Here is a 144179-nt window from a genome sequence, read left to right as displayed (position 1 = left end):
TACACCGCGATCAAACACGATCGCGGTGTACTGGGGGTTAAAGGGAAGCATCGGCAGGGAGGGGGCTCCCTCCGTGCTTCCCTGAGCCCCCCCACGGCAGCGCAATGTGCAGCGCTGCTGCGGGGGGCTCTTTCCCTACAGGCCCCCGAATACAAGATGGCGACGGGGACCTTCGGGGGCCTGTAGGGAGCTGACTTCCTCACTGCCTGCAAGGCGCAGGCATGAGGAAGTCTGCAGCAGTGCCTGTGACAGATCGTTGATCTGTCACAGTGATCTGTGATGTGACAGATCAGCGATCTGTCACAGGACAGTGATGTCCCACCTGGGACAATGTAATAAAGTTTAAAAAAAAAAAAAAAAAAAGAGTGTAAAAATAATTTAAAAAAAAAATATCGCTAAATAAATTAGTAAAAAAAAAAAAATATATTCCCCAATAAATTCTTTTTTTGAAATAAAAAAAACAAAAAACAATAAAACTACACATATTTGGTATCACCACGTCCGTAACGACCCGCCCTATAAAACTGTCCCATTAGTTAACCCCTTTAACGAACCCCTTAAAAAATAAAAATAAAAAACTAAGCAAAAAATGATTTATTATCATACCACCGAACAAAAAGTGCAATAACGCGCAATCAAAAAGACGCATATAAATATACATGGAACTGCTGAAAACGTCAGCTTGTCCCGCAAAAAACGAGCCACCATACAGTGTCATCCGCAAAAAAATAAAAAAGTTATAGCTCGCAGAATAAAGCTATGCAAAAATAATTATTTTTTATATAAAATAGTTTTCATTGCATAAAACTGACAAAACATAAAAAAAAGACCTAAATGAGGTATCGCTGTAACCGTACTGACCCAAAGAATAAAACCGCTTTATCAATTTTACCGCACGCGGAATGGTGTAAACGCACCCCCCAAAAGAAATTCATGAAACGCTGGTTTTAGTTCATTCTGCGTCCCAAAAATCGAAATAAAAAGTGATCAAAAAATGTCACGTGCCCGAAAATGGTACCAATAAAAACATCAACTCGTCCCGCAAAGAATAAGACCTCACATGACTCGGTGGGTCAAAATACGGAAAAATTATAGCTCTCAATATGGGGCGATGCAAAAACTATTTTTACAATAAAAAGCGTCTTTTAGCGTGCGACAGTTGCCAAACATAAAAACCGCCATAAATAGTAAATCAAACCCCCCGTTATCACCCCCTTAGCTAGGGAAAAATAATAAAATAAAAAAATGTATTTATTTCCATTTTCCCATTTGGGTTAGGGTTAGGGCTAGGGTTAGGGCTGAGATTAGGGTTAGGGGTGTGTTGGGGTTAGGGTTGGAGTTATAATTGGGCGTTTTCACTGTTTGGGCACATCAGGTGCTCTCCAAATGCAACATGGCGTCTGATCTCAATTCCAGCCAATTCTGCGTTGAAAAAGTCAAATGGTGCTCCTTCCCTTCCAAGCTCTGCCATGCGCCCAAACAGAGTTCTACCCCCACATATAGGGTATCAGCATACTCAGGACAAATTGCAAAACAACTTTTGGGGTCCAATTTCTCCTGTTACCCTTAGGAAAATAAAAAATTGGCGGCAAAAATATCATTTTTGTGGAAAAAATGATTTTTTTATTTTCACGCCCGGGCGTTATAAACTTCTGTGAAGCACTTGGGGGTTCAAAGTGCTCACCACACATCTAGATAAGTTCCGTGGGGGGTCTAGTTTCCAAAATGGGGTCACTTGTGGGGAGTTTCAATAGTTTAGGCACATCAGGGGCTCTCCAAACGCACATGACACCCGCAGACCAATCCATCAAAGTCTGCATTCCAAAACGTCACTACTTCCCTTCCGAGCCCCGACGTGTGCCCATACAGTAGTTTTCTCCCACATTTGGGGTATCAGCGTACTCAGGACAAATTGGACAACAACTTTTGGGGTCCAATTTCTCCTTGTACCCTTGGAAAAATAAAAAAATTGGTGACTAAAAGATCATGTTTGTGGAAAAAATACGATTTTTTTTTTTATTTTCACGCCCGGGCGTTATAAACTTCTGTGAAGCACTGGGAGGTTCAAAGTGCTCACCACACATCTAGATAAGTTCCTTGGGGGGTCTAGTTTCCAAAATGGTGTCATTTGTGGGGGGTTTCTACAGTTTTGGTACATCAGGGGCTTTCCAAACGTGACATGGTGTCCGATCTCAATTCCAGCCAAAAACGTCAAATGGCGCTGCTTCCCTTGCGAGCTCTGCCATGCGCCCAAATAGTGGTTTACCCGCACATGTGGGGTATCAGCGCACTCAGGACAAATTGCACAATATCTTTTAGGGTCCTGTTACCCTTGGAAAAATAAGAATTGAAGGTGAAAAGATCACATTTTTGTGGAAAAAATATGATTTTTTTAATTGCACGGCTGTATGTTATAAACTTTGGTGAAGCCCTTGGGGGTTCAAAGTTCTCACCACACATCTAGATAAGTTCCTTGGGGGGTCTAGTTTCCAAAATGGGGTCACTTGTGGGGGGTTTCCACTATTTAGGTACATCAGGGGCTCTCCAAACGCGACATGGCGGCCGATCTGAATTCCAGCCTATTCCAGCGCTCCTTCCCTTCTGAGGTCTGCCATTCGCCGAAACAGTGGTTCCCCCCACATATCAGGTATCAGCATACTCAGGACAAATTGCGCAATAACTTTTGCAGTCCAATTTCTCCTGTTACCCTTGGTAAAATAACAAAAATTTAACCTGAAGTATTTTTTTTGTGAAAAAAAGTTAAATGTTCATTTTTTTTTTTAAATATTCAAAAAATTCCTGTGACGCACCTAAGGGGTTAGTAAACTTCTTGAATGTGGTTTTGAGCACCTTAAGGGGTGCAGTTTTTAGAATGGTGTCACTTTTGGGTATTTTCTATCATATAGACCCCTCAAAGTGGCTTCAAATGTGATGTGGTCCGTAAAAAGAAAATGGTGTTGCAAAAATGAGAAATCGCTGGTCAATTTTTAACCCTTATAACTTCCTAACAAAAAAAAATTTTGGTTCCAAAATTGTGCTGATGTAAAGTAAACATGTGGGAAATGTTATTTATTAAGTTTTTTGTGTGCTGTATCTCTATGATTTAAGGGCATAAAAATTCAAATTTGGAAAATTGCGAAATTTTCGCCAAATTTCCGTTTTTTTCACAAATAAACGTAAGTTATATTAATGAAATTTTACCACTAACATGAAGTACAATATGTCACGAGAAAACAATGTCAGAATCACCGGGATCCATGGAAGCGTTTCAGAGTTATAACCTCATAAAGAGACAGTGGTCAGAATTGTAAAAATTGGCCCGGTCATGAACGTGCAAACCACCCTTGGGGCTTAAGGGGTTAAACTACTAAAGCAAGATCGCACCGTTGAAGCTCTAAAAAACTATAAGGAGAAAAATTCTTTATCTAAAAAAATAATTAAAGCTGCCAAAAAGGAACAGAGAAGTACGTTGCTATGGAGAGTAAAACTAATCCCAAGCTGTTCTTCAACTATATCAATAGTAAAAGAATCAAAAGTGAAAGTGTAGGCCCATTAAAAAATTGTGAGGAAAGTATGGTTGTAGATGATGAGGAAAAAGCTAATATGTTAAACACCTTCTTCTCCACGGTATTCAGGGTGGAAAATGAAATGCTAGGTGAAATGCCGAGAGACAAAGAAAACCCTATATTAAGGGTCACCAATCTAACCCAAGAAAAGGTGCAAAACTGGCTAAATAAGATTAAAATAGATAAATCTCCGGGTCCAGATGGCATACACCCACGAGTACTAAGAGAACTGAGGAATGTAATAGACAAACCATTATTTCTTATATTTAGAGACTCTATAGCGACGGGGTCTGTTCCACAGGACTGGCACATAGCAAATGTTGTACCAATATTCAAAAAGGGCTCTAAAAGTGAACCTGGAAATTATAGGCCAGTAAGTCTAACCTCTATTGTTGGTAAAATATTTGAAGGGTTTCTGAGGGATGTTATTCTGGATTATCTCAATGAGAATAACTGTTTAACGCCATATCAGCATGGGTTTATGAGGAATCGCTCCTGTCAAACTAATCTAACCAGTTTTTATGAAGAGGTAAGCTATAGACTGGACCAAGGTGAGTCATTGGATGTGGTATATCTTGATTTTTCCAAAGCGTTTGATACCGTGCCACACAAGAGGTTGGTACACAAAATGAGAATGCTGGGTCTGGGGGAAAATGTGTGTAAATGGGTAAGTAAGTGGCTTAGTGATAGAAAGCAGAGGGTGGTTATAAATGGTATATTCTCTAACTGGGTCGCTGTGACCAGTGGGGTACCGCAGGGGTCGGTGTTGGGACCTATTCTCTTCAACATATTTATTAACGATCTGGTAGAAGGTTTGCACAGTAAAATATCGATATTTGCAGATGATACAAAACCATGTAAAGCAGTCAATACAAGAGAAGATAGTATTCTGCTACAGATGGATCTGGATAAGTTGGGAACTTGGGCCGAAAGGTGGCAGATGCAGTTTAACAATGATAATTGTAAGGTTATTTGTGGCGCCCCTGAGGCTTCAGTTGCCACAGAGGTACTGCACCTTCTCCTAAGGTGTAGTGCCCCACCATCCAGGTAAGGTGGGAACTCCTGACCACGCTCCACACCTGAATTCCACACACAGGATAGTTCAGTGGGGCCACCTAACAGCTTCAAGCTGGGGGTTAGCAGAGCACCCCTCGTGGAACCCTGTGTAGTGCTGACGAAAACTATGTCAGAGAGTGGACCCTCTGGATCGCGGATCCGGAGCCCCCGGGTCGAGCACGCCAGGTGAAGACCGACCCCTATACAGGGACCGTTTGGGGCAGGACCACAGAGGACGGAGGCGCGACAGCCGGAACCAAGAGGGACGGCTCCACGAACAAAAGGCCTGGGGAAGCAGCGGACAGATATACTAGCAGGGACAGGTGGCTCAGGGAAGGACTCAATACGGAATGGCAAGAGGAGGAATCAAGGCGAACTGGAGACAGGGGACGGCACATGGAATGGAAGAAAAGGAGAGCCTGGACAGACTGGGGAGAGCGGGGAGGACGACACAGAGGAAGGCAGGAAGGATAGGCAGAGATAGGACTAACTACAGACGAACTGTAGGGGCCAGATTGCTACACAATCATCAGGCGTCCTCCTAACAGCGAGGACGCCTGAAATATACCAGCCCCCGGAAGTGCGTGCGCCAGGCCAGCCCCTCAGCGCCGCCCACAGCTGGAGAGAGAGGACGGGAGGGGGCGAGCGGGTGACAGAGAGCGGAAGCCAGGAGCCGCCGTGAGGGAGCGTGGACGACGGGCGCGAGGCCGGACGGGAGCGCGCAGGTAGGGAAACGCTGCGGTGCGCGCTGCTCTAGAAGGGACATCGGCGGGCATAGCCGCCGATGTCACAGTACCCCTCTCCTTACGTCCCCCCTTACTGAGATTGGCAAAAAACTTTTTCAGAATCCGGGGAGCATTGACATTCTCCCGGGGTTCCCAGGACCGTTCCTCGGGACCAAAACCCACCCAATCGATAAGAAAAAGGGTCTTACCCCGGACTCTTTTCATAGCCAGGATGTTTTTGACCTCGAAGACGTTGTCCGAGATAACAGGTGAAGGAGGGACGATGGAAACTGGTTGGAACCGATTCAGGACTACGGGTTTCAAGAGCGAGACATGGAAAGCGTTGGGAACCCGGAGCGAAGCAGGCAACCTCAGTTTGTAAGCCACTTCATTAATGCGTCCAATTACTTCAAACGGCCCAATGTACCGAGGACTCAGCTTATAAGAGGGAACTCTCAGACGGATATGTCGAGTTGAAAGCCAGACTTTGTCACCTGGATGGTACGGAGGCACGTCCCTCCGTCTTTTGTCTGCATGCTTCTTGATTCGGTTGTTGGCACCCTTGAGCGCGTCCCTGGTCTCTCTCCAAATCTGCGAGAATTCTTTAGCAAGAGAATCGGCTGCGGGTACTCCTGTAGACGTGGAGAAAGGTAACGGAATACCTGGGTTTTGACCGGTTGCCACAAAAAAAGGTGACTTGGTGGTAGATTCGCTGGGATGATTGTTGTGCGAGAATTCAGCCCAAGGTAAGAGCGCGACCCAATTGTCCTGATGGGCGTTGGCGAAATGACGTAGGTAGGTGGTTAACACCTGATTAATTCGCTCCACTTGCCCGTTGGTCTGAGGATGGTATGCGGAGAAGTCGAGAGATGTACCCATAAGCCGGCAGAGAGCCCTCCAGAAGCGAGAGGTGAACTGGACCCCCCGATCAGACAGAATCCGCTGAGGAAGACCATGCAGCCTGAAGACCTGGTGGATGAAGATCTCGGCCAACTTCGGAGCGGATGGTAGTCCCGGTAAGGGAATGAAGTGGGCCAATTTGGAAAAACGATCTGCTACGACTAAGATGGTGGTACATCCGGCTGAGCGGGGTAAATCAGTTACAAAATCCATGGCGATCTGCTGCCAGGGGACCTCAGGAACTGGCAATGGGTGAAGAAGACCGGCGGGCAAGGTCCTAGCCACCTTGTTCTGGGCACAGATTGTGCACGAGGCAACATAGTCCATCACATCCTGGTGAAGCGTGGGCCACCAGTAATACCGAGACAGCAGTAGGAGAGTCTTTTTAGTCCCAACGTGCCCTGCAATTTTGGAGGAATGCCCCCAGCCCAACACCTCCGTACGTCTGTTTTGAGGGACGAAAGTCTTACCGGGCGGAGGAATAGCAAAATTCACAGGGGCCACGGTGATCATTTTGGTAGGCTCGATAATATTGGATGGGACTTCATCCTTCTCCGATGACTGTAATGACCTGGAAAGGGCATCGGCCTTGATGTTCCTATTACCAGGACGAAAATGAAGTTGGAAGTCAAAGCGGGAGAAGTACAGGGCCCATCTGGCCTGCCGGGCATTGAGTCTTTGGGCAGACTGCAGGTAAGCCAGGTTCTTGTGGTCAGTGAGGATGGTAAAGGGATGTACAGCCCCCTCGAGTAAATACCGCCATTCAGCCAAGGCCATCTTAATGGCCAGTAATTCTCGGTCTCCAATGGAGTAGTTGCACTCCGCAGGTGAGAAGACTTTAGAAAAGAAGCCGCAAGGAACCAACCGTCCGGATGAAGCCTGCTGGGACAGGACTGCTCCAGCTCCAGTGGAGGAGGCATCCACTTCCAGGACGAAGGGCCTGCTGGTCACAGGCCGATGCAAAATGGGTGCTGACGCAAAGGAACGTTTCAGGGCTTGGAAAGCGTTTTCAGCTTCAGGGGACCAGCTGTTGGGCTTCATTCCCTTGCGGGTCAAGGCCGTGATGGGTTTGGTAACCGTAGAAAAATGAGGCACAAACTGACGGTAATAATTTGCGAACCCAAGAAACCGCTGGATGGCCTTAATCCCCACTGGACGGGGCCACTTGAGTACCGCACTGAGTTTTTCGGGATCCATCTTTAGGCCGGAATCGGTGACGACATATCCCAAGAAGGGCAGTGACGACTGCTCGAAAAGGCATTTCTCAATCTTGGCGTAGAGTTGGTTCTCTCGAAGGCGGTGCAAGACCAAGCGTACGCTTTTGCGATGGGAGGACAAGTCGGGCGAGAAAACGAGAATGTCGTCAAGATAGATGACCACACAGGAATAGAGTAGATCCCGGAATACCTCGTTGATAAATTCTTGAAATACAGCGGGAGCGTTGCAGAGGCCGAAGGGCATAACCAGGTATTCATAATGCCCGTCACGGGTATTGAAGGCCGTTTTCCACTCATCCCCTGCACGGATCCGGACCAAATTGTAGGCTCCCCGCAGATCCAACTTCGTGAAGATCCGGGCTCCTCTCAGACGGTCAAAGAGCTCAGGAATCAACGGAAGGGGGTAACGATTTTTAACGGTGATATTGTTTAGACCCCGGTAATCAATGCAAGGCCGCAGTGATCCGTCTTTCTTCCGGACGAAGAAGAAACCTGCGCCCGCAGGAGAGGAGGATCTCCGGATAAACCCCTTGGACAGATTTTCTTGGATATATTCCGTCATGGCAGAGGTTTCGGCAGGAGAAAGAGGGTAAGTTCTACCTCTGGGAGGAACCGCTCCAGGAATCAGGTCAATGGGGCAGTCATAGGACCGGTGCGGAGGCAGGGAATCCGCCTCCTTTTTGCAGAAAACATCAGCGTAGGCGTGGTATGGAGCAGGAAGGCCGGGGAGGTCCGTAGGCCTAAGCTGAGGATGGGAACGAACCAGGGTACGTAAACAGCTAGCATGGCAGGGGTGCCCCCAGCGTAGGATCTCTCCGGAGCGCCAGTCGATGACTGGCTCATGCCGCCTAAGCCAAGGAAGTCCTAAGAGAATGGCATGGGATATTTGAGGCAGGACATAGAAGGCAATCTTCTCAGAATGAAGTGCGCCAATTTGTAGCTTTACTTCAATGGTAACCGTGGTGATGAGCCCAGGAAGAGGTTTGCCATCGACGGAGGTGATTGCTCGAGGGTTACTTAAGACGACCACGGGAATCTGGAGTTTGTCAACCTCCTCCTGGCGGAAGAAGTTGCCTGCTGCGCCCGAGTCCACATACGCCTCCACAGAGCCACGCCCCGGACCTGTAATAAGCAGAGCTGAAAGAGTAAGTGGGAGAGAGGGGGTCAGATCACCTAGGGGGCCCTCTCCTACCTGGCCTAGGCGGATGCGTTTCCCGGTCTCTCAGGACAAGTGCGTACGAAGTGATTGGCCCCTCCACAATATAGACAGAGTCCCTTAGTCATCCTCTCCTTACGCCGTTGTACGGACAGCTTGATGCGATCCACCTGCATAGGCTCGGGGACAGTGTTACTAGGAAGGGCAACGGTGCGCGGAATGGGAGCTTGGTATAACCTAAAGGACCTCCTCTCCCTGGCTGACTCTCTAGCGCGTTCCTGAAAACGCAGGTCAATACGGGTAGCCAGGGAGATGAGATCCTCCAGGGTGGTAGGGAGGTCACGCCCGGCCAACTCGTCTTTGATTTTACAAGAAAGGCCTCTCCAAAAAGCACCAACCAGGGCTTCGTTATTCCACCCCAGCTCCGAGGACAAGGTCCGGAAACGGATGGCGTATTGCCCTACAGTAAGGGACCCCTGGCAGAGGTTAAAAAGGGCCTCTGTAGAGGAAGCAAGGCGTCCGGGTTCATCAAAAACCTTACGGAATGTTTCCAAAAAACTCTGGATGTTAGTCACCACCGGGTCATCCCTCTCCCACAACGGATTCACCCAAGCCAGCGCCTCCCCCTCTAGATGGGAGATTATAAAGGCCACCTTAGCACGGTCCATGGGGTATTGTTGGGGTAGAAGATCAAAGTGCAATCTGCACTGATTTAAAAATCCCCTACACAATTTTGGGTCCCCACAGTACCTAGGCGGCTTACCAAGACGGGGAGGAGGGAAAGAGACAGCGTCCCGGGCTTGGTTAGAAGCGGCCGCAGAGGACTGCAAAGAAAGCAGCCGATCATCCACGGACGCCATATACCCCAAAATGTGAGATTGCGCATCGCGCTGCTGTGCGAGCTCCTGCTGGAGACTGACTAAGAGAGGTGCATGCGCTGGGTCAGCGGTTTGCAAGGCGGAGAGCCGGGTGTCCATGGACTTCATGAATGACATGATACGGGTCTGATTTTCCCTTAGGAAAAGCAGTTCCTTTTGAGTGGCCGCCGCGGCACCGGCGGGGTCCATGGCCTGATGATACTGTAGTGCTGACGAAAACTATGTCAGAGAGTGGACCCTCTGGATCGCGGATCCGGAGCCCCCGGGTCGAGCACGCCAGGTGAAGACCGACCCCTATACAGGGACCGTTTGGGGCAGGACCACAGAGGACGGAGGCGCGACAGCCGGAACCAAGAGGGACGGCTCCACGAACAAAAGGCCTGGGGAAGCAGCGGACAGATATACTAGCAGGGACAGGTGGCTCAGGGAAGGACTCAATACGGAATGGCAAGAGGAGGAATCAAGGCGAACTGGAGACAGGGGACGGCACATGGAATGGAAGAAAAGGAGAGCCTGGACAGACTGGGGAGAGCGGGGAGGACGACACAGAGGAAGGCAGGAAGGATAGGCAGAGATAGGACTAACTACAGACGAACTGTAGGGGCCAGATTGCTACACAATCATCAGGCGTCCTCCTAACAGCGAGGACGCCTGAAATATACCAGCCCCCGGAAGTGCGTGCGCCAGGCCAGCCCCTCAGCGCCGCCCACAGCTGGAGAGAGAGGACGGGAGGGGGCGAGCCCGTGAGGGAGCGTGGACGACGGGCGCGAGGCCGGACGGGAGCGCGCAGGTAGGGAAACGCTGCGGTGCGCGCTGCTCTAGAAGGGACATCGGCGGGCATAGCCGCCGATGTCACACCCTGCTTCGTAACACGAGATGTGCTGGGAGGCGGGTGGAGTGTGATGATACAAAAGAGAGGGAAGGTGTAGGATTTGAGGTCAGTCTGAAAGGAGGTCAGTCAGACGAGGGTCTGAGAGAGAGCAGGCTGACAGCAGGTCAGCCTGAGAAGGGCTCAAGGCGGAGGAAGACAGTTAGGAGAGGCTAAGGACTGGTCTTAGTGGAACGAGCTCCTCAAGGAAGGAAGAGACGTAGACGGGAGACTACAGATTCCATAAGAGACATAGAACAGATCGGAACGAAGGAGAATAGGACGGTGGGAAGAAGGTTGAGAAAGAGAGAGAACCCTTCCAGTCCAGAGAGCGCAAAGGCCGGGGCCTGTTCCCCGAGGTTGATTGGATCTTTATGTCCGGCAACAGACACCGGAGGAGTAGTGAGCCGCTAACGCCTTGCTCCCATCATAGACTTGGGACACAACAAAAACCGATTTGCGTGCCAGGACTCTGATAGGAGTCCCCGATAGAGGCTACAGCTGTCTGTCATACAAGTAAAGACTAGGAACACCTAGAGAGAGGCATTCCAGGGTAACTAAGTACTGGAGTGCTTCGCACCTAAAGGCGCTTTGGAGGAGTCCTTCAGTAGGGTACATGTTGGCGGAGTGTGGAAGGGAGAATCCTATCCTGCCTGGGGGTTGGCTGGAGCCCTGACCTGGAGAACATGGTACGGAGGCAGGCAGTGGTGTGAACTGCAAACAGTGAGTAAAGCTTTGGAACCGCATACTCTGGTGTCCTCCAGTTATTCCAGCACCGCTACATCTGGGTACCAGCATCCGTACCAATCTGCACCTCTCCAAATCCATTGCACCTACACTGCCCTGGGACTAAGGCTCCACCTGTGGGGAGCTACACCATCTTTGCTGCACCACACCATCAGTCCCAGCGGATCTGCATGCAGCGTTGGCTCAACATCTTACTTGACAAACACCACGGGTGGCGTCACAAACTATTCATATAAACTCTAACACCATTAACATCACCGCCACTGATATTGGGCACCCAGGGCCGCGGACCGGGCTGCTGTGACACGTTCCCGCCTGACACCGGCCCGGTACCGAGTAAAACACCCCCCCGCTGCCCTGGGTGTGCGACGCGCGTGGGGCGCCCCAATTTTGGCGTCACGAACAGGATGACGAGACCCGATGCCATCGGGTTCTGTGTGCCTTGGATTTACAACTTTTGAAAATGTGCAGAAGACCAAATTTAATAGACTGTAAAATGGACATTAGAAATGGCCGCTGGCGCGGAGAAGAAGGGCATGAAGAGATGGGAGGTCCTAAGAAAAGACCGCGAAGAGTCTTTGGCCATCCCTGCCTGAATTACTATGTGACCGATGCATGGCCCACCCCCCGAGGGGTTCGTATACTGGCTTGGTATGGAGGCGCGGGAAGAAGACACCACCCCCCAGAAGGAGGGGCAAAGAAAGCCAATGGCGAGAAGGGCGGAGCAAAAAGAACGCCAGAACACCATTTTGGAGAGTGAGGGAAGGCCTGCGGAGCGCGGGGAAGTGCAAACCCCCGGTGCCATGGCTGACGGCTCCAACCCGAACTCCAGAATGAACCGCCAGCAACTGGAAGCTGAAATAGCTGAATTGACAGCCACTCTACAGCTGAGGAAGGAAGCTTTGGAGCAGCTGAAACGGCAGCGTGCCCCGCTGGGGCCTACACTAACGGTAACCCATCCATCGGTACCTGCCGCTACTACACTGGACTGTCCCCGGGCAGCGCTGATCTACACTTCCACCCTGACCATACGGCCGAGTGCCGCTTGCCTGAAGCAGTTACCGGAGGACCCGGGAGTGGAAGTGGAGCTCCCGCCCGAACCTGACGCGGCTGCGCAGGCCCCCGCAGAGACCCCTGCGAATCCGGAGCCACCATCCGCTCCATCACCACCTGCACTGGAGCAGAGGCCGTACCGCCAGAAGGCCCCAGGTATGCCGGATGTCCCTCTGCCTGGGGAGGCCCCGGGGTGTACCGCAGTTGCAGCGGCTGGCCAGGTCGTCCTGGACCTGGTCTGGGACCGGGATGCTGGTGCTATGGGTGAAAGCAGGTCCCGGGAAGAACAGCATGAGCCCTACTGCCGAGCCACCCTTAATAAACTGGCAGATGAATACCGGGAGAGGGAGCAGAGGAAGAAGGCTGTGTTAGGCCCGGATCTGGCCCGGAAGGAGAGGGCCCGTACAGGTCATCATGGCCTCCGGGATGCAGCTGGTTGGGGGCAGGTGCTGAATGTGAACAAGGAGAAGGGTTTTGGATTCATCGCGGACCCTAAGCGCATTGGTGACCTGTCCTTCAACCGATGGGATGTGGAGTCCCATCTGAGGAGAGGACATCCAGATCGAGACCTGCAGCCTGGGGAATATGTGACCTTTACCTGGCATGAGGGACTTAGGGGATGGTACGCGCTGAATGTACGACGTATCCCGGCAGAGATCATCGAGAGGTACCTACCATCAAGACCGGTCAATGCTCCATCCACTGGTACCCCTCAGATTGCTCAGGTACCTGTGTCCAAGGACCAGGCTGTTAATGCATCACCTCCAGTTCGGCAGCCCAAACCAAAGATCTCTGGCTCGACACCGTGGGAAGAAGAGTACCTGCGGATTGCCAATGACTACTGTTGTGAGTTCATTTTCCCCTTCACCGTCGATGTCTGATGAACTCCCTCTTCTGGTGATGGAAAGTAGTGAGGCTGATTACCAAACACCTGATCTGGTAGATGATAACTGGGTAACAGGAACTGCTGACTGGATATAAGGCAGCCGACGCCCTTCTCAGTCGCTGGTGATTTCTCTGCTGGATTCTTGGAGACCAGTCTGATTCCTGCTTCCCAAAGATAAGTTTTGGCTCTGCTATTGAACTTATTGGTTTTGTTTTGTTTGCCTTGTTTTTTGGAGTTCAGCCATCCCCGGTCGGGGGTGTGCCGAGTTCCATTTTTGTCTCTGATCAGTTTGTCTCTTTGCTCTGTCTTCAGAATTTACCTGAGTGCTGATATAGTCATTTTGAGGTCCTAGCGACTTCAGGGCCTGTTTTTCCTATCAGACGGTTGGGACATTTTTTGGTAGGGTTTTTTGCGGATTGCAGACAGCAGCTTTTCTATCCTGTCCTTTTTAGTTAGCATGGGCCCCATTGTTTGCTCAACCTATCTTTCTATCTGTGTTAGTGTTTTCATCTTGCTTCACCGTCATTATATGTTGGGGACTGCCTATTGCTTTGGGGTCTGCTCTGGGGCAGTTTAGATTTCCCCTTTCTTTCTTTAGGCCTATTTAGTTCTCCGGCTGTGATCGAGGGGTCTAGGGCATCGTAGGAACCCCCCACGGCTACTGTTAGTTGTTGTGGATAGGATCAGGGGTCTGCAATCCGATAGCTACCAACCTCTCCGGTTTTCTGGACTTAGCTTGCATTTTTGTCTTTTCCTCCTTCGGTGACTCATTCATAACAGAATAACCAGCCATACCGCAGATCCTAGGATACTCAATAGCAGGAAAGAATTTAAAAAAAAAAAAAGTTTCTCAGAATATTTTTTTTTTGTGTATATTTTTTCCTCTATATCTCTGAGGCCGCAGGGGGAATTTTTTTTTTCCTTTCTCAATGGAGATGAAGCAATTGTCTGATCGTGTGGAGCAGCTCACTGCTGAAGTGCGGGGAATTTCCACCTATCTTGCTCATTCACATGCTGCTGAACCAAAGATCCCTACTCCTGATGTGTTTTCTGCGGATCAGTCTAAATTTTTGAATTTTAAGAATAATTGTAAATTATTTTTTGCCTTGAAGCCTAACTCGTCGGGGAGCTCCACGCAGCAGGTTAAAATTGTCATCTCTTTGCTGCGCGGCGATCCTCAGGACTGGGCGTTTTCTTTGAAACCTGATGATCCTATTCTTACTAATGTGAACGCATTTTTTTCAAACCTTGGGGTTGTTGTATGATGAACCTAATGCTATTGATCAGGCTGAAAAGGCCCTGTTGGCATTGAGCCAGGGTCAGGATTCTGCAGAGTTGTACTGTCAAAAATTCCGAAAGTGGGCGGTCCTTACTACCTGGAATGATGGTGCCTTGGCAGCTCTCTTTCGGAAGGGTTTGTCAGAAGCCGTAAAAGATACTATGGTGGGATTTCCTGTTCCCTCTGGTCTTGACGATTCTATGTCATTAGCCATTCAGGTTGATCGGCGTTTGCGTGAACACAAAACCGCACGAGAGGTGTTGCCACCTGTTGAAAAAATGTCTGAACCTATGCAATGTGATAGAGTTTTGTCTGGGGCGCAGCGTCAGGAGTTCAGAAGGCGTAATAAGCTGTGTTTCTTCTGTGGTGATGCCTCGCATATCATTTCTGTCTGCCCAAAACGAGAGAAACGTTTTGCACACACATTTGCTGTGGGTGGTGTTCAACCTAAGTTTCTTCTGCCAATTACTCTGATCTGCTCCCTGTCCACATTTTCCACTAAGGCTTTTGTGGATTTGGGAGCAGCTCTGAACCTGATGGACTTGGATTTTGCTAAACGTTGTGGATTTCCTATGACACCTCTGCGGATGCCTATCCCTTTGAGGGGTATTGATGCTACTCCTTTGGCGAAGAATAAACCTCAGTTTTGGACCCAGGTGGTAATGCGGGTCGCCCCAGACCATCAAGAGAATTGCATATTTTTGGTGTTGCATAATTTGCATGATACCATTGTTCTGGGGTTTCCCTGGTTACAAATCCATGAGCCTTGCAACATTTGATAGACTCTTGGAGACAGTGCACCCTGGGATAACCTTTCAGGACACAAGGATGCGCAAAGCTATATCTGCAGAGGAGCGACTTCTACTCACAATACGGTATGTACTACACAACCATATTCTCTATGTTCATGATGTGTTGGCCAAAGTATGTATTTTTTGCTTCTTGGAGTAACTTTTATGCCCTCATCTTAGTCCACATATGTGTCAACTTACAGACCAGAATGTTATGTGTAATATGTACTGAATATCACTAACTCATTGTGCAAACAAAGATGTGTGTGTTATTTGCTCTGAAATCCTACCAAGTTTGTTATGTTTGGACCTGTTTGTTTTGTAAATGTGTGCATTCTAAAATATTCCTTTTCTGTTGTTCTTCAGCTTCCTGGCCACTGGCCTGTCCTGGCTGCCCTACACCATGAGTTTCTGATTGGAAGATCTACCATTTCTGGCATAGTCAGGTCAACATTTAGTGAAATCTGGACAAGACTACATCAAGTCGGCATGCCCGAGCCCAGGATGGAACACTGGTTGAGGATATCAAGGGACTTTGAGGAGGAATGCCAGTTTCCAAATTGTATTGGGGCCCTTGATGGCAAACATATCCGGGTGCGTAAGCCGCCGAAGTCTGGCTCCCAATTCTTCAATTATAAACAATACTTTTCTGTTGTATTGTTGGCTCTGGCCGACCCTCAATACAAGTTTATAATTGTTGACATTGGGGCCTATGGAAAGACGGGAGACTCGAGTCTTCAATACTTCCATTATGGCTCGGCAGCTACGCACCAACCAGTTGGATCTACCACCACCACGCCAGCTACCAGGCTCCACTCAAGAATCTGTCCCTTATGTCCTTGTGGCAGATGAGGCGTTTCAGTTAACACGCAATGTCATGAGGCCATATCCCCGGTGCAACCTTGACCACAGGCGCAGAATTTTTAACTTGCGCCTATCACGTGCTAGGCGACTGGTGGAGTGTTCCTTTGGAATTCTTTGTGCCAAATGGTGTGTACTTCAGTCTGTCATTCAGCTGAGTGAACAAAATGTTAATGAAGTAGTGAAAGCCTGTGTGGTTCTTCATAACTTCACCAGGATACATGATTGTTCCTCCTCTGCTAGTGTTGTGCGTAGGCCGGACAATGTTCGTAGGGTGAGACCACCTATCTACCCTCAACGTAGACCGATCTCTGGCCTCAAAGTGCGTGATATTTTTACTAATTACTTTCTAGCACCTGAGGGGGAAACTTCTTGGCAAGAGCATGCTGTCTCTATGTTGTAAATTTTTGTTTGATGTGTGTCCAAAAATATATATTTCTACCCCTTCTGAATCTATGACTGTTAATTGCATTGGTAAGCGTATGGTGATACGGTTTTTGAGAATTGAGACAGAGACGTAAAGTGTAGTAGACAAATTTTTACTTTTGCCTTTTTTTTAGGGTTTTTTTTCTTAAAGGCAAACATATTCTTGCCCTATGTAAAACTTGGGCAATCGGCCAAATTGGCCATTTTGCAGATTAGCATTGTTGCAAAATAAACTTAAAAAACATATCCAACAAAAGATATAATGCAATAACAACATTGCAACATTAGACAATTGGATTCCAAAGTCAAAAAGAGGAGGTCTCCATCATCAAAATGATATAAAAAATATAATACAAACATTTATTATGAATGTTTTCAAATCATATTAATAAGCCACCATGACAGGCAAGGCTACCTTACGCGTTTCTGAGACACATTACATGTCTGAAAAAAAAGACAATATTTCACCGCACTATACAGGGAAACTCAAAGGATCACATTACAATACTCACTTGATAATACATAGAGCGTGATGTTCTTGAGGCTGTTTGCCTTGATTTGGAAAGAAAGTTAGCTGCCCACAAATTTACGAATTTTATATGGACAGCACCGCTTTTCTATGTATTATCAAGTGAGTAGTCTATTTTGATCCTTTTACCAGTATAGCGCGGTGAAATATTGTATTTCTTACAGACATGTAATATGTCTCAGAAACACATAAGGTAGCCTTGCCTGTCATGGTGGTTTATTAATATGCTTTGAAAACCTACTGTACATAATAAATGTTCGTTTTATAGTTTTTACATAATTTTGATGATGTAGAGCACCTCTTTTACTTAGGATTGTGATTTTCAGCACCAGTTGTAACACACTGGACATCTCCTGCCATCAGTCCGCTTATAGACACTGATGTACAGTATGCATCAACAATTTGCATGTTTGTAGCCACTTATAAATTGTGGAATGTTGGGGAAGGAGAAGGCGGAAGAGTAGCCTGTGGTTGCTGCTGACTATTTTGAGCAACATCGCCCTGTGTGGGGGCATACTGTTGCCCATGATGTTGGTACTGACCTTCCTCCTGTGATTGTTGGGGGTAGTGGCCAGAGTAATACTGCTGAGGGGCTTCTTGTTGGGCGGGTAGGCCCGTGTCTCATACCCACCAATATAGCCATGTCGTCCCCAACCAGGTTCGGACCAGCCTCCAACACTGGGTGGGAAAAAGTGGCCATATTGGTAGGGTTGGCTAGAAGCAGACATATGTTGCTGCTGTAGGGAAGGTTGGGTAGGGGGAGGAAGGAGGCGAGGTGTAGGGCCACATATTTGAGGATGTTCCAACCCTGCTTGAGCAAGCATCTGTGTGGGTGGTCTCATGCGCATAAGATTTCTGGGGGAAAGTTGCCACCTCTCCAGATAATCAAAAAGCTCATATGGGGTATTGGGGGGTGTGCTTGCATAAAGCAGGATCTGAAAACATCCTCGAATACGGAGCCTCACCTCACGGGAAAGGGCACGGAGATAAAGGGCAAGGCTACATGAGTAGGCCTCTTCCCCATCATCTGCATTGACTCTAGCTAGGTAATTTAGGACCCCAGTGTCCACATTGGTCCTGCTCTCTTGAACAGCGACCTGGCGCCTTCTTCGTCCTCGACGGGATGTTACAGCAGCCTGTGGGGAGCCCCGGATCTGGGCAGTTGCTCATGTTGCCCTGCTCCTCCAGTATGGGTAATGGCCCAGCAACAGACAGTCCTGGTGGTGGTGTTTGTTGGGCAGGCAATGGGTTCTCTTGTGATGACGCTTCACCCATGCTTCTTGTTGGGGGAGAAGATGGGCCAGCCACCTCATCCCCTACAGGATCAATTATGGCCTCTGTCTCTGAGCCCGTTCCTTGATCCGTAAGGTTGGATTGAGTTCTGTTATGAAATAGAACAGAGCCAAAAATACATCAATATTTTTGGCCCTGTAAAGTATGGGTGCAATGTGGTGTGAGGTATCTACTTACGGTCTCAGATCTAGAATTGGGGCGAGGAAGGAGAGGCGGTCATAATATACGTATTTTCTTTTTACGTAGCCCGCATCCCCACTCCTGGACCGCTGCTGACGTTCCCGCCGGTACTGATCCCGGATGCTGCACCAGCGTTTCATAACATCTTCCACTGCAATGTGACAGGAAATATTATCAATTTCACATATTTGATCGGTCACATTTGCTACCAGTTGTCTAGCTAGGGTGGCCTTCTGGGGTGTGCTTTGTAGCCAGGGTGGCATATCTAATTGGCCCATCCAGGCCAGATACACAGGGTCTGAATAGTTCATGTATCAAGTAACTACACTTAATAATTGGTTGGCTAAGAGGATGAGTAGCTTGTGGCCTGGGCAAAATTATGGCAGTGTGAAACTATGTGTCACATCAAAATCTAACCGCCTCATGAGGAAAAAAGTAGAACAAACAGGAAGGGGAGGGGGGCAGAATCTGTATGCATTTTTGGTTGTGAGGTAATTTTAATCATTTTTGTACCTTGTACTTACTCAGTTTCTGCTGCTCCTCACGTGGCTGATCACCAAAGTCATGGAACATCTGGCGACATATGCGCCTCCATGACGCCTCCTTTCTTGCCCGGTTTGCATAATTGGCATCCCGTTGGTCCCAGAGTTCTGGCCGCTCCTGTACCAGTACAATGAGCATTTCCACATTTAGGAAATATGGCGTCATGACGCTGCTGTACTCCGTGGAGGCTGACTTCCTGGATGTCTGGAGCGCTATTTGTGGTGATTTGCATGTCTAGGCTTCCTGATGATGGATTGGGCCATTTCCTGTCACCAGCCAAAAGACCTGTGTATTTCTCGCAAGTCACAAGTGTGGTCCGTGTGTAATCCCTTTTGTTTTTGCGCACCCATAGACTTGCATTGGCGTATTACAGGCGTAGTACGCTGACAGTCGATTGGCACGGACCGTAGAATACGCCCGAGAAATATATGGCTGTTGGGAGCAAACCCATAGAGAATCATTGGTCCGTGTGTAATGCGTGCTTTTAACGCCTCTCATTCGTCCGTATTCCTCGCCAGTGTGACCCCGGCCTTACACTCGTAATTCCTTTGTGAAGCCATCGATCTTCTGCAAAAAAGGTGAAAATACTAAAGCAACAATATACATTACCTGTCCGGCACTCAGTCACGTTCCACGGCGTAAATCCATCTCAGGGGTTAATACGTTTACAGCCGGAGCGCTGCGCTAATACAGCAGCTCCCGACTGAAAAATGACTGGGGAATGAATGGAAGCAGAGCCAGACTCAGTGATGAGCGGTGACATCACCGCTAGTTACTGAGCATGCGCCAGCTGCTTCCATTCATTCCCCAGTCAGTCGGGAGCGGCTGTATTAGCAGCACTCCGCCTGTAAACGTATTAACCCCTGAGATGGATTTACGCCGTGGAACGTGACTGAGCGCCAGACAGGTAATGTATATTGTTGCTTTAGTATTTTCACCTTTTTTGCAATAGATTGAGGGCTTCGCAAAGGAAGTACGAGTGTAATAAAGATTATAAAAATGTGTGTTGTATTGTCATTAAAATAATTTATTCTTATTGTGTTTATTTAACCCTTTATTTACTGTAGGTTTAGTAATGGATAGGTGTTTTATTGACACCTTTCTATTACTAATCTGGGCTTAATGTCACCTTAGAATAGAAAGGTGGCATTAACCCCTTAATTACCCACTTGCCACCGCTACAGGGCAAGTGGGAAGAACCGGGCAAAACTCCAGAATAGGCGCATCTAATAGAGGCCCCTTTTCTGGGCAGCTGGGGGCTGCTGTTTTTAGGCTAGGGGGGCCCAAGATCAATGGCCCCTTTCCAGCCTGAGAATATCAGCCCTCCGCTGTCAGCTTTAGTTAGGTTGGTTGTCAAAAATAGGGGGGACCCCACACCATTTTTAATTAAAATAATTAAAAAAAAAAACAGCGTGGGGACTCCTCTATTCACAACCTACCTTGATGAAGCTGACAGCTGAGGGTTGCAGCCCCCAGCTGTAAGTTTCATCTGGTTGGTTCAGAAAATGAGGGGGACCCCACGTCAGGTTTTCATTCATTCTCCTCTCCTGCCGGCAGAGCAGGAGAGAAGAATTACAGCCGCGGTCAGCATGAGACGCTGGGAACAGCGGCTTGCAGTAGCCGCTTCTTCTCGGCGGCCGTCCGTGAGCACGGAGGACAGTGTGAACTGTTCTCCGTTTGCACGTGTTGCGGGCCGTGTGTCCGTGTTAAAATGGACATGTCAGCGTATTTTGCACACTGACACATGGTCCGTGAAAACACGCTGACATGTGCATAGACCCATTCATTTGAATGGGTCTACGCGTGTCAGTGTCTCCGGTACGTAAGAAAAATGTCACTACACGTAACGGAGCCACTGACGTATGAAAGAGGCCTTAGATGGTTTCCATTGGCTTCCTGTCCTGACATAGTGTCGTCAAGTGACAAGAGTATGATGAGGTAATCATACCGCATAGCAGTCAATTTAAAAGGTGGATGGTGTGTCAGTCATAGTTCATAAGAAAGGGGAGGTGTGGCAATTTTAGTGGAGAGGTAATGTACCATAAAGGGGAACGTGTGGGGTCATACTTTGTTTTGTAAGAAACAGTAAGTGGCAAATATTTTTTGAGAACAACATAGGTGGATATCTTTATGCAGGGGACATATACAGTAGTGTTCAAAATAATAGCAGTGTGTTTAAAAACACAAAGCAATCACAAAATCTTTATACTAGTTTTTATTTCCATGCATTGGGAACATTGCGCACTGTTCCCCAATTCAAAACATGATGAGAAATGTATACATTTTGTAACTATTTTACAGAAAATAAAAAATGAACATTGGATTTTTCCTACAAAAATAGCAGTATCTGCATTTGTCTTTACAAAGTCACAATATGTATTATTTTTTGCGAATTTAGCATTCCTAATAGTTGTATACCCAGTTTTTTTAGAACTGCTTCACATCTACTGTATGTTGCATAGTCAACCAACTAATGGTACCTGTCAGCTGATATTCCAGCCCAGGATGCTTTGACTACATCCAACATTTTTTCTGGCATTTGTTGGGGTTTTGCCTCAGAAACTGAATTTTTTTATGTCACCCCACAAGTGTTCTATCGGATTAAGAGACGGAGATTGGGCTGGCCACTTCATAACCTCAAATTTGATGGACTGGAACCAAGATTTTCCTTGTTTACTGGTGTGTGTATAGGGTCACTGCCTTGTTGAAACACCTATTTCAAGGGCATATCCTCTTCAGCATAAGGAAACATGACCTCTTCCAAGTATTTTAATATATGCAAACTGGTCCATGATCACTGACATAGCTCCAGCACCAGAGTAAGAGAAGCATGGCCATATCATGATGCGTCCACCACGCTTCACTGTCTTCAGACTGTACTGTGGCTTGCATGCAGAGTTTAGGGGTCATCTGACGAACTGAGGCCTTTGGACCAAAAAAAGAACAATTTTACTTATATCAGTCCACAAAAGGTTTCTCCCATTTCTCTTTAAGCCAGTTGATGTGTTCTTTGGCAAATTGTATTTGCTTCAGTACATTTTTTTTTTTTTTTTTTTAACAATGGGACTTTGCAGGGACTTCTTGCTAAGAGATTAGCTTCACACAGGTGTCTTCTGTTACAGTTCTCACAGGTAACTTGACTGTCTGTTCATTTTGGCTGAGCTTTTGCCATTCAGGCTATTGTTCCATCCATTGAATGTCTTACGTTTTCTTCCACGTCGCTCTGGCTTGGATTTCCATTTTAAAGCATTGGAGATCGTTTTAGCTGTACAGCCAATCATTGTCTGCACTTCTTTATACGTTTTACCCTCTACAATCAACTTTTTAAATTAAAGTATGCTGTTCTTCTGAACAATTTCTTGAATGACCCATATTTCTGTCTTTCAAGGAGAAATACATGAATAACATGTCTTGGCTTCAGTCTTAAATAAGGGCCACCTGATTCACACCTGTTTCTTCACAGAGTGATTGACCTCACTTATTGAACTCCACACTGCTATTATTTTGAACACATCCCCTTTCAATTAATTATTGTAACACACAGAATCAAAAACCTGCAGATCATGAATGCGGAGTCTGTTGGTTTTCTTAGAATCTAGGGCACCAACTGGTAAATTGTTTGACATGTGGTAATATAATTAATACCAAAAACAGTGATTAATCTGGTTTGTCATATTGGACTGCTATTATTTTGAACACTATTATACTTTTAGGAAATGTGCATTTGCGATACCGACAATCTAAATCAGTACTGTGGTTCCTGTGTGTTCCAAGTCTCATGATGCCTGCTAACTGGTCACATTTCCTTATCATTGTAAGGCCATGTTCAGTATTTTACATCAGTATTTGCAAGCCAAAATCAGGAGTAGAACAATCAGAGGAAAAGTATAATAAAAACTCGTGCACCACTTCTACATTCTTCACACACTTCTGGTTTTGGCTTAAAAATACTGAGGTAAAATACTGACCAAATACTGACTGTGTGAATGTGGCCTTATGGTTAGATAGAAAGTTGTAGGTTCATGTGACACAAATGTATATGGTGGGGGCTGAGCTGACTTTACAATTGATCACTGTACAACCGTTGGTGCTGCAGTCAAGTGCTGATGATGGTTCTGGTACTGTACTAATAATGGTTATGGTGCTGTATTTCTGTACAGATAGTGCATCTGGTACTGTTTCCCTCTACTGATGATTGTTCTGTATTCATGCTCTGAAGATGGTCCTGATGCTGCGGTATTAATGTACTGATTATGGTGTTTGACAGTGTTTCTGCTACAGTATGCCTGTACTAATGCACTCATGGTGCTTATATTGCCGTATTCCTGTGCACATGTTGGTCCTCTTTCTGTTTTGTTTTTGTGTTGCTGTACTGATAGAATGCAAATGCAGGATGCCTAGACAATTTCTAATTGCATATTAAAAAAAGGAACTGGGTTTAGGTCAAATGAGGATAGTTTTTGCTTTTACTTTATTCCTCTGCTACAGTGTCTTGTGTTCTGAAAATCCACTGAGCCTTTTAATTTAATGCTAATTTGAATGGTATTTAGTCTTTACCACTTTTTGGAGAGCAATCTAAAGCCATGCCTTAAAAAAATGCTGAGTAATGGCACTAGGTGAAGACCATAAAAATTAGCATCAAAGTAGCAATATTTTTGGCACCGTGTGGAATCGTTAAAAAAACAAAAAAAACAAAATAGTATGCTAGAGAACAATAGGAATGAAATAAAAGTAAACACTGGCCACTTTTGACCTAATGACAAAACTATATGAAAAAAGTGTTTCAGCTCACCCCTTAGCGTCCTCTGGATAGCAGGAACCACACCATCGCACGGAGCTGCCCTGGCGGATACAAGTCCAAACACACAGTAATCTCCAGCGATCTCAGGCAGGAAGTTATAATAAAAAATAGCCGACGCGTTTCAACTCAAAGCCTTAATCATGGATTCATGATCCATGATTAAGACTGCTTTGAGTTGAAATGCATCAGATTTTTTACCATCCACTGGGGTATCCACTACCTGTAACATGCTCTTTTAACGAAAAGAAATAAAGTAATATTTTTTATAACTACCTTCCTGCCTGAGATCGCTGGAGATTACTGTGTGTAATGCCAGAACTATGGGACCAATTCCTAAATTTATGAAAAACTGATCTAGGAGAATGGAGAGCAGCCTCAGTTAAGTAACATTTGTTTCCAAATTGTTCACTTAGGGTGATGCTTTATTTTATATGTTGAAGACAAGACAAAAGTGGTTACATAAACAATTGATTTTTTTTTTAACCAGTTTCTGATGTGTGACATACATGCAACTCACGTCAGGTGCTAGTGTGTGGAATGGTCTTGCTCCACAACAGATACTGGCTGTGTTTCACAGCCACAATCTTCCCGTGACAGAAGCAACTGGAGCATTGTCTGGTTGCTACTTTCATTCACTGACAGTGGCAGATATATGGTACGACTGCAAAAGCCATACTCCAACCTCATCCCCTCTCCATGATTCACTCCCCAACCCTGTGCAAAGATGGTAATAGGATGCTGATCGATTGTCAGGACACCTTAGTCTTCCTGAAAAGCCTAACCATATACTTGTCTTTATTAATTGTATCAAATAAAATAGTATTATGGTAAAGTTGTACAAGTGATCAATCATTTGCAAGTTCAAATCCCATAAGGGAACTACAAATGAAGTAAACAATTTTAAATAAATTCCTTTGTTTTGTCATATCATAACATTAATTAACCCACAAGGTAAATGCTAGAAAAAAAAAAAAAAAAAAAAAACATCAAATGTGAGAACTGCAATTTTCTAGCTGGAAAGCTTTCCAGCAAAACACTGGCGCTACCATATCTACAAGGTATTAGTTGCAAGTTTATAAGATAAACTCCAAATCCCCTCAATTGCTGTCAATACAAATGCATGTATATGTTCCCCATACAATGCAACACATTTCTAATTATTTTTCTTACAAGGGAACGTGTCACCAAGTTTGTCCCATACGAGATAAGGCCACCACCTTTCAGCCCGGATATACAGCATTTAAATATGCTGCATATATGCCCATAATCCGGTGTGCAAGACAAGAAAAAGACCTTTTATAATATTCACCTATAGGGCGGTCCAGTGGGTGTCACTTTCTTGGTCTAGCTCATCCCTTCTTGCGATGCCACCATCCTCCTCCTTACTTCGTGTGGATGATGCGTCCTACGTCATCCACACAGGGTCCTTGGTATCGAGCCCATGCACAGGCGTACTTCTCTGTCCAGTCGAGGGAGAGCATAGTACTGCAGTGCGCGTGCACCAGGATTCTTTGACCTTTGATGTGCACTGCAGTACTTTGGACAGGGACATATGCCTGCGCAGGAGTGTGATGCCGGAGACACACTGTGTGCAAGAAGGGAGGCACCGACCAAAACAGCAACGCCCATCCAACCCGACTGCCCTGTAGGTGAGTATTATTAGAAGGTGCTTTACTTTTGTTGCAGGCCAGATATACACACACATCATACTAGAATGCAGTATATCAGAGTTGAACAGTGGTGGTCTTAACCCATAGGGGACAAACCTGTTGGCAGGTTTGACAAATTATGCAATGAAAATTGCTCATTAGAGTTCACTGAAAAAGTGGTCTTACTAGAGACATAAGTAAAGAGAATCTGATGCCAATTTCATGCAATCCCTTGGTTTGTCCAAAATTATTAGTACTTAACCCCTTACATCTGGAATTTGCAGGTCATCACTAATCTCTATGAAGTGATACAATTTCATATGCAGTTGACCCCCATGATCAAATAGAATTAAATCAGGTGTGCTTCATCACAACAGATAGTATGGAGACTACCACTTATCTATAAAATACCCCAGCTTGTCCACTACTGGACAACTTCTTTCAAATGCACCAAAAGTGCAGCATACAATAGGTGGGTGGGAAAGCACACATGTCGTAGGCTGGCGGTCCTGCAGACTGTCTCCGAGTGCGGTGTTCCCGGTGATCTTTTAACAGTCTGCAGTGCTTGCTTTACATAACATGGCTGCAGTCTTCAGTGCTCCCTCAGGGCAGAGGTTTACAACAGCTTTTACAATTCTGCAAGTAGTCATTGAAAACAGGCGGCAGGCTTTCTGATGGGACCTGACAGGTGTGTCTGCCATCAATGAACACGCTAATAGGAAACTTTGCAATAATGGTATTAAGAAATGTACCTGAAGAAACTTCAAACAACTGAGTTCTAGAAATGTATGTACATACACCTAGGCTAAAAATACTCCAATTATTACAGGATTACCCTTACCCTGCTGTACAATACGTAGTATCCCTCCAAGATGGGCAGGTGGAAGGATTTGCATAGGGTAGCAGTGTTCTGTGTTTTGTTCTAAATGACGCATTCAATGGAATAAAAGAATTACAATAGTAAAGGGGCCATTGAAGAAATAGGACAGTTTTGCTTGTCAATTTCCAGACCTTTATATTCCAGCAAAAAGCAGTATACATGAGCTGGTGCAGAAGTGATGTAATAAAAGGGACAGTTGATGGGCAGAAAGGAAACAAAACACCACAATTTGACCACCAATTGTTGTTACACACATCCAGGAGTTGATTAATATTAATGAAATTTACACAAAAATCAGCACAGCAGGTTCCCATCAGCAAAACAGGTCGATGTGTACTGAAATCAGCCTAAAATCACTTCAAAGTGGCTGTCGTGCACGGGAAAAAATATAGGGCTAAACAGAAGCATATTCTATTGGCTAGTGGATATATATGGGCATATGGACATGTTGCATTGCATAATTTCCATATCGATCAATGTGGGTGGCACACAGAAAAATCACGAGTTGCATCAATAGCCACTTCATTATCTGATTTTAATGCACGGCTATCAGTATGTGGATTATGGGTCCAATATTCTTTGATGCTTATTGGCCACAGTATCTGGCAGACAAGGAAGCCACTGCAACCATTAGCACCTTATGTTCACATCATGGGGGTCGATAGAGTGAGAGGGAGCCACCTTCCTCTCATAACCATCCAGATGTTATTATCCACAGCATCTAAAAGGTTAAACAGCCAGAATCAGTGGTGGCAGAGACCCTTGCTGTAGGGCTTGGCTGTCAGTTAAGCCGAGCTCCTGGCGGTAATCTCATGGGAACTACTCCTGTTATGAACTTTGCACTTACTCATGTCCAGATCGTGAGTCTTACCTAGACCACCGTGATGTTCTGCTTTCTTAGCCACAGTCTTTAGTGTGCAATCCAGGGCTGCAGAGTTCTCTGGCACTTGCTCACATACCGATAGCCAAAAGCAACAGAGCAGAACAATAGGGTAGGACTTAACTTTTTTAAAAAGATTGTCCATTTTCATTATAATCTTTTTTTCAAAGGGTGTCCTACAGCTTTAAGATCCTACTCATCTTCTTCAGGGAAATTATTATATCTCTCTCTCTCTCTATATATATATATATATATATATATATATATATATATATATATATATATATATATATATATATATATATATATATATCTCCTTAAAAAAAAAAACCCGCAATGCTAGCCTTGAAAAGCATGTTCCCTAAAGGGGTTGGCCACCTTTTGGGGCTTTTTTTTTTTTTTATTTCAAAGTGTGTCTCTGGCTAAAAATATTTTTGCAACCGTTTCATTATAAATTTTGCTTTTACAGGATCTGTGTTCCTGCATATTACACTTTGATGTTGTCTGAGGCCATAGATCAGCTGAGAAGAGCCCAGAAAAACAAAAAGTCACAAATGTTCCTGTCAACACTGTCAGAACGTCACGCTAGTGCAGCTTTCCTACCACACTCACCAGCACTTCTGTCCATACAATGGCTTCTTTTGGAGGAGCAGGTGTTCAAGCCATCAGCCTTATCCACTAAAAAGGCAGCTTTCTCATGAGGCGTTTTCCAACTGGAGGAGGCCGATTGACATGTCAGGTCATGTTCCTCCAGTCAGTAAAACAGGAAAGTTTGTAACTTTTTTTTTTTATGTCTTTTTCTGGGCACAGACTACATTAAAAGTTAAAATGTGCAGGGAAGCAAGGAGCCGGTAAAAGCAAAACAGTGCAAAATATCCAAAGCAGGCCTCTTTCACACTTCAGTCTTTTGCAGTCAGTCGAAATCCGCCCTTTTTTGAAAAACAGATCCGTTTTTTTTTTTTTTTTTGCGGAATCCGTTTTTTCCCCCCTAGACTTACATTAGCGGCGGATTGTGACGGATGGTTGTCTGTTGCATCCGTTTTTTGACGGATCCGTTGGGATTTTAGCATCCACCATCTTGAGTAGACTGACAAAGTAACGTTTTTTTTCAGTGGCAGAACGGCATTTTTAAACTGAGCATGCCCAGAAGATTTTCCCATTCATGCAATTTAACCCTAAAAGCAGTTCTGGAAAAGGCCAAGCTCTCTCTCGCTATGTTCTTTTAAATTTTCATACACTGGCGGCTGCAGCGGATCCGTCAAAAAAAGAGATCCGGTGCATCCGTTTTTTGCCAAGCGGAAACGGATCCTTTTTTTTACACTTTGACGGTTTGCAACTGACGTCAAAGACTGAAATGTGAAAGAGGCCTAAGCTGTCCTGAGTACGCGAGGAATACTTCCATATCTAGCCATTATATACGAGTGATTATATACAAGTTTTCCCCACTGCAGACTCTCTACTTCGCAGTCTGCTGGGAGAAGGTAAGACACTATGAGGTTTCCTGACCGCATCATACAAACAGGGGATTCCTGCTCTTCATATATTTTATTTAGCATAGAGACGAGCTGCAACAGCATGGCGGAAATTTTACAGCACAGCTGAGCTGTGTGGATGCGAATCTGCTCTGGAAGGAAGTAAAACAATGGTTAGAAAGTTTACCTCTGCCTGTTTCCTCTCCCTGCTCCTCCCTTTTCCACAGAGCAGAATGGCCTGTGTTACATGACAGCTGCGATCTATCTGGTCAGAGCATTACGGATTTTAGCTAGTTTTTTTTTTTTCATAGAGTGAATGACTGGCAGCGGGGAAGGAATAAGTGCCATAAATATGGAAGGGAGCAAATCTCTTGGATCTGAAATATTACAAGAACTTCTTATATTTACCTGTACTACTGATTTATGCCATCGCATGTTGAAAGTACAGTTCCTTCTTAACCTCATCTTAAAAAGACAAGCATTTGGCACACTTAAGGTACGCAGGTACACAGCAATTCATTACACCACGCGATACGATTCTAAGAATGAATCACAGTTCAAGGGCGAGACGCTTAACATCTCATGCAAGATCAGACTTCGGAGCGTTTTAGTCAACGTTTATTTCCTTATGCTTGGTGGAAACAAAACAGTTGATAAAACGTTTGCATCACAAGGAAAATGTGTTTAGTTTTTTTTTTCTTGTCTGTAATGAGCACATTTCACAATGACACAGAAAGCTGTGAGAATGGACAGTGACCTTTGACTAAAGGTAGTACAAAGAAACAGATATCAAGGAAGTAAAGCACTGCCTTGGCGTTACCAAATATTGGTCCAAACGTACAAAAAATAAGCACGAATGTGCTAAATTCTGCAAAATTTCTGCAAGTGCGAGGGGACAACAAAACGGATTTCCTTAAAATGAATATTCAACTAAAAATGGAGGTACAAAATAAAGATTTTCGCTAGAATATGTAAATTATTGAGCTCTCAAACGCAGAATCATTTGCAGTTATCCCCATACCTCCCACTGTTTGCTGTTGTATTGCAAGACCATTTTATACATAAAAATAAAGCTGTAGTCCAATCAGTCAAGTCTACTATACAGCTGCTGTAAAATGCAGCCATGACGAAAAGTAAAAAGTCATTCCAGATAGAAATATTTGCCTGAGGGGGGGGACAAAATTAGAATGGTAAACCCCTCCCCCGACCTCTGACATAGGTGCCCATATGTCCTCCATGTCCTTGAGAGAAGGGGGGACCCTGGTGAGGAGATGCCCACGCCGGTCTGTGCATTACTGCGGGTAAACCAAGATGTTCTGGTACATTAGTGCTGAAGCCAAAATTAGGCATTTTTGTTGGCAAGTTACGATTGTCCAACCCTGCAGGGAGATTGTTTCCCAACAGCATCGTTGGGCTTTGACTATACTCAAATCTGTGATCTTTATCACCACTGAATAGCATGGAGCCAGCACTGAGGTAGCTGTCCCTGTAAGTGGTGGCAGAGTTACAAAAGGGCTCAGGAAAAGCCGTATGCGTATGTGCTGGGAGCTGGGTACTGATGTGAGATGAAGTACTGTAGTTGTCGACAGGTGGATTTTCAAGATGTCCTTCCAAAACAGCAACACCAGGCACATTAGCAGTCATGTCACTGCTGTATGTGGATGGTAGGAAAGTTTGTCTAAAATTTTCAGTGCAGTCCGGTGCCTTCAGAAAAGATGCCCCCCCAGTGTAATCTGTACCAATTTTGTCCTGTTCCTGAGCCTGGTGATGAGCCATAATGTCTATGAGTGCTGCCTTGACTTGTGCATGATCGTCACCAGCAGGCACGCTGGCATTCTGTACCTGCTGCCTCTCTGTCCGGTAATCAAGGTCTTCCTCACCCACAGGAGGGGGTTCTGGTGGCTCAGGAGGCCGCTGATCTGGAGGCAAGATATGAGGAAGGTTTTGTTCATTTGGTAGGTCTTTCAGAGTCGGCTCAACAATGGCCTCACTGACATCTTCAACTAAAACAAGGAAAGAAAAAAATAAAAAAAAAAGTAGACATTTTTGTAGCCAATGGGGGAAATTCATCAAGCTAAATGCATGCTACTTAGACAAAAAAAATCTTTCAGGACTTGCACCATAGCTATGTGTATTACATGCTTTATGAACCTCGTCTGATAAGAGGCTATGGCTTCCCTAAAATGGGGAGTTGCAAGATGTGGCACAATGCATCTAAAGAGGATTTTGGCTTGTGCTCTGGTTCAGTTATTTATTTATTTTTTTAAGTAAGCCACATAAAAGACTAAACTACAACTAGACAGCCTTGAAATGCACCAGATATATCAAAACAGCAGGAACCATTATAATAAGGCTATGTGCACACCTATGCAGAAAATTTCTGCATAAAAACTGGACTCCTTCCCAGAAAACGTGCGTTTTTGCAGCGATTTTTTCCACGCGTCCCAAAACACATAGAAAATAGCTAGAAATGCGGAATTTTCCGCTAAATTAATGAGCATGCTGCGTTTTTTTTACCGCAAAGCGTTTTTTTCACGGAAAAAAACACATCAATATGCACAAAAAGTGCAAAATGATTTAAAATGAATGGGAAGCTTCTTTTAAGCTTTTTTGAGTGGATTTTTTGGTAAATCCGCGGGAAAAACACGAAAAAAAAAACGCTGTGGGTGAACACAGCCTTAATGTGGAATGTTGTAAGACTGTCTAGATGAAGTTTGCAAGGTCGTAGAATTGATAAATATGCCTCAATATTTTACACCTAATGCCATAGTCCGGCATGGCAGTAGAACCACAAAACTTTGACATTTCACAGTACTAAATATGTGAATAGGGTAGTAAAAGGGATTGACCGTAACTGGACTACTAAGCGCCCCAGTTGTAATGTAATGTCACGTGTCACAGACACATGCTCTGATGGGATACTAAGGAGCTCCAGCCAATCAGTAGCCACCGATTGACTGCAATGGTAAAGTGACCGCTGGGAGACACAGCACCATTAACACAGGAACGGCGCCAGTCAATTGGTGTACACTTCATTAGGGTTATATAATGAATGTGTTCTTCCACTATTAGCAAATGTTTCTCCTGTTGCACTGTTTCCTGCTCACTCACATACTGTGCGGTAACAGAAAACAGAACCTTTCAGTGGCCATGTTACTACGGCAGAACTGCCCGAGCCTCCACAGCATGGGTGATTGCACTAGGCAGCACAAGAACCGGCAGAGCTGTCAACTCAAGCAGCATGGCCTACTGTAAAAAGCTGTCTGAACAACAATTAGATTTTAACATATTAAAAACTAGATGACGTTTGAGTAAAAGGCTCGACTTTACACATTTCTTCTATCTCTACAGTTCAAGCGGTGACATTACATACCAGTAGGAACAGGACTGGGAGGTCGCGGGAGTTTTAGGGTCTCCTCATCTGCCTTATTCTCAGGAGCCATCTCGGCTACATCAGCACCTTGCTTTTGCTCCTGTTCTTTTAACATCTGAGACAGTAAGACAGCAAAGGTGCTTTGAATAGGTGTTTGAGAGGCTTCTCCCGTCGTCCGCGGAAACGGCAATGCTGTTACGGAAGCCAGCTCAGCAGAGGGGGCTGCAGCTGGAAGAAGGGGGTCCTCTTTAGATTCAGGTGCTTTACTACTTGATGCTAGAATACCAGCTACAGCTGGAAGATTCAGATTATTCAGCTGCTGCTCCGTTTCAGGGTTCACCTTAATGTTCATAACCTGGGCAAACTGCGCCATACTGACATTGGTCTGGGACTGCAGTAAGTTCAGCAATATAGCCATTTGACTCTGATTCAGCTGCTGCCCACTACTTAAGAGACCTTGAAATACAAAAATATAAATATCAATCAGCATACATTGTTGAATCTATGGGGAAAACTTGTCAAACCATTTGACTGGTTTCAGGAACATGCTGAAGCCCACCCTCAATATCAGAGAGATAATCATATATTGCGTAAAACCCCAAGTATTGCTCCTGCCCTGACAAGGGCAGTACCCAAGTGTAGTACGGTCTAAAAGGTGTCCCAAGGAGAAAGTCACCCTCCCTTTGGTGTGAAAAAAAAAAAAAAAAAAAAAAAAAATACAGTTACTATACAAATATATAAATATTGGGAGGGTGACTTTCTCTTTGGGGTACCTTTAAGAAGTGCTACACTTGAATACTGCCCTTGAAAGGTCAGGAGCAATTCATGGAGCATGAAAGGGTTAAATACAGACGATCCCTGTTATATCTGCTCCTACTATTATGCCTGGAGGAACATGTCTCTTCATGGTACAATGGGGAGATGGAATCTTTTTATATGAAAATTGGTTTATGGTGCACTTGCACTTTATATCATTGCATTGATGGTGGTCCTTGTGTGTTCCTTTTTATTCTAGGTTGTTTTAATTATACTATTAAAAGCTATATTTTATGCAATTATATTATCATCTCTCCCTGCTGACATTGAATATTACCCATTTAGAGCTCCTTAGGTCTCCTATATCGCAATAGACCCTTATTTTTTGTATCTGAATCCCACCTTCCCCCAAAATGTAATTCTCCAAACATAAATCATACACTTATCTGCCCACAGGTTACAAATACTGAATCAAAATGTAGACCAGATTTTCAATTTTCACATACATTATGCATTCTAGCCATCTTCTTTACAAGGTCCATCTCCCTAGCTTAGTGGTCCCCAAAGTTTCATACTCCGAGAGCCACAATCAGCTTTGAGAGAGTCGCAGCCACAGCCACCTATGGCCACCCACACAGTAGTGACACACAGAGCCCCTATTCCTGGTATAATGACAGCCAAAGCTTCTCCACAGAAATCACACCAAGGCAGTACACTAAGATCAAGGGGTTCCCACAATACCCCCATGCAGTATTGACCCATCAAGCACTCTCAGCACACTGTTGGACCCAGCTTCAAGCACCTAACAGTGATAACAGTATTATCCTGACTTCAATTACCTTCAACCCCCCAAGGCCAATATATGCACGCTCAGATCTGCTCTTCATAGTGGTTTGCTAGACCTGGAGCTAATGCACCACGCTGACAGGCAGCAGCGAGCCACAAATCATGGTCCCGTGAGCCACATGGGGCTCCCGAGAGGTTGGGGACCCCTGCCCTAGATCACTTTTGAAGGCATTATTGGATTAAACATGTTTTGTTCCAGCAATACCGAGCCAATGGCTAAAGATGAAAGGGGAGCGCCAACAAACATTGCACTCGGCAGTAACGAACACTTGGCGCTATGCTTCATGCTTTACATATCCCATCCACTGACAGGTATCATTGTGTTACATAAGCTATGACATGGTTTATTGATGTAAAAGAAAAGCAAATCAATGTACTCTTCAATATAAAGGGGATTTCAACAACATTTCAAATAAAACTTGTTTGGCCTCGTGTAATTAAATAAAATGTCTACTTCCCTCCCTGAGGAGTGCTGCTCCTCTACTCTCATAGCTACAATATTGTCGGCATCATGACGGCTGCAGCCAATCAGCGCTACGGTCTTCTCATTCCATCTAAGTCAAGAGTAAGAAGAGGCTTGATACCCAACAAAGAAGATTCGAGCAGTCATGCAGAAATGCAGCTACAGAGCGGATACTCTTCAGGGAAAGGAGCGGATACTCTTCAGGGAAAGGAGCGGATACTCTTCAGGGAAAGGAGCGGATACTCTTCAGGGATGTGTCTACAGGTTTTCTCCAACTGGGCCAAACGAGCCTTAATGAAAGGCTAACGGTTCCCCTTGAGAAAGCTATCTGTGAAACGCATGTCAGGGCGCGGGTACCCGGAGCTTGGTATGGGTCAACAATGGTTTCTTTTTTTTTTTTTAATTGATTCAACATTGTTATTCCATATTTATTGGTGGGTTATGAATTACACTTTGTCAATCAAGTTGAGACACATGCTTATGTTTTAGTCCATCAGGATCAAGGTTATACTGTATATACTTATGCACTTCTCTTATGAAATATATTTCTGATTATATGTTTTTTGATTATATTTGATGAATTCTGTATAGTTCACTTCCTAATAATATCAGCAATAATCAGGAATATGTTCCGAATCTCCTTGCACCCGCTCATTGTGTCTCTGTAACCTTATATGTATTTTGATGCAATTATACATTTATAGTGATTCAATAAACATTGTATTTTACTTTCTATACAAGTGGCATTTTTTTAGGATCTACAATTAGTTAAAATGTTGTAGAAAACCTTTTCAATAAGGCGGTTTATATAACCACGTGTGTGTATATATTATATATATATATATATATATATATATATATATATAACGGTTCTTGGCCACAAATGCTAGACATGTCCTTCTTACCTAATCCAACACCAGGAAATCCCTGAGTTTTTTGAGAAGATGTCTGTGCTCCCTGGGGTGTGCTATTTCTGCTATCATCCAGACCTACAGATAAGTCTTTTCTTGCTAGTTTTGGTGCTATGGCATCATCAGCCATTCCCATTTGTTTTTGCCTTCTTCGCTTTTTACTCCATAATTCATGACAATCTTGCCAGAGAGGAAGGCTGTATTAAAAAAAAAAAACAAAAAAAAAAAACCTACAGTTACTATACAAGTTTATTAAACAATATAGACAAATGTCAATTATGCAGAAAAAATAAAATAAAGTTAAACGTTTAATCACCTAATGACAGCCAATAAGTCTTAATTAAAATCATAAAAAGGGCTTAAAGGGAAGGTGCCGTGTTTTTTCATAATTTAATGTTAAAAAGAAAGTAGTATAAAAAGATATTGTCCCCTAAGCTTGACTCAGTGGTGTGTATGTTTTTTTTTTTTTTTAACTGTATTAATGCAGCCACTGGGGGCTGCCATCTTATCTTTCTGGCTGCTGAACGACACTTTCCATGCTTATTTACGGCAGTCCCTGGGCATAAGACATAACAGTCGGCTCCCGACCCTCTCTCTTTCATTGCAGCTGCATCAGGAGTGAACTGGCCACGCCTCTGTGGGCAGCTCAATTCACAGCTGTAGGTGTGGCCAGGCGCCATCTTATTAGAGCCCAGTGCTTTCCTTTTAGCTCCATTTACACTCTATTGCAAGCCCTGGGTGGATGCTGTACTGTTCCAGCATAACGGCTTGGATGTTCACTCTGCACATACCAGCTGCAGGAGAGGAACCAGGACAAGCTGCTGGAGACCAAGCTGCTCTTTCCAAAACACCCGACCAGCTGCTGCCCCTACTCTTGCAAAACATAGGAGGAGCTGCTCCCTGCTGTTTCAAAACACTTGGCAATCTGCTGGACATCTAATCCTCTCCTGTGTGATACGGACTGCTGAGCTGTGTATCTAATCCTCTCCTGTGTGATACAAGTCTGCTGAGCCGTGTATCCTATCCTGTGTGATACTGTCTGCTGATCTGTGTATCTAATCCTATCCTGTGTGATAGTCTGCTGATCCGTGTATCTAATCCTATCCTGTGTGATACTGTCTGCTGAGCCGTGTATCTAATCCTCTCCTGTGTGATACTGACTGCTGAGCCGTGTATCTAATCCTATCCTTTGTGATGCTGACTGTTGAGCTGTGTATCTAATCCTCTCTTGTGTGATACTGTCTGCTGAGCCGTGTATCTAATCCTATCCCGTGTGATACTGCTCTCCTGAAATACTCTCCTGTCCTGGCGATCTGTGAAAGTGAGGCGACAGGGGCCTGATATATGGTGGAAGGAGCAGGGTGACAGCAGCACAGAGTATTTCAGGAGAGCAGTGTGCTGATCTATGGGGGGCGCCCTGTTCGGTGCCAGGGATTGTACATAGAGCGCTGTGTTTTAACACATGGAAGGACCGTCTGCTTGTCTGCTCCACAGAAATCTAGGAAACATTTCTGCTGATTGGTGACCTGTTCTGATCCAGACTTTACATGCAAAGACAGTCAGTAACTTTGCAGTCACCACCAAAATGGCTGCTCACTGTGTTCCTAGATGTCATCCTCTCTTTTCCCTTAGCAAACACCCAGAAGGGGAGGAGAGGAGTGACATCACACCCATGTCAGCAGATTCCTCCCATAATTACTGCAGGGAAGTAATGTGAGCTAGTTGTACACTAGGTTTTTGTGCCAAATTTCAGTGGCTGCTCCCCTTAGTAATAACAAGTGGAAATGCCAAACTTTTTAAAATTATTTTTCATATTTTGCAAAATTAAAAACAAACGCTAATATTTTTTAAGAAAATGTAAACATTAATTCTTTACATTTTTTTAATTGCTGAAAAAAAATTTTTTTGGATGGCACCTTCCCTTTAATTCTCCGTGCCGCCTTGAGTAAATTGTTACAGCATGTATTCTGTCTAAATGATTTTATTTTTTGGGGGGGGATTTAGCACCCGATGCATCATTTGCATTCACCTGCTGGTCACAAGTCGCATACAACTCCCCTGCTATAGACTGCGGCTTGTCTGTGACGCGAGTGCAGGAAAAAAAGAGGTGTGCAAAAAAAAAAACAAACCGTAATATAAATCTCTAATAATATAACAAACAAACCGACATTAAATTTAAAAACAATGAAAAAGTCAAAATGCTACGATATACCACCAGAAGGTCCAGATAAGGATCAACACCCGCCTCCAATGAGCTCGCTCAGGTTACCCGGAATATAGCAGTTGTCAAATTATAAATATAAGTAATATGCCTGGAGAAAATACACAATGTCCTGGTGATATATTTTGGCTTTTTCATAGTTTTTAATGGTCACGTCTACTGTTTGTCCATGTTATATTAATAAATATTTGTATTACATATTGTTGGTGATCCCAGCTTCTTTGCACGCCTTTCTTCCTACACTCATGCCTGGCTCAGGAGTGTAGTTGGTGATCCCACTAGATTAGTTGTGCCCTCAGTTTTCCTATATATTGTCTGTGATGTGGCAGTTTTATTAACAGCAAAATCACAATCACAGCTCTAAAATTACGGAACACCTTCAAGTTGCACGTATGTTTTTGGTTATGCGACTTCTCTATGAATTGCTGTTGAGTGACATTTCCACACAAAATTTATTCACTGCTAAGTTTCCACAACAGCAAAATCCACACTATAGTATGCAGATTTCATTCTAATAATCCTATGGATATACAGATCTAAACCTTTGAAATGAATCAGAATAGTGAAAGGGAGTACAATGCATTACTTACTCAGGTGGTGCCATTTTTGACGGATCTACGTCACGAAGGAACTCGCACTGCATGGCCTGCTCCGCTGTACACCGTTTGCTGGGATCCAGTGCTAGCATATGATCAAACAAATCTAATGCTGCAGTGGGTATGCTGCAAAACAAAGCAAAGGCTTGTATTCTGTACCACCGACATTAAATAGCCAGGACACCACATTCAGGCTGTACTTACAAAGCAAACTCTTCTCGGAGTTTTCGGCGATATTGCTTCTTTGGTTTCATGGTGTTGAAATATGGTAACTTTATCACATCAGGCCATACAGCAGGACAGGGACTACCACACATGCGGCTTAGGGAGAAAACCAGACAAATACAAAAAGGTAAGTGCATCAGAAAATCTAAAACTACTAGTCTACAATAATTTATCATCTGTAAAATATAGTCGAAACACACACAGCAGCCATATTTCTGGTCATCCATTTACAGGTTCTGTATGTTTAGGATTGTAATTAAGAAGGGAATTATCACTTAGGACATTTATGACAAATGTGTCCTGATATGCCACAAACATCTGACAAGTGTGGATCCTACAGGTGTGATCCACATCTATTTAGAACATGGGTCCACGACCCATCTGATGAGGAGAATAAATACGCAGGTGGCTGTGCATGTCTGATGGAGTGAAATAACACAGCCAAACACGGCTACAAATTCCTAATATCCAAAATAAGGCTGCGTTCACATGTTGCGCTTTTTTGGCGGCGATTTTCCACTGCAAAAACGCTAAGAAAACGCATCCCATACAATCCTATGGGATCCTGCATTGCTGTGCTAATGCTGCGGATTTTACCGCTGTGGAATCGCATCGCGGTAAAATCCGCAGCACGCTCATTCTTTTAGCGGAATCATGGAGATTCCGCACGGAGATTCCACACCCCAATAGGAATGCATTGATCCGCTTACTTTCCACATGTGGCTATGCCCACCATGCGCAAAGTAAGCGGATCATGTGCGGATGGTACCCAGGGTCTGGAGAAGAGGAGACTGTCCTCCAGGCCCTGGGTACCATAATCCTGTAAAAAAAATAGAATAAAAATAAAAAAGGAGATTTTTGTGTACTCACCGTAAAATCTCTCTCTCTTAGCCTCTAATTGGGGGACACAGAACCATGGGTGCTATGCTGCTGTCCACTAGGAGGCGACACTATGCATAATCTGAAAAAGATTAACTATGGCTCCTCCTCTGCAGTATACACCCCTGGACGGCGTCAGCCTTCTTCAGTTTTGTGCAAAAGCATTAGGAGGAACGTAACAGAAATAACAACCATGCCTGTAAGAAGGCTATTATGCACGAGCTCAAAGAACAATATGAGAACTCAACCATAAACAACGGCCCGTAAGGGCAACAGGGTGGGAGCTGTGTCCCCCAATTAGAGGCTAAGAGAAAGATTTTACGGTGAGTACACAAAAATCTCCTTTACTCTGTCGCCTCATTGGGGAACACAGAACCATGGGACGTCCCACAGCAGTCCCTGGGTGGGAAGCAATGGACGAATATTGTGCTAGCAGGACCCTAAACTTGGGGCACTGCCACCTGCAGAACCCGTCTACCCAGGCTCACGTCCGCTGAGGACTGGGTATGAACACTGTAGTGTTTTGTAAACGTGTGTAGGCTAGTTCAAGTGGCCACCTTGCACACTTGTTGTGCCGAAGCCTGGTGCCGAATGGCCCAGGAGGCCCCTACTGTCCGTGTAGAGTGTGCCGTGATACCGGACGGAAGAGGGTAACTGTTAAGTCGGTAGGCCTCATGTATGGTGGACTTGATCCACCTGACAAGGGTAGCCTTAGAAGCCGGCAGTCCCTTGCGACCGCCTTCCGGAAGAATGAAGAGGGAATCAGACTTCCGGAAGGGTGCAGTCCTGGACACGTAAATCCACAATGCTCTGACGAGGTCAAGCCGGACAAAGGGATGGCAGTGAGATTTCCTCATTCAGGTGGAAGGTGGACACAACCTTCGGAAGGAAGGATGGTACAGTACGGAGAACCACCTTGTCCTGGTGAAAAGCTAGGAAAGGCCGTCTGCAAGAAAGTGCTGATAATTCAGACACTCTGCATAGCGAGGTGATTGTCACTAGAAAACCCACTTTCTGTGACAAAATGCAGAATGGAACTTCTTTAAGGGGTTCGAAGGGTGGTGCCTGCAATGCTGTCAGGACCAGGTTGAGGTCCCACGTTTCCAGTGGACGTCTGTAGGGGGGAACCAATCGTTAAACTTCCTTGAGAAAAGTCCTTACTTGCGGTTTGGTAGCAATGCGCCTTTGAAAAAGGACTGAAAGCACTGACAACTGACTCTTAAGCAAGCCTAGGGGATAGCTTGGCGTCTAGGCCCAATTGAAGGAAACCTAGTACCTTCGGGAGGGAATAAGGGAGTGGGACTTGTCCATGAGATTCGCACCAGGAAAAGAAAGCTCTCCAGGTACGATAGTAAATCTTGGCGGAGGTTGGTTTCCTTGCCATGATCATGGTCGCAATGACATCCGGTGAGAACCCTGCCTGGGTTAGAATCCAGGTTTCAAGGGCCATGCCGTCAAATTGAGAGCCCCTGAATTCTGATGGTAGAACGCACCTTGTGACAGAAGGTCGTGACGGTCGGGGAGACGCCAGGGGGCGTCTGCTGTAAGTTGTACGATGTCGGCGTACCATGTACGTCTGGGCCAGTCCGGCGCGATCAGGATGGTTGGAACTCCCTCTTGTTTGATCTTCCTCACGACCCTGGAGATCAGGGGGAGGGGTGGAAAAATGTACAGGAGCTGGAACTGGGTCCAGTCCTGGACCAGGGCATCCGCTCCGAGCGACCGTGGGTCGTTTATCCTGGCCATGAAATTGAAGACCTTGGCATTGAGATGGGATGCCATTAGGTCCACATCCGGGGTTCCTCAGCATTGACAGATCTGGTAAAAAATCTCAGGGTGGAGAGACCATCCCCCCCCCCCCCCGAGTCCATTCCTTGCCTGCTGAGGAAGTCGGCTTCCCAGCTTTCCACACCCGGAATGTGTACCGACCGCGTGTTTTCCGCCCAGTGGAGGATATGTGCCACTTTTCTCATCGCCTGGGCGCTGCGGGTCCCACCTTGGTGACTCATATGCCACTGCCGTGGCATTTTCCGACTGTATCCGTATGTGAGAGGCTGCAAGCAAGTGATGAAAGGCTCTCAGTGCCAGGAAGATGGCCTGGATTTCCAGGATATTGATGGGCAAGGTCGCTTCCATTGGTAACCACTTGCCTTGTGCCCTGTGATGTCGGTGCACCGCACCCCAACCTGTTAGGCTTGCATCGGTGGTCAGGACCTTCCATTGACCTGAGAGAAAGGGTTTTCCTCTTGCAAGCGAAGTTGGCTTGCGCCACCAATATAGGGGCCTCCTGGTTCACGATGTCAACCGCAACTCCCTGTCGAGGGAGAAAGGGTTCCTGTCCCAAGATCTGAGGATGGCTAGTTGAAGAGGCCTGAGGTGAAACTGGGCAAATGGCACTGCCTCCATTGCTGCTGCCATCCTGCCGAGGACTCTCAAGGCAAACCGGAGAGATCGTGGAGGATTGCGGAGGAGTGTGCGAACTCCCAGCCGGAGGGCCAGTGTCTTGTCCTTGGGAAGGAGCACCAGACCCCTGGAGGTGTCGAATAACATCCCCAGGAAGGTTAGAGTCTGACTCGGGGTAGTCGATGATTTTTGTAGGTTGACTAACCATCCCACAAGACTCAGTGTGTCTATTATGATTGAGACACTGACCTTGCAGTCCTTGAAGGTGGAAGACTTGATGAGAAGGTCGTCCAGGTACGGAACGACTAGAATGCCTCTGGAGTGTAGAACGTCCATGGTGGCTGCCATGACCTTGGTAAACGTTCTTGGAGCCGTGGCGAGTCCGAACGGGAGAGCGACAAACTGGTAGTGGTTTTGGTTGATCGAGAACCTGAGAAACCTTTGATGGGCGGGAGCAATTGGTATGTGCAGATATGCGTCTTGTATGTCTATGGAGGCAAGGTATTCTCCCTGCTCCATGGATGTTATGATGGACCGGAGGGACTCCATGCGGAAATGACGGACCCGTACACATTTGTTGAGCTGTTTTAGGTCTAGTATGGGCCGGACGCTGCCTCCTTTCTTGGGAACTACAGTCATGGCCAAAAGTTTTGAGAATGACACAAATATTATATTTTCACATGATCTGCTGGCCTCTGGTTTGTGTGTGTGTTTGTCAGATGTTTTTATCACATACAGAAATATAATTGCAATCATATTATGAGTAGCAAAAGGTTATATTGACAGTTAGAATGAGTTAATGCAGCAAGTCAATATTTTCAGTGTTGACCCTTCTTCAGGACCTTAGCAATTCTCCCTGGCATGCTCTCAATCAACTTCTGGATCAAATCCTGACTGATAGCAGTCCATTCTTGCAAAATCAATGCTTTTATTTTGTCTGAATTTGAAGGTTTTTGTTTGTCCACCCGTCTCTTGATGATTGACCACAAGTTCTCAATGGGATTAAGTTCTGGGGAGTTTCCAGGCCATGGTCCCAAAATCTCTATGTTTTGTTCCCTGAGCCATTTAGTTATCACCTTTGCTTTATGGCAAGGTGCTCCATCATGTTGAAAAAGGCATTGTTGATTGCCAAACTGCTCTTGGACGGTTGGGAGAAGTTGCTCTTGGAGGACATTCTGGTACCATTCTTTATTCATGGCTGTGTTTTTAGGCAAGACTGAGAGAGAGCCCATTCCCTTGGCTGAGAAGCAACCCCACACATGAATGGTTTCAGGATGCTTGACAGTTGGCATGAGACAAGACTGGTGGTAGCGCTCACCTGGTCTTCTCCGAATAAGCCGTTTTCCAGATGTCCCAAACAATCGAAAAGGGGATTCATCAGAGAAAATGACTTTACCCCAGTCCTCAGCAGTCCACTCCCTGTACCTCTTGCAGAATATCAGTCTGTCCATGATGTTTTTCCTGGAGAGAAGTGGCTTCTTTGCTGCCCTCCTTGAGACCAGGCCTTGCTCCAAGAGTCTCCTCCTCACAGTGCGTGCAGATTCACTCACACCTGCCTGCTGCCATTCCTGAGCAAGCTCTGCACTGCTGGTAGCCCGATCCTGCAGCTGAAACACTTTTAAGAGACGGTCCTGGCGCTTGCTGGTCTTTCTTGGGCGCCCTGGAGCCTTTTTGGCAACAAGGGAACCTCTCTCCTTGAAGTTCTTGATGATGCGATAGATTGTTGACTGAGGTGCAATCTTTCTAGCTGCGATACTCTTCCCTGTTAGGCCATTTTTGTGCAGTGCAATGATGACTGCACGTGTTTCTTTAGAGATAACCATGGTTAACAGAAGAGAAACAATGATGCCAAGCACCAGCCTCCTTTTAAAGTGTCCAGTGGTGTCATTCTTACTTAATCATGACAGATTGATCTCCAGCCCTGTCCTCATCAACACCCACACCTGTGTTAATAGAGCAATCACTGAAACGATGTTAGCTGGTCCTTTTAAGGCAGGGCTGCAATGATGTTGAAATGTGTTTTGGGGGATAAAGTTCATTTTCTAGGCAAATATTGACTTTGCAAGTAATTGCTGTTAAGCTGATCACTATTTATAACATTCTGGAGTATATGCAAATTGCCATTAGAAAAAATGAAGCAGTAGACTTTTGTAAAAATTATTTGTGTCATTCTCAAAACTTTTGGCCATGACTGTACAAATAGATTGGAGTAGAACCCTCGGAATCTTTCGTTTGCGGGAACCGGCACTACGATTCCTGCTTGAAGGAGAGAGGAGACCTCTTGGTGGAAGGCACGAGCCTTGTCTGGTGGTGTTGGTGGAACAAAGAGGAAGAACCGGTTCAGTGGAGTGGAAGTGAACTCTATCTTGTTTCCGGAAGACACTATTTCCCTGACCTACCTGTCTTCTGTAATAGGCAGCCAGACTTGCTGAAAGAGAAGTCGCCCGCCTACAGGTGGGATGTCTTCCAGAGTTCGTGAGTCATGATGAAGCGAAGTTCTGAAGTTTTCCTCCCTTGGGTTTCGCTTGGCCTGCTTTCGACTGCCAAGTCCTGTCCGGTCTCTGTGCCGTCCGTGGGTTGTCCCTGCGTGGAGAGCGGTTACGATTTTGTCCCGAAGAGTTCCGAAAGGATCGGAATCGTGTTTGATTTCTCCGTTTAAAACATGCGTTTAGGTTTCAGTTGAGGGAGAGAGGTACTCTTACCCCCAGTGGCATTGGAAATCATTGTGTCCAACTTTTCTCCGAAAAGCCTTCCACTAAGGTACGGAAGATGCGTGAGGGACTTCTTTGAGGCCGCATCCGCTTTCCATTCCTGCAGCCAGAGGATACGCCGAATCGTAATGGCATTTGCCGCTATCCCCGCTAGACCTCTTGCTGAGCCTAGGGCTGCATGAAGCATGTAGTCTGCTACCACTGCTATTTGAACCGCTTGGTCCGAGAGCCCGGTATTTGAAGCTTGAAGACCCTCCTGCAGTTTTTCGGCCCAAGCCAGGATGGCCTTGGACGCCCAACTGGAAGCGAACGCAGGGGCCAGGGAGGCCCCTGCAGCTTCGAAAATGGAACGAGCCATGCGTTCTACTTGCCCGTCTGATGCGTCCGAGGTTTGAGCTATCTGGCAGTGAGAGTAGGGTCTGTGCTGCTAGTCTAGATACCGGGGGGTCCACTTCGGGTGGATCTGTCCACTGTTTGGTATCCTTCTGTGAGAAGGGGTACTTAGCTTCCAAATATTTGCGATTGGCAAATTTTTTCTCAGGCTGCGAAAACTGCTTAGTAAGTATAGTTTGAAACTCATGGTGATTAAGGAAGACCTTAGGTGGTTTCAGAACACTTTTGAAGTAAATCTTATGTTCTGGGGCTTCCGGGGCTGGCTCTGAAATTTCCAGCACCTGATGGATGGCAGAGATTATGTCCTCAACTAGCGCTGTATTGCTAGGGGGGCAAGGTACCACGGACCTCTCCGTTTCGTTGTCTGAGTCGGAGTCACAGATGCCTTCCGAATCCTGTGGAACACTAAGGTGTTCCCTAGTGGGCGATCTGGGGCAGAGGTCTTCTGTGGTGGGGGATCTCTGTGGTGAACTGCATTGTCTGTCTCTGATAGGGGACTGCCTAGGAGACCTGGAATGATGGTGTCTCCCCCTGGGGGGGGTGACCTTGTGCTATAGGACGACTCAGGTGATCGCGACCTGTGGGTCCGCTTACGTCTGAGTGTCGGAAACAGCATGTTCCTGAGACAAGCTGTCCGTTTGCTGGGTAACGTTCATAGTCGGGACACGACCCTGCAGAGCTTGCAGTAATGTAGCGGTTACGTTATCTATGGACTGTGTCATAGACTGCGACATCTGAGTAGCCCATTCCTGCGTGGTATCCGACACTGAAGCGTTGGTACGGACTCCCCAGAGTTCTGGATGCAATCCCGGCAGTACGGATACGTGCTGCCACTGGGGAGCGTGGTTTTGCAGCCTGTGCAGAATGCATAGAAACATTTCTGCCTGGTTCTCTTTCTTGAGCCCGGCATAGTGCACAGAGGCTGGCTATCAGGGATCCTACAGGGGTGGCTACGAAGAGGGAATCCACAGAGAGCCTTATAGGTAGTATGGATTCATAGCTGAGTAAAGAGAACCCACCTGTGAACTTACCCCACCAGTGTGCCCCTAGGTCCAGCGCCGACAGATTACAGTTCTGTGCCCCCCAGAAACTGCTGCGTTTCTTCTTCTTGCTGGAGGCGTCCGTTTAGGTATGTCTACAGCCAAAAAAAAAAAAAATGGCCACCGGGACGCTGAGGAGAGGAAGGAGGGAGCGGAGAGCTGAAAAGGGCGAGCTGGGCTATGTAGAAACGCGCCCTTTCTGCCTCGATCCGCCCCTTCTATGACACTATAGTGTCATTTTAGTCATCCGGGGGGCAGAGGAAAGACGGCGGATTCAGCTAGGCCGAAGCCGCGGTCTCAAGTAGAGGACTGATGCCCAGGAGGGCTCCAGGGCGGCGCGGTAGTCCAGGAGGGGGTCGGATCTGCACCAGACCCCCCCCGGAATGGGCGACTGGCTAGCGGTGGGGACAGCAGGGGTAGCGGTTCCTGTTTGGGGAGTCCCCCTGAAGCGCTATGGAGCCGCTGCTGCTGCAGAGACAGGGGCGCAGAAAGCCCTGTCTCTGCTGTGCCATGTCTGCCTGCACCCTTCCCCGACCCCAGCAGGATCCCACAGCTGGTCTGGGGTCCCTGGTGCAGAGTGCTACCTATTCACCGACCCTACCTGAGGTGTCTCAACCTAATGCCCCCTGAGGGGGATTAGGGAGGGTGCGTCTGTCACCGTCAGGGGGTCTTCATCCTCGCCTCGACCTCAACCCAGACCCCAAAGGGGTTGGGGAAGGAGGGGGGTCTCAACTTCGGACCAGTACCCGAGGGACTGGGGAAGGAGCGACATGGGGAATAGCCGTCTCCACTTCAACTGGGCACCCCTAAACAGGGGGCCGAGGAAGGAGCCATGCCAGGAGTCTCGCTGGAGACCCACTTTTCTTCATCTGTATTCCGGCCGAAAAAGGAAAAATGGAAGAAGAAAAAAAAAAAAAAAAAAGGTGTGCCTCCTTGCGACACTAAGCAAAAACTGGAGGAGGCTGATGCCGTCCAGGGGTGTATACTGCAGAGGAGGAGCCATAGTTAATCTTTTTCAGATTATGCATAGTGTCGCCTCATAGTGGACAGCAGCATAACACCCATGGTTCTGTGTCCCCCAATGAGGCGACAGAGTAAATATAGTGATATACTCACCCTCCAGCGGACCCCGAAGTCCTTCCCGCCTGTCATCACGCTCCCGGCATCTTCCAGTCCCAGTAATGCTTTGCACGAATGACATTGCGTTCTCGCGAGCGTGACATCATCTCCGGTCCTTCGCGCAAAGCATTACTGGGACCGGAAGATGCCGGGAGCGCCGCAGAGCTGATCGGGGGCCGTCGGAAGGAGAGAATAACAATATTTTTTTTTTAAATTATTTTAACATCCTACCTATCACATTCTAATCGCTTGGAATGCGCAAGAATTCCGCAAGCGAAAAACGCTTGTTTTCCGCGGGAAAATGAAGCAGAATTCATATGCATTTTACCCGCGGCGAGAGTGAGGAAATGTTGCGGAAATTTCCGCACCATTTCTGCAACGTGGGTACATAGCCTAAAGAGGACCTGGTGATTCAGGTTACTTTTCACAAAATATAAAGAAATCCGGCACTCCAGAACAAAGTGAACGAAAATAATTATTACATACTAGATGGAGGTGGTAATGTCACGATGGGGGCAGACTTTTACCACAGCTCCTGGGCAGGGGAGGGAGCAAAAGACAATACTGACATTACAGCAGGAGATCGCTGAAGATACATTTTGTGAGGTAAAATATTGTTTAAAAACAGTCAGTGAAATATTTTACCTCACAAAATGAATCCTTTGAAATCCCCTGTTGTAATGTCAGTATTGTCGGCTGGTACCACAAGCAGTTTCCATATTGAGACACCCATCACTTGGGTGTCCCAATATGGCGGTCGGTGAACTTCTCCAGCTTGAAATTCTGGGATCCGGACACATCTGGACGGAACAGGATGTGAAGACATTACAAGGTAATTATATATGGTCCATCTTGGTGTGTTAACGTGATGTTTTGGTCAGAATGACCTTTATGAAACAAACACTGTGAATGATAATGTTCCATAAGTCAGCACTGAAATATGTACACATAGACCTCAAAATATCATATAATTTGAAATTAAGTGTACTTAATTTGAGATGAGATTCTGCCAGAGATAGGTGAGAGAAAGAAAAGGGGCGACAAAGGGCACAAGAGAAAGAGGGCAAGAGAGGGAGAAACAAACAGCAAAACAGATCTCAGAGAAAATGAAAATCCCTCACCCCTGAAGACAGATTTTTGCGTTGTGTTTATCTTAATTTATAACACTGATTTATGGAAAGTTTGCTGAAACAACAACAACGATACGTTAATCTTTTGATTTAATAGGATGCTGTATTCACGTTCGGGGAAGGAGTTTTCACATCTGGAAGGGTTCAGGAGTTGAGCTCCCTCCATACCCGGCAGGTACCGACTATATTACAGTCAGCAGTTGTCTCTAACAGCCGAGGCTGGTGCAGATTTCCAACCGTAGCCGTTAGGGTGTGTGCACACGCTGCGGATCCGCAGCAGAATCTGCTGTGTTGTACAGTACCATTTTAATCTATGTAAAATGGAAACTGATGTGCACATGCTGCAGAATTTTCCACGCGGTTTTGCTGCGGTTTCAAATCCGCAGACAGAAAGGACACGTCACTTCTTTTCTGCGGATTCCGCTGCGGTTTACCATCTCCTCCATTGTAGAGGTGATAAACCGCAGGGCAAAACCGCAGCCTAATCCGCAGGTAAACCGCAGGTCTTTTGACCTGAAATTTACCTGCATATTTTTTAAAATCCGCGGGGGGAGAAGTCCGCAGCACATAAAAACTACGTGTGCACATACCCTTAATCTTTTGTGTGTTGCAGTCAATCTCCGACAGCGGCATTTAAGAGGAATATTTCTTATTGGACAACTGCAATGCAATAGCGTGGGTCTGATGCTTCACGATAGTCAGGGATCTGCTGAAGCTTTTTGGCCTCCAAACATGGCGTGCATTATGGCATCAAAGAGTTCAATTTTGGTCTCATCTGACTGGGCTATATTCTCACAGTATTTTACTGGCTTGCCTAATGTTTTTAAGCAAACGATAAACGCACTAGAACATGCTTTTAGTTCAGCAATTAAGTCTTACATGGTGCATACAGTCAATGGGGATTGAGTACTTATAGTTTTCTTTGAAACAATTGTACAAAGGTCTTTCTGTAGCTCTTGACAGGTGGTCCTTGGCTCTTGGACAACTCTTCCAATAATTCTTTGCACTCCTCAGTCTGAAACCTCGCACGAAGCACCTGGTCGTGGCCGGCTTATGGTGAAAATTAATATTCTTGCCACTTCCAGATTATGACCCCAGCAGTGCCCACTGGAACCTTCAGTAGTTTAGAAATTCTTTTGTAACTAATGCCATCAGTATGTTTTACACCAATAAGGTTGCAAAAGTCCTAAGACAGCTCGCTGGTTTTACCCATCACGAGAGGTTTCTTGTGTGGAACCTTGGTAATGAAACACCTTTTTATAGGTCATCAGTTGAATCAGCTGATATTTTTCAGTAAGTGACAGGATTGCTTTCTAATTACTGATAGATTTCAGCTGGTATCAAGACTTTCCATGGTTTTTTGCACATCTTTTTTAATGCGTTTAATATTTTTTTCCCTGTGTCATTTCTCATTATTACACAACTTAATTGATAGACATCAATGGTTTGATTTCTTTACCTGTGTGGATTGGACGGGTTGTTACTAGTCATGAGCGAGTCTGCATTGGGTGCTCGGGTACGCACAGAGTATCTTGGGTACTCGAACTACATGCTCGAGTCCCCGTCCCGCATGGCAGGCAATCCCTGCAGCCAAAAACATGTGGGGATTGCCTGCCATAGGGAATGCAGCTCGGACGTTAAGGTGATGTTTTTAGCTGCTATGTCAGAAAACTGGTGACAGGTTCCCTTTAAGCTGCAGATATGGTGTTAATCTGCAGGTTAATAGTGTTCTAAAGCTGTGCAGCCGCTGCACTGAAAGCTCGGCTACCAGGAGGAAATTAATTTTATTATTCCTGGCAGCCTCTGGCTTTCAGTCATAGAGACGTGGTCAGAGCGGCTTTGGTCACTGCTCAATACATAGTGAGTGGCAGCTATAACAATGCCATGGCACCAATTGCCAGTTGGCTCCTCAGTGCACAGCCAGCTGCCAGTCAGTGTCAGGGCATGGGTACGGCCACAGCTCACCAAGTACTGAGCGGTGACTTAAGCAGTGTCTCTATGACAAACACGAGAGGAGTAAAGTTCAATTATTTGCGGCAGCGGGCCTCTCAGTGCAGCAGCGGCATGGCTATCTACCTACATATAACCCATATCTGCAGGTTAATAGCATATTTCTTACATGACAGGTACCTTTGACATTCTCTTACATTTTAAAAGCATGTCCCACCCTCACCTTATGAGTTCAAGTTGTGCTAATTCTTGATTTGCTTGGAAGATCGGTTTCTTTGTAAACAGCTCACCAAGAATACACCTGTCAAAGTATGAAGATTTTGTTAACTCGGACCTTTCATCTGAAACGGTTTATGAGACATGAGAAGAGGCAATTACTACATTATGGCAGTTTCCCTTATGTTGCCGTTCAACAAGTCAAATGTCCCTCTTAAGAACTACGATATTCAGATTTCACACAATATTTCACATATACAGTACTGTGATAGGTATGTGTGCAAAAATGTAACAGTAAGAATACTTTAAAAAAAAAAAAAACACAAGTGTTAATAGTTTATTTTTTTCAATAAACAAAATGCAAAGTAAGTGAACGATTAGGGATGAGCGAGCACTAACATGTTTGGATGCTCGTTTCATGTAACAAGTATAATGGCAGACAATGTGAAATTCAAGCATGTTTCCTGCAGACCTACAAGGAAGTCTGGGGGGCAGTGAAAACGGTGAAACGGATGAAAAAAGTAATGAATAGTGATGAGCGAGTATACTCGTTGCTCGAGTGTCCTCTGAGTATTTTGGCGAGTTTGGAGATTTTGTTTTCGTCGCCTCAGCTGCATGATTTGCAACTGTTAGGCTGAATACATGTGTGGAATGCCTGTTTGTTAGGAAATTCCCACATGTATTCAAGCCTGTCTACAAGTCGCAAATCATACAGCTGAGACGAGGAGAACAATCTCCGGGTACGCCAAAATACTCCGAGACCACCCGAGCAACGATGTTACTCGTACATTACTAGTAATGAATAGAAAGAACAGCATTGGGAAGACCCCTGGAAGCATCTCTGACTCCCACAGGGTGAACAATGGTGTCACTTCTACTATACTCCACTTACAAATTCATATTCAGCTTACGACAGGTCACTAATCTACCGGCAATCTGATAAATGCTACTGCGCAGGCGGCCGCCATCTTGGTGGAGACAATTTTTTTTCCTCTAGAAAAATATTGCCAGCGGTGGCGCCTGCGCAGTAATCTATTGCAATCCGAATTATGCTAATGCGCAGGGGCCCAATTTTGAGGTAGAAATACTTTTTTTTTCTAAAGAAATTTGTATGAATAAATAAAATAAAAATATGGATATTATAGATCTGATCATGCTTCAGCGCTGTAGCTGCCACCGCATGATGAATGTAAATTTTTATTTTTCCAAATCAAGAAGATATGCAGTATGAAAAATACACTCAGTGACCTGTCATAAACCATATAGACGAATACCTAATCAGAGCACCAAATGAATACCCCCCCCCCCCCACACACACAGGCTGCCCCGGAGCACGAGCATATCATTAACTGAAAACAAGCATTAAACAACAACCACAAGACAGATTTCATCAACCATGGTATCATTGTAATCAGTATAATGGCACCGACCTGACACTGTATGTCGGTTAAGGCCCCGCTACACAGAACGATGTCCCAGCGAACCCACCAACGATCCAACATGGATGAGATCGCTGGGACATAGTTAGATTCACCAGCGAACAGGACCAACGAGCAAGCTGGTATCTAGGGTAAACAGCTGGTATTCAAGAGCCACGCGGCTCTTAGTTACCCGCTGTACCTTAGATACCAGCGTGCAGCATCGTTAATCGTTGCTCTCCTGCTGCAACACGCAGCGATGCGTGCTGGCCAGCGGGAGACCAACAATCAAAAAATGGCCCAGGACGATCCTGCACCATCTGCGTTACCCGGCGCGGGGCCGGTCGCTGATGGATGTCACACACAGCGAGATCACTGGAGAGATCGCTGATGCGTCACAAAATCAGCGATCTCGCTGTGTGTGCCGGGGCCCTTACTGTGCACAATCCTGCTGACAGATTCCCTTTAAACTGTGCACACACAGCCCTGGATAACTGCTCTCTCCCTCCAATCAGAACTGTCCCTGAGCTGTGCAATGGCGTCATTGTGCAGCGCATAGTGGCGCCAGTCCTTTTATAATCTCTGATGGGGTAATGCGGCCAGCCAATCACTACCAAGATGACTAAGGTATTAGTGACTGGCAGGCAATCCCTGCATGCGTACCGGCTGTGTAACAGGTGCCAAACATGCGGGGTGAGGATTTGAGCTTCAAATCATAGTATCAGCCAATGCTTGTTTAGTGCTGAGCACATCCGAGCATCCAGATACTCGAGTGATAGAGTATCACCAAGCACATTTGCTCATCCCTAATCTTAATGACTATCTTTGGCTAAAAAAAAAAAATTAATTCTGCAGCAGGACAATAACTACAATCAGATGCCTCCCTGATAATATTGTATGATGGACAATTATTTGCCTTTATACCTCAGCAATGGAGACACCAACAAGTGGGCAACATCAAGCATAAAGAAGAACAATGCGTCCTGGAAATAATAATCATATAGATCCCACAGGGTCCTGATCCCAACGGTCGAGTCAGTATGGGATTACTTTAAGAGAGAAGGAATTGCGCAAGTCTATATCCACAGATGATCTGTGGTTAGTTCTCCCAGTTGTTTGTAACAACCTCCCTGAAGATTTCCTTCCAAAAATGTGTGCACGTGAACCCAGAAAAATTATTTCTGTTTTGAAGGAAAAGGGTACCACAATCAATTTCCAAGTAAGCAATGATTTGTGTAAACCTACATCCACAGAACATCTGTTGTTTGTTTCCAAGATGTTTGGCACAAATTCCCTGCCAAGTTCCTTTGGTATCTCTTTTTAGTAACGTTCAGGCACCTGGCAGGAGGATTGTGAAGAATGCATATCCTTGCTCTGCACTTCACTGATTCACGGTTTATTGAGATTCACTGACAAAGTCACCTTTTAGTGTGTATTTTACCTACGGTGAGTTCTAAAAAAGACAAAATGGGTTCCCTCAATGTTCTGTACACCGTGACAAAATGGCAGATGGCTAAGTCCACCATAAATCCTGCTTTATCTACTATTCAGACGCGGTATGGCAGAGGTGGGCAATTAATTTTCCCGAGGGGCCACATGAGAGACCATTACTGTTGTGGAGGGCTGAACCAGTAGGCCGAAATTAATGCTACTCAATATTAATTTAATATTAATTGTATCACTTAATATTAAGCATGCTGATAGATATAGATATATCTATCTTTGAACCAAAGTACAGGCCCTTCTGTATATCGTATGAACCCCCCCACAGCCCCTTATATACAGCATGAGCCTCGCACAGCCTCTCCATTTGCAGCATGAGCCTCGCACAGCATCCCCATATCCAAATGAGCCCAACACAGGCTCCCTATACACTGCATGAGCCCCACACAGCCTTTGCATATACTACATGAGCCCCACACAGGCTCCCCATATACTGCATGAGCCCCACACAGCCTCCCCATATACCGCATGAGCCCCACACAGCCTCCCCATATATTGCATGAGCCCCACACAGCCTCCCCATATATTGCATGAGCCCACACACAGCCTTCCCAACATACTGCAAGAGGCCCCCCATGCGTGCAGCATGACACCCTCATAGCCTCCCTCATAGCCTCCCCATGAGCAGCATGACACCCTCATAGCCTCCCCATGTGCAGCATGACACCCTGATAGCCTCCCCATGTGCAGCATGACACCCTCATAGCCTCCCCATGTGCAGCATGACACCCTCATAGCATTCCCATGTTCAGCACGACAGCCCCATAGCCTTCCTATGCACAGCATGTCACCCCCCCATAGCCTCCCCATGTGCTGCATGTCACCCAAATAGAATCCCCATGTGCTGTGCCACCCCCAAAGAATCCCCATGTTCATACACATGAAAAAAAAAAAAAAAAAACCACCACATACTCACCTCGGTCATGTTCCCTGGCGTTGTGCTCGTCTCTCTGCCTCCGATACGCTGACTCTCCAGCGGTACACAGCTGACGCGATGAAATGACGTCATCGTGTCAGCTGTTTCACACGCTGATTGGTGGAGGAAGTGGCCGGGGGCCCCTCCTACACCAATGCTGACTGCGCCTAGGGAGAAAACTGAAACATCGAGTGGGTGGGAACAGTGAGGCCCGTGGACCTCTGTTTTCCAGCCCCACGGCTGTCTTGGTCTATGAGACAGCCAGAGGGCCGGATGTGGCCCGCACTTTGCCCAGGTCTGCTGTATGGGACTGGCTCCCTCCTCAAAAGGTGGTTTTCCCAGAGAACAGGCTCTCACCAAATACTGCTAAAATGATAGTAAATCCTGCGTCCCTGTAAGGATTCTTTTACACTTGCCGTGTTTTTGTGGGCCGTTTTTGCGACCCCAATAGATTTTGCAAGAAATACATTGGATCGCTGTGTGTCCTATGGCCGTGAAAAAATATCAAGCTTGCTTGATATTTTTCACGGACACGGCCTCCATTTAAAACAATGGTGCCGCAAAAACAACGGTAGCTTGTTTTTGCGGTACACCGTATTTGCGGATCGCCTTTTTTTCCCCTCTAATTTGTTACAACAGGGAAAAACGGCGATCTGAGAAGGCTTTTTGTGGCCCGTTTTTGCGGATGACCGCAAAAATCACGGCAATACGGCCCGTAAAAAAATGGGCCGCAAAAAACCCTGCATGTGTAAAAGAACACTTAAGCCCCCATTACACATAGCGATATCGCTAGCAATATCGCTGTAACGTCACCGATTTTGTGACGTAGCAGCGACATTGCTAGCGATATCGCTATGTCTGATACTTACCTCCGACCGGCTCCCCCGCTGCTGGTCGCGCGAGAAGGTCCTGGATCATTTCTCGTCGGGCGCTTCCTGTGGCACCGACGAGCGACGCGTGGACGCGGGTGGGAGGACGTCAGGATCGCCGCGTCTGACAGGTAAGTAACAACCCCCGACCCCTGCTGGGTCGCTGGTGAGATCTGCCTGTGTGGCAGCTCACTAGTGACCACTTAGCGATGCACCAGCGATCCATATCGTTGTCGGGATCGCTGGTGCATCGCTAAGTGTAATGGTACCCTTACACTGAGAGAAATCATCCACATTTACTATAGATCTGAGGAAGTCTTACCTCATTTGCGGTCACTTTATTTTGTTTTTTTTTCCTCAGAATGGGTAGGTCCTCAATCATGGTTTTGGCAACAATACAACATATGTGCACAGTTAACTCAGACTAGTGGCCATGTCATGAAAGAGGTGCCTACTCACCCACAGCTCCAGACATCAATGGCTGGTGTATAACGTTCTTCTCCAAGCAATAGCTCAGGAGGGCGATACCATAACGTAATGACCTTATTTGTGTAAGGCCGGCTGAAAAACAGATAGGGGGATTTAGATTCACTCCAGTACTTAAAACCTGAGAGTAATTTTTACAATTTTGATAAAAAAAAAATATATAAAAAAAAAAAAGACAATTTTTACATTTAACTATATTAAAAAACACAGATTTATTATTATTTATTTATATAGCACCATTGATTCCATGGTGCTGTACATGAGAAGGGGTTACATACAAATTACAGATATCTCTTACAGTAAACAAACTAACAATGACAGACTGATACAGAGGGGAGAGGACCCTGCCCTTTTGGGCTTACATGCTACAGGATGGTGGGGAAGGAGACAGTAGGTTGGTGGGTTGCAGCAGTTCCGATGTTGGTTGAGGTGATATCACCGGTAGTGGTGAGAGAGAAAGAGGTAGCGGGGTCATTGCAGGCTGTAGGCTTTCTTGAAGAGGTGGGTTTTCAGGTTCCGTCTGAAGGATCCAAATGTGGTTGATAGTCGGACTTGTTGGGGCAAAGAATTCTAGAGAATAGGGGCAGTTCGGGAGAAGTCTTGGAGTTGGTTGGGTGAGGAGCGAACAAGTGTGGAGGAGAGAAGGAGGTCTTGGGAGGACCGGAGATTACGTGAGGGAAGGTATCGGGAGATTAGTTCAGAGACATATGGGGGAGACAGGTTATAGATGGCCTTGTAGGTCAGTATTAGTAATTTGAACTGGATACGCTGAGGGAATGGGAGCCAGTGAAGAGATTTGCAGAGGGGAGAAGCGGAGGAGTAGCGAGGAGAGAAATGAATGAGGGCATGCACAAGCATTTTAGTAGATTGAGGGTTGAGGAAAGGATGGATTCTGGAAATATTTTTGAGCTGGAGGCGACAGGAGGTAGAAAGAGCTTGGATGTGCGGTTTGAAGGACAGGGCAGAGTCAAATGTTACTCCGAGGCAGCGGACTTCCGGTACTGAGGAAAGTGTGATGTCATTAATTGTTATAGCGAGGTCGGGTAAGGAAGATCTGTGAGATGGAGGAAAGATGAGGAGTTCAGATTTGTCCACATTGAGCTTCAGGAAGCGAGAAGGAGGAGGATATGGCTGATAGACACTCTGGGATTCTGGACAGCAGAGAGGTGACGTCTGGGCCAGAGGTAGATCTGAGTGTCATCAGCATAAAGGTAGCACTGGAATCCGTGGGACTTTATGAGTTGCCCCAGACCAGATTGAGAAGAGTAGGGGTCCTAAAACAGAGCCTTGGGGACAGATCTCTTGCAAATGTCACACTATCCACCAAGTCTAATACTTGATTTCCTGCCCTGTACAGAAGACTTTGTAGCAGAATTACAACAGATGATTTCACAGCTCACCTCTTCCCCTCCCAATGACCGTTGCCCAGATCTGAGCAAGCCTAGAAAGCTTTCCTATAGAAGTCAATGAGTCACAGCCAGTTTATTGCTGCCTATCTCCATGTGGCTGCTGAAAATAAATACAGATAGCAATATGGAAGCAGTATTAGCTGTCTGACCTATATCTACTACAATAGCAGACTAATATTAAGTATATTTTCAAGTTACACATTTTGAAATTGTTTTGTGTTTTATAAATCCTGTGTCGTTACAAAGAGTAAGGAAAGCCAAAGTGACAGCAGAGTTCTTCCAAACACAATATGACCGACTGTCACCAGTCTTCAAGTCAGTCAGGCTAAACTAGAAGGATCATTTAGAAGTACCGTAGTTAATTTCTGCTTAATGTTGCTCAATAACTCACCTTTCTTCTGAGCTGTACAGTCTTGCAAGTCCAAAATCTGCAAGTTTAATCTGCCCCCTGGAGGAAACAGAACACATGCGGGTAAGATTACACATCGGAGGCGAGAGCCAACACAGTAGTAAGTTTCACTAACATGACAAATGTTCAAGTGTTTTCCCAAGGGGATAAGTTTTATCTTGTTCAAAAAAAGAACTAAATATACTCAAATTTGTTAGAATGATCTAACAAGCAATACATTAAAAAGTAAAAAGGAATCTGTGAGGTCCCACATGCGTGATACACAGTGGCATGATAACATGGAAAGAGTGCTGACTAGACTGGGCAACTAACGCCCCATCTACCAGTCAAAGCCCTAATTGGCATCGGAAACGCGCAGGTTATAGATGCTTTTTTTTTTTTTTTTTTTTTTTAAAGCATTTATGTAACTGAATTATGTTATACCGGGCTGGTTAGGGAGGAAGTGTAATCACACACGGCTCACTGCTGCTAAACTGGAGGGCATGAGGGACCTGACAGGGTCTCTGTAATACCAGGGCTGTGGAGTCGGAGTCGGAGTCGTGGAGTCGGTGCTCATTTTGGTGGAGTCGGTATAAAATGGACCGACTCCGACAATATATAATAAATTGGGTACAGTAGTTCAATGCAGGATGTGCTGAATATTTTTTCATAGGAGTTTGGGAAAGTTATGAAATGTCCTATAAATGGCTGTTCTATTCCTGATCTAAGGCTACATTAACACAGCGTTTTTCCTGTGTTTTTTGAGGATACGTTTTTCAGCTGCAAAAGCTGATCATCTTTTTAAAAAACTGCATCACCTGAAAGGTTTTTGAGCTCATAGATAATGTTTTCAATAGCAAAAGCAGATTAGAAATCTGCTCTATCTATCCATTTATCCATATCTGTCTATCCATATCGTATCTGTACCAAAAAGAATGAAAACCGGGTAGTACACCAATATATATTCTGTTCTATCTAAATATCTTGATTATTGGATCATAAAAATGATTAAATGTCTGAGGTTCACATTGTACTACAATAAATGTTTCACTTAAATATAAGCAATATGTGTGGGAGTCGGAGTCGTGGAGTCGGAGTAAGGGAAATTGAGGAGTCGGAGTCGGAGTCGCAGGTTTGGCTTACCGACTCCACAGCCCTGTGTAATACTTTGGAATACAAAGCCAAACATAACTTAGTGATGCCCATTACTCAGTAGTATAAGCTAGGGATGAGCGAATAGCTTGGATAAGTGCTTATCTGAATAGCTATAGCGCTTACCGAATAGCTGAATCGGGAACCTGGATCACTTCCGATAATCAGATGTTCACCGCCACAACAGATGCACAGAGAGCCCAACACACAGACTCTCCATGTATGTGCTGTGACTGTCACACAGCCGCGACACATGCAGCTGCGGCACCGAACCTCTGATTATCGGGAGCGCTCCAGGTATCCGGGGTTCCAGATGCAGCTTTCGGTAAGCGCTATAGCTATTCGATTAAGCTCTTATCTGACGCTATTCACTCATCCCTAAACTAAGCACACAGCCTCGTAGGGCATTACTAGCCCCTATTATTAAAAGAGATAAATCACTTATTGTTCCAACTGCTGCCTCCATTCTGCAGAAACAGGATTTTGGCGAGATATGCTAATTAACGGTCAGCGCAGCAGTCTGCCCACTGGTATGTCATACCCTCCGCCCTCACTGGCAGTATATAATAGAGCAGGCTCATGTGACTGCCATCATTGACCAGTGAGGGAGGCAGAGGCATACAGAACAAGACTGATCAGTGCATGGAGCCTCTCGCTGTTCATTTATATAAACAACCTGCATGACCAATGTTCTTGATTAGCAGCTAAACCGGTATAAGCTCACAAAATTATTAACCCTTTTAGCTGCTGAGGATATTTGTAATGGTTTTAAATGTTTGATGCAGCTAGATTTTAATAGCGTTAGCCTTTTCAACATTGGACATACTTCGTCGTCCAACATTGGTATCCGTGTAAGATACAGGCTCAGGAGCTAAGCCCGCATCAAACCTGGCAGGCGCTAGATGTATTACACAGCCAGCATCTGCCTCTAACCGCAGCGAGTGCCGCCAGCTGAAGTTAACCCCTTTATTGCCACTGTCAATTTCTGACAGAGGAACATAAACTGCACTGTCTGGAGGGCATGCTGCTCCTCTGGCCCATCAGCCACACCTTAAGCGTTTGCGGGGTGTCAAGGGGTTGCGTTGACAACGGGGGTCTGTTGCAAACAATCTAAGCTGCCATGATGGTGTCCCTGTTAACACCAGCCTATTCTTCATAGACATCTGAAGCTTCACAGTCCTTGAAGGGGACTGGGAAAAAAAAAAAAAAAAAGGTTTTGAAAATCTAAAAAAAAAAAAAAAAATCTTGTCCCTTTTTGCCCCCATTAAAAAAGAAAAGAAGAGGTAAAAAGAAAATTGTATCTCTGCATCTGTTAAAGTCTGGTTTATTAAAATATAAAATACATTAATTTCTATGTTAAAAGTCATAAAGAGAGAAAAAAGAAAATCTATCAAATTTGTGCTTTTTCATTTGCCTCAATTCTGCCCCCTCCCAAAAACAAACAAAAAAAAAGAAAAAAAAAAGTAAGAAGTGATCAAAACACATGTATCCCAAAATTATATAAAAAATATCAATTCGCTACACAAAAAGGCAAGCTCTAACCCAGCCCAAAGTAAAAATGAAAAAAAAAAAAAAAAAACCCCCCCAAAAAAAAAAACGATCTGAGTCTCAGGAAAAGACGTCAATTTAGTATAAAAAAAAATAAAAAAACCTACACTGTGATTATAAGAATCAAGCCAAACCGTTCCGGTTTTGCTAGGCGCTTTTCCTTTTGTAATTTCACGCATTTGGAATTGTTTTTCCTGCTTTCGAACACGGTGAATGGCACAATGAACGGAGTCATTGAAAACTACAACTCGTCTCACAGAAAACCAAGCAACTATATATTGACAGATGAATCAAAATATTCTGGCTCTTGGATAAAAAGGATGACACAGCCAGAGCCCAAATGTGCGTAATGGACATGGGCATCAATGCTGTGCGTTTCACACTCTTCTTGGGTCAGATGAGCAGTTTCATGGATTAGAATAGGACATCTACATAAGGTTTAAGAAGAGTCTAGCCTACAAATCCGGCGGACCGCCCAAATCATTGCTTTGTTTGACCGTTAAAAAGATTAGTTAAAATGAATCACAATTTGTTGTAAATAATAAAGCATGTGTGAATCTTGAGGCCAAAGTACCTGAATGTGTGAATGAAGCGAGCGAACACATCTACAAAGTTCTACATAAAATACCTGTTGTTTAGTAGAATATTTGAGCATTTAATGTCTCTGTGCAAAAAATTCTTCTTGTGACAGTAGTCCAAACCCTCCATAAGTTGTCTCATGAAAGACTTAATGTGAAGTTCGTTGAAATGCACTAGTCCTGACTCCAGCAGACCCATGAGGTCATGGTCCATGTACTCAAACACCAGGTAAAACGCACCTGTAGCAAGGGAAAAAGGCACAAGTCAGTGAACAGTTGTAGAACAGGCAAATTACATAGACAGCAAGTGGTTGTACATCATCATCGACATGATTGTTCATCAACATCTACGTGTACACAAGCCTCATGGGAAACACAGAGGAATCGGGGGGGGGGGGGGCAGCCCCAATGACAACACTGTACCCACTGTAAGCTGTGCTTGCCAGAAAAGTTTCTTTTCAGGTCCAATCTTATGGAAACTCAATTTCATAATACACAAATTCCAGTGCAGGCTGCATAAACATTTATCGACTATTCTTAAAGAGTATCGGTCACCAGTAGTTTTTTTTTGCTTTGAAATATCAGAACATCATGATGTAGGGGCACAGACCCCGACTCCAGTGACATGTAACCTACTGGCCTTTTTGCTGCAGATCTAGCAGTTCTCTGAATGCTGAGCTCTGTATAACTCCACCCACACCACTGATTGGCAGCTTTCTCAGCGCACGTGTGCAATCCCATAGACTGTAATGTTTTTTTGCACATTCCGTGCGCATGCATTTTTTGGCAGCAGTTGGACACAGAAAAATGCAACATGTTGCGTCTAGCACGCCTAGGCGCACACCTGGAAAAAACGCAGAGCATGAAAACACACATGAACACATGAAAGCGCTATACCATGCGCCCGCCATGTTAAAGATAGGGGAGCAATGCGCACGATAGCACACGAGGCGCAGCACTAAAAAACGCAAGTGTGAAACCAGCCTGAGATGACTTTTTACCGATGTCACATTTGAAAAGATACGATGTTTTGATTGCGTCTTATTGCATTTTATTGTAATGTTATAGGTAAAAAGGGGGTACGGATTTTAATTTTTATCATATTTTTAAAAACTTTCTTTCCACTTTTTACTGGACTTCCCTCAGGGGACTTAAAGCTGCGATCATCTGATCAATTGCCACTTGTTAGAGTTCACAGTATGATCGTAATGACAGGCATGGGGGTCTTCAGCAGGTCCTCGGCTGTCAGTCAACCCATTGACTCCTCTCAATCACATCATGGCCACTCCGATGGAAGCGTGGAACGACACGTGCCCCTTGTCAGCAAGTGTTAAATGACGCTGTCAGAGATTGGCAGTGGGATTTATCAGGTTAACAGCCGCGGTTGGAGATCCACTCCTCCGCTGCTGTTAGTTGGCTGATTAAATCACAACATATGATGTATGCTTACAGCAGAAGTCATGAAGGGGTTAATGCTCAATATTGTCTCCAATCTACCAAGTCATTATGTGAACATTGTGGATTTTAGTTACTGAAAGACTACTTCAAAATGTGCAGTTAAGACACTAAACCTTTATCGTTCTTGAAGTCCACGGCATCTTCTTTGTCTGTGACTATCTCCTTCATGTTTATAATGCTCTGGTGTGTGAGCTGCCGAAGAATCTTAATTTCACGTATAGCTGTGATAGGGAATCCTTCTTTCTCATTGTCCAAACGTACTTTCTTTAAAGCCACCATTTCTCCTGCACAGAAAAGACAAAAAATCAATTAGCGGAGGCATTAAGAACAGAGGCCTTCAAAGAGACAGCAATGGCCAAACAATATTAAAGGGGTTGTCCACTAGTAGGATCTAAACTTTTGGCCCCCATAAAATAATAAAGCTTGTACTCACCTTCCGTGCCATTCCCGTGATCCCGCGATAGTGGCACTCGCTCTCCCCTGGGCTCTCGTGCAGTTGTTAGACACGTGGTGCCAGGCAACCAATCAGCGCTGGCATCACTATCCCCGTCTTCGTACTGACTGAACATGAAGAGGAAGTCTGGGCTGCTGCTACTCTGACTTCCTCTTCATGTTCAATTTGACAGATGGTGGAGATTGTGACGCCAGCGCTAACTGGGCGCCGGGGTCACATTTCATCAGAGCAGCAAGGGAGCCAAGGGGATAGCGAGTGCCGACACTGCGAGAACGGAGCTGGCACGTGAGTATAAGCTTTATTATTTTATCGGCGCCAAGAGAGAGTTAAGAGAAGGAGTTGTCCAAGCAGTGGACAACTTGTTTAACCCCTTAACGACCATCGATTCGCCTTTTAATATAATTAACGGCGCTGTGGAAAAAGTGTATGGCACCCCACAGAGTCGGATTTTCTCAGTGTTTTTTTTTTTTTTTAATCAGATAGTTTTTATTAAAAGTTTTATAAATGACAAGCATATACAACTTACAACAAGTTGTCAAATAATCCCTTCCCCCAGAACTCCCCCCTCCCTTTGTCCGATGGCATAGACTGGCACATAACGAATAAACCCCATTCTATCGCACAGCCGTATCATATGAAAAATGGCGAACGACAACCGACAGGAGATCATCTCCAGAGCCCACCCACTAATCCAGAAGATTCGAGGCAGCCAGGCTGGGAATCTTCAACCACCCCTCCCATATCTTCCCAAAAGTATGTGGCACACCCCTCCTAAGATACACAGACTTTTCCCTATATAATATTTGGTTCAGCCTATTAATATATTCTTTTCTTGAGGGGATTTTGGCAGAGATCCAGTGGTAAGCTATCAGCTTTCGGGCCACAAATCGCATTCTGGCCACAGCAATTTTAAGGTATTGATCCCCTCCCACCTCATCAACATAGCCCAGCACACAGATCAAGGGGTCCCTGGGAATGTCCTGTCCCGTGGTTAAATTTATAAGGCCAAGGACCACGATCCAAAATATCTGCAAGCAAGAGCATGTCCACATCATATGAAGAAATGTCCGCATTATCCATCGTGCACTTGGGGCACCTTGAATCCGACCGCACCCCTCTATTAAACAACCATTCGGGAGACCTGTATGTCCTATAAAGGATATATAGCTGAGACAGGCGGCTAGGCTCACTAAGAAATAGTCTAGGAGTCATCTGTAGAATCGAGTCCCACTGCTCCGCCGAAATTGTGCCCAGCTGTTGTTCCCACTTTGTCAGCGCGCCAATAGGATGCCTTGACAGGACCTGTCCAAGTAAACCACCATACACCATTGAAATCAATCCTCTGGTGGACCCCTGCATACCAAGCCTATGGATAAGGACGTCGTGATGTATGGTTAGGTCCACTTTTTTGCTCTGCACCATATACGCGTGACGCAGCTGCAGATATTGATAAAACATAGAACGCTGGAGGCGAAATTCCTGACCCAATTGCTCGAAAGTTTTAAAAACCCCTCCCTCCACCAGCTGCGACACCCACCATATGCCAATCCGCCTCCAGTGAGCAAAGCCTCTGAGCGTCTTCATACATGGCAGATGCTGATTGTCCCATATGGGGGAGTACTTTGTAAGACCGCGTATTCCTCTCAACTGCCTCAGCTTATCCCATACTCTAACCATTAGAAGCACCGTAGGAAACCTGAATGCAAGGGATCGAAATCTACCCGACTCCAGACTCGAGACCAGTGATCCCCGTCCCACCAGAAACTGAAGAATCTTCTGACCTCCCACCAAATCCGCCAACTCGCCCTCCATCCCTCCTGCTACATGTTGGCACTGGGAAGACAAAAAGTAGAGCCATGGGTTGGGCAACGCAAGTCCCCCCTCATCCTTAGGTTTTTGCAAGTGCTCAAGTTTAATTCTCGCGCCTTGTTTCAGCCAAACGAGCTCTCTAAAAATCATATTGATTTTATGAAACCTACTCTGGGGAAGCCAGACAGGGGAATTATGAAGGACATATAAGAGTTGCGGCATAACTACCATCTTTAACAAATTCACTCTTCCCACTACAGAGAGGTGTAACTTTGCCCAGGCCTTAACCTTCTGTTTGATCCTGTCCAACAACGGGACAAGATTTAAACTCTCATAGTCAGTCAGCTTATTAGATATTTTTATGCCCAAATATTGAAGGGACGCTGCAACCGGCACACCCACCACACTGCAGGAGCTTGAATCCAATGGGAGGAGCGCAGATTTCTCCCAGTTGATAACCAAACCCGAAACCTTCCCAAATGCCCCAAGAAGTGACATCGTGTTTTGTAATGATCTGTCCGCGTCCGCTAAAAATAACAACAGGTCATCCGCATATAGTGCTACCTTCTCCTCATGCTCCCCATACCGGAATCCCTCTATGCCAGTATCCAATCTTATCCTGGAAGCCAATGGCTCCACCGCGAGAGCAAACAGCAGTGGGGATAGAGGACATCCCTGCCTCGTTCCTCTATGAAGCGAGAAAGGATTAGACAGCTGACCATTAGCCCTCAGCCGAGCACTCGGCTCCGAATACAAGAGCCTGACCCAGCCAATAAAACCCGGGCCAAAACCCATACAATGAAGCGTCGCCCATAGATAGTTCCACTCCACACTATCAAATGCCTTAGCGGCGTCTAGGGACAAAACCACCCTCCTCCCGGCATTATCTGCCCTCACCTGCATATTCAGATATAATCTCCTAATATTCATGGCCGTTGATTTATTGGGCATAAACCCCGTCTGATCGGGGTGTATTAACACAGCTATTACCTTTGAGAGTCGAATGGCCAGGATCTTCGCTAAAAGTTTAATGTCTAGCGTCAACAGGGAGATGGGCCTATAGGACGCGGGCAGAGTTGGGTCCTTATCCTTTTTCAACAGCACGGCAATGACAGCTTCTCGCATAGACGGTGGGAGAACACCCCGCTCCAGACTATCATTAAACACCGTCAATAAAGCAGGGAGCAATACCGTTCTATACCGTTTGTATACCTCAGCTGGTAACCCATCTACCCCAGGTGCTTTACCATTGGACATGGCTCCCAGAGCCTCCTCCAACTCGTCCAGACCTAGAGGTCTATCTAGAGAGCGTCTGTCCTCAGGAGTCAACCTTGGGAGATTGGCAGCCTCCAAAAAGGAAACAACATCCTCTGTCGGGGCCCTAGCATGTGAAGAGTACAAGTCAGCATAAAAAAATCTCTAGAATTTTTAAGATCCCGGGTGCGTCAGTGAGCAGTCGCCCATTCACATCCTGAAGAGCCGCTATAGCCGCAGACCCTCTCTGTGCCGATGTCACAACAGAAAGCAAATGCCCCACACTTTCCGCACTCTCAAAGTATTGAGCAGATTGAAACAGCCGCTTTTGCGCCGCTGCCTCCAATGTGTTTGGTCACCTTTGACTGCGCTTCCCCCAATCGCTTCCGAGTGGCAGGTGTGCTCTGTGCTGCAAGGGCCCTTCCCGCATCCTCCAGTTCCCTAAATATAAGTTGTGATTTTGCCCTGGAGGCGGTCTTTATTTTAGAGATCTCCCGTATGTACATTCCCCTTAAGTACGCCTTTAAGGCCTCCCAGACGATCCCACTAGAAGCCGAGCCTCTATTAAGATCAAGATATTCCTGCAACTCAGGGATAAAGCCGTCATTCTTATTGATTAGCTGCAGCCAAAACGGGTTAAGGTGCCAGAGAGGTCTATCATTCCTCCCGTTCGCACCCCCCCAAGCATGACTGAAACAGGCGAATGATCAGATACCGTTCGCGCCAAATATTTAACCTCTAAAGTTTTTCCCAGCATAAGATCATCACCCAGGGCCAGATCAATGCGAGACAAGGAGGAGTGAGTAGAGGAGAAGCACGAGAATTGACGGACACCAGGGTTACGGCATCTCCACAAGTCGGTCAAAGCTATCTCCCGCACAAGAACCCCAAATGGCGTAAGATTACCCCCCAGCCTCAGAGGCTCATGGCTACCCCTGTCCCAATGTGAATCCAGAATATTATTAAAATCTCCCACCACCAAATGCGGAACCCCCGGAAAATCTCTCAGAATGGCCAGAACTTTATAAATAACTCTACTACTATAAGGCGGAGGTACATATATAAACGTCAACACCAGTGGGATGGAAAAGATTGTACAAGATAAAAGGACGAATTGCCCCTCTGTGTCCACCTCTACCCGATGGCACTTAAATTGAGTCCTAGAGTGAATCAATATACTAACCCCCCTAGAGTATTGAGAATGAGTAGAGTGGAAGCCCGCCTGTACCCATCTCTTATCCAGGATTCCCAGCGTCTCCTGCGTGAGATGCGTCTCCTGCAAACAAACAACCGCCGGTTTCTGGTCCGCTATAAAGGAGAATATGGCCTGTCGTTTTACCGGCGACTTTAACCCCCTGATATTCCAACTAAGTAACTTAAAATCAGCCATTATCATACCACAGCATCTTGCCTACCATCTCCCCCCTGGCCGCACCACAGTCAACATTGAAATGTACAAGTACGCCAAAGGACATTTTGAACCCAATCCCTCCCCCCAAAAAACACCCCCAAACAGTTCCTTGGGCTGAACCAAGGGTGCAACAAGTAAGGGCACTGTCGAGCCCTTCCACCCCATTCAGCAGGCGCCTCAATTCCTGTTCACTACCCGCAATTGACAGGATATAGCCCCACAGCACTTTGCATTTTCCCTTATCCATATTCAGACTAAGGCCCCATAAGGACCACAAATTCTTAAAAAAGAAAAAAAACAAAAAAAAAAAAACAGTATATCGCAGAGCAATAAAAGAGCAGATAGAAATATAACTTCTTAGGCAGTCCACTGCATCAGGACCGCAGTCTCCAACCGCACGACTCCAAAACAACAAAACAGGTCAAGAAACCATCAGCCGCATTCCTGCTCCTTCCTCTCCTTCCTCAATTGTCGTTCGTTAAGGTCCAACCAGTCCACAGCTTCCCTGGGGTCCAGAAAAAAGTGGCTTTTATTCCAGGCCTCAACACGCAGTTTAGCCGGGAAAAACATGGAGTACTTGACGCCACAGGCTCTCAGACGCTTCTTGATGTCTATGAACTTCGCTCTCATCTTCTGAACCTCCGGCGAAAAGTCCGGGTAAAAGGAGACTCTGGATCCCTCCATTTTAAGGTCCGGGTGGTCTCTCGAGTATCTAAGGATAGCGTGTCTGTCCCTGTAATGGAGGATTTTAGCCAGCACAGGTCTTGGTGGATTGACCAGGGAGGGGGGGGCCGAGTCGGGACTCTGTGTGCTCTTTCCACTGCATACAGGTGTGTTAGATTGTCCACACCTACTGTTTCTTTAAGCCATGTTTCAATGAAGGCAGTAGGGTTCTTTCCCTCACAGCGCTCTGGCATGCCCACAATACGAACATTATTCCGTCTGGATCTATTTTCAAGGTCATCCGTTTTAGCCCAGACAGCTGCCATATCCTTCTTGAGCTCTGTACAGTGCTGTCCTGAGTCAGAGGCTGAATTCTCCACAGCACCCATACGTTTTTCCAGCTGGCTTGTTCTGTCTCTAACACTGTGCAGGTCATGTCGCACAGTCTGCATGGATTCCTGCAGAAAGCCCAGTTGCGTCAGGACATGTGAGATCGCAGTCCCACAGTGCACCACTGCCAGCATTACATCTTTATTGGTGGGCTCGTCTGGAACTTGTAATTGCAAGGCTGTGAGGTGCTGTTTGTTTCTTTCCACCAGATCACTCCAGCTAGGCTCAGCTCCCTTCCCCCCCTGCACTCCAGCACGAGCAGCCTCCTCCTCCTCCCCCATTCCGGGGCTCATGTCCTCTGCCACAGTCTCCTGATCCACATCAGAGTCCTGGAGAGACTCCTGTTCTGCCTCAGCCGTGCGGGCAAAGCGCTGCAGCCTGGCCGCCATTGCCCTGTTCCTAGCCGCGCTGTCCTGTGCGGCCTACTCTAAGGCGCGCGCTGTGGCGGCGGCGCCATCTTGGCTCCCCACTCCGGCCTCTCCTGCCACCCTCCTCTGACCTCTTTTCCCCATATCCTGGGGTGAAGCAGCGACCTCCGGTGCCCCTCGGTATCTACCGACTCCGGTGCAGCCTCCAGGGGTTATAATAGCCGTGCTGTGGGGACAAAACGGCTAAACAAAGCAGGTATATGCGGGAGCTCAGCGGGCACACGTCCTCCTCACATGCCGCTCAGGCCACGCCCCCCTTCTCAGAGGTTTTTGCATGCAATTTCTCTCTCCTCTGATGTGATCGCACATTAGAGGAGAGAGAATTAGGGTCCCCGATCCCACCCCAGTACCTCCCGGTGGTCCTCGTGGTCCCCGGGCCCTGATGCCTCCTCCAGTGGGCGCCGCTCTCTTTGTCTAGGAAGAAAATGGCGGCGGGTGCATGCGCAGTGCGCCCACTGAATCTGCCGGCCGATTCATTCATTACAGGTACATTTTGATCATTGTGAAAGGGATTATCACAGTGATCAAAATAAAAAGTAGTTAGTAAATACCCCCCCCCCCCGTTTATCATCCCCTTAGTTAGGTAAAATAATGAAATAAAGAAAATATATTTATTTTCATTTTTCCATTAGGGTTAGTAGAATTAGGGTTAAGGGTGTGTTGGGGTTAGGGTTGGAGATAGAATTGTGGGGTTTCCACTATTTACCAACTTTGGGGGTCTAATTTTTCCTGTTACCATTGAGTAAATAAAAAAAATGAGGGCTAAAAAAAATACTTTTGTGGGAAAAAAAATGATTTTTTTATTTTCACGGCTCTGCGTTATAAACTTCTGTGAAGCAATTGGGAGTTCAAATTGCTCACCACACATCTAGATAAGTTCCTTAAGGGGTCTAGTTTCCAAAATGATGTCACTTGTGGGGTTTTTTCACAGTTTAGGCAAGTCAGGGGCTCTCCAAACGCGACATGGCGTCCAATCTCAATTACAGCCAACTCTGCAATGAAAGTCAAACTGTGCTCTTTCCCTTCCGAGCTCTGCCGTGCACCCAAACATTGGTTTGACCCCATATATGGCAAAGAAAACAAAAAGCAAAAAACACATATCCTGAACTAAAAGTAAAAAATATACTGCAAATAATGCATAAAGGTAATAGTAACATTCAGCCGCTCGACCCTTATTCACATTCACGCCACTTGGCAAGTGAAAAGGTTTTAAATACTAGAGTAGGGACTGTCCCACAAGGGTTGCCGTGACGTGGCGGGATGGCTTGTACATTATTTTGATCAAAATTATGTTTACTAAACACCCTTATTATTACCTTTATGCATTATTTGCAGTATATTTTTTACTTTTAGTTCAGGATATTTGTGTTTTTTGCTTTTTGTTTTCTCTGGTTAATGGTCATGTGTTAATATGCACTTACATTGTGCATACACATTAACTTACTTTTCTCAGTTCAGATTTGTTTTTTATTCATTTCATTGTGCATTCAGTGCATATATGGGTGTGACCGCCCTCTTTCTGAGCTGGGAAAGCCATCCAGTCTGGCCTAAGCTGTTACTAGTGGTTCAGCCGCTCGATCCTTATTCACATTCACGCCACTTGGCAACTGAAAAGGTTTTAAATACTAGAGTAGGGACTGTCCCACAAGGGTTGCCCATATATGGCGTATGGGTGTACTAAGGACAAATTGCATAACAACTGAGGGGGTCTAATTTCTCCTGTTACCCTTGTAAAAATGAAAATTTGGGGGTGAAAAGATCATTTTTGTGGCAAAAAAATGATTTTTTATTTTCACAGCTCTACGCTATAAACTTCTGTGAAGCACTTGGAGGTTCAAAGTGCTCACCACACATCTAGGTAGGTTCCTTAAGGAGTCTAGTTTCCAAAATGGGGTCACTTGTTGGGGTTTCCACTGTTTAGGCACATCAGGGGCTCTCCGAACGCTCTGTCTGCTGGGTCCCTCTGTCAGTGACGTTCAGGCAGAGGGCACGGCGCGCACCAACTATGTCACCGCGCCCTCTGACCTGAAAATCACTGACAGGATGCAGGTAAGAGGACAGAGCAGCGCGCAGCAATGGACCGGGGACAGGTGAATATAGCATATACTTACCCCTCTGCAGCCCCCCTGCTTATCCTGGTCTCCCTTCCTTTCTTTAGCAGTCATGTGGTATCGCTCATTAAAGTCATGAATATGCGCATATTCATGACTTTAATGAGCGGTAACACGTGACCTCTGAAACCTGGAAGAGCTGCCGGAGACAGTGGGAGAAGCAGGGGGGCTGCAGAGACCGTGTGACAGGAGGGGGCGAGTATGACGGGGAGCAGAGCAATATTCACCTGTCCACGGTTCCACCGCCGCACGCCGCTCTGTCCGCCGCATCCTCTGACTGTGACGTTCAGGTCAGAGGGCGCGATGACAGTCAGTGCGCACCCTCTGCTGATAGTCACTGCAGAGACCCGGGAGACGGAGCGGCACGCGATGATGGAACGGGGACAGGTGAATATCGCCAGTGGCGGGGGCCAGAGCCAGCAGCAACACCGGCACATGGCCCTCATAGCGTGCCGGTGTCCCCACCTGCTCAGGACACCGGCACCTGTCCCCCAGCGACGAGGTGAGTGTGTAATTTTTTTTCTTTTTTAATAGCAGCAGCAATATATGGGGTGTATTTATCTATGGAGCATCTTCTTGGGCCACAATTAACCCTTGTACAGCATTTTATGAGGGGTATTTATTATCTATAGAGCATCTTTCTGGACCACAATTAACCCTTGTGCAGCATTTTATGGGGGCTATTTATCTATGGAGCATCTTATTAGACCACCAATAACCCTTGTGCAGCACCACCCTCGGCTTATACTCGAGTCAATAAGTTTTCCCAGTTTTTTGTGGCAAAATAAGGGGTCTCTGCTTACACTCTGGTTGGCTTATACTCGAGTATATACAGCAATTCTGGATGCTAAAGGGCAGGATATAGATCTTTCCCATGTGGCAAATAACTTTACCACCCAAGACTGTTAAAGTACCACTTTAAATGCTAGTCCCCTGCCCTCGGTCATATACTCGCTCTCCAACATGTTCACTGATTTCCAGTGACGCTCTGGAACCGCAGCACCATCTTGTGAGCACAGCTTCTAGCTGGCCAGAAGTTATGTCACAAGCTCGCAATAAAAGTCTAAGAGCCAGAACAAGCCAGACGCAACAAGAGCTGGGGCGCCGAGACCATGGAAGGAGCAGGGGGGCTGCAGAGACCGCACCAGGAGGGGATATGATCCCTGACACCCGCGCTCCCCCTCCCCCGCCAACCCCCAGTATATGCCTCGAGTATAAGCCGAGAGGGGGCACTTTCAGCCTTAAAAAATGGGCTGAAAATTTCGGCTTATACTCTAGTATATATGGTAAGTTACAGCACACTTTTGTACTTGGAAAGGCAACAACTAGAAGACCCATCTATTTAACTCATCAAGCAACTTAAAACTGGAGAAAGCATATATCCGAGAGTCATCTACCACCTTCTTTACATTTTCTCCTTTCCCGCTCCATCTTCTGTGTCTTAGGGTAAGTTCATATTAGGTGTTTTTTCAACATTTTTATTCTGCAGCAAAACCTGATCTTTTGGCAGGAAAGAAGCTGCAGAAAACTGGAATCAGAACTACCGGTAATTAGGTTTCCAAGAGTCCATCCTGACAGCACCATGGAGGTCGTTATTATCCTTACAGGGACAGGAAACACACGGAGAGGTTAAAAGGCCTCTCCCACCCATCTCCCTCAGTGCTTTTCTAAATAATACACCATGATTGTTGCAACTTAAATTTTTTAACTTCCCATACAATTTTAAGACACAATAGTAATAGGAACTTCATCAGGGAGAGAACTAACCGTGTTGTCAGGATGGACTCCCGGAAACAATTACCGGTAGGTCTAATACCAGTTTCCCAGGATGTCCCTCCTAACAGCACCATGGAGAATACCAAAGTACCTCTCTTAGGGCGGGACTTCTGCCTGAAGAACTTTACTTCCAAAAGCAGTCTGATGATTTGACAACACGTCCACCTAATAAAGGTTTACAAAATGGGTTCACTCTGGCCCAGGCTGCGGCCTTACAGATCTGCTCGACCGATGCCCCCACCCTCTCAGAAAAGAAAGTGGAGACTGCTCTAGTCGAGGGAGCCTTCAATTTTTCTGGAGGGGGAACCCCTTCTGCACTATACATTAGGGATTATTTCCTGGTTTAGGTTCTGGACAGACACTACCTTGGGTAGAAAGGTCAGATCCAATTTAAGGATTATCCAGTCATCCAGAATCTAAATGTACAGATTCTGGTCGGAGGGCCTGGATCTCCCCTATCCTTTAAGCGGAGGTAATGGCACTAAAAACGCTGACGTCCAAAGAGTGGTCGTAAAAGGCTGCACATCCAGTTGGAAGAATGTCTCAAGTGGGGTACCACAGGGCTCTGTCCTGGGCCCTGTATTGTTCAACATATTAACGATTTAGATCAAGGAATTGAGGGTAAACAGATTAACTTTGCTGAGGACACAAAGCTAGGAGGGATAGCTAAAACTAGAGAAGAGAGAGAGAGGATTCAAAAAGATATAAATAAACTGGAGCAGTGGGCAGCAACTAACAATGGTTTTTAACAGGGAAAAATGCAAAGTACTACATCTGGGCAATAAAAATGAAAAAAGCATATACAGAATGGGAGGAATAGGGCTAAGCAACAGCACATGTGAAAAAGACTTGGGTATACTAATAGATCACAGACTGAATATGAGTCAACAGTGTGATAGAGCAGCAAAAAAGGCAAATGCAATTCTAGGATGTATTAACAGAAGGATACAGTCTAGATCACGTGAAGTCATTATTTCCCTCTACTCCTCTTTGGTCAGACCTCATCTGGAATATTGTGTCCAGTTTTGGGCACCACATTTTAAAAAAGACATCAACAAACTGGAGCAAGTTCAGAAAAGAGCGACCAGAATGGTGACCGGTCTGCAAACCCTGTCTTATGAGGAAAGGTTGCAGGATTTGGGAATGTTTAGTTTGCAAAAGAGAAGACTTAATAGCTGTCTACAAATATCTAAAGGGCTGTCACATTGTAGAAGGATCAACTTTATTCTCATTTGCACAAGGAAAGACTAGAAGCAATAGGATGAAACTGAATGTGAGGAGACACAGATTAGATATTAGAAAAAACTTTTTGACAGTTAGAGTGATCAATGAGTGGAACAAGCTGCCACGAGAAGTGGTGAGTTCTCCTTCAATGGAAGTCTTCAAACAGAGGCTGGACAGACATCTGACTGGGATGATTTAGCGAATCCTGCTTTGAGCAGAGGGTTGGACCAGATAGCCCAGGGGGTCCCTTCCAACTCTACGATTCTATGAGATGCTAAGGGATGATCTAGGAAGACGCTCAAAGCCGAGATCTGAACTTTAAGCGTGCTTGGTCTAAGACTCTTGTTGAAGCCTGCCTCAAGGAAATCCAAAATCTTTGGTAAGCCTGGTAGGCCTAAGTTAATATTTGAACTCCCACACTCCAAAACAGAACCGCTTCCAAATTTTATTATAAATTGCCAAAGTTACCAGATTCCTACTGGCCTGGATTGTAGATAGGACTTGGTCCGATAGACCCCGTGCCTTTAAGATGTTCCTAGAGTCTCTCCAGGTTGTGGTGGAAAACTGAACCCTGATGAATTAAGTCCTTTTGCTGGGGAAGTAACACAAGATCTTCCAGAGCCATGGGCTTCAGCAGAGGGAACCAACTACTTCTTGGCCAGAAAGGAGGGATTAAAAGCACCTTTGCCCGATCCTCCTGAATCTTCCTGAGCACTCCTGGAATGAGTGCTACTGGCGGAAAGGCATACAACAGGCCGCAGTTCCACTTCTGGGTTAACGCATCGATCCTTTCCAGATGGTCTGCTGGGTCCAGGGAGTAAAATCTGAAGACCTTTGCATTTTTCCACTGTTGCAAAGAGATCTACCTGGAACATACCTCCATGTTCAATTCCCATTCTTTAGGTCAGATCTTCTGTCTGCTCAGATAGTCTATCGTTTTGGGCTCCTTCCAGATGAACAGCTGAGACTGATGGGCAGAAAAAAACTGTCCTAGGTGAAGATGACTGAGGACAAATCTTAAAGTAAACAATGTCTTGGGCCTCCTTGATGGTGCAGGAAGCACACTGTTGTCATATTGTCTGACATGATCTTCACATGCTGTTCTTTTAGTACCGAGTGAGTTTGCTTCAGGGCTTCCCACATGGTGTAAAGCTCTCTGTAATTTCACGACCGGGACTGAATGGAGGCCAACATCCCTGGAATATCTTCCCTTCAAGTGCACACCCCACCCTTCCTTCCTGGCATCAGTGGTAAGTACTACACAAGGAGAGGTATTCCACAGGATTCCATATCGAAGATTCCTGGGAACCGTCCACCACAGCATTGATTTCCTTACTGCCAGGGATAAGCAGATTCTTTTGTTGAGCGTAACCTGGCGTCTGTCAAGAGGAAAGGCTAGCCCTCTGTAGACACCTGTTATGGAACTGGGCCCACTGGATGCAAAGAATGCAAGATGTTAGTAGCCCAAGAATCTTCATCGCCGTCCTGATTTAACTGTGACTTGTCAGGAACAGCTGGACCCTGTTCTTTAGGGACCTTTGTTTTTCCTCTAGCAAGAAGGATGTTCGTAGGAATCCAGTAGGACACCCACAAAAAAAATTTGGATCCTTGCTCAAAGTCTGATTTCTTCAGATTTCGGATCCAACCTAGATGCTCCAAAGTTGCTATTGTCCTTATCTCGTGAACCTGAAGTTCTTCCACCTAGTCGGCTACCAGCAGGAAGTCATCCAGGTATGGAATTATAATTACCCCCTTACCGACATTGGGCGTAATAGTAGGCCAAAGTCGGTATCCCTCCCTTTGATGTGGGCTCCGGCGGTGAGCCCATATCTTTTCCGAGACATGTCAGCAGCTGACATGTGCCCGCAATAGTTGCGGGTGGAATCGCAATCCACCACAGCTATTAACTAGTTCAATGGCGCTGTAAAATGCTGACAGTGGCATTTAAATGGCGTTTCCGGCCATCGGGTCAGAAATTTGCTCACCGGTGACCAGTGTCAACGGTGCGTCAGCATGACAACCCGAGGTCTCCTGGAGACCTCTTATGGTTGTTGGTGTCGAATTGTTAAGAGCACCACCCAGTGGTCGGGGCTCATAGAAAGTCAGTAATTCTGCTACATAGAGGCAATCTGCTTATCGCCTCTATGTGGCAGAGCCGATCGAGTGGTGCCAGCTTCTAGTCTCCTATGGAGACTATTGATGCATGGCAAAAGTAAAAGTAAAAAAATCTAAAAAAAAAAAATAAAGAAAAAATAAAAAATAAATATATATATATATATATATATATATATATATATATATATATATATATATATATATATATATATATATATATATATATATATATATATATATATATATATATTTAAATCACTCCTCTTTTGCCCCCCTAAAAAAAAAATAAAAAAATAAAATAAAGGACTAACCCCATCGCTAAACGGCATAGCAAGAAAAATATTAAATCTGCCAGAATTACGTTTTTTTTTGGTCGCCGCGACATTTCATTAAAGTGCAATAACGGACGATCAAGATAACGTATATGCATCAAAATGGTGTCACTAAAGACATCAGCTCAGCGTGCAGAAAATACGCCCTCACCTGACCTGAGATCACGAAAAATGGAGACGCTACGGGTCTCAGAAAATGGCGCAATTTTTTTTTTTTTTTTGCAAAGTTTGGAACCTAGACATGTTTGGCGTCTATGAACTCATAATGGCATAGAGAATCATAATGGCAGGTCAGTTTTAGCATTTATTGAACCTAGCAAAAAAAAGCCAAACAAAAAACAAGTGTGGGATTGCAAAACTACAACTCGTCCCGCAAAAAAACAAGCCTTTCACATGACCATATTGACGGGAAAATAAAAGTTATGGCTCTGGGAGTTAGGGGAGCAAAAAACGAACGCGCAAAATCGAAAATACCCCCGGTCACGAAGGGGTTAAAAGGCTACGATTTCTGCAAACCAGTTTCGTGAAGACGCAGGGAGCCGAAACCAGATTAAAGGCACTGAAATTGGAAGTGGCAGTTCCGATCCTGAATTCTCACCGCGAATTGAAGGAATTTATGAGAGGAGGGATGTACCGGTACCTGATAATAGGCACTTTTCAGGTCTAATGTGCACATGACTGCCCCTTTGTTTATCAGGAGAATTGTTGACCTTATAGATTCCATCCTGAACCTCTTGCATGTTACCTAGAAATTCAATGGTTTTAGATTTACTATAATGCAGGCTTCGCCTGAGGGTTTTATGATCGTAAAAAAAAAGTTCGAGCAGTGACCTCGGCCTTCCTCCGAGCGAGGAACTGGTATTATTACCGTGTATCCACCAATTCCCTTATGACTGTGCACACAAGGGAACTGGTGGTCAGGAAGTAAGGAGCCATGAATCTCTTGGGAGGGGACCTGAAAACTATCACGTACCCTTCCGCAGTGGTTCTCAGCATCCATGGATCCTGTGTGACATGTAGCCAGTTGTCCGCGAACTGTCTGAGCCTCCCCCTATGTGACTGGCGTAATTTCCCTTCTTGGTCGTGAGCCTGATCCAAAAAGGAAACCTCTACCCTTTTTGGATAACTTCACTTACTCGTTTTCCCTTTTGATCTATATTCCTGAATCTGGGATGGCCTGGATCTCTTAAAGGACTGAACCCGATATCTCCTAGAACCTTTTAGTTCTATTCTAAAACCCCATCTTATTGTCCGACACTTTTGTCAGATCATCTAGGGCTGGCCAGAACACCCTCAGTCCTGAAGGGAATAGTGCATAATTTATTTTTAGAGGCGTTATCCCCAGACCAAATCTTCATCCAAATGTCCCTGCGGGCCGCACTGGATAAAGAATAAGGATGAGTGAATAGCTTCGGATAACTCCTTATCCAATTAGCTAGCTATAGCACTTACCGAACAGCTGGATCAGTAACCCGGATATCTGGAATGCTCCTAATGATCAGCAGATCGGCACCCACAACTGCATGTGTTGCAGCTGTGTGACAGTCAGAACAAATGCATGGATAGCCTGTTTGTTGGGCTCGCCATGCATGTGTTGTAACTGTCATACAGCCATGACACATGCAGCTGTGGAGCCGAACAGTTGACCATTGGGAGCACTCCAGGTAACCGGGTTACCGAGGCAGCTATTCGGTAAGCGCTATAGCTATTCGGATAAGGAGTTATCTGAAGCTATTCGCTTATCCCTAACTGTTCCTGGCCGAGATCCTGACCAACTCTGCCGAGGCATCTGTCATGAACTGGGTGGTTAACTTCATTAGGGGAAGGGAAGCGAAGATTTTTTCCCTAGGGGTCTTATTACTCAGATGTTCCTCTAGTTGTCCGATCCACAAAAACATGGATCTGGCAACTGAGGTGGCAGCCATATTTGTTTTCATTATTGCTGCCTACACTTCCCAGGCTCTCTTAAGGTGGTTATCTGCCTTCCTATCCATTGGTTTTATTAAACTCGAGGAGTCCTCAAACGGTATGCAAGTCTTTCTGGCCACCTTAGTCTTTCTGGTCTCTTAGCTCTAAGGACGGGGTTGGTAGTCTAGAGTGGGTTGAGGGTAGAGATAGAGGCCTAGACCTCTTCTCTTATCATAGACCGCATAACCCCAGAAAGGACGGCTGCTCATTCCTAACAATCTTGGTGGTGCAGCCTTCACACAGCGGCTTACCAAAAGTTTCTGGTAATTTTATATTACAGATGGGGCACATTCTGGACTTTAGCAACCTTGCCCGATTTTTTGGAGCAGGGAGTGCCAGGGCCAGGATTCCCTTATCGTAAATTCAGCATATAGGTAGGGGAAACAGTTAGGATCGTGCATTAATAGAGAAATTTGCTGCAGACACACTCTCCATGCAGTCCTGCTCTCTGCCCCGCTTCCATCGCTATCGCATGCAGTGAGAGCCTCTCAGAGACAAAGGAAATCCTTATATGACCTGTCTGCTGTCTTCTGCATTCCACCGTGGATCACACGCCGCCGGAAGTTAGATGCCATTGCGACCATTACGTCGCCGGATGTGTGCCTGTCCATCATTCCGTGCGTACACCCGGAAGAGGCTGAACATGTTTTCCCCGGCCTGAGTTGGAGCAGAGAGCCCCCCATTGGCTGAAAGCGGCTCTACCAAAGAGCACATCCGCTTGACTGGTCTCTGAGGCTGAAGGACCCCTCTTCAGGGAGTGTCGGCCACAGGCTTTTTGACAGGGGGAAGGAGAAGCCGGGCCGCCCGATCCCTCTGAACCCTCCGGTAAGCGATGCGCTGACAGGAATGCAGGGACAGGAAAAACAGTAAGGTTACCTTTTAACCTCTCCATGGTTTCCTGCCCTGTAAGGATGACCTCCATGGTGCCGTCAGGAGGAACATTCAGGGAAAAGCATGTTTTCCTTGTTTTTTTCTTGTGTTTTTTTGCGGTGGTTTTGGCATGCTAGATTTGTCTCTTGTGCATGCAGATAAAGTTTAGTGTTGAAAAAAACAGGATTTTTTGGGTTGCTTACCGTAAAATCTGTTTCTCGGAGCCTTCATTGGGGGACACAGAGACCATGGGTGTATGCTGCTGCCACTAGGAGGCTGACACTATGCACAAAAAAAGGTTAGCTCCTCCTCCGCAGTGTACACCCCACCGACCGGCAGGAAGTTCCTCAGTTAGTGAGAAAGCAGTAGGAGAAGTAACAGGATAGATTGAAAACAGAACAAACAACTCAACTGTAACAAACCGACAAACATAAGAACAGGAGTTGTAGAACATGGGAGGGTGCTGTGTCCCCCAATGAAGGCTCCGAGAAACAGATTTTACGGTAAGCAACCCAAAAAATCCTGTTTTCTCGTTCGCCTTATTGGGGGGCACAAAGACCATGGGATGTCCCAAAGCAGTCCCTGGGGTGGGAAACAAACTTCCATCAGGCCAGTGGACTCGCCACCGCAGCCTGCAGAATCCTTCTACCTAGGCTGGCGTCCGCCGAAGCGTAGGTGTGGACCCTGTAGAATTTCACAAAGGTGTGAACCGATGACCACGTTGCAGCCTTGCAAAGCTGCAGCGCGGAAGCTCTGTGGCGCACCGCCCAGGAGGCACCCACCGCCCGGGTAGAGTGCGCTCTGATCCCTGGAGGGGCCACTCGATGCTTGACCCGGTATGCCTCCAAAATTGCCGATCTGATCCAGCGCGCAATAGTGGCCTTTGAGGCTGGGTGATGAACAGAGAGTCTGACTTCCGCAAGGAAGTTGTCCGGGCTAGATAGACTCTCAATGCCCTGACTAGGTCCAGCTTGTTCAAAGACCGCTCCCGAGGGTGAGCTGGGCTCGGGCAGAAGGATGGCAGAACAATGTCCTCATTGAGGTGAAACGAAGATACCACCTTCGGAAGAAAAGAGGGCGGAGGCCGCAGAACTACCTTGTCCTGATGAAGGACCAAAAAGGAGAGCGGCAAGAAAGTACCGCTAATTCCGACATGCGCCGGATGGAGGTAATGGCCACCAGAAAGGCCACTTTCCAAGAAAGGAGGGAAAGGGAAACGTCCCTGAGAGGTTCAAAAGGAGGACCCTGCAGAACCTGAAGAACCAAATTAAGATCCCAAGGATCCACGGGAGCTCGGTACGGAGGAACCGTGTGAGCCACACCCTGGAGGAAGGTTTTGACCTGGGGCCGGGAGGCCAGCGTTTTCTGAAATAAAATGGACAGTGCCGAAACTTGACCCTTCAAGGAACTGAGAGCAAGCCCCGCATCCAGCCCTGCCTGAAGAAACGCCAGAATAGAAGGGAGCGAAAAAAACCAAGGGCGCGATGTCATTGGCCTCACACCAGGAGAAATCGGCTTTTCCAAGTACGGTAATAGATCTTCGAAGAAGGCGGCTTTCTGGCGTGGATCATGGTATGAATTACCCGATCAGAGAATCCTGCCCGTCTCAAAACCTCGGTCTCAACAGCCACGCCGTTAAATTGAGCGACCGAGAATTGGGGTGGCAAATCGGGCCTTGAGACAGCAGATCTGCCCGTCGGGAAGCTTCCAGGGGGCGTCCACGAGAAGGTTGACAATGTCTGCGAATCAAGACCAATTCGGGGCGATGAGGATGACTGGAATCCCCTCTGCTTTGATTTTCTTCAACAACTTGGGAAGAAGAGGCAGAGGAGGGAACAGGTAGGGGAGCACGAACTGTGACCAAGGGACGGCCAGAGCGTCGGCGCGCACTGCCAGAGGGTCCCGAGACCTGGACACGAATTGTGGGACTTTCCTGTTGAGGCGAGATGCCATGAGGTCTACATCCGGGGTTCCCCACCGACGGCAGAGCAGATGAAACACCTCCGGATGTAGGGACCATTCCCCTGCCGCGAGACCCTCGCGGCTGAGGAAATCGGCGGCCCAGTTGTCCACGCCGGGAATGTGAACCGCGGAAATCGTTGGAACAAAGATCTCTGCCCATTGAAGAATTCTGGACACTTCCGCCAGGGCTGAGACACTCCGAGTCCCCCCTTGGCGGTTGATATACGCCACCGCTGTGGCATTGTCTGTCTGAATCCTGACAGGCAGGCCCTTGAGGCGCCTTTCCCAGTGGACGAGAGCTAGATGGATCACCAGTATCTCTAGGACATTGATCTGCAGAGCTGATTCCCGAGTCGACCATCGACCCTGAACAGTGTGATTGCGGAACACTGCACCCCAGCCGATGAGGCTGGCGTCCGTAGTGACAATCTGCCAGTGAACGGGAAGAAAAGACCGCCCCAAGAGAATGAGGGGAGACGTCAACCACCAGTTGAGAGACCGCCTGATCCGGCAGGAAAGGCGAACCGGACGATCCAGAGACAGAGCCGACCTGTTCCACCTGGACAAAATGGCCTGCTGGAGTGGCCTGGCGTGAAATTGGGCAAAGGGAACTGCCTCTATCGCCGCCACCATCTTCCCCAGGACCCTCATGGCTGTCCTGAGGGATGGAAATCGTGTGATCTGTAATGATCGCATGCCCTGCTGCAGGGAAAGAATCTTGTCTTGTGGGAGAAATACCCTTGACCGACGAGTGTCGAACAGAAGGCCCAGAAACACAAGGCGTTGAGTAGGGACCAGACAGGACTTTTCCCGGTTGACGATCCACCCAAAACTGGACAGGGTGTCTAGAACAATCGCCACACTTAGGCGGGCCTGTTGAAAGGAGGGGGCCTTGATCAGGATATCGTCGAGGTACGGAAAAAGAACGAGACCTCTGATCCTCAACAAGGCCATCAACGCCGCCATAATCTTCGTGAAGACTCTGGGAGCGGTGGCGAGCCCGAAAGGAAGCGCGACGAACTGGTAATGTTCGTGAAGAATCGCAAACCGCAGGAACTTCTGAGTCCGGGAAATATGGGCACATGTAGATAGGCATCTTGGATGTCTATGGAACCCATGAATTCCTGCTCCTCCATGGAAGCAATTACCGAGCGAACTGACTCCATCCGGAAGTGGCGAAGGCGAACTCTCTTGTTGAGTAACTTGAGATCCAAGATGGGTCGAACTGTCCCGTCCTTTTTCGGCACCACAAACAGGTCTGAATAAAACCCTGTGAAGCGTTCCGATTCGGGAACGGGCACAATCACCCCGGAACTGAGAAGAGAGGCGATGGCCGAACCGAACCCCGGGACCAAGGCCGGATCCCTCGGCGGACGGGATTGTAAGAAACGATCCCGTGGAAGAGAAAAGAACTCTATTTTGTATCCTGTTGATACAATCTCTCTGACCCAAGCGTCCTCTACTGAGGCGAGCCAGACGTCGCTGAAGAAGAGAAGTCGACCTCCCAATTGGAAGGGACCCACGGGAGACCGATGGTAGTCATGCGGACGTAGACCGTCCAGATCTAGACGGTCTTCCCTGGGAAGAGTGGGACCGCCAGGACGGAGTGGGCCTGAAGGAAACCTTCTTTCTTTCCTGACGTGCCTGTGGCCTTTGCTGGTTGGAAGGGTTTTCCGCCGTATTGAAAAACGGCGGAAAGTCCGAAAGGGACGAAACTGACGACTTGGAGGAGGTCTGCGAGGCTTGGAGGGGAGAAGAGAACTCGTACCTCCGGTAGCGTCCTTAATAATCTGATCCAATTGTGATCTGAAGAGACGCACTCCCTGAAAAGGCAGATTGGTCAGAGACTTTTTAGAGGACAAGTCCGCCTGCCAGGCCTTGAGCCAAATTGTACGTCGGATTGCCACGATGTTACTTGACGCCTGAACTGCGCAAGATGCGGCATCCAAGGAGGCAGAAAGCAGATAATCCCCCGCATGTGAAATCTGATTGGCGAGATCGGCCAAATGCTCTGGTCGTGCCTTATCCAGAATGCCCTGCCGAAGGTCATCTGCCCAAGTGGATATGGCCTTTGCTACCCAAGAAGAAACAAAGACTGGACATACCGCTGCTGATGCCGCTTCGAAGGCAGATTTTGCTAGAGATTCTATGATCCTATCATTAGAATCTTTTAGCGACGCCACACCTGACAGCGGAAGGACCGAATTATTAGAAAGTCTGGACACGGGAGGGTCCACCGAGGGAGAAGCGGCCCAGTTGTCCGTGAGCTCTTTAGCAAACGGGTACAGCACGCCGAGACGCTTTCCTCTTTGAAAGCGTCTGGTCGGATCTTCTCTCTCCTTTGTAAAAATCTTTCCAAACTCAGAATGGAAGGGAAACACCCTGGATGGTGTTTCCGCCCGTCTGGACGAAACCTCCTGATCTGAGGATTTCGCAGGGGCGTCAGCGATGTCAAAGGTATGGTGAATCGCGGCAATGAGGTTTTGCACCGTAACCTTCATGTTCGCATCCTGGTCCGAATCCAGCTCTAAGACCCCTTCCGATTCCGAAAGCGCTTCGCCTGACTCGGGGGAGGAGGCCCGAGAGGGAGACTGCTGGGGACTATGGGGTGAGGTAGGACGAGGGGAGGACTCCGTCTGGAGGTTCTGCCTGGGCCTCTTGCGACTGCCGCTGGCTGGCTCAGATGGGACGTCCTGAGACGTGCTGGGTCCCGCCGAAGCTCCCAAGGGCAACTTGTCCAGAACGGCTACTAGGGACTGAGACACCTTGATGAGGTCTGCCACTGACTGTAATTGAGAGGAGGCCCAACCCGGCATGGGGGGCTCACTCGCCCCTGGGGCTATGGATGGCTCCTGAGCGGCGTCGGGCTGGACGCAGAGCGGGTACGATCAGACTTAGCGTTGGACATAGTGAAAAGAGAGGCAGTGCCGGCCAGTTGGGGGACAGAAGGCAGAGAAGGGTGTCAGTCTGCAGGTGCAGAGCTACTCACGGTCCGGTGTCCCCAAGGGCGACGCTCTCTGATCTGGCTGCAGGATGAGGCCAGGCCAATCCGGCTGAAAAAAAGCCCAGCGACCGAAATCCGGCAGGGAATGAGGTCCGGCTGGCAGGCTGAGAAGATGGCGACCACCAGGGAAAGGGCGCGCTGCCAGAGGGAGAAGGGCGGAGCTCGCCGCAGAGATCCCCTTAGCACCACCCGCTGTCCAATAGCAGGCTGGTGTGAGGCAAGGGGGCTGGGAAGGCCTAGGACGGGCGGGAAAGAAGCCCGCTTAGAAGAAAGGGGCAGGGGGCGTGGCCGCGACGCAGCGGTAGGCCCGAGATGAAGCCGGGGCCTAAATTAATAGCGCCGGCCGCCTGTCAGCAGGGGGTCGGCGCGGAAGACGCGCCGCAACCCCGGGCCGCGTCCCTGCTTCCCACAGCCCGACCCCTGTATACCCCTGCCGGGATGAAGAAAAAAAAAAGGGGGGGGGGGGGGTTGCAGAACAAGGCCCGAAAGAACAGGGGCCTTCATGGATGCGGCGACCGTGGGGAGAAGCGGGCGCGCAGGCCCTACCGTGGTCCCCTGGCGACCGCCTTAGGATGAAAACGCCGGGGGACCGCTAGACCGCATACTCACCCTGGCCGGGGGCCACAATAAAGGTACCTGAGAATCCCACGCTGTCTGTCGTCTTTATGGAATCCACGCCTCGTCCAACCGTCAGGCTCTGGTAGGCGAGATGGTGGGAGGCGGGGGGCAAGGACCGTCCGTATAGCTGGCACGCACCTGTGCGAGGCTCCTGGTCCTGCCGCGGAGACCTATGAGGATACGGGGTGGCAGTACACGCCGTACTCATAGTCTCTTTGTGGGAGTACGGATGTGACTGTTCACTCCGTATCCCTTCGAAACCTGTAAAGGAACGACGCACGACGAGGTAGATAGGGGTCTAATAAAAGACCCGTGTCCACCTCCTACTGACACTAAGCTACACTGAGGAACTTCCTGCCGGTCGGTGGGGTGTACACTGCGGAGGAGGAGCTAACCTTTTTTTGTGCATAGTGTCAGCCTCCTAGTGGCAGCAGCATACACCCATGGTCTCTGTGTCCCCCAATAAGGCGAACGAGAAAAAGTCCTATTCCACTGAATCAGGTTTTGGCACAAAAAACACAGCAAAACGTGATACCTGAGGTTTTTTCACCACTCATTTCAATTGGTGAAAAACACTGAAATGCTGAAAGCAACATACTCTATTTTGAAAAAAAAAAAAACCATGCAAAGCGCAAAATCCCGATGACAAAAAAAAAAAAAAAAAAAAAGCTGTGCGCATGAGATTTCTGAAGTCTCAGAATTTGCTGGTACTGCAAAGCGCAGCTTAAAATTTACATTAAAAAAAAAAACCACCTAGTGTGAACATATAGCATTATACTTATGACATACTTTATGCCTTATCTCATCAAGAGGATAGCCTTAATCCAGGATGACTCAAAAGATATCATTACAAACTCAGTACCGGGAATTTTGACAAGCATTTTCTTGTTCTTGCATGATGCACGAACTGTAATGTTTTCCTATTAATGTGGTAATTTCTACCTGACTTGCTAATGTAATGTCTCACATTTCCTTTTTAATAAAGTTTTAATAAAGACAAGTTAAAAATAAACATTTATATTTTACATTTACACATTCTTACCGGTGTCTTTATCTCTGGCCTTGTACACCTGTCCATAGGTGCCTTCCCCGATGATTCCAATAATATCAAATTTGTCCACACAACGTTTGCCCCAGTCTATTTCATCCTCATGGATTTCACCACAGCGAGGACCACAGATCCTTTAATAAAGTTAAAAGCAAAAATTAAAAGATAGTCGTAGCATTCTTATTTAACTTGTGACACAAAAATCTGTGCTATCATAAGGATAACATACATTTTAGTCAAATTACAATTTGTAAATAATCCCTAGAAATTCAAGTTCTGGATAAAGGAACATGAGATGCAGAACTTCCCCTAAAACTAAATTTCAAGATGTTCATACATGTCTACATGTGATACCACATATTCATCAGAACAAAAAGGACCAAAAATGTCCATGAGTCACACAAACCTACGAGTCACGGAGGGAATAGAGCTCAAGAGGCAGAGGCCTAAAGCTGTGTGCACACGCTGCGGATTCCGCTGCGTTTCCGCAGCGGTTTTGGCCGCTGCGGACACGCAGCAGTTTTAGCTGCTGTGTACAGTACCATTCATTTGAATGGGAAAAAAAAAAAACGCTGTGCCGACGCTGCGGAAAAAAACGCGCGGATTTGCTGCGGTTTTGAATCCGCAGAAAGAATTGCATGTCAATTCTTTCTGCGGAAACCGCTGCGGGTTCCTATCTCCACCATTGTGGAGATAGTGAATCCGCAGGACCAAACCGCAGGCAAAACCGCAGATAATCCGCAGGTCTTTGGACCTGCGGATTATCTGCGGTTTTTGCAAAATCCGTGCGGATTAATCCGCAGCGGAATCCGCAGCGTGTGCACGTACCTTAATGGCATGTATGTAAAGGCGCTTTAATGCTGAGTACATCCTTACCTTTCCTGTAGATCAGCGGTCCCCAACCTTTTTGACCTTGAGAGCCACATTCAGCTTAGAGAGAGGGTCATGAGCAACATCCTGCTCCTATCCCTCTCAAAGTAGTGTCAACCAAAGTCCCCATTACTGGTATAATGATAACCAAAACTTTTCCACAGAAATCACTCCAAAGCATTACACAAAGATCCAGGGGTTCCCACAATACCCCCATTCAGTATTCTCCCATCATGGACTCCCAACACACTGTCACATCCAGCTTCAAGAACCTCCTTTAACAGGTACTACCATCCTCCAGGGTACCATACCTAAGACATCTCTAAACCCCTTAGACCAGTGTATGTGCATCCACATCTGCTCTTCTGTGCAGGACTACTCAAAAATGCACCATTTTGAGATGTGCTCCTCATGCCTGTTTGCTAGTGCACCAAGCTGGCAGACAGCCACAATCCATAGGACCGCGAGGCACATGTGGCTCCCGAGCTACAGGTTGGGGACCCCTGCTGTAGAGGTCCTTACAGACTACCACATACACTATAGTAAGGGCCGGTTTTGTTTTAGACAAAGTGGGGCCCCAAATACTAACATATTGCACCATCATAATGACATTTCGGTTCTATTTACATGCGCCGAGTTCAGGCCATTAAGTAAGCGCGAGTGACAATACTGAAGTCATTCCATGCTGGTTTCCCCGGCCTCTTTCCACCAGCTGAGGAAGATTGGTGGGCGCAGAACGATCACTAATAGATCAATCTGTCCCCATACAGTATCATGTTATCAGCAGCATATCTGCAGTTTTCACTGGTTGAATTGCTGCTAAGAACAATGATTTTTGTTTCGGCATAAACAATCTAATCACTCAATGAATAGGAAGCATTTTGTTTGTTTAGTATAATGCAACCCATAATCCTGCACATAGTATATAACATGCTATAGCCCTCCTCATAGTATAATACACACCACATAGTCCTCTACATAGTATAATGCACACCCCATAACATAATATGCCACCTCGTCCTACATACAGTATAATACACCCCATAGTCCTCCATACAGTATAATACACCCCATAGTCCTCCATATATTATAATACACCGCATAGTCCTCCATACAGTATAATACCCTCCCCATAGTCCGGCACATAATATAATACACTATACCTACCCAGTACCTAACAGCACACAACCTCTGATCCTCACAAGATCTCATTCTTTACTCATCCCCCATCCTCTGGAACTCTCTACCCTAATATATCAGAATCTAGCTGACCGTGGAAACCTTCAAAAGAAACCTGAAGAACCACCTCTTCCGACAAGCCTACAACCTGCAGTAACCACCGATCTACCAAACTGCTGCATGACCAGCTCTCCCCTCACCTACTGTATCCTCACCAAGCCCTTGTAGATTGTGAGCCCTCGCGGGCAGGGTCCTCTCTCCTCCTGTACCAGTCGTGACTTATGTTGATTAAGATTATTGTACTTTTGTTTTTTATTATGTATACCCCTGCTCACATGTAAAGCGCCATGGAATAAATGGTGCTATAATAAAGAAAAATAATAATACACACCCCATAGTCCTCCATACAGTATAATACACCACTGTATAAATCCATAATTGAAATTGTATGCTAATGAGCTGTAAGTGCAGTGGGCGGGCTCTGCACTTACAGCTCCCACCTCTCTCTCTATTCCCTGCTCGCTGACTGCCTTCTGTCTGAGTGACAGGTGATCGAAACATTTCATCAACTGTCTCACATGAGGCATGTAGCCATTGGGGAATAGGGAGAGAGGTGGGAGAGCAAGAACAAGAAGGGGAATGAATTATTCAGCATTAAAGCGCCTTTACACACGACATTAGCTTGGGGTATAAATTCCTGATGGAGGATTCTCGTAAACCCCTTCATGACATAGCAATTTTCCAGTTTTGTTTTTCCCTCCTCTTCTTCCAAGAGCTATAAGATTTTTAAATTTCCGTCTACACAACCATATGAAGGCTATTTTTTTGCAGGATGAGTTGAAATGGCCCCATTCATTTTACCATATAATGTACTGGAAAAACAGGGAAAAAAGTCCAAGAGCATTGTAATTGCAAAAAAAAAAAAAAAAAAAGAAATTCTGCAATTCCTTTTTGAGTTTATTTCCCATGTTTACTATACGGCAAAACTAACCTAGCAATATCATTCTCCAGGTCAGTACAAGTACACAGATACCAAACATGTCTAGTTTTATGATGATGATGTTTGATTATTTATTTATTGAGGTGAAGATAATTAAGAAATTTGTAAAATAAATTTAACCCCTTAGGCCCCAAGGGTGGTTTGCACGTTAATGACCGGGCCAATTTTACAATTCTGACCACTGTCCCTTTATGAGGTAATAACTCTGAAACACTTCCATGGATCCCGGTGATTCTGACACAGTTTTCTCATGACATCTTGTACTTCATGTTAGTGGTAAAATTTCATTCAAATAACTTGCGTTTATTTGTTAAAAAAACGGAAATTTGGCGAAAATTTTGAAAGTTTCGCAATTTTCCAACTTTGAATTTTTATGCCCTTAAATCACAGAGATATGGCACACACAAAAACTTGATAACTAACATTTCCCACATGTTTACTTTACATCAGCACAATTTTGGAACCAAAATTTTTTTCTGTTAGGAAGTTATAAGGGTTAAAAATTGACCAGCGATTTCTCATTTTTGCAACACCATTTTATTTTTACGGACCACATCACATTTGAAGCCACTTTGAGGGGTCTATATGATAGAAAATACACAAAAGTGACACCATTCTAAAAACTGCACCCCTTAAGGTGCTCAAAACCACATTCAAAAAGTTTATTAACCCTTTAGGTGCGTCACAGGAATTTTTTGAATATTTAAAAAAAAAATGAACATTTAACCTTTTTTCACAAAAAAATACTTCAGTTTCAATTTTGTTCATTTTACCAAGGGTAACAGGAGAAATTGGACTGCAAAATGTATTGTGCAATTTGTCCTGAGTACGCTGATACCTGATATGTGGGGGGGGGGGAACCACTGTTTGGGCGCATGGCTGAGCTCAGAAGGGAAGGAGCGCCGTTTGACTTGTTCAATGCAAAATTGGCTGGAATTCTGATCGGACGCCATGTCACGTTTGGAGAGCCCCTGATGTACCTAAACAGTGGAAACCCCCCCAAGTGACCCCATTTTGGAAACTAGACCCCCCAAGTGAAACTTATCTAGATATGTGGTGAGAACTTTGAACCCACAAGGGCTTCACAGAAGTTTATAACGTACAGCGGTACAATTAAAAAATCATTTTTTCCACAAAAATGATCTTTCCACCCCCAATTTTTATTTTCCCAAGGGTAACAGGACCCTAAAAGTTATTGTGCAATTTGTCCTGAGTACGCTGATACCCCATATGTGGGTGTAAATGACTATTTGGGCGCATGGCAGCGCTCGGGAGGGAAGAAGCGCCATTTGACGTTTTTGGCTGGAATTGAGATCGGACACCATGTCGCGATTGGAAAACCCCTGATGTACCTAAACAGTGGAAACCCCCCACAAATGACACCATTTTGGAAATTAGATCCCCCCCCCAAGGAACTTATCTAGATGTGTGGTGAGCACATTGAACCCCCCAGTGCTTCACAGAAGTTTATAACGCCCGGGCGTGAAAATAAAAAAAATCGTATTTTTTCCACAAACATGACCTTTTAGTCACCAATTTTTTTATTTTCCCAAGGGTAACAGGAGAAATTGGACCCCAGAAGTTGTTGTCAAATTTGTCCTGAGTACGCTGATACCCCATGTGTGGGAGAAAACTACTGTATGGGCACACGTCGGGTCTCGGAAGGGAAGTAGTGACGTTTTGGAATGCAGACTTTGATGGAATGGTCTGCGGGTGTCATGTGCGTTTGGAGAGCCCCTGATGTACCTAAACTATTGAAACTCCCCACAAGTGACCCTATTTTGCAAACTAGACCCCCCACGGAACTTATCTAGATGTGTGGTGAGCATTTTGAACCCCCAAGTGCTTCACAGAAGTTTATAACTCCCGGGCGTGAAAATAAAAAGATCATTTTTTTCCACAAAAATGATATTTTTGCCCCCAATTTTTTATTTTTCCTAAGGGTAACAGGAAAAATTGGACCCCAAAAGTTGTTTTGCAATTTGTCCTGAGTAGGCTGATACCCCATATGTGGGGGTAAAAACTGTTTGGGCGCATGGCAGAGCTTGGAAGGGAAGGAGCACCATTTGACTTTTTCAACTCAGAATTGACTGAAATTGAGATCAGACGCCATGTTGCATTTGGAGAGCACCTGATGTGCCCAAACAGTGGAAACCCCCAATTCTAACTCCAACCCTAACCCCAACACACCCCTAACCCTAATCTCAGCCCTAACCCTAGCCCTAACCCCAACGGGAAAATGGAAATAAATACATTTTTTTAATTTTATTATTTTTCCCTAACTAAGGGGGCGATAATGGGGGATTTGATTTACTATTTATGGCGGTTTTTATGTTTGGCGGCTGTCGCACGCTAAAAGACGCTTTTTATTGTAAAAATAGTTTTTACATCACCACATATTGAGAGCTATAATTTTTCCATATTTTGACCCACCGAGTCATGTGAGGTCTTATTTTTTTGTGGGACGAGTTGACGTTTTTATTGGTACCATTTTCGGGCACGTGACATTTCTTAATCGCTTTTTATTCCGATTTTTGGGACGCAGAATGAATAACCAGCGTTTCATGAATTTCTTTTGGGGGGGTGCGTTTACACCGTTCCGCGTGCGATAAAATTGATAAAGCAGCTTTATTCTTCGGGTCAGTACGGTTACAGCGATACCTCATTTATGTCTTTTTTTATGTTTTGTTGGTTTTATGCAATGAAAAATATTTTATATAAAAAATTATTTTTGCATCGCTTTATTCTGCGAGCTATAACTTTTTTATTTTTTCGCTGATGATGCTGTGTGGCGGCTCATTTTTTGCGTGACAAGATGACGTTTTCAGCGGTACCATGGATATTTATATGCGTCTTTTTGATCGCGCGTTATTGCACTTTCTGTTCGGCGGTATGAAAAATTATTTTTTGCTTCTTTTATTTTTTAAGGGGTTCGCTAAAGGGGTTAACTAATGGGACAGTTTTATAGGGCAGGACGTTATGGACGCGGCGATACCAAATGTGTACTTATTCGTTTTTTTTATTTCCAAAAAATGAATTTATTGGGGGAATATTTTTTTTTTTTCCTAATTTATTTGGCGATTTTTAAAAAAATTATTTTAACACTTTTTTTTTTTAAACTTTATTACATTGTCCCAGGTGGGACATCACTGTCCTGTGACAGATTGCTGATCTGGCACATCACAAATCACTGTGACAGATCAGCGATCTGTCACAGGCACTGCTGCAGACTTCCTCATGCCTGCGCTTTGCAGGCACTGATGAAGCTGGCTCCCTGCAGGCCCCCGTCGCCATCTTGGATTCGGGGGCCTGCAGGGAAGGAGCCCCCTGCAGCAGCGCTGCACATTGCGCTGCCGTGGGGGGCTCAGGGAAGCACGGAGGGAGCCCCCTCCCTGCCGATGCTTCCCTTTAACCCCCGGGGGGTTAACGTGTCGGGGTCGGTCCGTGACCGCCCCTGACACATTGTGCCGGGTGTCAGCTGCGATCATCAGCTGACACCCAGCCGCGATCAGCGGCGCTCACAACGTGGGCGCCGTTGATCGCTATGACATACTATCCCGTCCCTGGGAATTAAGTCCCAGGGCACATGGACGGGATAGTACGTCTCATGGAAGGGGTGTAAAAAAAAAAAAAAAAATAATAATTGGCTTTTGTTGCCATTTTCTGAGATCGAAAGGCTTTTCATTTTTTTTGGGATGTGGGGCTGTGTGAGGGCATATTTTCTGTGCCCTGTGCTGACGTTTTTACGGTTACCATTTTGGGGAAGATCTGATGTTTTGATCACCTGTTTTCTCTTGTTGCGATGTTTACCGGTCAGATTAGTTCACTTTACATTTTGATAGATTGGACTTTTACGAAAACAGCGATAGCAAATATGTGTAGTTATTTTTAATGGGTCAAAGGGGGGGTGATTTGCACTGTTTTTTTTATTTTCTCATATTTTTACAAACTTTCTTTTTTTACTTAACTTTTTATTGTATTAAATAGTCCCCAAGTGCATCAGTACTGCTAAGCATAGCTAAAGTCACAATCTCCTATGAACACCAGCTATAGGCTGGCTTTCACAGGAGTATCATGACAGGCATGGGGGTCTTCAGCAGGCCCCCAGCTGCTATAACAAACCGCGATCACATGGAATGATGCGCTCCCTGCCAGTGCATGCTATGTGCACTGTCAGAGGTTGACAGCAGAATTTGTCAGGTTAAGAGCCACGGAGCTGCTCCACCCGCGGCTGTTGAAAGCACATAATGGCTGATTCAATCAGCCATCATCTGTCAGGAAAGATGCGGGCTCAGCGTGTAAGCTTGCATCAAAAGGCAAAATGGGTTAAGTGAAGATACAAATTAGTTTACGTTTCAAAAGACCTTCATGCCCATGTAAGCAGGCTGGCAGGGGCAGTAAGATAAAGCAGTTACATAAAAGCAGGAATTGAATCCCTGAGAATTACTCTCCTTCCATCTCCATCCTCCCAGGTTAGTAAGAGGAGATAACACCGAGTCTCTGTATCCCCTCCACAGTTCACTACAGGCTGTACAGGAGGAGAGGTGTCAGTAACAACAGGATGCCATTTTCTTCCTAATTTGACAGTTATCAGAACCGGAAGATAAAACTATGCTGCTGCCTGACCTCACACAAGTTTTGAGTCTGACTATTGCATTTTAACTATCAAACCCTAGTAACATTTTAAGAAAATTTGTCACTAAATTCATGCGGTCCGAAACCACAAACGGCATGAATCAGAGCCTGGCTGTGCAAATGCAGACAGGTAAGATTTACCATCAAATGAAGAGAAAAAAGGTTAAAAAGCTAAAAGGGGACTAGAGAAAAAGAAACATGACTAGGCAGGTGTGGCCCGATCCGTCTTCTCACCTCCTCACTCCATATCCAGGAGATTCACAGGTCTCTCCTTATGTGCACACATAAAGAGAGACCGGTCCATCTAGGGAAGCGAGGCACGGAGAAGCTGTGGAGGTCTGCCCTGGACTAGACGTAGCTCCCGGCCGGACTGTCCAAGTGAATACACGGCTGCAACACCACATTAGATGACTGATCTCCATCTTCTATTCATCTCAAGTAGACAACTAAGGCCGGGTGCCCACCATCCGGAACTAGCAGCACTTAGGATGCAGCGCATGTTCGCTGCATCCAAACAGTTGCCGTTTATTGAATGCATGCAAATCAGCATGTGTTCACTGAACCATGCAGATACAACGCATCCAATACATTCTATTAGTGAAATTTCTCTTGTGGAGACTGGCGTTTCCGCAAGTGAAATTGACATGCTGCGGTCTGGAAAGACGCGCCGCATGTCAGTGGGTGACCCGCATGCATCTGCGGACGCACAGTGGACGTGAAATTGCCTGTGGAGCAAATTCTAGGGAAAAAAAAAACCATGACTCTTTCAGCCCCCAATGGATAATACATATGGGCCAACAAGAGAAAATGCTATTTAAAGTATGAGAGGTAATCAGGCGGGTCTCCATCTAACAAGGGAACTATTCACATATAATAATACTGCCAGGCTTCTTTACAGAGCAGGAATTGCGAATAGCTAGGTATATCTCACTTGACAACATTCTTGTCTAAAGTCCATGCTGTTATGGAAATTACTAGCATGATAAAAGATGGAGATTCTCATACTTGGGCCTCTTTCTGTTCTTCGCTTGCGTTTTCTTCTCCTCTGGGCTACAAGACATGTCTCCACCTCCAGTATAGACAGGCGGCAGTGGCAAGTCAGACAGCAGGTGCCGAAGTTTTCTCTCCATCTCCTTCTTGACAGACTTTCCTGGGATACAGCCTCTGAAACTAGGAGACAAAAGGAAAAGAAAGGTGAATTAACAAGGTTTTAACTCCAAATTATTAGGATTTTTGCGTCCGTAAATGTAGTGAAATCTAACTTGTAATACATACAGTGAAAGCAATATAACGGTAGGCTGACAAATAATGTTACCAATGTGACAACGCAACCCGAAATTAGACAGCTCAGTGCTAATGGGACCATTACCCCCCCTTCATGACCTCACAATTTTCAATTTTTGCACTTTTCCTACCCTAATTACAAGAGCTATACCTTTTTTAATTTTTCCATCCGGACAGCCATATGAGAACTTGAGAGAGCGAGAGAAAGCGCGAGAAAGAGCGAGAGAATTATTTTTTTTCTGCCGCCAGAACGGGGATTTGGGTTAAATTTCTGGCATGGAAATTCTTCCGGGCATGCTCAGTGTAAAAAAAGCGGATACGTGCAGACAAAAAACGTTTCATTGTCTGTCCACTCAAGTCAGCGGACGCCAAAATTTTGGCAGATCCGTCAAAAAACAGATCCAACAGATGACCATCCGTCAAAATCCGCCGCTAATGCAAGTCGGTGGGAAAAAAACGGATCCGCCAAAAAAAAAAATGGCGGATCCGTTTTTTTTTGCAAAACGGCAGATTTTGACTGATGGAAGCAAGCGGAAATGTGAAACAGGCCTTAACGTTTTCATTTTCTGTGATATAGTCAAGTGTGACGGCTTATTTTTTGCACTCTGAGCGGAGGTTTTTATATTGGCACCATTTTCCAGTAGATAAAATGTTTTTACCGCTGTTAACTGCAATGCTGCGACGAAAAAAAAAAAATACATTCTGATTTTTTTTTTTTCCCGTTACACCGTTTGCGGATTGGATTAGTTTTATGTTTTGGCAGATCAGAATCTTAAGAACACAGTTGATAGAAAATGTGTATTTTTTTCACGGTTTTATTTTTAATTGGGCAAAAGGAGGGGGATTTGAACTTTTTTCTCACTTTTTACAGTATGGAATAGTCCCCTTAGCGGACTTGAAGCTGCAATCATCCAATCACTTGTGCAAAAGATCTCCTATGAATGCCAGCCATGGTTTTCACAGGAGTATCAGGACAGGCACGGGGGTCATCAGCAAAACCCTAGATGTCATGACAACTCGTCGTCGCCGTGCAGTGAAGTGACAGGAGCGCTGATGGGCAGGATGAATGAGCTTTCGAATGACATGTCAAATCCCACTGTCAACGATTGACAAAGGGCTTTAACTGGTCAACATCCAGGGGCGGAGCACCGCTCCACCTACGGCTGTTAAAAGCACATGATGCCGGGGAAAATTGTGGGCTTGGCAAGCGAGTCTGCATCAAAGACAGGCACACAACCTTTCACGAGAATGTACATCAAAAGGTCAGTAAGGAGTTGAAGACACTATTCACTAATATTAAAATCTGAAAGGGGTTGTCCACTACTTGGACAACCCCTTCTTACATGATGTATTACCCAGAGTCATAGATAAATAACACCACAGACACTACTCTTACACAAGCATTATTCCAGCGATATCTGTGCCAAATCTGCCAGGATTTGTAATTATATTTTTATGCCATCTAAGCACAGTAGCCAATCAGTGGCCACTAATGGGCTGCAGCGCTCACATTTCCCCAACATCTCTGAACTTCAACATAACAATGTGGGATGTGAATGTCTTTCTCTCTATTTAAAACAGGAGAATATAGTATTTATGAAAGTGTTGTCCAAGAACCCCTGGCTATCTCAAAGACAATTATCATTTGACTGCAAGTGTAAATAGAGCAGTTGTGTCCCCTCATATTTAAGTCACATGCTGTCTATTTCCTTATCCTCCTCCTTGAAATGGTTCTACTCCTTCATTGGAGTCCAGCTGTGTTTAATTAAACTGATAGGACTTGATATGTAAAGGCACACACCTATCTGTATAAGACCTTACAGCTCACAGTGCATGTCAGACCAAATGACAATCATGAGGTCAAAGGAACTGGCCAAGGAGCTCAGAGAAAGAATTGTTGCAAGACATAGATCTGGCCAAGGTTACAAAAGTATTTCTGAAGTACTCAATGTTCCTAAGAGCACAGTGGCCTCCATAAGGGTTCCGTTACATTTAGTGATGCACCAGCGATCCCGACAATGATACGACCTGGTCAGGATCGCTGGTGCGTCGCTATTGAGCTGCAAAACAGGCAGGTCTCTCCAGCGACACAGTGATCCATCGGGGTTCGCTGTTACCTGTCACAACGCAGTGATTCTGATGACTTCCGCCTGCGCCTATGAGTTCTGCATCACCAACGACGTCGCCGAACACAGCGATGCATGCCGGCCAGCGGGATGAAAAAAATGGCCCAGGCCATTCGAGCACGATCAGCAATATCCAGCGGGGGGGGGGGGGGGGGGGGGCGGTCGCAGGTACGTGTCACACAAAGTGAGATCGCTGGCGAGATCGCTGTTGCGTCACAAAATCAGTGACGCTTTAGCGATCTCGCTATATGAGAAAGGCCCTTAATCCTTAAACGGAAGAAGTTTGGAAACATCAGGAGTCTTCCTAGACCTGGCCGTCCAGCCAAACTGAGCAATCGTGGGAGAAGAGCCATCCTTGGTGAGAGAGGTAAAGAAGAACCCTAAGATCACTGTGGCTGAGCTCCACAGATGCATTAGGGAGATGGGAAAAAGTTCCACAAAGTCAACTATCACTGCAGCCCTCCACCAGTCGGGCCTTTATGGCAGAGTGGCCCAACGGAAGCCTCTCCTCAGTGCTAGACATATGAAAGCCCACATAGAGTTTGCTATAAAACAAATAAAGGACTCCCAGACTATGAGAAATAATATGGGATGTTTTTCAGCTGCAGGGATAGGATGACTGGTTGCAATTAAAGGAAACATGAATGCGGACAAGTACAGGGATATCCTGGATGAAAACCTCTTCCAGAGTGCTCTAGACCTCAGACTTAGCTGAAGATTCACCTTCCAACAAGACAGTGACCCTAAGCACACAACTAAAATAACAAAGGGAGTGGCTTCAGAACAACTCTGTGACCATTCTTGACTGGCCCAGCCAGAGCCCTGACCTAAACCCAATTGAGCATCTCTGGAGAGACCTGAAAATGGCTGTCCACCAACGTTCACCATCCAACCTGATGGAACTGGAGAGGATCTTCAAGGAAGAATGGCAGAGGATCTCCAAATCCAGGCGTGAAAAACTTGTTGCATCATTCCCAAGACGACGCATGGCTGTACTAGCTCAAAAGAGTGTTTCTACTTATGACCATGTGATATTTCAGTTTTTCTTTTTTTAATAAATTTGCAAACATTTCTACATTTGTTTTTTTTTTTTCAGTCAAGATGGGGTGCAGAGTGTACATTAATGAGAAAAAAAAAATGAACTTTTATGAACTTACCAAATGGCTGCAATGAAAAAAAATGTAAAGGGGTGTGAAATACTTTCCGTACCCACTGTATATTATGAAGCCAGTACACAAAATGAGTGTACTGGTACACAAAAATCCCTATTTCTCCTACGCCTCATTGGAGAACACAGGACCATAGTACGTCCTAAAGCAGTCCCTGGGTGGGGAGCAACACAACTGCTAATACCCCATGTACCACTGGCTTACCGTTGTGGGACTGCCGATTGCAGAATGCGCCTGCCAAGAGCTGCATCTGCAGAGGCCTGAGAATGAATGTGGTAGTGTTTTTGTATAAGTATGCAAGCAGGAGCAAGTCGCAGCCTTGTAGACCTGTTCTGCTGACGTCTGGTGTCGATTGGCCCAAGAGGCACCCACTGACCGAGTAGAATACGCCTTACTCCCTGCTGGAGCAGGTGTGCCCCTGACACGGTATGACTCCTGAATAGCTCAGCAAATCCACTCAGCTAGTGTGGCCTTTGAAGCAGCTAGACCCTTCCTATGCCCTTCTGGAAGCACGAACAGGGCATCTGACTTGCGGAAGGGAGCCATCCGCGAGATGTACCATCTAAGAGCCCTAACCACATCCAGGGTGTGGAGTGCCTTCTCGATACGATGGACTGGTGCCGGACAGCATGAAGGCGAAACAATCTCCTCATTGAGATGAAAGGAAGAAACAACTTTGGGCAGAAAAGACAGGGACATCCTCAAGACTACCTTGTCCTGATGAAAATTCAGGAACGGAGGTCGGCATGACAGAGCAGCCAACTCCGAAACTCGTCTGATTGCTGTAATCGCCACTAGGAAAACCACCTTTCAAGAAAGAAAGATTAGTGATACTTCCTGTAGTTGTTTGAAAGGGGGTTCCTGTAAGACTCCGAGGACCAAGTTAAGATCACATGATTCCAACGGCCTTTTGTAGGGAGGCGCCACGTGGGAAACTCCCTGAATTAACGTCTTCGCTTCTAATCTGGTGGCAATCTTGCGTTGGAATAGAACTGACAAGGCTGAAACCTGTCCTTTGAGCAGGGATAAGCGTGAGACCTGACTAACCTGGATTGCAGGAATTCCAATGTGGAAGGAATGGAGAACACCAGAGGAGATCATCCATGGTCCTTGCACCACGAGAAGGTTCTCCAGGTATGATGATAAATGCCCATGGAGGCGGGCTTCCTAGCACTAATCATAGTGGAGATCACTTTGTGAGAGAATCCAGCTTGTGCTAAAATCCAGGATTCAGTGGCCACGCCATCAAAGACAGGGCCCCGGAGTTCTGCTGGTAAATCAGGCCCTGTGAAAGTAGATCCATGCCATCTGGTAGTCGCCAGGGAACGTCAGCGTCAAGTTAAACTAGTTCCGTGTACCATGCCCGGCGCGACTAGGTTCACTGGTACACCCCCCCTCTGCTCTGATTTTCTTGATGACCTTAGGGAGTAAGGGAAGAGGTGGAAAAATGTACAGGAGTCAAAACCGATGCCACGGCAGAACTAGGGCGTCTGCTCAGATGGCGCATGGATCGCGTGATCAATGAACCGGGGAACCTTGTTTAGTCTTGAGGCCATGAGATCCACATCCGGAGTCCCCCAGCAACGGCAAATTTGCTGAAAGACTTCCGGATGAAGAGACTACTCCACCGAGGCGAGGTTCCGGCGACCAAAATAATCCGCCGCCCAAGTCTCTACGCCCGGGATGTGGATCGCCGACATGGCCAAATGGTTGGTCTCGGCCCAACGGAGGATGTGACTCACTTCGTGCATGGCCGTCCTGCTGCGGGTATCCCCCTGACGGTTGATATACACCACAGCCATGGCATTGTCGGATTGGATCCTGATGGGTTGACCTGCGAGATGTTGAAAACTCGGTAAGGCTAGCCTGATCGCTATCTCCAAGATGTTGATGGGGAGACATGCCTCTCGAATGGACAAACGAGAACGACCATGTGCCGTGTGGTGGCGGAAAACCACACCCCAGCCAAGAAGACTGGCGTCGGTGGTCAACGTCAACCAACGTACTGGGAGAAAGGACTTTCCTTGGCTCAGGGAGGACTTCAGCGTCCACCACCTGCGGGTCCATCTGACCCGCAGGGACCGAAGGTCTAGGGAGAACGTTTTTTTTTTCCCCAAGCCACCAGCAGTGCATGTTGCAAAGGGCGGAGATGGAACTGTGCGAATGGGACCGCTTCTATCGCTGCTACCATTTTTCCGAGAACCCCCATGCTGAAACGTATGGAGTGAGGAACCGGGGGGGGAAGACTACGTGCTCCCTGTTGTAACGCCAAGGCCTTTTCTGGAGGGAGAATGACCAACCCACGGGAAGTGTCCAGGATCATTCCCAAGAAGGAAATTTGCTGAGCCGGTACTGGAGAAGACTTTTCGAAGTTTATTTTCCAGCCCAGGCGAGAAAGTGTATCCACCGTGATACCAACGGATTGTTTGCAGGCTGGAAGGGATGGGCCCTTGATGAGTAGGTCATCCAGATACGGAAATACCACCACTCCCAGAGTGTGAATAATGGCCATGACAGCTGCCATGACAGTGCCCCCCTCAGCCGTCAGGAAGCAGACTGAGTGAAAAGGTATGGCCACCGAGATTAGGAAGAGATTCAGAATGAGAAGCGCCAGTAACGCGGGCGGCACCCACTCGCGGTGGGCGGATCTAAGGGACTGCAGCCTAAACCGGCTAAAAGCCGGGAGCTTAATTTATGACGGCCGCCGGCGATGCGCGCCGGCTGAAGAGAAGCCACGGCCGGACACAGCGCAAACGTCGCTGGATGCTGGATCAGTGCTCTCCCTGCCCCTCAAGGGGACCAGGACCCACTGCCTGTTGCGGATTCATGATGGCTGTGCAGTGACAAGCAGTCTCAGATCAGCCCGTCATACTCACGGAGGGGACATAGAGCTGGAGCAGCGCTGTTCTTAAAGGTATATTGTTCAATCGATCCCCCTTTACACAGGAGGATGGAGAGGTTGCCGCTTGCATCAGTGGGCTGCAGGATAGGTCCGGGTGAGGAAACATGAAGGTGAGCCTCCATTTGCCTCTGCTTCCATTGGGAGACCGGCAGGAACCGTCGCCCTAAATGAGCCTAGGCATGACCCCTTCATCGCAGGAGAGGGTATGGGGGGAGGTATACTCTGCGTTCTCGCCTGTTGATGTTTCGGGGGAGATCGGACCTCAGAAAAAGGCCCGCCGCCCCCTTCAATCCGTTAATTAAAAAATAAAAATTTACAGAAAAAAAAAATTTCAAAAGAAAATAAAACCGGTGGGGTCTGAAAGTGCCTCCTACAGACACTAAGCAAGAACTGGGTAAATCTCAGCCAGCTAGAGGGTGTATACTGCAGAGGAGGAGTTAATTTTTTCTGTGATTCACTTAGTGTCCTCCTAGTGGCAGCAGCATAACCACCATGGTCCTGTGTACCCCAATGAGGCGTAGGAGAAATAGTTTTTTTTATTTAAGTGGTGAAAAAAAAAAATTGTGGAAATATACATATTCGCTTCGGTCTTAATATTCCTAGACCCAGTAATATTCCTAGTTACCTTCAATAGGGATGTGTTAGGACGTGCTTTTTTCTCTCTGAGGAGATGTTTTTACTTATAATTTTGGGGGCTTTTTTGCACTGTTGCAGTGGCCAAAAAACTGCAATTCTGAGGTTTTCATTCTTTTGCTTGTTAGACTATTTACCAATTGGGTTAATTAATTTAAAGTTTTTAAAAGATCAGACTTTTATGAACATGGAGATAAAACAAGTATAAAATATACATGTGGTTGCTCCTCATTGTTAATGTTAGAAAAATTAGGTGATTTGAGCTTTCATATTTTTGTTAAACTTTTTTCATTTTACTTTTTATTGTATCTGTTAGTCTCCTTAAAAGGGAATCTGTCAGGTCCGCCATGTCCTCCAACCTAGCAGCATTCACCTATGTATGAGGAAATTCCCTGCCTCACGAGCCCTGTACAATGTTATTCAGTGAAAAGGAGGTACAAATGCAAATCGTATCGAACACATATTACAACTATCATAAAGTACAATAAGTCAAAGAAAAGAATATCCAAGTCAGTGGTATCCATGGAAGCGTTCAAGAGTAATATTATTACCTCGTTAAGGGACACTGGTCAGAATTGTAAAATTTGGCCTGGTTGGCGGCGGATTGCCCAGTAAGGAAGTTAAAATGAGTTAAAATGTCAACCATGAAAACAACAGCTGCAAAAAAAAAAAAAAAGCTCAAAACAAAGCTTCATCTGTAGAGAAACAAAAATTTATGGGTGACAAACTGCTTTTTGCTTGTGTATAAAAGAAAAAAATACTGACCCACTGAATTATGGTAAGTTAACCCCTTAGTGACAGAGCCAATTTGGTACTTAATGACCGCGACAATTTTTACAATTCTGACCACTGTCACTTTATGAGGTTATAACTCTGGAATGCTTCAACGGATCCATGTGATTCTGTTTTTTTTTGTGACATATTGTGCTTCACGATATTGGTAAAGTTTCTTCCATATGACTTGCGTTTATCTATAAAGAAAATAAAAACAGAAATTTGGCAAAAAAGTTAGAAAATTTTGCAATTTGCAAACTTAATTTTTGTGCCTTTAAATCAGAGAAATATGTCACACAAAACAGTTAATAAATAACATTTCCCACATGTCAACTTTACATCAGCGCAATTTTGCAAACAATTATTTTTATTAAGACGTTATAAGGGTTAAAAGTTGACCAGCGATTTCTCATTTTTACTACAAAATTTACAAAACCATTTTGTTTTAGGGACCACATCACATTTGAAGTCACACTGGGCGGTCAATATCACAGAAAATATCAAAAAAAGTGACACCATTCTAAAAACTGCACCCCTCAAGGTACTCAAAACCAAATTCAAGAAGTTTATTAACCCTTCAGGTGCTTCACAAGAACTGAAGCAATGTGGAAGGAAAAAAAATTTCACAAAAAAGTTACTTTGGAACCAAACTTTTATTTTCACAAGTGTAAAAAGAGAAAATAAACCTCAAAATTTGTTGTACAATTTCTCCTGAGTACAACGATACCCCATATGTGGGGGAAAGCCACTGTTTGGGCGCACGGTAGAGGTCAGAAGGAAGGGAGCACCGTTTGACTTTTTAAACACAAAATTGTCTGGAATCAATGGTGGGCACCATGTCGTGTTTGGAGACCCCCTGATGTACCTAAACAGTGGAAACCCCCCATTTCTAACTCCAATCCTAACACAGTCCTAACCCCAACCCTAACATGAAAAAAATATTTTTTTTTCCTTTATTATTTTTACCTAAGGGGGGAGTTTCTATTTTTTTATTTTGATCACTGTGATAGGGTTTATCACAATGATCAAAATGAACCAACAGGAGAAATCTATTGTTGCAGGCTGGCATATCTGCACATGTGCCCACCATTTTTTTCCCGGAAGAAGACGTGAATAACGGTGATCGCAACACTGGGGTCGGTAAAAACCAACCTGAATCATGTTCCCCTCCCCGGTAGCTGAGACCCCGGAAATTTTCCGACGTGGCGCTATACCCTTATTTCTCAGCGCCGTTAAAAAGCAGCACTGAGGAATAAGTACCCTTAACTGCTGCCGTTAAAAGACATATAGGCGGTCGTTAAGGGGTAAAAGTGAACCCGTCACAGGTTAGGGCGATGTGAGAGGCCGCCACCGCCTTTCAGAGCTGATATACAGCCTTCTATAATGCTGTATATCTGCCCACAATCTGACCTGGAAGAACTGACAAAATAAATTATGCTCACCTGCGGGGGCAGTCCAATCTGGGGGGGGGGGGGGGTGGTGTCTCTCTTCTTGGTCGGGCGCCTCCCAATTTCTTGCAATGCCGTCCTCCTGCTTTCTTCATGTGGATTACGTGTCCCTGCATCATCCACACAGTCTGCTCGGCATCACGCTCCTGCGCAGGTGTATTTATCTGCCCTGTTGAGGGTAGAGCAAGGCACTGCAGTGCACAGGTGCAGGGAAAGGTCAGAGAAGCCCAGTGCCTGCGCACTGCAGGACTTTGCTCTGCCCTCAACAGGGCAGATAAATACACCTGCGCAGAAGCGTGATGCCGAGCAGCCTGTGTGGATGATGCAGGGACGCGTAATCCACATGAAGCAAGCAGGAAGGAGATCGTAAGAAAACGGGAGGTGCCGGACCAAGAAAAGCGACACCCCCGGACCGCCCTGCAGGTGATTATAATAAAACTTATTTTTCTTCTCTTACAGCTCAGGTTGGGGGCAGATATACAGCATTATAGAATGCAGTATATCAGCCCTGAAAGGAGGTAGCCATAACTCATATCAGACTAACCTGGTGACAGGTTCCCGTGAACAATGAAACATAGGAACTTACATGAATTGCATTTTTTCTTCCATTCCATCCTGGAAATATTTTGTTTCTGTCTTTCTACACACTATGGATTAAATTGTGCCAGTAAAAAAGTACAACTAGTCCCACAAAAAAAAACCCAAAAAAACACAACAACCTTTTATATTGCCATGTTGATGGAAAAATAAAAAAACAATTATAGTTCTTGGAAGACTGGGATGAAAAACTGAAAGAAAGAAAAATGGCTAAAGAAGCATGGTGTACATAATGTATAACACGTACCTGTTGGCATCATTGGCGAGGACTATGGGAAGAGGTAGTGCTAATAGAGATACTGGTGGTGACCCAGAACTTTTAGCTTTCTCATTGCTTGTGGAGGCTGCTTTATGGACTTTGCCTTTATCTTTTTGACCAGAGGCAACCTCTCTACCGGCGTCTGCTTTGCCTGACTTTCCACTGGTCTTGGCTTTGTCTGCCTTTGAGTTACTTTCCGCAGCTGACGTATGGGCTAATGCTTTGACTCTAACTTTGTCACTTTTTGCAGTAGGAGATGGTGCACTGTCCACTTTTGTTTTCTTTTGCTCCTTGGCATGGTTTGCCTGCTGGACATTACTGACAGCATCTGACTGCCCTTTGGTGGGAGTGGAAGTGCTGGAAGCCTTTGCTAAGGCCCTGGCAGCCTCTGCTTCTCTAGCTTTTTTGTTCTTGTTTAGTTCTGCAGCTAGACTGCTCTTCAGGGTGAGAGTACTCGGTGAAATGCTAGACTGCCTGCTTCTGGACCGGGAAACTCTATGACGGCTTCGAGAGCGAGACCGTCGAGCCTTGTAAGGACTTCTGCTCCGGGATCTTGCATTACGCCTAATGGAAAGAAAACGTGATCAGTTCACAACACATACATGCAATATTTACCAAGATGCCAGGTTCAATATCCGTCACTCATTCTTGTATTTGGGAATGGAAGGAACCTTTCACAATTAATGTTGACATTTATCCATACATGGGACTTAAAAGGTAGTATAGAACCAGATAACTGCGTACGCAGAATTTTCTTAAAAAGTATTTGCACCTTTACACACGTTTCTTTCTAATTTTGTGGCAATTCATTTAGGCATCAGAGGGCGCAGGGATTAGAGTGGAGGGGCATGTGCAACATGGAGAACACGACAGCCTGAAGATATGGAAATCTAGGACTTGAGAACAAAAGAAGCAGACATCTCTGAACAGCAGAGGGGGCCTCTTTGTTTTAGAAATAGTATGGATTCACAGTGCCCAGATCTCCATTTAAGGTCTTGTTCAGACATCTGTTCGTTCACGTACGCAAAAAATGGTCCAAGTGTCTTCAGTGTTTGGTCAGGGCGTCATATTCTACTGTCAATGTTTCATCAGCGATTTTCAGTAAAAAAAAAACAAACAAAAAAAAAAAACAACCCTGCTGTCTCTGTGATTTGTGCCACAGAAAAACATTGTGTGAATTGCAGATAGAACAAATTTGTGAAAAATGGAGGCCTGAATGAGGCCTAAGTGCATTTTTTGACTTGGCTAATCTGACATGGCTTGCTCACAGGCAATGTAAAGTCACACTAGAATAATGTTCTTTTAAAGGGAACCCATAATGTCAAGCGAATGGGATTAATGTGCAGGTTACTGGTGTTAAGAAGCCATGCGATCGCTGCACTAAAGCACGACTGCCGGAAGGAAATTTACTTTACGTGTAATGTCAGCCTCCAGCTTTCAGTCAAAGACACAGCTTTAGGAACCACTCAGTGAGCAGCGGCTGTAACCGTACCCCGGCACATACCGACAGCGGGCTGTGCACCGATAAGCCAACCACGTACTGAGCGATGACTGAAGCCGCACTAGCCGCCCCTCTAGGACTAAAAGCTGCCGGGAGCAATAAAGTTTGTTTCCTCCCGGCAGCCGGTGGCCCCATGGCTTTAGAATGCCATCAACACCACATCTGCAGGTTTATAGCATTTTGGACACGATAAGTTCCCCTTCAACACCAGACAGCCATGCAACGAAAAATCTAACTTTTAGTATGTAAAAACACTTAGGCCTCATCAGACGTCCGGGATCGCATATATTAGTCCGAGTGTCAGCGTTTTGCAGCCGATTTTCCTCAGTGTGTCAGTGCTTTGGTGATTTTGACACATGAAAAAAAGTAGAGTGCGAAGCTTCTGCTGTTACAATCACGGACATAACACATATTGCACACTAATGCCACCCGTGTGATGTACGAGTCTCACAGACCATAAACTTGTGTGCGTAACTTTGATCCACAAATCAGACAGAAGTAACGGACGTGCTGCTGTGATTACACACCATCCGCAAAAAACATGGACATATGAAGAGCCCCATAAGCTTTAAGAGTACGTGCTCACGATCAGGAATTGCTGTGGATTTGAGGCAGCGCATTTATACAGCGTCAGACCCGCAGCGGTCAGCTGTGACAGCATAGTGCATGGGATTTCCAGAAATCTCCTGTCCACTATGCGTGCATCTGCAGATCACCCGCAGAGACTGGCAAGCGGCGCGACTTTCAAGACCGCAGCATGTCAGCATCTCTTGCGGAGACGCGAGTCACAACAGAAGTTATATGAAATGTAATGAAGGTGGTGAATCCGCACGGGTCACTGAACACATGTGGACTTACCTGTGTTCAATAGATGCCAGCGCTTTGGGCGCAGCGGATATGTGCGGTGTCCAAAGTGGAGCTAGTTCCGAATCATGGGCACGTACCTTAATAGGTTCATATTCCATCCTTGAAACGTGATCGAAAACCTCGGTGAAAAACAGATGTCTGACTGTGACCTTCAGTGAAAAGAAGTCTAGTTTTTCGTAACGTGGTCTTTAGGGTTCTTACAACTAACACAGAGGATAAATCATCTCTGCTGCATGGAATGTAAAATGAAGCTTGAGGAGAACACTGTATATCATATAACCAGCTACATTAGTTACCAGTTTCCTCTCCATGACCCAGATTATTCTTGGCCTGCCGACAAGGTAGGCATTATACAACTCCAGGGTATTGCAGAGTAACTGCTCTGTCCTATATACGACACATAAGATTGAGAAAATGAGTAGCAGCTAGGGAGGAAGGTACAGCCACTATTATGGGCTGCCCACGGATTACATGGCCACGGTCCTAGTGATGCGCTATCCTGGTCGCTGGGGCTTTCTCTAGAGGAGGGCCGCGTGCACATTCACCAGCAGCTGTTACATGGACACTGCTCTGTGACAACTGGCTCATAAGTAGTTCACCTGTCAGACATGTAACAACTCAACATACAGGATAGACAACAACAAAAGGTTACTACACAAAGTGGCAGCAGAATAGCGGAAATGCCTACAATCTGATTCATCTAACAGCTACCTCACTTTAGTGTATGAAACGCCATTCTTGATAAGCTCTCCCCACAAAATCCAAGTCAGCACGTCAGTGTTCTCTGCGAAACTGGTACAAAAAGAAAAGAAACAAGTTCTGTATGGAATAAAATGCTTAGGGTGGTCAAGTGAAGACCCCAGGCGCCTCTATGTGTCTCATTATGGCTAGGTACGAGGGAAAGCTGCTACTCCGACACGTAGACAAAGCCCAGTTATGGACCAGGCTATGCGCTGAAGCGGAGCGCCACATTCGTTTATGTTCGTCAGTCTCTAGAAACGTAACTCAATAGCGGCTGCGCATGCTCACTACTGCTCCAAACTGAGGGACACCTATTATGGGATCATGGAGGTCTCAGAAGGCCATTCTGCATACACGTTGCTACCATTTAACTTTCAATCATCTTCTTCACTGGAGCACAGCCTGGTATGTGATTTCATAAATTATTACTCAAAATGTTTCCAAAGCCAGCTGAGCTCGTTCACAGCGAGCCTGGTGAAAGCTCCACATTTACAATACGAGGTGAAGGAAACTTGTCCGGCTCATACACACCTCTGTAGACGCCCCACGGGAAAATCACAGCTTTACTAGGAGGCAGAAAGGATGTAATAAGATATAAAGTCACACTCAACAGTCATCCTGGCGGTGGCAAGCCACGGACTCTTTCCTCTTAGTATGCCCACCGGCATGTGACGCCAGTGCTGGCTGTGTACATCAGGATGTCAATCAAGGCAATTTGGGCATGCCAACCGTGCGGAAGACTAGTGTGTAAAGTCAGTTTCTCAGTCCTAGTAAAAGCAGAGCTTCAACAGACGTCCACAAGGCCATTTATGAGCCAATCATTTTATGGTCATGGCTTAATACCAATAACATTCTGACAGATTCCTTTAACGGGAACCTAACTGCCACTAACCTGTTACCCAGGGCAGTAAAAGGTTAATAATACACACACACGTTACCCAGGGCAGTAAAAGGTTAATAATACACACACACTGTATATAATGGCTGATTCAGAAACAGCAGAATTAGACACATCACACACACTCTTCTGCGGAGTGACTCCACCCACATGACTCATTGCTGGTGCCTAGAATAGATCACACACGGTTTTTAACGTTTTTGCCTACATTATGCTGCATTGGCCTGAATATACCAGGGCACCGTTGTCAAAATATTACTGTCCTGAATAAGGCGCTAGTGGCAGCTTGGGAGCCTAAGCCTGTGTTTACACAGTTTTTTTTCTGCACTTTCAAAATCAAAAAACACTCCAGCCAAAACCTGTGGTTTTGTGAACTATGACGATTTTGAAGAATTTCTGCTCCAAAAGTCAGTGTGTACATGCTGCGGATTGGACTGCGGATTGGTATCTGCGGAACCGCAGGTAAAATGACCTGCGGATTAGGCTGCGGTTTATCACCTCTACAATGAAGGAGATGGTAAACCGCAGCAGAATCCGCAGAAAAGAAGTGACGTGTCATTTCTTTCTGCGGATTCAAATCCGCAGCTTTTCCGCAGTTAAAAATCCGCAGCATGTGCACAGCAGATTGTAAATCACATAGGATAACATGCTACTGTACACTGTCTGCAGAACTGCTGCAGGTCCGCACACGTTGCAGATTCTGCTGTGGGATTTTCCACACAGATTTTGCTAAATCTGCAGGTAAAATGACCTGCGTTTTACCTGCAGATTTGGTACAGTTTTTGTGCGGATTTCCCCTGCAGTTTTCCACCTGCGGATTTCTATAATGGAGCAGATGTAAAACTGCAGCAGAACTGCACAAAAGAAGTGACATGCTGCAGTTTTACATCTGCACCTAATCTGCGCAGAAAAATCCACAGCATGTGCGCCTTAAATGGTACTGTACATCACTTGCAGTTCTGCAGGGCCAAATCTGTTGCAGAACTGCAGAAGAATCCGCACCGTGTGCACACACCCTTAAAGGGAACTTGTCATCTGCTCTGTGCTGCCCATGAATGAAGCAAGCTTTATTATTCTCTGGATCGCTGCAGCACTTCAGAGAAAATAACGTTAAAAGGACCGGCCGGGACCACAACCTGAGACAAGACCTGTGCTGCCCCCAGCCGCCTCTTCCCAGCGCCACTCTAGGTGATTGACTGGTCACTCCCTCACATGTCCATAGGGACCTGTCAATCCCCTCTAGGAGCGCTGGGAGAAGCAGAGCTGTGTCCCCTATGTACACACAAGGAAGAGACCTGTCCATCACCTAGAGCAGTGGCCCCCAACCTGTCTTACCTTGAGACCACGATCAACTCCGAAAGTGACAAATATCCGCTCCTCCCAATAGTGACACCCAGAGCCCCCATTAGTGCTATAATGACAACGTTATCAGATCTGCTCCTTTTTGTAGGGATACACTCACGAGCGTCACATCCGGCCATTTTCTAGACCAGGTGCTGGTAATCAGAGCTGGCAGACAGCTGTGAGACACATCATGGTCCCCCAAGCCATAGGTTAGGGACCCCTGATCTAGAGGATCCATAAAGTATACTGTGTTTCCGAGAAACCTCAGCCTGGCTGCAGCGGGCTACGATTCGTGCTCCCCGGCTTTGGGCAGCGTTAGTCACATGACACATTCCCTGTAAGGGAAGGTTCACAATCACAGAGATGACATTTTCTTGACCAGATCATGGCCACAATTCCCAGCCCGAGCGCCGGTCTTGTGATCTGATCACGCAGCATCACACAGGCCCACAGTCATACTACGGGCAATACTGGCCCACCGGATTACAGAGCGAATGCACCGCCATCACGGCCCCTAGCACCCTGCAGCCCGCGGGCAGAATCTAGGAGGGCATGGCTGGCGCTGCCCGGGGGAACAGTGTGCCGGAGCATAGTATATAGGTCATGGTGGTCGGACCCCAGAGATCACACAGCGGTGGCATGTTCTAGTCACCCTTCTCTTTCTGGGAAAGCTGGGTGATGGCCCTCCAGTCCTGTCAGGGTCCGTTCACACGGCGCATTCTTGGCACTACAGTCTCATTGACCGATTGTGTAGAGATCCAGGTCACCATTGCTCCGCGGAGGCCCCGGCCTTGGGGTGTCGTTCCCCCAGTAATAACACTGTCACCCAGCTTTCCCAGGATCAGACAGGCCTAGCAGCGGACAATGATACCAGTCTGTGCCCAGCACTCACCTGCTGGCCGGGCTGTACGGGCTGCGGGACCGGCGCCGGGCAGGCGGGGACGAGGTGTCGGTCCGGTCATAGTTGGGGGAGCGGCGGCCTGCTCGGTGCCCGCTGTAGCCGGGGCTGGGGGAGCGGGCTGGGCTGACGGATTTCTTGCGGTGGTTCCCGGGAGGAGACGCCCTGTAAGCCCGCTGCCCTCTGTAGGCCTTGGGCGGCTGCTTGCCGTGCGCCTCCGCCTCCTCCCGCTTGGGCCTGTACGAGGCCGCGGGCCGCAGCTCCGGTCTCTTCGTCGCGTCCTCCTGAGGCCTCCAGGTCGGGGCGAGCAGCAGCGGCTCGGGCAGTAACAAGCTTCCTACTCCCAGTCTCCCTCTCCGGGGGTCGGGGCAGCCCGCTCCGCCACGGCCGTCCTCCCGGCGCAGGGGCCCCGGCTCCTGCCTCTGGGTGCCCCGCTTCCTCCTGCCGCGGTCCAGGGCCTGGCGCAGGAGAGACATCGGGCCCAGTCCAGAAGGGGAAGCGCATCTATCCGAGGCTGGGGAAGGGATGAGGCCTAGTCCGAGCCCCGGAACGAAGTGACCCCCTGGGCCGTGCTCGGCCTCGGACAGGGCGCCCTCCGACAGAGAGCTGACGTCGTCGTACTCCACGGTGCTGGCGGCCAGAGCCCCGATCCTCCGCAGCATGTCCCTCCGACGCCGCTTCTTCCTGTCCCGGTGCCGCTTCCCCTGCGCCCGGGGCACGGCCGGGACCTCTCCTTCCTCCACTAGGCCCATACTGGTGGCCAGGGCCTCCTGCTCCCGCAACCTGCGCTTCCTCCGCTTGTGCTTATCCCTCCGGCGCCTTCTCACAGAGGAGTCCCGGGGCCTCTGGCGGTTCCCGGACACTGACGAGGCCGCTGAGGAGGAGGTGGAGAGCGCCATGCCGGGAGGCTGAGTCCCCGGCATCGGGGGGCACAGAGGAGAGAACATCCCGGCGCCCCCTGGTCCGGCTCTCCCGGCCGCAGATGAAACTTCCCGGCGACCTGTTGTGGCCTGTGCGCTCAGCAAGTTCCTGTGATCCCGGCGGGGCCGCTGCTCTCCGCGCACTCCCGACACTCAGGCAGGAAGTCACCAGGTGCCTAGTGCTCCACAGTCAGTGCACACACAGCCCAGGATCCGCAGCAGCCGCCCAGCGCGGCCTATAATGTGAGGAGAACCAGGAGGCAAAGTCTCTTCATAGTGAGGACTGGTGATTGGCGGCTGCCCAGGAAGAGAAGTCACCCAGGCCTGAAACAAGGAAGTAGAGCCGGCTCCATGGTCTGCATCCACACATACACCTCCCACCTCAGCACATGGCAGGGAGGGGACTGCCCATCACACACTGGAGCTGGCACCTGTCCGGCTCAGATTTACCCCCGGGCAGCCTCATCTGCTCCTCACATTTACATCGGCTTCCTTCACATCTGCTCCTCTCACCGGCCTCCCTCTCATCTGCTCTTCATCATATCTGCTCCTCACACTGGCCTCCCTCACATCTGCTCCTCTTTCGGCCTCCCTCTCAAATCTGTCCCTCATATCTGCTTCTCACATCTGCCTCCCTCACATCTGCTCCCCACTTCGGCCTCCCTCTCTCAAATCTACTCCTCACATCGGCCTCTCACAACCGGCCTCCCTCACATCAGGGCAGCACGGTGGCTCAGTGGTTAGCGCTGCAGCCTTGCAGCGCTGGAGTCCTGGGTTCGAATCCCACCAAGGACAACATCTGCAAGGAGTTTGTATGTTCTCCCCGTGTTTGCGTGGGTTTCCTCCGGGCACTCCGGTTTCCTCCCACACTCCAAAGACATACTGATAGGGAATTTAGATTGTGAGCCCCACCGGGGACAGTGATGAAAATGTGTGCAAACTGTAAAGCGCTGCGGAATATGTTAGCGCTATATAAAGATCATCATCATCATCATCTGCTCCTCACACCGGCCTCCCTCACATCTGCTCTTCATATCTGCTCCTCACATTGGCCTCCCTCACATCTGCTCCTCTTTCGGCCTCCCTCTCTCAAATCTGTCCCTCACATCTGCTCCCCACTTCGGCCTCCCTCTCTCAAATCTGCTCCTAACATCGGCCTCTCTCACATCTGCTCCTGATTTCGGCCTCCCTCTCTTACATCTGCTCCTCACATCGGCCTCTCACTATCAAATCTTTTCCTCATATCTGCTTCTCACATCTGCGTCTCTCACATCTGCTCCCCGCTTCAGCCTCCCTCTCTCACATCAGTCTTTCTCACGTCTGCTCCTCACATCAGCCTCCCTCTCTCAAATATGCTCCTCACACCGGCCTCACCCACATCTGCTCCTCACATCTGCTCCTCACATCTGCTCCTCACATCGGCCTCCCTCTCTCAAATCTGTTTCTCATATCTGCTTCTCACATCTGCCTCCCTCACATCAGTTCCCCACTCCGGCCTCCCTCTCTCACATCTGCTCCTCACATCGGCCTCTTTCACATCTGCTCCTCACACCGGCCTCCCTCACATCTGCTCCTCACATCGGTCTTTCTCACATCTGCTCCTCACACCAGCCTCCCTCACATCTGCTCCTCACATCGGTCTTTCTCACATCATCTCCTCACATCGGCCTCTTTCACATCTGGTCCTCACACTGGCCTCCCTCTCATCTGCTCCTCACATCGGTCTTTCTCACATCTGCTCCTCACACCGGCCTCCCTCACATCGGTCTTTCTCACATCTGCTCCTCACATCGGTCTTTCTCACATCTGCTCCTCACATCATCCTCTCTCACATCTGCTCCTCTCATCATCCTCTCTCACATCTGCTCCTCTCATCATCCTCTCTCACATCTGCTCCTCACATCGACCTCCCTCTCTCAAATCTGTTCCTTATATCTGCTTCTCACATCTGCCTCCCTCACATCTGCTCCCCATTTCAGCCTCCTTCTCTCACATCTACTCCTCACATCGACGTCTCTCATATCTGCTCCTCATATCAGCCTGTTTCATTTCTGTTCCTCACATCGGTCTCTTTAATATTGGCCCCCTTCATATTTGACCCTCACCTTGGAATTATTCATATGCCTCTTTTATATCTTCTCCTGAAGCCTGACTCATATCTGTTGTTCTCCTCAGCCTACTTCATATCTGCCCATCATATTGGCCTCCCTTCATATCTGTCTCTTTCATATCTGTTCCTCACGTTGGCCACCTTCATAGCTGTTCCTCACCTCTGACCCCTTCATATATGCTCCTGATTTTGGTCTCCTTCATATCTGCTTCTCACCTCAGCTTTTTTCATATCTATTCCTCAACTTCCTTCACATCTGACTGCTTTATATCTGCTCCTCACAACGGCTTCCATCACATGTGCTCTCCTTCATATCTGTTCCTCTCAGCAGACCTTCATATTGGTTTCCCATATCAAACTTCTTCATATTGGGGTGTTTCATGTTGGATTCCTTCATATCTGCTACTCACGTCGGCCTCCTTCACATCTGCTCCTTACGTCGGCCTCCTTCATAGCTGTTCCTTACATCGGCCTCCTTCATATCTGCTCCTCATTCCACCCTCCTTGATATCTGCACCTCACCTCAGCTTTTTTTATATCTGCTCCTCATCTAAGCCTACGTCATATCTGCTCTTCAAGTCAGCTTCCTTAATGTTTTTTCCTCACGTCAGCCTCCTTCATATCACTTCCTCATGTCAGCCTCCTTATTTTCTTCTAAAGTCTGCCTCCTTCATATCTGTTCTTCACCTCAAATTCCTTAATATCTCTTCCTCCCGTCAGCCTCCATATTTTCTCTACACCTCAGCCCACTTCAGATCTGCTCCTCACCTCAGCCTCCTTATTATCTGTTCCTCACTTCAGCCTTCTCCATTACCTGCCTGCATAAACAATTTCTCTTTTGATTGGGTGGCGTTGTGCAACATCTTCGTTAAGACATGATGCACATATGACTTTGCACCTAGGCGGATAATCAAAAGCAGAAACTTGTATGCTCACAGGTAAGAGGCTGTAATCACGGCTTCCATCTGGCGGTCATACACCCCTTTCACAGCAGTGGACGGGATCAAGCAAATCGATTCCCACCAACTCTATCCGGAACATATTGCATAGCTCTGCACACCAAATGCAATTACCTTAGTCACTTTCTCTAAAGGGTCAAACAATGTAGATCCGTTGTCTAGTTTAAAAATATATATTATGGAGATCTGTTTTTATAGAGGGAGGTTGTCATGGGGATACTGAGACAGAGAGGAGCCAGAAGATTGCGGCATCTGGTTACACAAACCCCTGCATGTATTAGATTCGCTTCACCTTCCTATTAGCAGTGCAGGTTTTCCTTGCTCTGTTACTGCAAGGGTTAAATCAGTTCTGTCTATCTCCTGGAGCTCTCAGTCCTTACTTGCTTCAGCTGTTCTGTGTTGTCCTCTCCTCTCTGGTATATATGCTCACCTGTTATTATTAGGTAACCGAGGAGGATAACGGGGAATAGATTAGGCAACCAGATAACCAGAGAGGTTGAAAATCATCTAAGAAGCAGAGTTTATTTAATCCCATTAACAACAATATACTCCAAAAAATACAATAATCAAAAACCAAGCTTTCATAAAAATTGTCTTTATTAAGTGTAACAATAATATTTGTATCAAAAAATTTTTTTGATGCTAATAATTAGTGTAGTAAGGAACAAGCGGGCAATGATACAACCATAGAATCGTAGAGTTGGAAGGGACCTCCTGGGCCATCTAGTCCAACCCCCTGCTCAAAGCAGGATTCGCTAAATCATCCCAGTCAGATGTCTGTCCAGCCTCTGTTTGAAGACTTCCATTGAAGGAGAACTCACCATCTCTCGTGGCAACCTGTTCCACTCATTGATCACTCTAACTGTCAAAAAGTTTTTTCTAATATCTAATCTGTGTCTCCTCCCATTCAGTTTCATCCCATTGCTTCTAGTCTTTCCTTGTGCAAATGAGAATAAAGTTGATCCTTCTACAATGTGACAGCCCTTTAGATATTTGTAGACAGCTATTAAGTCTCCTCTCAGTCTTCTCTTTTGCAAACTAAACATTTCCAAATCCTGCAACCTTTCCTCATAAGACAGGGTTTGCAGACCGGTCACCATTCTGGTCGCTCTTTTCTGAACTTGCTCCAGTTTGTTGATGTCTTTTTTAAAATGTGGCACCCAAAACTGGACACAATATTCCAGATGAGGTCTGACCAAAGAGGAGTAGAGGGAAATAATGACTTCACGTGATCTAGACTGTATGCTTCTGTTAATACATCCTAGAATTGCATTTGCCTTTTTTGCTGCTACATCACACTGTTGACTCATATTCAGTCTGTGATCTATTAGTATACCGGAGTCTTTTTCACGTGCTGTTGCTTAGCCCTATTCCTCCCATTCTGTATATGCTTTTTTCATTTTTATTGCCCAGATGTAGTACTTTGCATTTTTCCCTGTTAAAAACCATTCTGTTAGTTGCTGCCCACTGCTCCAGTTTATTTATATCTTTTTGAATCCTCTCTCTCTTCTCTAGTATTAGCTATCCCTCCTAGCTTTGTGTCATCAGCAAATTTAATCAGTTTACCCTCAATTCCTTCATCTAAATCGTTGATAAAGATGTTGAACAATACAGAGCCCAGGACAGAGCCCTGTGGTACCCCACTTGAGACATTCTTCCAACTGGATGTGCAGCCATTTATGACCACTCTTTGGGTCCGATCACTAAGCCAGTTATGAATCCACCTAACAGTTGCCTTGTCCATTCCATACTTAGCCATTTTTTCAATAAGGATTGTATGAGATACTTTGTCAAATGCTTTGCTGAAGTCAAGATATACTATATCTACAGCATTTCCTTGAGCCACCCAATCAGTGATTTCGTCATAGAAGGAAATTAAGTTAGTCTGACATGACTTATTAGTTACAAACCCATGCTGACTGTTTAATCACTTCATTCTAATCCAGGTACTGACATACATGTTTAATAATTTGTTCAAAGATATTTCCTGGTATAGAAGTCAGACTCACCGGCCTATAGTTGCCTGGGTCCACCTTCTTCCCCTTTTTGAAGATAGGAACAACATTTGCTCTTCTCCAGTCTTCTGGGACTTCTCCTGTTCTCCAAGAATTTTCAAAGGAGGGCGTCATAATGAATGTAGATAGGCATGCAAATAGTTCGGTATACAGCAGCATAATACGTTGTTTTGCACAGCCAAATAACATGCATATATGCAAACAATAAAATAGGCCAGAGTAAGGAGGGTGGGAAACAAAAATCATCCCACAAATCACACTGAACAAGATACACCAGTACTAACACATCTACAGAAATTCTGCTGAGTAACAATCAGTGTGCAGTGGCTCATTATATTGTATATAACCCAAGTCCATCCTTACCGCGCGTTTCGCTGTGGCTTCCTCGGGGGGCACTGCCCCCCGAGGAAGCCACAGCGAAAAGCGCGTCGTGACATTTGCGCTTTGGATTGGGCTTTTGGCATGGGTAAGGATGGACTTGGGTTATATACAATACTAGCTGAAGAGCCCGGCGTTGCCCGGGCATAGTAACTAACTGTGGTTAGTTATAGCAAATTATAATTATCCTCCATCCCATAGTCCCATGCCCATATACCCATCATACATATCCACGATCCCATAGGCCCGTGCCCATATACTCATCACACATCCTCCATCCCATAGTCCCATGCCCATATACCCATCACACATCATCCCATAGTCCCATGCCCATATACCCATCATACATTCACCATCCCATAGTCCCGTGCCCATATACCCATCATACATATCCGCCATCCCATAGTCCCGTGCCCATATACCCGTCATACATATCCTCCATCCCATAGTCCAGTGCCCATATACCCATCACACATCCTCCATCCCATAGTCCCATGCCCATATACCCATCACACATCATCCCATAGTCCCATGCCCATATACCCATCATACATTCGCCATCCCATAGTCCCGTGCCCATATACCCATCATACATATCCGCCATCCCATAGTCCCGTGCCCATATACCCGTCATACATATCCTCCATCCCATAGTCCCGTGCCCATACACCCGTCATACATATCCTCCATCCCATATTCCAGTGCCCATATACCAATCACACATCCTCCATCCCATAGTCAAACATTATGACATTATAATGAGCGGCGGGGCTTGCAACCTATGATGACATCAGCGTCGCCATGGCAACCATTATGACATCATAATGAGGGGTGGGGCTTGATACACACTTTTTCCCCATTATGTAGATAGGGGCAAAATTGTTTGGTGAATTGGAACGCGCGGGGTTAAAATTTCGCCTCACAACATAGCCTAGGACACTCTCGGGGTCCAGACGTGTGACTGTGCCAAATTTTGTGGCTGTAGCTGCGACGGTGCGGATGCCAATCCCGGACATACACACATACATACATACACACACACACACACTTGAGCTTTATATATTAGACTAGCTGAAGAGCCCGGCGCTGCCCGGGCATAGTAACTAACTGTGGTTAGTTATAACAAATTATAATTATCCTCCATCCCTCAGTCCTGTGCCCATATACCCATCATACATATCCACCATCCCATAGGCCCGTGCCCATATACAGTCATGGCCAAAAGTATTGACACCCCTGCAATTCTGTCAGATAATACTCAGTTTCTTCCTGAAAATGATTGCAAACACAAATTCTTTGGTATTATTATCTTCATTTAATTTGTCTTAAATGAAAAGACACAAAAAGAATTGTCCTAAAGCCAAATTGGATATAATTCCACACCAAACATAACAAAGAGGGTGGACAAAAGTATTGGCACCTTTCGAAAAATCATGTGATGCTTCTCTAATTTGTGTAATTAACAGCACCTGTAACTTACCTGTGGCACCTAACAGGTGTTGGCAATAACTAAATCACACTTGCAGCCAGTTGACATGGATTAAAGTTGACTCAACCTCTATCTTGTATCCTTGTGTGTACCATATTGAGCATGGAGAAAAGAAAGAAGACCAAAGAACTGTCTGAGGACTTGAGAAACCAAATTGTGAGGAAGCATGAGCAATCTCAAGGCTACAAGTCCATCTCCAAAGACCTGAATGTTCCTGTGTCTACCGTGCGCAGTGTCATCAAGAAGTGTAAAGCCCATGGCACTGTGGCTAACCTCCCTAGATGTGGCCGGAAAAGAAAAATAGACAAGAGATTTCAACGCAAGATTGTGTGGATGTTGGATAAAGAACCTCCACTAACATCCAAACAAGTTCAAGCTGCCCTGCAGTCCGAGGGTACAATGGTGTCAACCCGTACTATCCGTCGGCATCTGAATGAAAAGGGACTGTATGGTAGGAGACCCAGGAAGACTCCACTTCTTACCCCGAGACATAAAAAAGCCAGGCTGGAGTTTGCCAAAACTTACCTGAAAAAGCCTAAAACATTTTGGAAGAATGTTCTTTAGTCAGATGAGACAAAAGTAGAGCTTTTAGGGCAAAAGCATCAACATAGAGTTTACAGGCGAAAAAAAAGGTCATTCAAAGAAAAGTACATGGTCCCTACAGTCAAACATGGCGGAGGTTCCCTGATGTTTTGGGGTTGCTTTGCTGCCTCTGGCACTGGACTGCTTGACCGTATGCATGGCATTATGAAGTCAGAAGACTACCAACAAATTTTGCAGCATAATTTAGGGCCCAGTGTGAGAAAGCTGGGTCTACCTCAGAGGTCATGGGTCTTCCAGCAGGACAATATCCCAAAATACACTTCAAAAAGCACTAGAAAATGGTTTGAGAGAAAGCACTGGAGACTTCTAAGGTGGCCAGCAATGAGTCCAGACCTGAATCCCATAGAACACCTGTGGAGAGATCTAAAAATGGCAGTTTGGAGAAGGCACCCTTCAAATATCAGGGACCTGGAGCAGTTTGCCAAAGAAGAATGGTCTAAAATTCCAGCAGAGCATTGTAAGAAACTCATTGATGGTTACCGGAAGCGGTTGGTCGCAGTTATTTTGGCTAAAGGTTGTGCAACCAAGTATTAGGCTGAGGGTGCCAATACTTTTGTCCGGCCCATTTTTGGAGTTTTGTGTGAAATGATCAATGTTTTGCTTTTTGCTTCATTCTCTTTTGCGTTTTTTCATTTAAAACAAATTAAATGAAGATAATACCAAAGAATTTGTGTTTGCAATCATTTTCAGGAAGAAACTGAATATTATCTGACAGAATTGCAGGGGTGTCAATACTTTTGGCCATGACTGTACCTATCAAACATATCCTCCATCCCATAGGCCCGTGCCCATATACCCATCATACATATCTTCCATCCCATAGGCCCATGCCCATATACCCATCATACATATCCTCCATCCCATAGGCCCGTGCCCATATACCCATCATACATATCCTCCATCCCATAGTCGAGTGCCCATATACCCATCATACATATCCATCCCATAGTCGAGTGCCCATATACCCATCACACAACCTGCATCCCATAGTCCCATGCCCATATACCCATCACACTTCCTCCATCCCATAGTCCCATGCCCATATACCCATCATACATATTCGCCATCCCATAGTCGAGTACCCATATACCATCACACATCCTTCATCTCATAGTCCCATGCCCATATACCCATCATACATATCCTCCATCCCATAGTCCCGTGCCCATATACCCGTCATACATATCCTCCATCCCATAGTCCAGTGCCCATATACCCATCACCCATCCTCCATCCCATAGTCAACCATTATGACATCATACTGAGCGGCGGGGCTTGCAACCTATGATGACATCAGCGTCGCCATGGCAACCATTATGACATCATAATGAGGGCTGGGGCTTGATAAACACACTTTTTCCCAATTATGTAGATAGGGGCAAAATTGTTTGGTGAATTGGAACGTGCGGGGTTAAAATTTCGCCTCACAACATAGCCTAGGATGCTCTCGGGGTACAGACGTGTGACTATGCCAAATTTTGTGGCTGTAGCTGTGACGGTGCGGATGCCAATCCCGGACATACACACATACATACACACACTTGAGCCTTATATTGTCAGGAACACCGCACTGCACTTGCTCACTGAGCCAGTGCGCGTGTCCTGAGGAAAGCGAACTGTGCTCAAAGATACCTGGAGCAGGCAATAGCCGAGTAGATGCGTACTTCAGAACAGCAGGACCTGAAGCACGTGACTGCTGGGGGCGTGGCCTAAACTTTCAGAGAGCTAGGAGCTGCAAGAGAACTCCTAGCAGGGTAACTGCGAGACAAAGTTACCAAGGGGCATAGACAGGGAGGATAGTCAAGAAGTAGCCAATGAGTCATACACAGAGATAGCTCCAAGGTACAAGAGGGGCGAGCAGAGAGTAGTCAGATCACAGGAAATGATCTGACTACTGAGTCATACACAGGGAGGGTAGCAAAGTACAGAATCGACAGGCAAACTCACAACGGGGAACAGAACCATATAAACAAGCTATAACAACGAGCAGGCACAGGCACACAGAGGTCACCACACTCGGCCAAAGGCAAAAGTATAACTGACAGGGATTGGAGCTTCCCAGGGGTTTAAGAAGCTCTCCCAGAACCAACAAGAGGCCACAGTAATTAACCCCAAGTGTGCAGGTCAAAACCTGCACTGAGCTCCAGACATTAACCCCTGATGTGCAGCTCAGAAACCTGCACTGGGATCATGACAGTACCCCCCTCTCAACGGGGGGGCCCTGGACCCCCAGGCTTCCCCAGGTACTTGGCATGGAAAGCCCGAACCAGGCGATCTGCTTGTACAGAGCGAGCAGGGACGCATGAGCGCTCCTCTGGTCCATATCCCTTCCAGTGGACCAGGTACTGCAAAGAGCGGCGCACCTGCCGAGAGTCCACAATATGTCCTACCTCATACTCCAACTGACTCTCCACCAGTGCTGGAGGAACAACAGGCTCGGAGTCCTCTTTGACAGACCCCACGGATTTCAACTGAGATTTATGGAACACATTGGATATTTTTAAGGAGGCAGGGAGACGCTATCTGTATGCCACTGGGTTGGCTATCTCCATAATCTCGTACGGACCAATGAACTTTGGTCCCAATTTAGCTGATGGTACCTTTAAGTTGATGTTACATGTGGAAAGCCAAACCTTCTCTCCCTCCAGAAACCTGTCTCCCGACTCTCTCTTTTTGTCAGCAAAATATTTGTACCTCCCCTGGGCCCGAGAGATATTACACTGGACTTCAGCCCAGAGGTTTTTTAACCGTTGAACGGACCCCTCTACCCCTGGACAACTGGAATCCACCCGTGAAAACTCCCCAAAATGCGGATTGAACTCATAGTTAATCAGGAATGGGGACATGTTGGTGGACTGACTCACCCGGTTGTTAAAAGCGAATTCCGCCAACGGTAGCGCATCACACCAATCCTCCTGTCTGGCGGAGGTCAGACACCTGAGAATTTGTTCCAGGGAATGATTGGTGCGTTTTGTCTGACCATTACTCTCCGGGTGATATGCTGATGAGAAGGAGAGTGAGATGCCCAATTTCATACAGAATGCCCTCCAAAATTTGGCCACAAACTGCACACTTCTATCAGACACAACATTCAGGGGTACCCCATGCAATCGGACCACATGCTGCACAAACAACCTTGACAATGTTTCTGCTGAGGGTAATGCTGCCAAGGGAATGAAATGAGCCTGTTTAGAAAACCTATCCACCACCACCCAGATCACGGTATGGCCCCTGGAAGGTGGAAGGCCGGTAACAAAATCCATGGAAAGATGAGTCCATGGCCTATCAGGAACTGGTAAAGGTATGAGTTCCCCAGCCGGCCGGTTATGCGAGCTTTTGGAATGGGCACACACACCACAAGCAGAAACAAAATTCTTGACATCGGACCTCAGTGAAGGTCACCAAAAACCCCTGGCTACTGCCTCTCTAGTGGCCGTGAAACCTGGATGAGCACTCAACCTAGACTCATGAAACTCCTGCAGAAGTCTAGGCCGCAATACATCTGGAACAAACAATTTATCCCCTGGCCTGGTTGCCGGAGCTAGTGCCTGAGCCCTTAGAATTTCTTGTTCCAACTCAGATGAAACCCCTGCCACTACCACCCCTGGGGGAAGAATGGAGGATGGCTGCTCGGGGGGAGACACCGGGTCAAAACTTCTGGACAGGGCATCCGCTTTCACATTTTTGGACCCCGGTCGAAAAGTAATGGAGAATTGAAATCGTGAAAAAAAAAGTGACCAACGGGCTTGTCTAGGAGTAAGCCTCTTAGCAGATTCAAGGTATGCCAAATTTTTGTGATCCGTGACAACCGTGATAGGGTGAGCCGCCCCTTCCAAAAAGTGCCTCCATTCCTCAAATGCCAGCTTGACCGCAAGAAGTTCTCTATTGCCTACTTCATAGTTTCTCTCAGCTGAAGAGAACTTCTTGGAGAAGAAGGCACAGGGTTTGAGATTGGTAAGGGTGGCCGGACCCTGGGACAGCACAGCCCCCACCCCTACTTCAGAAGCATCCACCTCCACAATGAATGGTTTGGACGGGTCTGGTTGTACCTACACCAGGGCGAACATGAAACATTTCTTAATAGCTAAGAAGGACTCCTTAGCGAGTACAGACCAATTTTTTACATCAGCGCCCTTCTGGGTAAGATCTGTGAGTGGTTTAACCACTTGTGAGAAACCTTTAATGAATCTCTGATAATATTTCACAAATCCTAAGAAACGCTGGAGCCCCTTGAGATCTCGAGGCTGAACCCAGTCAGCAATCGCCAGCACCTTCTTAGGATCCATACGAAACCCCTCACAGGACACAATCAACCCCAAAAAAGACAGTTCCTGTACAAAAAACGAACATTTTTCCAATTTAGTGAACAATTGGTTCTCCCTGAGTCTCTGGAGAACTGTCTGTAGATGTTGCAAGTGAGATTGGCTGTCCGGGGAATACACCAAAATGTCATCCAAATAAATAATAACAAAACGGCCTATCAGGTCAGAAAACACAACATTGATGAATTTCTGGAAAATAGCGGGTGCATTAGTTAACCCAAACAGCATTACCAGGTTTTCAAAGAGTCCTTCTGATGTGAGGAACGCAGTTTTTCACTCATCCTCTTCCCGAACCCTTATCAGATTGTAGGCCCCACGGAGATCTAACTTGGAGAACCATTGGGCCCCAGCTAACTGGTTACATAAATCTGGGATGAGGGGAAGCGGGTAAGTGTTCCTAACCGTTATCTTGTTCAGTTCCCGAAAGTCGAGGCACGGCCGCAAACCACCATCTTTCTTCTTCACAAAGAATCCTGCTGCCACAGGTGACACAGAAGGCCTGATATGCCCTTTGCGGAGACTCTCAGCTATGTACTCCTTCATGGCTTGGCGCTCAGGCCCGGACAAATTGAACAATCGAGCCTTAGGTAACTTGGCTCCGGGTACTAAATCAATGGCACAATTGTAGGGTCTATGTGGTGGCAGCGCCTCAGGCTCACTTTCGGAAAAAACGTCTTCGAAATCCTTCAGGTACTCCGGGATACCTTCCAGACCGACAGATGACACAGATACGGATTTAACAGCGTTAACAAGATGTCCCAGGTTACCACCTTTATCTTTATATTCCCATTGAGTGATCTCCCCTGTCACCCAATCAATGGTAAGATTATGGCGTTGAAGCCAAGGCATCCCCAGTACCAGTCCTGCAAGCAAGTTATCTAGCACAAGACAACTTAGTTTTTCCACATGAGTGGAACCCACTTTTAGAGAAAAAAGTTCAGACCTGCAACAGATACTGTCCTGGGTAAGAGGGGACGAGTCAATTGCCACAAGTTTAACAGGATCCTGAAGCCTGACTGTCCCTATCTTATTAAGAGTCATAATTTTGGTATCAATCAGGTTCACAGCAGAACCACAGTCAAAAAAAGCAGTAGTCTGAACCGGACCATTACCAAGTTCCAGTTCCACCTGGAGCACCATTTTTGCACGTGAGGAAAATTGTACCTGAAGGTCTGGGTAGCCTCCTCGACTACTACCCAGACCTAGTCGTTTCCCGCCATCTTGGAGGATGACGGACAGGAGGGGCAGTCCTTCCAGTGTCCAGATTCCCCACAATAGAAGCACAACTGCTTCTCCCGGCAGCGTCTTCATTCCTTTTCCTCACAGGTGACAGCGCTCACCTCCGTAGCCACAGGAAGAGTCTGGGTCTCATCTCCACTGAAGAATAATGGTGTTTCCCATTGCATAACGCCTCTAGCCTGCAGTCTGCGATCCATGCGAACCGCTTGGGTCATGGCTTCCTCCAGGGAGTCAGGTGGAGAATGGAGTGCCAGGTCATCCTTCAGACACATACACAGGCCTCTACGGGACAGCCCCCGAAGGGCGGCATCACTCCAAGAAATCTCGGCTGCCCAACGTCTGAATTCAGTACAGAACCACTCGGCCGAGTGCTCCCCCTGACAGACACTCATCACCTTGTCCTCAGCCAAACGCACTCTATCAGGCTCATCATAAATAAGCCCTAAGGCTTAGGCTTCAAAAAACGCATCCACAGACATTCTCTCAGGGGCAGAAGAGAAAGCGAAAATGCCCAGGCTTGTGGCGACCCCCTAAGCAGGGACATAACCACCCCCACCCTCTGTTTCTCATCCCCAGAGGAGCGGGGTCTCAAAGAGAAAAAGCTTACAGCCCTCCTTAAATGCTCTGAATTCATCTTTGTTACCAGAAAACGTATCTGGCAATTTAACCGGGGATTCGGGTGGGACTAAAATGACATCTCTATTCCCCACCTGCTGAAAGCCTGCGGAAAGCACCCCCTGAACCGAGTCCGCAACCTGCCGCTGGGACTGGGCCAGAGCTTGGTGTTCCAAACTTAGCTTCTGCAGCGACTGAGTCAAGCATTACACCTGCTCAGATAAGGCATGCATTGGGTCCATGCTGCAGAAGTGAGGAGAGAAACAAAAAAGTTCACCGTCAGCTATAATGTCAGGAACACCGCACTGCACTTGCTCACTGAGCCAGTGCGCGTGTCCTGAGTAAAGCGAATTGTGCTCAAAGATACCTGTGGAGCAGGCAGCAGCCGAGTAGGTGCGTACTTCAGAACAGCAGGACCTGAAGCACGTGACTGCTGGGGGCGTGGCCTAAACTCCAGAGAGCTAGGAGCTGCAAGAGAACTCCTAGCAGGGTAACTGCAAGACAAAGTTACCAAGGGGCATAGACAGGGAGGATAGTCAGGACGTAGCCAATGAGTCATACACAGAGATAGCTGCAAGGTACAAGAGGGGCGAGCAGAGAGTAGTCAGATCACAGGCAATGAGTCATACACAGGGAGGGTAGCGAAGTACAGAATCGACAGGCAAACTCACAACGGGGAACAGAACCGGGTCAGAACCATATAAGCAAGCTATAACAACGAACAGGCACACAGAGGTCACCACACTCGGCAAAAGGCAAAAGTATAACTGACAGGGATTGGAGCTTCCCAGGGGTTTAAGAAGCTCTCCCAGAACCAACAAGAGGCCACAATAATTAACCCCAAGTGTGCAGGTTAAAACCCACACTGAGCTCCAGACATTAACCCCTGACGTGCAGCTCAGAAACCTGCACTGCGATCATGACATATACTGTATATTGGATAATGAGCCACTGCACACTGATTGTTACTCAGCAGAATTTCTGTAGATGTGTTAGTACTGGTGTATCTTGTTCAGTGTGATTTGTGGGACTATGTGGCACTATGCACTTCAGCAATTGATGTTTATTTGCATGCCTATCTACATTCATTATGACGCCCTCCATGACATTATGGTTGTATCATTGCCCGCTTGTTCCTTACTGCGCTAATTTTTAGCATCAAAAAAAATTTTTTTTATACAAATATTATTGTTACACTTAGGCTACTTTCACACATCAGGTTTTCGGCGTCAGGCGCGATCCGGCGTCGTGCCGGAATGCCGGATCCGGCAAATGTTTTGTAAAACCTGAAGTGCCGGATCCGGTTTTCTGCCGGATCCGTCTTGTTCTTGACAGACAAAACCGGATCCGTCTCATCCGGTTCATCCGTTTTTCTATCCGTTTTTCGACGGATTACGCCGGATCCGGTTTTTAAAATTGACCCTTGTGGCCTTCCGAACGGGATTGGCTACTGGAAAACTAGATATAGCATGTTCCTACAGCCCTTCTTTGACAGGTTGTAGAGAAGAAAGTGCAGGTTGGAGAGAAGAGCAAGTTACTGGCGAAGATGGATGTTGTCATTGGAAATATTACCACTAGAAGTTCTGTGACGGTTTCAGGGACAATTTTCCACTATACTTTATGTCACCTCAAGGCAGAGTACACTGGGATGACAGAGTGTGAGAGATTTTTGCCCTAAACTTGTGTACCTTCTGGACCAACAGTATATACCTTTGCCAACCAAAGTTGGCTATCTTGTCATGGTCTTACTATTTTTACCTTTAGGCCACAGGTGTGTACCTGGTTGTGTTTTATGCAAAGTATTTCACCTTTTAACAAAAGTTGTGTACATTGGTAGGAAATCACCAACAATAAACACAACTTTTTAAGTGAAATACTTTGCTTCAAACACAACCAGGAACACAACTGTGGCAAAAAGCTAAAATTTACCCACAGTTATACCTGGTTTTGAATACCTTTTTACCTTTGAAATACCCTGTATTTAACCTTTTTTTAAAACATAGTTCGCCGCAGAAAGAAATGACAGACAACCATTGTGAAACGATAATTTAACTTTTATTTAAATTTTTTTTTTTTTTGTAAAATGTTTTTAAAGTGCAAAAAAACTTTTTTAGAAAGGTTTTAAACCCAATGGGCATTTTTATTACAAAAAACACACATTACAATTCTGTGTACTGTGGGGTGGAAATACTGCTGGAGGGGCTGCGGGACACTTCGACACTGGGTGTGTGGAGAGAGGACTGGGATCTTGGTGGGGAAGGAACAGTTAGAGGTGAAGGTGTGGAAAAAACTACAGAATGGGTGGACATGTGGGAAGCAGAAGAGGTGGTGGGTGGTGGAGTGGAGGGTTGGGCAGGGACTGTAGGAGCAGATGATGTTGACGGAAAGTTGTATGGGGAAGGAGTTTGGTACGGGGAAGGAGTTTGGTACGGGGAAGGAGTTTGGTACGGGGCAGGTTGCTGGAAGTGGGGAGATGACTGGTACTGGGGAGGTTGCTGGTACTGGGGAGGTTGCTGGTACTGGGCAGGTTGCTGGTATGTAGTAGGAGGGGGAGGATGAAAAGTGGCTGGAGGGGGTGCAGATGTAATAGGAGAGGGAGGATGGAAAGTGGCTGGAGGGGGTGCAGGTGGAGGAACTACAGTGGTGGGAGGTGGAGGTTGGGAGGTAACCTGCTGTAGAGCACCGTGGCACGAATGCATTACATGCATCTGCTGGGTAGGAGATAGTGTTGCCATGCGCTCCACAACAGACCTGAAAAAGGTGTGGTTTGGCGAAGATCTTGCTTCTGAATGCATGGTTTGCAGAAGTGTCTTCACCTCCAGAATGCTGGAGTTGATCTGCTGAAAGCCTGCGGAGATTTGCTCTGACAAGACTTTGAGACAGTTCTGGAAAGATGCATTCAGATGCAATAACTCTTGCGCATAACTCTTTTCCTGACCCCTCTGCCGCTGCCGCCCAGTACCCGCAGGTGTACTAGAGGTGGCAGGGGCAGAAGGGTGGGGTAAAGGGAAAGCGATCTCCTCACCAGCAGCTTCATGTAATGTAGGCGGCCACGATGCTCCTGTGCTGGTGGATGGGACAGATGGGTCGAATGTGTGGGAAGGCAGGGAAGGTGCAGATGTACCGGGGCGGTCGAAGTGTCCCTCGGTGCCGGTCTCCTCAGGGATCGCCTCAGAAGGGTCCAATCGTGCAGGCTCCCGAGTGCTGCTCACCGTGCTGTGGAATAAAGAGAAAAAAAAACAATTAAAAACTGACATGGTATGGCCCTGGCTGAAAAAAAAAAGTTACATCTAACATTTTTTTCACATGTGGTGTGTAATATTTACCTTCTGGTGAGCATTGTTTCCCGGAGGAACGACAGGGCTTGTGCGTACTTGTACTTGCTCCTGCGTCCTCCAGATCCACTCGGGGCCCGCATCTCTTTATTGAACTCCTTCTTGAAACGATCCCTCACAGACCGCCACCGATTCACAATTCTGTTCCCTGAAACGAGAAAGGAGTGGTTAGTATACAACATCAGTGTTTCACAAACTCCAGTCCTCATGGTCCCCAGGGGTCATGTTTTCAGGATTTCAATAGTAAATAGAAATCCTGAACACATGATCCGTGGGGACCACGAGGACTGGAGTTCGGGAAACACTGGTTTACATCAAGCAACCGTTACTGTATATACTTACGCTCTTTAATCTGGTCCCGAGCTTCGAGGTCCTCCCAGCGGCCCACAAGGAGAGAACAGATTTCCTCCCAGAGTCGTCGGGTAATGATCAGGTCAGCGTGGCGGCGGTCAGCCATATTCCAGAGCGGCTCCCTTTCTCTGACGAGATCGATGAGGCGGTCCACATCAATCCCTCCATCCTCACCGTCAGAGTCGGGAGCACGCTGTGAAGGCTGTTAAAGAAAAAGACAAAAATAACATAATTAGCCTCCACAAAAGAAATGAAATAAAAAGTGCAAAAAAACAAAGCAAAAATATTTATACTTACACGCTGGTGACCGCCGCGTTGCTGTCGCCGACGACCCTGGGAGGCACTGCGAGGACCTCTTGGCCGAGCACCAGATTGGGAAGACTAGAGAAGAAAACAAAAAATGTTATGAGTTTGGATGTAGGCATTTGTTTGCTGTGTGTGGTCTGCAGAACATTGTTTTCTATGTGTTGTGTGTAGTGTGATGTTGTGTTTCTGCGTTTGATGCAAAAAACTTACGAATTGTGAGCCCACTCCAAGCGTCTGTCCACCCCTTCCTTCTTCTTCTGGGAGCTCCTCTTCATCTTGTGATTCCTGTTTTGAAATAAAAGGCAATGAATAGACATATATTACAGAGATGATGGATTTTGGAAATAAAAACTTACCGTCAAACGCTGACGATGCGAGGGAGGGCTCCTAGAAGAAGATGTGCTGTCCTGTTGATGGCCAGACTCCATGGTTGTGGGTATTGCTGCTGCCAGTGATGCCATTTCTGCTGCTGCTGCTGCTGCTGCTGCATCTCTTTGGCGGCTGTTGAATAAAGAGAAACAAAGGGCCAATGAATATCTTGATATTCCATGGCCCTAGTTTGGAGGAATGGGGGATTTGATAATTACCATCTCTCATCTGCTTCTGGACTCCCCTCCCGTTCAGCATGCTGCTCCATTTGGGGTGGTGCTGATGGTGCTGCTGCTGCAGATGTCTGCTGCCTTCTCCTGCTCCTGGTTCTTGGCTTGGGTGGCATGTTGGGTGTGGCTGAGGGTCCCATTGTCTTGCTTTTATATATCTCCTGTGGGCAGAGCTACTGAGCATGCTCAGACCAAGATCCGGATCCGGCGCATTGCGGCGCTCATAGGCTTTCATTGTGTGAAAAAGCCGGACGCGCCGGATCCGGCGGGTACGGCTTTTTCGCCGGAGACAAAAAACGTTACAGTAGACGTTTTTTCCAGACGCCGGATCGCGACACATTGCGACACATTGCCGGATCCGGCGAAAACCGGATGAAACGCATGGCCATCCGGCGCGATCCGGCGCAAATGCAAGTCAATGGGGGGGAAACCGGATCCGGCATTGCATTTCGCCGGATCCGGTTTCTGTCAAAAGCGCCGGATCGCGCCTGAAGGCGAAAACCTGATGTGTGAAAGAGGCCTTAATAAAGACAATTTGCACTTTTTATGAAAGCTTGTCTTTTGATTATTGCATTTTTTGGAGTATATTGTTGTTAATGGGATTAAGTAAACTCTGCTTCTTAAATGATTTTCATTATATTGTTTCTGAGTATCCTATAGGTGGAATATGCATATCGTAACCCAATTTTTCCCATATGTTTTCATCAACCAGAGAGGTTGGTAGCTAGCAGATTGCAGACCCCTAAACTGACAACACAACTAAAATTAGCCGTGGGACGTACCTACTATGCCCTAGACGCCTCTGCACAGCCACAGAATTAACTAAGCCTAAAGAGAAAAATGGGAACGCTAAACTGTCCCGGAGTAGAACCCCAGAGGAAAAGATAGCCCCCGAACATATTGCCGGTGAGACAAGATGAAGCACAAAACATAGGCAGAGAATAGAGTAAGCAAATGATGGGGCCCAAACTGTCTAGATAGGACAGGAAAGGATACTGTCTGCAATCAAGCAAAAACCCTAAGAAAAATCCAACACGTCTGATATGCAAAAATACTGAGGCCACACGACCTCTCCCCCACTAGATCAGAACTCTGGTTTGAACTGGTTACTAAAAAGACTAACATACGCTGTGGCATATGGAACAGGGTCCAGCACAGGTCCCAACAGGGAACCAGGCCGAACTAACACCAGCTAAACAAAAATCAGAGTCAAGCATAAATGGATCCAATGCAAAAAAAGATTCAAGAAGACAAATACCTTATCTGAAAGATGCAGGAAAGAGCAGGAGACAAGCAGACTTCAAAATATGCTCAGGAAGCAAACCAAATCACAGGCAAGAGCTGAGGAAGGCTGTTCATTTAAATCTCCCCAGTCTAACACCTGACCTCCAATCATCCAGCTCAGGTGACTGACTTCTGTCAGCTAGACCAGCTCCATTGCCAGGAGCAACCACCAGAGGGAGCCCAAACTCAGAAGCCAGGTCAAAAGTGTTCATAACACTCTCCTCTTGCAACAGGGAATTGCTGGTGATAATTACAACTTCCTGGTTTGTTGGTGAAGAAGGGTTCTTAATTAGCAGCTGTCGGTTGGTGTAGTTTTACAGGAGATATCTGCATGGATTTGGAATTGTGTGTTTTCCTAATCGTCTCCAATTTTGTTTACCCCTCCTACTGTTCCCTTGATTTTCACTCGGCTGTATGGCAAATGTACAGTTGTGGCCAAAAGTATTGACACCCCTGCAATTTTGTCAGATAATACTCAGTTTCTTCCTGAAAATGATTGCAAACACAAATTGTTTGGTATTATTATCTTCATTTAATTTGTCTTAAATGAAAAAACACAAAAAGAATTGTCCTAAAGCCAAATTGGATATAATTCCACACCAAACATAAAAAAGAGGGTGGACAAAAGTATTGGCACTGTTCGAAAAATCATGTGATGCTTCTCTAATTTCTGTAATTAACAGCACGTGTAACTTACCTGTGGCACCTAGCAGGTGTTGGCAATAACTAAATCACACTTGCAGACACTGTTGTACCCTCGGACTGCAGGGCAGCTTGAACTTGTTTGGATGTTAGTCGAGGTTCTTTATCCAACATTCGCACAATCTTGCGTTGAAATCTCTTGTCAATTTTTCTTTTCCGTCCACATCTAGGGAGGTTAGCCACAGTGCCACGGGCTTTAAACTTCTTGATGACACTGCGCACGGTAGACACAGGAACATTCAGGTCTTTGGAGATGGACTTGTAGCCTTGAGATTGCTCATGCTTCCTCACAATTTGGTTTCTCAAGTCCTCAGACAGTTCTTTGGTCTTCTTTCTTTTCTCCATGCTCAATGTGGTACACACAAGGACACAGGACAGAGGTTAAGTCAACTTTAATCCATGTCAACTGGCTGCAAGTGTGATTTAGTTATTGCCAACACCTGCTAGGTGCCACAGGTATGTTACACGTGCTGTTAATTACAGAAATTAGAGAAGCATCACATGATTTTTCGAACAGTGCCAATACTTTTGTCCACCCTCTTTTTTATGTTTGGTGTGGAATTATATCCAATTTGGCTTTAGGACAATTCTTTTTGTGTTTTTTCATTTAAGACAAATTAAATGAAGATAATAATACCAAAGAATTTGTGTTTGCAATCATTTCCAGGAAGAAACTGAGTATTATCTGACAAAATTGCAGCGGTGTCAATACTTTTGGCCACAACTGTATTTGTATGATTGTAGTTTTTTTATCCTTGTCTTTTAGGTTTTTGTTATGTTATACACTTTTGTTCCATATCTCCCTGGGTGGGGAGGGGAAACAGATTAGCGAGGATATGGGATCTGTTAGGGACGGCGGAACGCACTAAATAATAAATAATAATAAGTGCGTTCACCATCTGGGGTCCACCGTGCAGAAGGTGTTACACTGCTGCTATGTAACGGCAGACGCACTATATGGCGGTATTGCACACGCAAGTTGAACGTCACCCGGATTGCGCTGGGCGGACTCTGTTAATTCACAGAGGCGCCAAGGTGTTAAATACAAAAGGCTGAGCCTGTTGATGTCACAGGACTCAGTGGAATGCACGCACGGTATATGGTCACAGGACTTGGGGCCAAGACACAGGGTCCACGTCCCTCTAGACCAGACCCGGGTAAGGGGCGGTCCCCGGGCCACATCCGGCCCGCCCACTGCCTGTGACCGGCCCGCGGAGGGGTCCGGGACTTCTCCGGTTCCTGCTTTCCTCATGAATCATTCATGAGGAAAGCAGAGGAGTCCTGGCAGACGCGCCGGTGAGCGGAGCGGACCCCGACCTCCTGAGAGCGGCACAGAAACATTGCCTCCAGCACACCGCCCACACACCAGACCTGCGGCGCTGACTGGTTGAGGCTGGAGGGGGGCGTGGTCTGAGAGAGGGCTGCGTAGATGCCGGTGGCGTCTGCTTGCAGCAGTATACATCACACCATGCCTCCAACTCTGTGCTAAAACGTGCGGGCGTGGAGGCGTGGTGTGATCTATACTGCTACAAGCAGACCAGTGACACTTTGGTGCAATGTAAGGCTAGCATCAATTACTTTAGACTGGGTCTGGACGGGGTGTTTGGGTCTGGACGGGGTGTTTACGTCAGGCCAGGGTCTGGGACTCTGGGTAGAGTGGTCAGCGCCTAATAAAGCCCTTGTGAGCAGTACAGGAGTGTTACACAGATACCACTTGCTTCCTCCCCTGTCCCCTGCAGCAGCCACGTTCTTCTGAAACTTGGGCAGAGACTCCCATTGGAAGACTTAGGCAAGGTTAGCTGTTATAGCCCTTAAATATGTTGGCTAATAAAAGAAAGATTGATGCAGAATGCAGAGTTTTTAACAAGGAATGGACTTCTAAATATTTATTTGCTGAAGCCAAAGGTAAAGCTGTGTGCTTAGTTTGTGGAGAGCACATAGCTGTGTTTAAAGATCACAATTTGAGTCGCCATTACAAGACTAAACATGCGGAGACATACAAGAACTTGACAGAGGCAGAGCGGGCATGGACATCTAAAGACTTGCTATTGTGATAAAACACTCCGGGATCGCCTTTGCTGGGGTCAAAGGTCACGTGCATTCAGCATGAAACTCAGGCGCAGAGCTGGGATTCGTGTATAACTGACCCTGGGTCAGGTTTATTAACGGTGAAAGCAATGCAAAAGGAAATAAAACATAAAACAAATCCTTGCCTGTCCGGCACTAACTAAACAATGGACAACCTAACTACCAACTGGCGGGCTTCTCCCGTCCAGCCAAACCACAGTTGCAGTGGGCACCGCTTCCACTCACGTGTGTCTCTCACACAGACAGGCTCTCTGTGTTCCCAGGCTGAGACACGCACACAACCACCTGGCATCCTTTTATATCCACCTCCCATTATTCATTAGCAAGCAGGTGCGATACTGACCAGACTAGGCCACATAGGAAAGGAATCTGGGCGAGATATACCTGCCCTCATCCACTATTCCCACATGATTCTCACATATCCCCCCCCTCTGCTCAGACCACTCCGGTCGAGCAATGACACCCGCCAAACAGTGCACTCGGGACAGGGCATCTGCATTTCCCATCTGTACCCCTGGGCGGTGCTCCACCATAAAAGTGTAGGCCTGCAGGGCAAGGAACCACCGGGTCACCCGGCTATTCCGTTCCTTGTTCAAGTGCATCCACTTGAGAGGGGCATGGTCAGTGATCAGCCTGAACTTTCGGCCCACCAGGTAATATTTGAGGGCCTCTAGAGCCAACTTAATGGCGAGGCACTCTTTTTCTACGACTGCATACCTTTGCTCGTGTTTATTCAGCTTCCTGCTGAGATAGAGGACTGGGTGTTCCACTCCATCCCTCACTTGTGAGAGTACGGCCCCGATACCGGTATCAGAGGCATCTGTTTGTACCACAAACTCGCTGCAGAAGTCCGGAGTCACCAGTACGGGCTGAGAGCAAAGTGCCCATTTTAGGCTATGGAAGGCTTCTTCAGCCACTAAACTCCATTTAATCATGACGGAGTCTTTCCCTTTTGTAAGATCTGTCAGGGGGGTAGCGATGGCTGCAAAATTGGGTATGAACCGGCCATAATAGCCGGCGATCCCCAGGAAGGCTTGCACCTGCTTCTTGTTGACAGGTTGTGGCCAGTCCTGAACCGCCTAAATCTTATCAACCTGGGGTTTAACAACACCCCTCCCAATTACATACCCCAAATACCGGGCTTCTTCTAGCCCGATGTGACATTTCTTGGGGTTCGCGGTTAGACCTGCCTCCCACAGGTCGTCAATCACAGCTTGTACTTTCTGGAGATGAGTCTCCCAGTCCAAACTGTAAATGACAATGTCGTCCAAATAGGCCGAAGCGTACTGCCTATGTGGCCTCAGGACTCGATCCATCATCCATCGTATTTGCTTTTTGCCATCAGGGAAGTACCCCAGTCTTCCACGGGATTCTCGCCTTTCGAGTTATTGTACGCCCGACGTCCTCGCGTACTGTTAGACGTTGCAAAAGAAACCTGGGAGGGTCAGGTCACTCCATTTAAAACAGTGATAGATCACGTCACACAAATGCAGGACCGTATTGCGGCTGTTATGCCTATCGTCAAAGAACACATGATACAGGCTCAAGGAGCCCAAAAAAGAATCTATGATAGGGGCGCCAAGATCCGTACGTTTGCACCCGGAGATAGGGTGTTGATCCTGGTCCCCACGGTGGACAGTAAGTTCCTGGCAAAGTGGCAGGGCCCCTTTGAGATCAAGGAAAGAGTTGGTGAAGTAAACTACAAAGTATACCAGGCAGGTAAACGGAAACCTGAACAGATTTATCATGTAAATCTGATAAAGCCCTGGAAGGATCGGTCTGCCTTGTCAGCGGGGCTGGTCCGTCCTGTCTGCTCGCATACCGTACCGGAGGTACGGGTTGCAGAGACTCTCTCGGAGCGGCAAAAGACTGAGGTCAGGCAGTTTCTACTTCACAACCAAAAGTTTTTCTCAGAAAAACCCGGACAGACTATGCATGAAACATGACATCGTAACGGAACCTGGTGTCACAGTTCACGTAAAGCCCTACCGAATCCCGGAAGCGCGCCGTGAAGCCGTTTCCCGAGAAGTGAAGGCAATGTTAGAGTTAGGAGTCATTGAGGAATCGCACAGTGCGTGGTCCAGCCCGATTGTGCTAATTCCTAAACCGGACGGCACCATCCGGTTCTGCAATGACTTCAGGAAACTGAATGCGGTCTCAAAATTTGATGCCTATCCTATGCCCCGGGTCGACGAGTTAATAGATCGGTTAGGAAAAGCCCGGTATATTACGACCCTAGATCTAACAAAGGGGTATTGGCAGATCCCTCTGGCTGAGGCTGCCAGAGAAAAGACGGCATTTGCTACGCCGGAAGGTTTATTTCAGTATGTGTATATGCCGTTTGGACTGCACGGGGCACCGGCGACTTTCCAGAGACTGATGGATCGAGTCTTGAGGCCACATAGGCGGTACACTTCGGCCTATTTGGATGACATTGTCATTTACAGCTTGGACTGGGAGACTCATCTCCAGAAAGTACAAGCTGTGATTGACGACCTGTGGGAGGCAGGTCTAACCGCAAACCCCAAGAAATGTCACATCGGGCTAGAAGAAGCCCGGTATTTGGGGTATGTAATTGGGAGGGGTGTTGTTAAACCCCAAGTTGATAAGATTCAGGCTGTTCAGGACTGGCCACAACCTGTCAACAAGAAGCAGGTGCAAGCCTTCCTGGGGATCGCCGGCTATTATCGCCGGTTCATACCCAATTTTGCAGCCATCGCTACCCCCCTGACGGATCTTACAAAAGGGAAAGACTCCGTCATGATTAAATGGAGTTTAGCGGCTGAAGAAGCCTTCCATAGCCTAAAACGGGCACTTTGCTCTCAGCCCGTACTGGTGACTCCGGACTTCCGCAGCGAGTTTGTGGTACAAACGGATGCCTCTGATACCGGTATCGGGGCCGTACTCTCACAAGTGAGGGACGGAGTGGAACACCCAGTCCTCTATCTCAGCAGGAAGCTGAATAAACACGAGCAAAGGTATGCAGTCGTAGAAAAAGAGTGCCTCGCCATTAAGTGGGCTCTAGAGGCCCTCAGATATTACCTGGTGGGCCGAAAGTTCAGGCTGATCACTGACCATGCCCCTCTCAAGTGGATGCACTTGAACAAGGAACGGAATAGCCGGGTGACCCGGTGGTTCCTTGCCCTGCAGGCCTACACTTTTACGGTGGAGCACCGCCCAGGAGTACAGAAGGGGAATGCAGATGCCCTGTCCCGAGTGCACTGTTTGGCGGGTGTCATTGCTCGACCAGAGTGGTCTGAGCAGAGGGGGGGGATATGTGAGAATCAGGTGGGAATAGTGGATGAGGGCAGGTATATCTCGCCCAGATTCCTTTCCTATGTGGCTTAGTCTGGTCAGTATCGCACCTGCTTGCTAATGAATAATGGGAGGTGGATATAAAAGGATGCAAGGTGGTTGTGTGAGTGTCTCAGCCTGGGAACACAGAGAGCCTGTCTGTGTGAGAGACACACGTGAGTGGAAGCGGTGCCCACTGCAACTGTGGTTTGGCTGGACGGGAGAAGCCCGCCAGTTGGTAGTTAGGTTGTCCATTGTTTAGTTAGTGCCGGACAGGCAAGGATTTGTTTTATGTTTTATTTCCTTTTGCATTGCTTTCACCATTAATAAACCTGACCCAGGGTCAGTTACACCCGAATCCCAGTTCTGCGCCTGAGTTTCATGCTGAACGCACGTGACCTTTGACCCCAGCAAAGGCGATCCCGGAGTGTTTTATCACAGCCCGGTAGCAGGCGCACTGTCGGACGCTAGCTCTGTAGACGATGCGTATTGTGGCCTGTAGCTTGCCACTGACTGGCGCTGACTCTAACACTAGTTCCCTATCCACACACGTAATATCAGAGGAAGGGGAATCTTAATGAGTCATTTGCAAGTCCATACATCCATCATCATTTACACAGTTGGCAACTAGAGTCTATACTAGCGCATAGCCGAGCGGCCATGTGAACCTTTTATAGCCAGGACCTTCCGGAAGCTTACAGATCCCTGAGATGGACCAATCAGATCTGGAGAAGGACCTGTGCATGTGACTCCCGATCTCCAATGGGAGATCGTCTCGTGAGCATGCTCAGTGGAGCGACGGAAGGACTTAGCCTCTGGAGAGGTTTGCTGCTGGGCAGCCTGCCTTGCTATTGCTGTCCCAAAGGTGGCAGCAACAGCCAGACCCACAGAGCAGGTCTGAGCAGAGCGTCGGGAACGACGGGGCTGCTGAGCAAGCTCCTCTGCGGTCGATGGAGAATGCGAGACTGCAGAATGTGAGGCTCTGGATTCCTGCTGTGCTGCTGCAGGAACCCGACGCCTAACATTACCCCCCCTCCTAGGGCCCCCTGAGCCTTCCAATCCACCAAAAAAGTTTTTTGCCACGCACCACCCTGCGTCCCACAATGACACTGACCTCAGACTCGTCCGAAGACAAGTATGATGTCCCGGTAGATGACTCGGAAAACCGGGACATGTGAACAGGTTTGAGAAGGGACACTTGGAAGGCGTCAGAGATGGCCAAGTGTGGTGGAAGAGCCAGACGATAGACCACTGAGCTGATCCGCTCGAGAATTTTGAAGGGACCAATGTATCGCGGCGCGAACTTGGTGGACTCGACGCGCAGCCTGATATTTCGGGCAGAGAGCCACACTAAGTCTAGTTTCACATTTGCGCTTTATAGCGCAGCGACGGCCTGCGCATGGCCGCCGCTAAGCCCCGCCCCCTCCCGACTCTCTGCCCGCCCCATCCGGTCATCGCCGCCTACTAGCGCACATGGGCGCTTGCGATCTGCGCACCCTATCTTTAGCATAGGGTGCGCAGATCGTGGGCTGGCCATGCGCTAGCAGGATTTTGCCGTGCGCTGCGCACTTTTGAAGGTGCGCCGTGCACGCCGAAATGCAACATGCTGCGTTGGGCGCACCTTCAAATGTGCGCAGCGCACGGCAAAATCCTGCTAGCGCACGATCTGCGCACCCTATGCTAAAGATAGGGTGCGCAGATCGCAAGCGCCCATGTGCGCTAGTAAGCGCCGATGACCGGATGGGGCGGGCAGAGAGTCGGGAGGGAGCAGGACTTAGCAGCGGCCGTGCGCAGGCCGTCGCTGCGCTATAAAGCGCAAATGTGAAACTAGCCTAAGTCACCGGGGCAAAAGTTGGAGCGGGGCAACGATGTGTGTCGGCGGGCATCTTCATTCTCTCCTTAGAGGCTAGGATGGCATGCTGGGCGCGATCCAAAATGTTGCGAACCTCCATTGCCCGGTCTGCCACCGGCAAGGAATACAGTACCCCAGCCGGCCTCTGTTTAGGGGACCTGTTCTGAGCACAAGAGGCGCATGCCTGAATGTATTCTTTAGTGTCCTGAGCCCTGTGCGGCCACCAATAAGACCTTGCCAGGAGTTCTGTGGTCTGCTTGTAGCCAAAGTGACCACCCACTCTGGACGCGTGTGCCCTCGCGAGAACCTTGGGCCGCAGGTGAAAAGGGACAAAGGTCTTGCCCGCCGGCACTGACTCGAAGGCGACCGGAGCCACGGTCCTCAGATTCTGAGTGGGGGGTGCGGAAAGATCCGCGTGCACCTCTGCAGAGGCTACTTGGATGCTGCCCCTCATGCACCTTCCCACACAGCTCTTGTTCCATCCCAGTGTTCTGCCCGAGGACCACTCTATACGAGGGGAATGGCAACGGAGCCAGGGAACCCCGAGGAGCACCTGGTCGATGCCCTCTGGCATAATGAGCAGGGACAGCGTCTCTTGGTGAGATGGTGGAATTGAGAGCTTAAGGGGTGCTGTCTGGTGGGTAATCTGGGATGATAAGGTCGAACCGTTGACAACCCTGATGGGCACGGGGTCAGGAAGTGGCACCAACGGGATTGCGTGCTGTTGGGTGAAGGCCGAGGACATAAAGTTCCCTTCTGCCCCGGAGTCCACCGTGACCTCTACCTCCCAGGAGGAAGCACCGCTATCTAACGTCCCTCGGAATGCCGTTTTAGGGGAGAAGGTCTCGATAGCAAATAGACCCTCACCAATTACCACTGGATGCGATCGTTTTTTCGACCGCTGCGGGCACCTGCTAGCCAGGTGACCAGACTGTCGAAACAGCATGTGGAGCTTTGTGCCGGACGCGGCTTGGGACTGGTGCGGGACACCTCCATGGGCTATGGAGGTAAACTTTCCAGCTCGGGTGGTTCAAGAGGTTCAGAGAGGTTGGAAGCCAAACTAACCCTCCATCTGGATTGAGCACGCTCCAGCCCGCGCTCTGAAAAACCGAGAACAATGCAGGTGGAAATGGCGATCAGCTCTTCCAGACTTACAGGGACCTCCCTGGTGGATAGAGCATCCTTAACATGCTCCGCCAAACCTCTCCAGAACACAGGGATGGGGGTTTTATCAGGCTACTCCAGCTCGGAAGCCAGTGTCTGGAAACGGACGGCGTACTGGCTGACCGACAGGGATCCCTGTGTTAAAGCAAGTAACTGGAGAGAGATGTCGTGAGTGACCCGGGGCCCCAGAAAGACCTGCTTTAGTGACCTTAGAAACTGAGCAGCGCGCAGAACCACGGGGTCACGCTCCCACAGTGGCGTGGCTCATTCTAACGCCCTGTCCGACAGAAGGGAGACGATAATCCCCACCTTAGCCCACTCTGTAGGGAATCGCGTGGACAGTAACTCGAGCTGGATAGAGAACTGGCTCACAAAACCCCTACAGGTGGTGCTGTCACCAGAAAACTTATCGGATAACGGGAGGCAGGATATTGTCGGTGCAGGCGTGGATGTGGCCCCACGCGAGACAGCCTCTGCGACTGCCCGGGCAGCAGCCGCTGTAGCAGCTGAGGTGGAACTCTCGAGGGCCGCCAACCTGCCCTCCAGCTGCTGAATGTACATCCGAAGCTGCTGCTGGTCCGCCATTACTAGCCAGACCCTGTTTCTAGTATAATGTTAGGGACGGCGGAACGCACTAAATAATAATAAGTGTGTTCGCCACCCAGGGTCCACCGTGCAGAAGGTGTTACACTGCTGCTATGTAATGGCAGATGCACTATATGGCGGTATTGCGCACGCGGGTTGAACGTCACCCAGAGTGTGCTGGGCGGACTCTGTTAATTCACAGAGACACCAAGGCGTTAAATACAAAAGGCTGAGCCTGTTGACGTCACAGGACTCAGTGGAATGCACGCACGGTATATGGTCACAGGACTTGGGGCCAAGTCACAGGGTCCACGTCCCTCTAGACCTACCTTGTGTGCGGCGTCACAACTGCGGACGCCAGGGAGTACTGACTGCAGAGCGGCGACAGACACTGCCGCTATACGACAATCCCCGGTAGCAGGCGCACTGTCGGACGCTAGCTCTGTGGAGGGTGCGTATTGTGGCCTGTAGCTTGCCACTGACTTGTGCTGACTCTAACACTAGTTCCCTATCCACACACGTAATATCAGAGGGAGAGGAATCTTAATGAGTCATTTGCAAGTCCATACATCCATCATCATTCACACAGTTAGCAACTAGAGTCTATACTAACGCATGGCCGAGCAGCCATGCGAACCTTTTATAGCCAGGACTTTCCGGAAGCTTCCAGATCCCTGAGATGGACCAATCAGATCTGGAGAATAACCTGTGCATGTGACTCCCGATCCCCAATGGGAGATTGTCTCGTGAGCATGCTCAGTGGAGCGACGGAAGGACTTAGCCTCTGGAGCGGTTTGCAGCTGGGCAGCCTGCCTTGCTATTGCTGGCCCAGAGGTGGCAGCAACAGCCAGACCCACAGAGCAGGTCTGGGCAGAGCGTCGGGAACAAAGGGGCTGCTGAGCAAACTCCTCTGCGGTCGATGGAGAATGGGAAACCGCAGAATGTGAGGCTCTGGATTCCTGCTGTGCCGCTGCAGGAACCCGACGCCTAACAGGAACATAGCAAGGTACGAGACCCGGCATAGTATTATAGAATGTTAGAGTTGGAAGGGCCTCAAGGGTCATCGGGTCCAACCTCCTGCTCAATGCAGGATTTACTAAACCATCTCAGACATATATCTGTCCAGCCTCTGTTTGAAGACTTCCATTAAAGGAGAACTCACCACCTTTCGTGGCAGCCTGTTCCACTCATTGATCACACTCACTGTCAAAAAGTTTTTCTAATATCTAGTCTGTGTCTTTTCCTTTTCAGTTTCATTCCATTGCTTCTTGGGTTTCCATGTGCAAATGAGAATAATGATGATCTCTCTATACTGTGACAGCCCTTCATATATTTGTAGACAGCTATTATAGAATCATAGAATCGTAGAGTTGGAAGGGACCTCCTGGGCCATCTGGTCCAACCCCCTGCTCAAAGCAGGATTCGCTAAATCATCCCAGTCAGATGTCTGTCCAGCCTCTGTTTGAAGACTTCCATTGAAGGAGAACTCACCACTTCTCGTGGCAGCCTGTTCCACTCATTGATCACTCTAACTGTCAAAAAATTTTTTCTAATATCTAATCTGTGTCTCTTCCCATTCAGTTTCATCCCATTGCTTCTAGTCTTTCCTTGTGCAAATGAGAATAAAGTTGATCCTTCTACAATGTGACAGCCCTTTAGATATTTGTAGACAGCTATTAAGTCTCCTCTCAGTCTTCTCTTTTGCAAACTAAACATTCCCAAATCCTGCAACCTTTCCTCATAAGACAGGGTTTGCAGACCGGTCACCATTCTGGTCGCTCTTTTCTGAACTTGCTCCAGTTTGTTGATGTCTTTTTTAAAATGTGGTGCCCAAAACTGGACACAATATTCCAGATGAGGTCTGACCAAAGAGGAGTAGAGGGAAATAATGACTTCACGTGATCTAGACTGTATGCTTCTGTTAATACATCCTAGAATTGCATTTGCCTTTTTTGCTGCTGCATCACACTGTTGACTCATATTCAGTCTGTGATCTATTAGTATACCCAAGTCTTTTTCACATGTGCTGTCACTTAGCCCTATTCCTCCCATTCTATATATGCTTTTTTCATTTTTATTGCCCAGATGTAGTACTTTGCATTTCTCCCTGTTAAAAACCATTCTGTTAGTTGCTGCCCACTTCTCCAGTTTATTTAAATCTTTTTGAATCCTCTCTCTCTCTTCTCTAGTATTAGCTATCCCTCCTAGCTTTGTGTCATCAGCAAATTTAATCAGTTTACCCTCAATTCCTTCATCTAAATCGTTGATAAAGATGTTGAACAATACAGGGCCCAGGACAGAGCCCTGTGGTACCCCACTTGAGACATTCTTCCAACTGGATGTGCAGCCATTTACGACCACTCTTTGGGTCCGATCACTAAGCCAGTTATGAATCCACCTAACAGTTGCCTTGTCCATTCCATACTTAGTCATTTTTTCAATAAGGATTGTATGAGAGACTTTGTCAAATGCTTTGCTGAAGTCAAGATATACTATATCTACAGCATTTCCTTGATCCACCCAATCAGTGATACCGTCATAGAAGGAAATTAAGTTAGTCTGACATGACTTATTAGTTAGAAACCCATGCTGACTCTGTTTAATCACTTCATTCTTATCCAGGTATTGACATACATGTTGTTTAATAATTTGTTCAAAGATCTTTCCTGGTATAGAAGTCAGACTCACCGGCCTATAGTTGCCTGGGTCCACCTTCTTCCCCTTTTTGAAGATAGGAACAACATTTGCTCTTCTCCAGTCTTCTGGCACTTCTCCTGTTCTCCAAGAATTTTCAAAGATTATGGAGAGGGGTTCAAAAATTTCTTCTGCTATCTCCTTCAGTACTCTGGGGTGTAATTCATCTGGACCTGGAGACTTGAATTCATTTAGGTTAGCTAAGTGTTTCCTCACTATCTTTCTGTTTATAGATATCCTGGATTCTTCTATTCCCTTAATAGGACAGTGAATAACAGTTGATGTTGCATTTCCTTTCTGAGAGAAAACAGATGCAAAATAGGAATTTAAAAGTTCAGCCTTCTCAACATCCTGTCTTACCATTTCATCATTTTCATCCTGTAAAAATCCTATAGCATCTTTGACTTTTCTTTTACTTTTGACATATCCCCAAAATCCTTTATTATTGCTTTTGACATCTCTTGCAAGCCTCAGTTCATTTTCAGCTTTAGCTAATCTGATTTGTGCCCTGCAGGTTCTGCAAACAGCATTATATTCTTCTTTAGATATGCCTCCCTCTTTCCATTTTATAAACATTTTTTTCTTCCTTTTTAGCATGTGTTTAAGTTCTGTGTTCATCCATCCTGGTTTCCTTAAATGTTTCCTATTCTTCCCTCTTTTCGGAATTGTTAACAACTGTGCTTTGAGAATTTCATTTTTCAAAATTTCCCATCCTTCCTGGACATTTTTGTCTTTAAGGATATCCAGCCATTGGATCCCTCCAATTCTCTTTCTGAATCCCTTAAAATCTGCCTTTCTGAAATCTAACCTTGACGTCTGAGTCTTCACAGGTCTTCCACCTCTAGTAATCCAAAATTCTAAAATAGCATGGTCGCTACCTCCTAGGGTCCCAGCCACTTTTACCTCCTCAACCATTTCCTCCCTGTTTATAAGGATTAGATCCAAGGTAGCAGTTCCCCTTGTTTTCTCCCTTACCTTTTGGAAGATAAAGTTGTCAGCAAGAGAGGATAAGAATTTCCTTGACCTGTTAGTTTTGCCTGAGAGAGATTCCCAACAAATGTCTGGATAGTTGAAATCTCCCATGACAACTATGTCATATTTTTTGGAGAACTTGGCCATC

At 46.7% G+C, this 144179-nt stretch overlaps 1 protein-coding gene across 1 annotated transcript; it reads right to left on the bottom strand.

The window, feature by feature from the left end:
* Window positions 1-29236: 29236 nt before the first annotated feature.
* CDK13 (cyclin dependent kinase 13) lies at window positions 29237-111547 on the bottom strand. Its single transcript, XM_073550012.1, has 14 exons — window positions 110150-111547; window positions 103895-104470; window positions 93720-93884; window positions 85025-85164; window positions 61707-61877; window positions 60186-60375; window positions 56861-56917; window positions 55034-55135; window positions 49876-49953; window positions 38007-38123; window positions 37797-37928; window positions 34980-35182; window positions 32010-32465; window positions 29237-30639 (listed from the first exon to the last, which is right to left on the bottom strand). Exons 1-14 carry the CDS (start codon window positions 111100-111102, stop codon window positions 29819-29821), a joined length of 4161 nt encoding a protein of 1386 aa, XP_073406113.1. The 5' UTR covers window positions 111103-111547; the 3' UTR covers window positions 29237-29818.
* Between the last annotated feature and the right edge of the window lie 32632 nt (window positions 111548-144179).

Source organism: Dendrobates tinctorius, unplaced genomic scaffold (genome assembly GCF_039654945.1).
Source record: "Dendrobates tinctorius isolate UK_male_01 unplaced genomic scaffold, ASM3965494v1 ptg000162l, whole genome shotgun sequence".
Lineage (NCBI taxonomy): Eukaryota > Metazoa > Chordata > Amphibia > Anura > Dendrobatidae > Dendrobates > Dendrobates tinctorius.
This window is presented reverse-complemented; position numbering and strand designations above follow the sequence as displayed.

Excerpts from the sequence above, each read along its gene's own strand:
- CDK13 (XM_073550012.1), bottom strand. The coding sequence starts at position 111,102 with ATGTTCTCTCCTCTGTGCCCCCCGATGCCGGGGACTCAGCCTCCCGGC. Across the intron at positions 56,918-60,185 it reads AATATTCTACTAAACAACAG|GGGGCAGATTAAACTTGCAG; the intron begins GTATTTTATGTA and ends TGTTTCCTCCAG. Across the intron at positions 35,183-37,796 it reads TCAAAAATGGCACCACCTGA|CCTTCCTCTCTGGCAAGATT; the intron begins GTAAGTAATGCA and ends TTTTTAATACAG.